This window comes from Prionailurus viverrinus, chromosome B4 (genome assembly GCF_022837055.1).
Source record: "Prionailurus viverrinus isolate Anna chromosome B4, UM_Priviv_1.0, whole genome shotgun sequence".
In the NCBI taxonomy this organism is placed as follows: Eukaryota; Metazoa; Chordata; class Mammalia; order Carnivora; family Felidae; genus Prionailurus; species Prionailurus viverrinus.
In genome coordinates, this window is record NC_062567.1 from 76,176,299 (window position 1) to 76,316,654 (window position 140,356).

Here is a 140,356-nt window from a genome sequence, read left to right on the forward strand (position 1 = left end):
CCTTGCCCTTGCAGAATGTTCCTACAACCCCAGTCCCCCCACGGACCTTGGTGTGGGCCTGGTGTCCTGGCTCTCCTAGGGGCAACTGCTTTCCGGGCAGCAACCTGGAGGATATCGTAGTCCAGCAATCTGGGCTGCTTTGATGGTCGTGGAAAAGCAAGCTTTCCCTTTGCCCTAAACTCAGACAACCACCTGCCAGGGGGGCGCAGTCTCCACCAGCTTCTCTTGGGAGCCGGGCAATGAGCAATCCGAGGCAGCGAAGGGGAGGGATTTCGGCTATGCTACGGAGGAGGCTGGGAGTGGCCAGAGGAGGTGAACTCACTGGGCTTTAGCAGTAGAACCTGGGTCTCAAGCAGCCTCCCCCATTCCTCGGGCAGACCAGGCCCCCTTCAAAGGACTGGGAGGGCACAGCTCCTCATCAACCTTTGTGAGGCTCCTGGTGGGGAAACAGTACGAGAGGGAGCTTCTGAGACCTGGTCCACGGCTGAGCTGCCCTGCTCTCACCGGGTGGCAGAAACACAGGCTTCCAGAACTGGGCCTTTGGGGACTCTTCCTGTCCCCCTTGGTCTTCTCCTTGCCCTCTTTTCCAGTGTCTCAGTGAAAAAAGTGACCACAGTCTCCCAACAGAAAAGATTCTGAGGGATTCTGTGTTTAGTGGGAGAAAAGCTATGACAATAAATGGCCCTCACACTGTGCCTTGGAATACACAAAGGCCACGTGGCATGCTGGTTAAGGACGTGGATTGGTGTCACAAGCCTGGGTTGAATCCCAGCCCCACCATCCGCTAGTTTCGTGACTTTAAAAGGGTTACCTACCTTTTCATGGCCTCTAGTCCCTCATCTGTAAAGGAAGCATAATGACAGTATTTACTTCAGAGAGTTGATACAAAAATAAATGAAATAATTGAAATAAAATAAATGCAACAATATGCGTAGCACTTGGCACGATTTCCAGAAGAAAGCAAATGTTTCTATTTTTCCATTGTCTGCAGAAGTTGCAGACAATGTCTAGAAATGTCAACATGGTGGTAATAACATAGAAACAACATCACCTCCTAGGCTGCATGCTGTCACCCGACATCGCACCCCTGCCTGAGGCTCTCAAGCCCACCTCCCTGTCCCCCTGCTCCCTGGAGCTCCTGTCCCTTGCCCAGTAGGGTCCCCGCAGCAGTCAGCTCAGCCCTGCTCAGTTATTAACCAGCCTCTCAGAGCTAGAGGTAACGGTGCTAGGATATGAAACTTCCCCCCTGAATGAGTATTTCTTTCATTCTTTTTCTTTCCAAGATTTTACTTAAATCCTAGTTAGTTAACATATAGTGTAGTACTCGGTTCAAGAGTAGAATTCACTGAGTCTTCATTTATATATGACACCCCATGCTCATCCCAACAAGTGCCCTCCTTAATACCCATCACCCACCTAGCCCATTCCCCATGCACATCCCTCCATCGACCCTCAGTTTATTGTCTATCATTGATTCTACTCTGGTTTGCCTCCCTGTCTGTTTTTATCTTATTTTCTTTTTCTTTCCCTTTTCCTATGTTCATCTGTTCTGTTTCTTAAGTTACACATGCGTGAAATCATATGGTATCTGTCTTTCTCTGACTGGCTTATTTCGCTTAGCATCACACACTTTTTAAAAGGAAGACTCTTGAATGCTCCAAGACCCACAAGAATGAAGCCATGGGGAGGAATGAGGGACAGGACTGTGCCTTGTTCCCCAAAGGAGGAATCTTTCCCAGGAACCCCCAGTTATGTGGCTACGCACTGGCCCCAACCCGCATTCAAGCACGTTCTCCAGGAAGAAGGACAGTGGTAATGATGTGCCTTTTGTGTAACACTTCAGATCACCCTCACAGAGGGCATTTCATTTTCACAGCCTCCTTCTGAAGGAGGTCGGGCAGGTATTATTATGCCCATTTCACACATGAGCACACTGAGCCTATGAGGTAGTAGGAGAATTGCCTGAGATCACCAGGTGAGTAATGTGGCACACCTCCCTCTGTGAGCCCCACTTCTAGTGCCTGCTCCCCACACTAGAGGGGGGGTGCCTAGTGCCTGCTCCCCACACATATTTGAGAGGGGGTGCTCTGCCTCGCTGAAATTCTCTCCCCTGCATTCTAATATCTGGATTGGCAACTCAGAAACATGTTAGAGACCACCCCAATTGCTATTTGTAAGAAGACACAGAGTTCCGTGGCTCGTCAAGGTCGCTTGACAGAGGAGGAAGGAGCCCAGCCCAGCAGCTCTGCCTCCTGACAGCATGGAATTTCAAGCCAGAAAAGGTAAACCAACTGCAAGGGCTTAATAAATACCACAATCAACGCTCAATTACCCACAATTATGGAACACAGGAAGTAAACAGGAGTTGTGTCCTTTCCAGGCTGTTACATCTTTCATTGCAACACTTCCCCCAGGCTGTTAAGGCAACAGACTGATTGCTCCTTCCTATCACACCTCTGTGGATGGCCAGGACAGAGGTTAATAGGTTGGGTCCATGGGCAGTATCATCCAATGCTCTCTCCATCAGACCTTCAATCACCACAGATTGGTGATTGTCCTGCCATGGGATGGACTGCATTTCTTGCCCTGGTCCTGCCAGGTACACACCTCTCCATAGTGACATGTGGCAGGTCACAAGTACCAGTGAGGTGGCATGAGACTCCTACCACACTGCCTTACCTCAAAAGCTGATGTCTTCACCATGGAAACCTTGTTTATGCATTGTCAAACCAAGAGAAAAGATTATTGAGGAGAAGGCAGCCAAAACTGGGGAGCATCCCCTGGAGCCTAGGGGAGTTTCTTCCATCCCAAGCTCACCCTAGCAGTGAGCACAGTGTGAGTGAAGACATTCAAATGTCAACCTGTAAAGAAGGTTGATTAAGAATGGTTTCAACTGCAGGAACATCTCAAGCTTTCTTCAGGGACACAGAGGTAGCACATTCTGTTTTCCACTTGCCCAGAATGTTCTTCCACCTCCACCAGTCATAGGACAAAAGGGAATCAACTGTGCTCACAACAGGTGAAACTTAAGGCTGGTCATAAAAGGGACTAGTCAACTACCCTGTTGCATACAGAGTAGGAATGAGGAGAGTAGAAATGTGTAGGTTGCTGGATCCAGAAACCTAAGCCAGAGGCCTGCCCCTCCCCACACCCCTTCTCATCTTCCAAATAACTGAAATTAAGGACTTATATGTAGCCAGAGGAGGGGAAAGATGGTTTCACCTCAGTCCTTGCCTCATGTACACCCATCATGAACCACCGATGCGCAAGGATCGAATTTCAGCATTTTCTCAACTGAACAAAAATGTTCTCCACATCACCTATCTGATCAGTTCAAACCAAGATGACACTTTTATACTTTTTAAAATAATGAGTCAAAATATCTGGAAGTTGATTCTGAGACTTGGGGAAAGAAAGGAGAGGAAGAAGAATATGGGAGATTTGGGAGGATTATGGGAGAAGGAGGTAGGAGGTCTCAAGGATGGAAGTGCGTCCATTCACAGTTGACTCTCTCCTGCAGTACCACAGCCTCAGGAAAGGCCAGTCTACTCATATGGACTTAACTTTACATTTACATGGAGATTAACTTTACATTTCATCAGACAACTGGATGGGGGTGAAAGATCTTCAGAGAGACCCCTGTCACTGCCAAGCAAGAACAGGCCTCACCCTCTTCCTTACAACAATGATGCGGTCCATCTTCAGTGGAAGTGACCATCAGGCCCACCCTTGGTCATCTTTGATCCCCTCTTAAGTCCTACTTTTGCCCCAGTTCTTGCCCTTGAGTTCACACTAGGTTTTCAGGGGGTCATTCAGACTTTTCAAATGTTCAGGATTGAGCTCAACACGCAGGGAGGGAGACCTTTTCCCACTTCCAGAGACTCTCTGTATCAAGAAGGATTTAGCTGCTTCCTTATGTCTTTACAAGTAACAGAACAGAACCAAAAAAAAAAGGCTTTTTATCATTCTCAAGAACTTTCTGATAATACTCAAATTACATGAGCTTCACCCTCACTGTCCCTGGGAACAATTGCCTTGAGGTGACCAATACAGGTCCCACCGTCATGTGTAGAGGAGCCTTTGTACCAGCAGAGGACACTCTGTACTGCTTAGAACAGAACCTATTGACAGATTGGAAACTGGGCGTGGGCATGAAGGAGGGGTGGGAATAACCCAAGGTGCACCTGGGAAGGTCATAAGTTGACTAAGACTGTTCTATTTTTCTGATAATGGATGGCAGGGAGTGCCACATTCCCTCCAGCAGATATGGGAGGGGCAACACAGTGACACAGCGCATCCCAGGGCAGCTTGGGTATCCATCCTTCCAACAAACACCAAAAATTGGTGGAGCCACCCAAATGTCTCGTGGGCATCTTTACCCTGTCTTTCACCTGACACAAGACGTCAGCACATTGTGGCTCCAGGAGGCAACTTTATAGACATTCCTCTGACCTCCCACCATCACCAGCCTATTAGCTGCATCCTCTTCACAAGAGAAGGGGCTGGTAGTGCCCGCTTCACCCCTTTCACCTGACCAAATCCTGACCATATTTCTAGGCTCTTCTCAACTTGCAGCTCCTCCAGGAATCTTCTGCTCACTCTTAACTTCTATTCCTGGCTGTTTTTTGAAATGTGCTCCAAGAGGGACTTGGTTTCCATGACATCACGCTCCCATCCGGCTCCAGTACACTCTACTGATTTCTCTTTCTTTGTGTGGTCCTTAGGAAGAATGGTCCAGTGGGTCTGTTCTTGGTTCTCCCCTTTCTCTCCTTTTTTTTAAGGGAGTACGTTTCTTTAATTGCAAATGAAACAGAAACTAATGGAAACAGTTACACAATTCAGGGGGTCCATCTCTGAGATGGAGATAGAGATTTTCCACAACTCCTCTCCTGCAACATGCGCACCCATGCATGCACGCTTACACACACACACACACACACACACACACACACAGTTCAGTTGAATATCCATGCTTCCTATTCTCCCCTGGATGCTCTAAAAATATTCCAGCCAAAAAGTATCCTAAAGCAAGAGTACTGCCCTAGAAATCCTTTGGAAATCTGTGGAGTCATTTTTTGCTTGTCACTGTGGTTTGGGGGGCTGTCACTGACATTTCCTGAGCACAATCCAGATTATGCTAGACCTCTTGAACAACTTTCGAATGCCCCACCATTTATGTGGCTCAGCCCAGAACCCAACTCCATATCACACACACATGCCAAGTGGTTTTCCTCAGTTTTCTGTTCTCAACAACTGAGTAGTTGAGGAATGCAACAGCTGTGTAAAGAGAAGACTATATTTTCTTTTCATTAGAAAGCTTCCAGGAATTTTCACCTTTTAGGAAAACTGTGTTGGTCATATGGCAAAGCTGCTCATAGTCTTTAGATTACCACTACAGCAGACCTGCATTGACCTGCATTTGTAGCTGGTTCAACACTTGGCAATTCCACCTGTCAGTGCAAACATCTGATGCGTCTTTGTGTTTTCTAATACAGTCCTGCCTGAGAAGTTACAAAGTGAAATACAGATGATATTGCTACCAGTTCTTTTTTCCTTTTTTTGTTTCCTTTGTATTGCAGTCAAGTCACTGTGTTGATTTGTTTTAATTATATGTGATTGCAAGGTTTACCATCTATGCTTTCCCTTTTCCTATGGCAAAAGGGTATTATTTTAATTTTTGTTATAAAACAAGGGCAATGAGACTGATATCTTTACAACAACTGACTTAAAGAAAGAATATTCTTTTTCAAAATAAACTTTTATCAGTGTCCATAAAGCACCTGTCAAAGTTTCCACACACATTTTTGATAGAACAGAGTAGTTATATGAGACTTCCTCATAGTCCCTCCAAAGGACCAACAGAAGGTCCCCATTCCAATGAACAATGTCTGGGGGGTTATGGTTCCCAAAATTCCATACAAAGCCATAGGCTCTAGCTCAAGATCATCTTTTGAATTTTCTCTCCCAAAGGCGTGTGCACAGCCCCTGAGGCTAGTGAAGACCCTCCCCCAGGGAAGGGAGTCGAGATGGCAGACTTGAGCTAAGCTCAATGAGGACCTGAGAGGTTGCAGACAGAATTACTGGGTTCTGCTGTTTCCCCAGGGGCACTAGATGGTTGTCTGAGGACTGGAATTGTAGGAGAAGAGGCACTTAGTGTGTGGGGATGGGAGAAGGTGGGAAGGCCATTCTTCTTCAGAGTTAGATGAATCTCAGAACTCTATTAGGGACTTGGCTATGTTCAAGCCACACAGTTATGGAAAGAAACTGGCCAGTTATGGAAGGAAGACTGGCCACTGAAATGACTTCTACAACACTGTGACCATACTAGGAAGGAAAATTGCCCAAAGGGAGCCCCAAGAGTGAAGGAAAGAATTCTGTCCCTCCAGCTGAGACACTAGGGGTGAGACATATGAATCTAGACCCAGGGAGAGTAGTTGCGTGCAGGCCACTTAACATAAGGGCAAAATGCTGAAATTGGCTCATATGCTGTGGTATATAGGCAGAAGTCACAGCCAGCCTCCAAAAGGCTTATATGCTGAAGAACAGGCAGTTCAAATCCCAATGGAGACAATCAAGTCTACTGGGTGTTTGGAGGGAGGCCGGGGTGGCAGGACCTCTGAGAAAGAAGAATGAATATATATGCATATTTTTGCTTGCATGTGCATACATACCTTTGGAAAGATGCCTAAGCAACTATGGTTGCCACAGAGAAAAGGAACTCAGTGGTGGGGGATGGGAGAATTTTTATCATATGGTTGTTTTTTATAGATTTCCATCTTTCTGAGTATTATTAATTGCATAAGCACCAAGCATCAAATTAGCACTGGGCCTACCCAAGGATGAAATGTGGGAGTCTAAGATTTTGAGAGGTCATCACTAGATCTGGGAGACCTTGCTGTCTTGGTTAGACAGCTCCTGAAGAATTATGTCTGCTCTCGTGGACTTTACATTTTCTCCTTTTGAGCAAGCTTTTCCTGTATATATATATATATATATATATATATACACACACACACACACACATACATATATATACATATATATACATACATATATATATGTATATATATACATGTATATATATGTATGTATACATACACATATATATGTGTGTATGTATATATATATATATATATTAATGTTTTTTTAATTTATTTTTAAAGTAGAGAGAGAGAGACAGAGCATGAGCGGGGGAGGGGCAAAGACAGAGGGAGACACAGAATCCGAAGCAGGCTCCAGGCTCTGAGCTGTCAGCACAGAGCCCGATGCGGGGCTTGAACTCACCAACTGTGAGATCATGACCTGAGCAGAAGTCAGACGCTTAACTGACTGAGCCACCCAGGCGCCCCTCCTGTATATTTTTTACTTTCTTTCCTACTGTGTGTTCTCAGCAATTCTCCCTCTACCCCTTCTTCCTGAGTTCTCTCATAGTTTACTCTTTCAAATTTTGATGAAGTTCAGTTTATACCTCCAGCCCCAGTAATTACATGGAGAGAGTAGAGGCTCCTCAAAAGACCTAAGTCATCATTTCTCCACACTAGCCCTCTTGCTACATTATCTGTTATTACCCAAGCCAGAACCGTGGAGCCATCCTCAACTCTTCCCTTTGCGTCACCCATCCCCAACCCGCATACCAATCCATCACCAAGTCCTGATGATTGGAATCCCAACTACCTGTGGAATTCAGATCTTCACCCTTATTTCTGGCCACCCACCCACCTCTAAGGACCTGAACTTAAGGTGTAAGACTTTTTTGTCTGCACCTTTGCCATCATTCCCTATCAAGTCTTCCTATTCCAGTATGGCCCCCTCTAATCTGGCCTGAGTTATTCCTTTAAAATACCCATCTGACCATGCCAGTCTCCTATTAAATCCCTTCACTGGCTCCTTCTCACCTATCATAGCAGTTTCAGCCCCTAAATACCTGGGGGGGAAAATGGCATTTCCATGAGCAGGCCTCTCACAAGCAGAGCAGATTTCTTACGGGATGTTCAAGTACAAGACAAACTGTGGCTCATGCTCAATTCTTATTCCACCAGCAGTAAAACAACCCCTTTGTCTCCCATTGTCCCTGTACATAGTAGGCTGCAATAAGTCAATAGGTCCAAAACTCCACCTGAGAACTTCTGACTTACAAACTAGAGTCCAGACTCCTTTGAATGCCTACAAGGATGGTCCTTTCTGAGTGAATCTGATGAACTTGTCACCCTCCTTTCTCATCACCAACTTCAAGTTCCTTCAGATGATCAAATACTTCATGTAATTTCATTCTTCCACACTTAACCCATATTATCTCTTCTCTCTGGAGTGTCCTTCTCTGCCTTAAATGTCTTTGTCTGTCTTGTCTGCCTGACAAACTCCTGTTTGTCCTCTAAAACCCTGCCATGCACTACTCCCATATGTACCATTTCTATACCTTTTATATTACAATGCACATGGGCTGTGTGCATTGTAATGGCACATTTGCATACATCCCATCACCCAAGTCTCTAAGCTCTATGACAGCAAAAACTGTTTCTCATTCATCATAGCCTCCCCAGTGTTTGGCCTTGTCCCTGACACATACTACGTGTGCAGGAACTGTTTGTTGACCGAATGGAATCCATATTTTTCCTCTGCTGTCTCTCTAGTACTAATGAACGTTGGCACTTCATACTATACAATTTATTTCCCCATTACATATTGACCTACACATGGGTTTCATTTAGTCCGGTGACCTTACAAGTTTTGATAAGTTTCACCGTAAATTGTAGGGTCTCTGTTTCATGTCTGACCTTGCCAAGAAAACTCAAGTCCAAACAAGATGAACAAGGGTGTTACCAATGTAAAATGTAACTAAAGAAAGTTGTAATGTAATAAAGGAATTAGAAAATGTGTGCCAGAGTACTAGAACACTCTCACTGGTTCATTCACTCAGTGGTCTCCCAGGTGCTGCATCTGGTAGCCCCAGAAGTCTTCTTTCCTTTGGAGGAAAGTAAACCATCTCAAAGCCACTCAACTCCTATTTCTCTAAATCAACAAGCACCAAGCCACTTATTATGATTAACTCAATTTCCCAGGTATCTTGGTAACAGGATGGGGAGGCTCTGGTATTTCAGTCTCTGAAAATGTAACAAGCAAATATATGGACATTATGGCTCATGCATCCATGACTTACATGTTTGGTTCACAAATATTAGTCCTTAGGAACAGATTCAAATTGGATACATTAACAAAATCAATTCTATGTCACTACAGAGCTGTCACTGGGCCACCGTGACCATGCCAAGGTACTTCCCTCCTTGGTGGCTTTGACTGCCTGCTATCTTCTTCTACTTCTGAGTCACTCCCTTCTAATTTCATTTAACTACCTCTGGATAACATATCCACAGTTCACAAAGCATTTCACACTATTTATTTTATCCTCTTGATGTCCCCAAGCAAATATTCTCATCCCCATTTCACCTATAAGACAACAGAAGCTCCGAATGGCCAAGTGATTTGTCCAAGGATCCACACATGCAGTAGGCTGTGGTTATTTTCCTTAGCCTGCCCCTTAAACACCACAGTGGCTTAAACCCAGTCTCTCTGAATTGAAGCTTGTTATTTTTATCCACCATAAGGCTTCTCTTTCACATCAGTCCAGACAGGAAGCACCTCTAATGAAGGAGTGATTAGGGAGGAGAGATAGAGCTCATCAAGTTGTATTTACGTAGTACTCTTGTTGACTTTTATCCTCTATTCCCCTCAGTTCTGCTTGAGACTGGAGCTAGGAAGACTTTTGCTAATTGAAAGCTAAGAAAATTGAACTTCAGGAAAGTTGACTGACTTTTTCATGGTCATAGAACCCCTGGGAATCTGATGTTCATTGGTCTTTAGAGTAAGCATCTACTGAGCTATCTAGAGACCAACAAGCAATGCTATAATAGCCAGGTCATCAACAACAGCAGCATTATTATCAAAAATGGCATCCACCAAGTTCTTACCATGTGCTAAACCATGTTCATTCATTATCTCATTCAATCCTTCCATGATTCCCACAAGGAAGGCATTGTTATCCCCTTTTTAGAGATAATAAAACTGAGGTACAGAGAGACCTGTAACTTGCACATTATCACAGAGCTAGTAAATGGTGGTGGTAAGATCTAGCTCCAAGCATATCTGAGTCCAAATGCCCATGCTTCTGATCACTATTGTATCCCATTGTACAACTTTACGAGTACAAGCTATATGTGCACGAATGAACTTAGATTAAAGAGCTCTTAGATTCAGTGGCCTGAATGAGGAAAAATGGATATCTGGCTCTCCATCACCACTCTTAGTTCTTGAGCTACCTAGCCAAAGTCTGCATTCTGGCTATAGTAGCTGCTGACCCTGTGTTACCCACACCGCCCTCATCACTGTTCCACATGAACAATTACTTTTCCACGCAATACTTTCCTCTCTTCTCCATGCCAGACTCCTCTTTCCCAAACTGCTTGCTCCCTGCCCTTTCCATGAAAGACTTCTCAAATGAACAAAAGCTTCCATTTCTCCACGACATATGTACACTCTGGGAAAGAGCGCATTGTGTTTAAATGTCAAATGTTTAAAGTTAAATGGTGCCTGACAGGCCTCTGCATCTTGCCCATCATTTGCATGTGTCCCAACTCCCCCATAGACTATGTGGCTCTAAGGTCTTCTTTTCCTCCCACAAAGCACCCATCCAGGACAGACAGTGCCATGAACAAAGGAGATTGAGACTCAGAGAATTTCAAATGCGGTTTATTGCAGCAATACAGGGAAGCGGGGAGTTTAAGGCCTCTCCACAAAAGACAATCAACTTGCTCACACCTTATATACAAAACCAAAGCAGCACAGAGCTTGCTCCAAGAAATAGGATACTAAGGAAGTGTCCAGAGCATGTGCTCCATGCACAGCAAAGAAGCCGTGGTTCTAACCAGCCCTCCTCTGGCCGACTTAAGGAGGTGCTTTGAAATGTAATGTGTGCAGTGGTGATTGCTGAACTGTTTCTCAGGCAAAGCACACAGCAGGGTCATAGCCAGGAGGACTGAGATTGCCACTGGTCTAAAAACTTCTTTGGGAAGCAGAGAAGAAAGGAAAGAGCCTGGGAACTAGGGTGAATCAGTGTAACTCATGATAGCTCTTTTCTCCAGTAAGGCTGGGGGCAACTGACCTTGGTCTTGCCAAGCGTGTTTGGTAGTGATGGAGAGGGAGCGCTAACAGGACAGAGGACACCTCTTTATCTGATCACTCTGGAATAGCTGGAGGAAACAAACTTCACGCTGGAACTGCCACCAGAGGTCTTAGTACCCCCAGAGCTGGATCCCCGGCCTCCAGACGAACTGAAACTGCCTCCAGAGCTCCCGCCGGAACCCCGGCCGCCCCCTCCAGAGCCGCCTCGGTGGCCCCCACTGCTGCTACCGGAACCGAAGCCGCCGCCACCTACAGAGCTGTAGCCGCCACCTCCAGAGCCGTAACTGCCACCTCCGGAGCCATAGCCGCCTCCAGAGCCATAGCCGCCGCCTCCGCCGCCGGAGCCGAAACCTCCGCCTCCTCGGCCACCACCTCCACTGATGGTGGTGTGGCTGGTGTTCACCGCTGCAAAGGGACACGCAGTTATCACCACCCAACTCCTTTTCCAACCGGGCAAAACCTGCACGCGTCCCTAAGAAAGCAGCTTGTACTTACACACGCTCACATTCGGGGAACACTCTCCAGACATCCTGTAGGAGAAAGAAAAGAACATCCCTCAGGACCCTCTGGCCGCACAGACCCTCTCAGCCATCTTCAAGATTCTCCCCATTTGGGGCTCCTCCTACCCACCTGATCTGAAACCTGATCCAGTCCCCTTGGCCTCCCAAACCACTGCCATTTTCCCAGCATAAACACAAACAGGGAGACATGTCCGTATAAAGTAGACAAGAGTCTTGCCGTGAACGCAGGTTAACATTAACAGTGCCATTGACTTCTGGGCCAGATGACACCTGAGCCAGCCCAGACAGAGAATAAACTGTGCCATCTCGAAGCACTTCATAGAGACACCACAACCTTCCGAAAGAAGTTGGGCACCCTGGGTCCCAAAGCAAAGCCAAGCCTTTCCTCCTGCACCCTGTAGCATTCCCCCTTCCCCATACCCAGGACCAGCCGCAGTCACATGGCTGTGTGTCCAACAGCAATCAGCCTACCAGGGAGGAAGCACCAAAAGAAGTGGCCAAGCCACCCAGGATTCTGTCCTCACCTGCTTTCCTCTCCTTCCAGAAGGGTTCTGTAGGTGGCGATCTCCATATCCAGGGCCAGCTTGACATTCAGCAGCTCCTGGTAGTCACGCAGCAGCCGGGCCATGTCCTCCTTGGCCTGTTGCAGGGCATCCTCCAGCTCGGCCAGCTTGTTCTGGGCATCTTTGAGGGCGTTCTCACCACGCTGCTCGGCATCGCTGATGGATTGCTGCAGCGCAGAGATCTGAGAAAGAGAAGCTCACACATTACACACTCTGCTGTCACCTAATCCCACCCTGGCCTTCTTATCTCACATCCAACTGTCCATCTCCATGAGGCTGGTACTCTGGGTCCAAGAGAATGACAGCAAGCTCTGGATAACCCATCACTGCTTCCGGATAGCACGTCACTGTGTTGACTTCCTTGAAAGCCCTTAAAGGGGATGCAGGAGCCTCTCTTGGCCCTGAGCTGAGGCTTCTCCACCCCTTACAGACCTGACATTCTCTACACTGAAGCCTCCTGACTGCACTCACTCACCACGTCTGTGCATCAGGGGCTAGGTCACTCATGACCATCACATCCATTTCTCTACTAGGTCGTTGTCACAAGTTTCCCTAAAGAGAACCCAGCATGGTAGCTGCATTGTGGAAACCAGAATAATCACCAGAGGAACTAGGGACAGTAATATAACCTTGGAGTGGATTGCAGGATTCAAAACGAGGAACGTGTCCTCCGGTTACCCGAGACCCTCACCCCACACCAATTCCATATAGCTGAACAGTAAGTAGAAGGAAGGAGCATGTACCTGCTTCTTGACACTATCGATCTCAGATCGCAGTCTCTGGACCATCCGATTCAGTTCAGAAATCTCCATCTTTGTACTTTTCAGGCTGTCCCCATGTTTGCCAGCAGTGATCTGGAGCTCTTCATACTGAAGATGGTGGATCAAGTCAATTAGATGTGGCAGAGCATACCGTCGTTCACGCATACACACATAAGAGAAAACACAGGACAGGAAGACAAGACATTCCAGGACAACTGGCTAGACATTCAGTTTATTCACCTTGGTCTGGTAGAGCGCCTCGGCCTCGGCCTTGCTCTTCTGGGCAATCTCCTCATACTGAGCCTTGACCTCAGAGATGATGCTGTCCAGGTCCAGGTTCCTGTTGTTGTCCATGGACAGGATGACATTGGTTTCGCTGATATGAGTCTGCATCTGGGCCAACTCCTGCAAGATATAATAGTTCAATGGCTCTTACAGTGTTAACACAAAAAACAGTTTAGACAGAGGGAGGAGTCAGGAGATGGAAGGTGTATCTTTGTTCTCCTGGTTAGTGATGGGCTCAGGCTCCAAGCTCTCCATCTGGGTAAATGTTGAAAGCAGGACTTACTGCTTCATAGAGTGCTCTGTAGAAATCAGTCTCCTGCTGCAAGTTGTCAACTTTGGCCTGAAGATCCACCTTGGCCATATAAGCAGCATCCACATCCTAAAGGAACAATGGACATCATGAAATCATGTTCTTTCCAGGGCAAGTCCCTCTCACTGGTTGTCAGGGGCTTCTCCAAGTAGGACCAGTGTTTGGAATCTCCTCCACACCTTTCTACCCAGGCAGATCACAATTCTTAGACTGTACCACCCCTCAGAATCACAATCACAAGAGAGCTTGCCTGAGTGGCTGAGAACTTGCGCCCCCCCCCCACCCTCCTACATGAAGTGTGAGAGAGCTGGAGAAGCAAAGTGTGCCTGGGTAAGCCCAGGTCCATGATAATGTGGCCGGGAGGCTATTCATCAGGCCCATCACCTGGCTGTCCACATCATGCCTTCCCTCTGCTTAGTAATTGGAGACCTTCTTCTACTATTTATTTCAGATGTGAGGTCCTACAGCTTTGCTCACCTTCTTAATGGTCACAAATTCATTTTCTGCATTTGTCCGCTTGTTGATCTCATCCTCATACCTGCAAGGAAATCAGAGGGATTCAGATGTTTGGCGCAGGTGACACCCTAAGTTCAGCTTCCTGGACTGAAATTGGCATCGCCCATCATGGCCTCTTACTAGTAGCCTAGGACGGTGTGGCCATCCCTTTCTTCTGAGCAATAAAACTGCTAAACTATTTCCAGCTTCTGAGAAAATGAATTCTGGAAATGCCAAATTGATTGGCCTTTAACCTAAGAAAAGATATTGGCACGTACTGTTCATGTATGTAGCTTGCCACTTTCTGGAAATATCTTAGAACGAAAGTCATGAATTTCCCGGCCAATGTTCCTTACTTGTTTCGGTAGTCTTCCACCAGGTCTTGCATATTCTTCAATTCTGAATCCATCCGAGACTGGTCATTCTTCAGCTGGTCCACTCTATTTCTAAGACTGCTGATGTAGGACTCAAAGTAGGGCTCTAAGCTGTGGGTCCGCGTGGAGGTATCAACCTGCTGCAGCAGCTCCCATTTTGTTTGCAGCACCTGGTTCTGTTGCTCCAGGAACCTCACCTAAGAACACACCCCATGACCCACTGGTGCAGAAAGGGAGTCCCCTGGCCCCTGGGTGCCATGGACTACCACACAGTAAGACCTGTGCCTCATTTGGAAAAAAAAAAAAAAAGAAAACTTGTTCTTTCTGTTTTCCTGGCCATGAAGGAGTGACCAAACAAATACCAAACAGCAAAGCCCGTGCAAAATTATTGCAACTACACTTTGAAATAGATACATTATACTTAAAAGATCCACCTTCCAATTTTTTTAAGGTAGATTACCATAAACATTGGTATGCAGTCCCTGAGCACACACATGTTCCAAAGGATGGTGGAGAAACCCAAACTTGAATTTGAAATCTCTTCTGGAAACTTTGAGTTGACATTATTGATGATTAAGCAGTAATTAGACATGGTTTACATGTTTTTCCAGAGCGGATACTTGGAATATAAGTATTAAAAAAAAAAAAAAACCTCTACCTTGATCTGGTACCATTGTAAATTTTTCAGAAGGCAAAGCTCCCCTTCTGACAGCAAAAGATGTTTGAGACTGGCTTATTACATCTTATCTGCTACAACATCACAGTGCAATCTGTTCACCCTCAACTCCCTTTTTAAGGTTAGGAAGACCTTTCCGGAATTCTCATTTGCACCCTGGAAAGCTGAGTTAGCCCCATTTCTATTGTCTTTGTCCACCATATGTAAGTCTCAATTTAGCTCAAGGACTGAATAAAAAACCATTTCAAGGTGATGTCACATTGACTCACATCTATGTAGACCACCGACCTCTTGGTCCAAGAGAGACTGTAGTCATTTGAACCATCCACAAAAATACTTATAACATATCTCCTAGGAGACAAGTCCACAAAATACCCAAACAGCCACTTGAAGCAGAAGGCCAATCTCAAATGGACCAAGAGCAACTCTCCCAGTGCACTGAGCAGATAAACTCACCTTGTCAATGAAGGAGGCAAATTGGTTGTTGAGTGTCTTGATTTGCTCCCTTTCTCGAGACTTTACTTTTTGAATCTCAGGGTCAATCTCCACATTGAGGGGCTGCAGAAGACTCTGGTTGATGGTGACTTCCTGGATGCCACCGGGGGGGCAGACAGGCCCAAAACTCCCTCCACCAAAACCACCTCCACCGAAACCACTGCCACCAAAACCACCTCCACCGAAACCACCTCCACCGAAACCACTGCCACCAAAACCACCTCCACCGAAACCACTGCCACCAAAACCACCTCCACCGAAACCACCTCCACTGCCAAAACCACCCCCAAAGCCACCACCACCAAAACCACCACGTCCTCCTCCAGCCACGCTTATGGAGATGCTTTTACTGCCACCAAGGTTAACAAGGCTTCGACTTCCAAAACCACCGCCACCAGCACCCCCACCGCCACCGCCACATCTTCCCCCTGAAAATCTCCCGCCACCTCCCCCACCATGGCGGACGGAGCTGCTAGTCATTCTGCGCCGGAAGCTGACCACTCCGGCAGAGCCAGAGCTGAAGCCCCCTCCACTCCGGAACCCAGACCTAGAGCTAAACTGTCGACTCATGTTGACTAGGAGAGAGTTGGAGCCAAGTCAGGAGAGGAAAGGAGCCCACACTCCTCTACCCCAAGCACAGAGACTGTCCCTTTTATACAGAGAGCACATTTGGGCTTGGTCCTCAAGTCAGCGGGATGCAGAGCCATGCAAGGGTTTGGCTTGCCTGCAGCCATACAAGATTTTTACGAGCCTCAACAATGCTATAAACAATACACACCTAGCTCCCAGGATGGCTCTCAAAATTGCTGTGAGTGCAAGATCGCCTGTGTGGCAATCATTTTATCAGACCAGATCTCTCTTCAAGTGCTTGTGACTTTGGGAAAATAGGACCCTGCATCTGCCTCCTGGTGTTTCTTGGGAGGATTTCATCACCTCCTGTCACAAAGATATGTATGTTCCCATTCTCGCCTTGCCCATGTAAGCTGCTAAGTACACTGTCCCCTCAGGCCCAGCAAGTGCAATGCCCCACTCTTGAATCGGAGGAAGAATTCTCTGGCCTGCTTCTGAGCTTGCTCTCTAGACCCCAGGGCTCAGCAAGTCATATCTCCGGGCACAGAACAAAAGTTTTAATAAGTGGAAAAGTAAAAGAACATGTTTTCATTAAATGGAAGCTTTACAAACGTGTGTGTTAATATTAAAGGAAGAGACACTGGCAGAGAACAGGATGGATGGGTAGGTGTTCTGGAAGGACCAGAGGGAAAGACAGGTTCTTCTAAGTTTACCAGCTGTTCCTTTTCCTCAAAGACAGGCCAAGACAGGAGACAGAGACACCAGCAAAAGATAACTGGTGGAAACAGAGGGCATGACTACACTCTCTCTGGACAAAGAGGTCTGTTGTCCACATAAGTGTGGGTAATGTGATATCACCTTGAAGTATTTTTTTTATTCAGCTCTTGAGCTGAATTGGGACTTACATAGGGTCAGTGAATACAATAGAAATGGGGCTAACTCAGCTTTCTAGGGTATGCAAATGCCAGCGGGAAAGGCCTACAGAGCAGGGGGGGGGAAGAGGTCCAACCTACTTTGTACATTTTGCAAAGCAAAAGGGTGAACATGAGGCTTCACAGGGGCTTCGAGCCTCACAGCAGATGGTATGGACAGATGAATATAGACTTGGCAGGGAAGACAGGATGCAAGTCTGAAAAGCCTGACCCGAGAAGATAAAATGGTTTCTGGACAATACTAGCGGTAATAGCAACAATAATAATAATAGCTAAGACGTATCGAAACCTGACATGTACCAGACGCTGTTCTACATATTTTATATGTAGTAACCTACTTCGTTTTCACAAATCTGAGATAGAGGCTATTAGGCTACCCCTTTTTAAAACAAGAAAACTGAGGCAACAAAGCTCGAGTTTACAGGGAGGGTGAGTGGCATGGCTGGGATTTGAACAGAGGATGCTGAGTTATAACGTGTGAGGTCCTAACCAGCGACCTGCATGAGAGCACAGCACTGAATGCGGGGTGTGCTGCCCACGGTGTGTAAAGCCAGACGACGTAAGCAGCCAGGTGCCACAGAGAGGTCCAAAGGCAGGAAGCTTTGAATTGTATCCCTTTGAATCCTTGGTCCCAGACATGCGCAGGTGCCCGGAAAAGGTTTCTTCAACTCACTCTGAGAAGGGGAGATGGCAGGCACGGAGTTCAGGGGGCAGATTTTGCTTCCATCGGGAATAGTGTCTAGTCTACGGCCATACCACCCTGAACGCGCCCGATCTCGTCTGATCTCGGAAGCTAAGCAGGGTCGGGCCTGGTTAGTACTTGGATGGGGGAATAGTGTCTAAATTGCATGGCGACTGGCCGGGAAGCCCCAGGGGCCCTTCTGGAGAGTACCGCTTGGTAGATATTAATGGACAGAAGTGGCGTTGAGATCCAGAAAGACCTGAACCCCACATAGGCTTTCCTGCTGAGACTTCTTAGAAGCCGGGCCTGCTCCCCACACCTGTACATAAACGCAGAACTGAACAGTCCATGGGAAACCAATGCTAACAGCTGGCTCTGAGCAGCTCGCCTATGTGTGGGGGTCTCCACTGGGGGATACAAGGCACACGAGAGAAGGGCGGCCAGTGACGATCATCCCACCCTGTCGCTCTGTGCTCCTGAAGCGTCATAGCCCTGGTCAACCCTCCTTGGTCCAGGCCTCACCGCTGAGCCCCACCCCTCCTCTTCTTCCAGGGTTTTTGTACATGCCCTCCTCCAGAAGTACCCCTCACCCCTCCACTGATCCCCCTCTCACCCCCTCGCCTTCATAACACAGTTGTCCAGGACCCTGTCCTAACACTAACATCTTTGGGCTGCTAAGCCAGCCATCTCTTGGGGGATGAGTAATTCAGATCTTGTTCCTAGCAAGGAATAATGGGACCTGGGACGGTCTTGGCATGGTAATGACTGTTGCCTAATCATCTTCTGACAGGCAATCAAAATGCTTTTAGTTCAGCATACTCCCTTGTGAGACCTGTCGCTCTGCACAATTGATTCCTTCTAGCAGTTTGGAGGGGTGTGCGTATGGGTACGCACACATGTGTGTGTACATGTGTGTTTATTATCTCACCTCTGCCAGCCAACAACAGCTCTCTCAGGGACGCAGGCTTCTATCCCCAAACTGAGAAACTGACAGAAAAAGCAAAGAGGTGGACAGTCGGACAGTTGGTGGACCATTTACAGAGCTGCAAAACTTACTATAGCTGCTACCATGAGGAGGGAGGGTCACCCGGAAAAGAAGAAACAAGGAAGCATAAAAATCACCTTCGGCTGACATGTACGCACTTGGCCTGACCGAGAGCCTACACGAACACTCCCCACGCAGGACCCCTGAGAACTAAGGAATCAAACTGTTTCAACCCGTTTTACAAAATGGAAAACTGAGGCCCAGGGAGATTAGGTGGCTTGCTTAGACTTTCCAGCTAGGAAAACACACATCTGAAACACACATATGGTTTCAGTTCAAGTATTCTTGTAAACTGGAGAGGAGGATCAAAGACAGGCAAGTGGAACTGGTTCCAGTACATGAGTGTGCAGAGAATCACAGAATATTCCCATCTGCAGGGACTCAAAGACCACACTGTCTAACCTGCCGACCGAACCAGTGAGAAGACAGACGAAGAGAAGTAAAAAAAAAAAAAAAAAAAAAAAAAATGTGTCCAAGAATCTTCCAGTTTCTGAATCAAACTCCTATTCTGTGCCCCCTGCTCACTTTTGAGGGATCCCAGTGGGGCCAGCCATCTGAACTCATACTTCCCTGTGAGGGCCCCAGGACTGTGGTGAGGATGCGGGGTGGGGGACACAGGCATGAGCCACACACCCTTCTTCCTGGCTTCCTCGCGTGTCCTGCATTTGTAAAGGCATCATGAAAGAGAGAGACGCTAACAGCCCCAGGCACCGACTACGTGCCAGGAGCCATCTCTCATCCAAACATCTCCCGAAGTCCACACGGTGGTGAGGTCTATTTCTGTTAAAAGATGTGCTCCCAGCTGGTAACTGGCAAGCCGAGCCTCTCAAACTGCAAGAATGTGCCTGCCTTCACCCCAAAGGCCTCCTCTTGTCAAGGGACTGCCCCTGTCGCCTACAGCTTTTTGCCACCCACTCATCCAGCCTGACACCTTGACCTTTCTGCTCTCATGGTTTGCCTAACTATTCAACCCCCTTCCCTTTTCCTGTATTCCTTTCCATCTTCCCAGCCCACTCATACTCTTCTCTCCCTGACAGGCCTTCTAGTTGCCTTGGTGACTCACTTCAAACTTCTACTCCTCATCAAGCTCTGGGGCACTCAAGATCTCAATCCCTGCGCATTTGGACCTGAATCTGGATTTGGTCCCTCAGGCCTCGAGCAACCTCAGTTGCTGCCAGATTCAAGTGCATATTCACATGTGTGTGTGTGTGTGTGTGTGTGTGTGTGTGTTTTCCAGTCCCTCAATTGCTCTGTAAGCCCTTTGAAAGCAAAACTAAGTCCTCTGTGTCTTTGGGTGCTCTCCTAGTACCCCCACTTTCCACAGCCTCTCACACAGTCCGCTGCACCTGAGGGGTACCCCCATCAATGCTGGATAGCAGAGCGCCAGAGCACCTCCTGTCCCAACGACACCCCCCCACACACACTGGAACTAATCACTGAGGTGAAGCGGTCACAGGCAGGCCGTGGGCACGGGCAGGCGTGGTGAGGTTTTGGGAACTTTTTGCGGGATGGGACAGAGCAAAACAGCTGGAGAGAGACGTGCAGAGACAAGCCACCCAAGCCTGTGGGACTCCACCAGGGACATAAGAGAAGGTAATTCAAGGAGAGTGGGGAAAGCTGAAGCCTGGGGGGCATAAAAGAGAATCACCCACAATGGGGAGGCGGGTGAGATGTGGAAAGCCCGCAGCCAGCAGGGGAGGGGCCAAGGCTTTTTATGCAGGAGGGAGAGGTGCCCTACTGGGACAGCCTGTCAGAAAATAGCAGGGAAGGAGGCCCCCAGCAGCTTGCTGGCAGTGCTGGAGCAGAGTAGAGGCCAGGAGGGAGGAAGCCAAAGATGAGTGTGGAGGACAGGGGAGGTGGAGGTTGTCTGAGCCATGGAGTCATCCAGAGGCCCACTCGTGACTGCAGATGTCTAGCCGTGTGACTCTGGGAAGGTCACTTACCCTCTCTGAGCCTGAGTTTCCTTGTCTAAAACAGGGACTGCATCTGCCTTAAAGGGAAACTGAAATGGAGTTGATGCTATCTAGAAGGGGCAGAAAGGATTCTGTCTCACCCTTGCCTATGGAAGGACCTAGAAGATGATATAACAATCAGGAGAAGCTTTGGAACAGGCCCCTGTTTGATTGGAAACTGAAAAGACCTGGAAAGGCAGCCTAAGTTCCTGCGATGAGGTCATCTTGTGGGCGAAAGCCTTGCGGGGGAGGTGGGTGCAGTCCATAAATCTAGAACAGGGAAGCTGGGGCTCCATCACATACAGGAGAGAGTGCTGAGTGCACCTGCAGCTGAAGGGGCTAGACTAGACTGGGGATTACTGTCATTGCAGAATACCTGCTCTGCAGGGTGGGAACAGTTCCCAAGGCTTAGCACACTGGGACAGGTGTCCCCACAAGCCCTTCAGGCCCAGCACCGGGATGTGCAGAACCAATCCTCCCATGCTCAAGCACCTCCCCACATGCCGAGTTCCCAGCTCAGCCTTCAACAGAGTGTTGATCAACCCAAACACACACAGTTTCCTGGACTGATCAGAAAGCTGATAAAACCAGGGCAGCAAGTCCAACCCAAGAATGGGAGTTACAAGCTTAAAGAGGGACTATCGGAGCACATGGCTCAGAAGTTGAAGAAGCACCCTGGGCCAAAGGTCCAGTAATTGATGGTGAAGAAACCTTCTCGACAGACTTCCTTACATCAAGGACTTTCCTAGCCCAGAAACGTACACCTTGTCCGAGATCAGACACGGTTAGGATTTTACTGAGCCAAAGGTTGCTCCTGCTGTCACCGTGTTCCTAGATGAAAATTGATGTAGATGAGAAGCTGGCGGAATTAAATTTAGATTCCCAGAGTGCCCTGCCCTGCCCCAGCCTCTCAGAGGGAGGAGCAGCTGGCAAATTCTCCCAGGGAGTTGCCTCCGGCCCTCCTCCGTGCTCCCTCCCGCCCGCCCCTCTGTTGCTTGATGGATGGGCCTGCTTGACTCTCCCTGTGAATATCAGCCCTGTGGCAATAGCACTGACCGCAAGCAGGGATGGAATGCTTCCTGGTCTCTGGAAGGACCACAGGTGTTCTCCCCACACCCTCCCCCGGGGCCAGTGAGAATCACATGTATGCATGTATACCGCATGTGACAGCATTTTGTACACGGTAGAGGGCCATAGAATTACTCTTTGTTGTCACTGGGGTGAATTAAAGTGACAGGCATTTATTTGCTCCTGATGGGATTTCATTGTCTCGAACAGGAGTATTGTTTATACCAGGAAGCCTCTTCCAGAGGCTGGAATATCATATCCAGGCCTCTCCTTGGAGTCTGAGATCCTTCTCGGCTAACTCCGCTCTGCTTGCCCTACCTTTCTCATGCCCCTGCCCTGCAAAATCTCTGTTCCAATATTCTAGGATTTATGCACAGGCTTCCCTCCTTCTGTTCCCCAGTTCTCCATGGTTGAGAAGGTCAAGGCTTCTGAAGAGAAAAAGCAGGGTGGTGTTTTCTGGGACAATCGCGATTCCTGCCCATAAGGGGAAGGATGGGTAAGATGACTTCTGATCAGCCTTGCCCTTGTGGTTTTTTTCTCCAGAGCCAACTTGGATTCCCTAAGAACATCTTATGCATATGCACGATCCCAGGGATAATCAAATCCACACCCTGGAATCGGTCTGATGGCGTCAGAAAACTCAGGTTCATTTTACAATCCTTGGCCCTCAGACCCTCGGCCTCTCCATGACTTTGACCCTTCCTTGGCATCTGACCCTAATTTTTCCAAATATAAAATAGTAAAATTCCTTTTTTCTCAAGCTCCATCCTGTGAACTCGGAAGACAGCAAAGAGATGAATCACTGCCCTACACATATTCCCACACACCCTACACTCCCTCCCTTTACCTCCTGCCAAGGGGTTCACCAACCTCTGCTCGAAATGTGCCAATGCCTCATGTGTCTCCCGTCTCAGGATCAATCAAAAGCTGCTACTTATACTGACCTGAATCTGCTGTGGCTCCCATCTGCCCATCTGGGTATCAGCTGGGCAACCTTTCTTTGCCAAGGAAACACTTCAGACCTATGCATTTAGCTGTCACATCCCCCCCCCCCAATCCAAACACTTCCAGGATGTCTCATGGTCAGATTTCTGATTGCCCCCCACCTCCATCCTGGCCACTGTCCTCTGCACGGACTCCTACTTAGTAATGTCCTCAGAGTGGTCTGCTACAGAAGAGCCAAAGCAGACTCAGTACCCTACTATCTTCCTGGTCCCCATGCCTGTCCCTAGTGGCCACCAACCGCTGTTGGCTCACGTGCTGTCACTGTCAGCTGAACACTCTAAATCATGTTTATACCCACTGCCATTTTCTGTCTTCCCATCCTTGTCCCATACTCCGGTTTTTTACTTCAAGAATGACACGGTTTCTGTGTGCACCCTCTCTCTTTGCCTTTGGGCAGCCCGTCTACCCACCTTTCCTTTCCCAGCCCCATCCCAGTCCGATCCCAGTGGCCAAGGTGAGACAGAAACTTCTCAGAGAGAAGGTAGGCGTGTGCATGGGAACAGGCTGTCTTATCAATATGGGCTGCAGTCATATGTGAATGCATCCCATATCCAATTACCATCTGTATTCCCTCAGGGAGTGAGAAAGTAGGTCACATCTTTTAGGTGACTCCTTTACACAGGCTCAGAAATATCACATAGGATAAGATTATGGCTAACCTTGTTGTATTCTTGAATTTCTGCATCTGTGTGCCCCCAGGGGCATCGCCTAAAGACACCCTGCCAGGACCCCTACAGGGTTAATGGGCTCAGTCTCTTGTCTCCCCAGCTCATTTCTTCTGTCCCCCTCACTCACACATTCACTCCATTCTCTCTTATCTTTGCATCTCCAGCAGGCTACTTGCTTGTCTGAGTTCCAGTCCACATCTACTTCCACTCTGTTCCCCAGTCCTGTTCCTCTTGCCAGCCCTCTAGGAGGGCCAAGCTTTGGGGCCACGCTTCCCTTCCCCAGCATTGGCACCTGCTGCAGGTACCACTGTGCCTACAATGGAGGGTCTGCCTGTGTCCACAGGATAGGCCTTGTTTCCACCCCCAGGCTACAAGGTCCACAGGGACACTTCTTTTGAATTCTCCTCCCTCTGGACGTTCCCCTCCCCTATAATCTATCATTTGGGTTGTGAGTGCCTTAAGGTTCAGAAATGTGTTCATTCAACATTGCATTCCCCATGCCTAGACCACTGCCCACACACAGTAGGAGCTACATAAATGCTTGCTGAACAGATGTATGACTGACTTTGGAATGATTGGCTGCTTTCAGGACTAATAAGATTATGTCTGCAAGGTTTTTTTAGGTCATGTATGACTCATGCAATAAAAAAGAATAAAAATAATAAACCTTACTTCCCAAATACGAATAATTTCAGAGGCCTACAGAAATTTAAAAGGAAATAACTTATCTCTGACCAAACAGCAGTTTGAGATCACAGAAAATTTTATTGTAGAAACACCAAAAATGTCAAGCCCTTCAAGGTACAAGCTTCAACCAGGAAATGATAAAGTCAGAGCACTCCCCAAGGGACCCACGCTGAGCCCATCAGATGCCCCAAGAGAATCATGGACTTGGAGGTTGTATTAGGACACTCAACAAACAAGTGCGGGTGACTCCAGAAGTAAAGCCACCTTCCCCCTCTCAAGGCCCACTAGGTGGCCGATAGTTTCCCCTTCCTGTCCCCTGCGGCACATTTCAAGCATCAGATTCTCACAAAGTGCTCAGTCACAGAGAACAGGAGGCAGAAGGGACTTTGAGACCTAGGAGAGGGCACTAAGCTTCCTTATAAATAACAGGCAGCTTCCAAACTGGTTCAGGACTGAACCCTCCCAAGACCCATGTCTGACCCTCAAACTCTCCAGGGCCTGGACACAGCCTCCTAGACAATTCTCAGGAGGGCCATTATGGAGCAGAGTTGAGGGAGGGCCAGGCTCCCAAAGAATGGAGCTTTCTTTCAGAAGGGCAAGACAGGACAGAACTGGGTTGTTGTCCATCGACTCCTCCATTTAGGGATCATTAGTCCTTCCCGAGGACAAGGACGAATGCCTTCTGAAATACTCCCACCTTGGGCTGTTCACCCAGAAGATAATGCTTCTTAAGACAAGAGATTCAGAATCAAGATCAGACATCACTTGCAGGCATCTGATGAGGATCGCAAACCCACACTCTTCAGGGATGGAGAAAATGAAAATATGAGGCTAACAGACCAACAGGCAGTAACGGGCCCCAGACACAGAGGTTCCCCTTGCCAAGCTACTCACCCGGAGGCCTCATTCTGTGGGTCCCCTAAGGGGTGGATTATTGCTCACAGAGCAGCCCAGGTGCAGGAAAGGGAGCCTGGGAGTGAAGTACCTGGGGTCCTTGACATTAACTCTCTATTATCCGCTTCGTAGATACACTTCGAGGCTCTTTTTCCTCCATCTCTAAACTGGGGCCCTTGGGTGTCCCCAGGGGCAGGAGCAGGGCCAGCTGAGTGGAGTCTGAGTTGAGTGTGCCTGGCTGTGACTCTGCCGCCTGCCAGCCAGCACCGTCCGAAGATAGATCTGCTATTGGGGGTGACCCACTATCCACCTGCTTCCCCAGCTAGAGTGGAACGAATGTATTGGCAAAACTGCTGCGACCCATAAGAAAAAGGTGAGAGGGGTTCAGGAAGGGCGTGGGGGGAGGGGATAGGCGAGAGCCCTGCCGCTGCGGGGCGTGTGAGCCTTCCCTCTACTCCAGGATTCGCCTGTGGGAGGTGTTGGTGGAGGTTTGGATGATCTGCACGCGGGAGGAGCCCCCGCCGCCTCTGCCTCCGTACTTGCTGCTGCCCCTGCTGCTTCCTCCATAGCTCCCGCTGCTGCCGCCCGAATAACCACCTCCACCGCCCCCTCGGGAGCCCCCGCTGTAGCCGCTGCCTCTGAGGGAGCTGCCGCCACTGTAGCCACCGCCGTAAGCTCCAGAGCCTCGGCCACCGCCGCCTCCGCCGCCGCTGACGGTAGTCTGGCTGCTCTGCACCGCTGTGGGGAGAGGGCAGCCCGAAGGCACAGGGGTCAGAAGGACTGGGGCTGGGGGTGGGGGAGGGGGTTCCCTGCGGGCACCAGCCTGCACCGCCCGCACCGCTCTGGGACATCCGTAATTGCTGGCAGCATCTGACTTGCAAAACGATACATCGGATGAAAGGCTTCCCGTTTTTTCAAGTATCCCTCCCAGGACAGAGTGACGTCCGGACCCGTTTTCATCATCGCTATACCTTAAAGGGTTCCAAGCGGCTACGGATGATTGTATCATAAAGATTGAAATGAATAAGGGCTAGAACCATAACCGCTTCTTTCAGCGAAGTTCCCCAGGCCCTGCAGCTTGTCTGCTCACTCCCGCGGCGCAGAACCCGAAACCACAAGGCTGAAACCTCACCAGTGCCTGCAGCTCAACCCTCCGGGGCCCTCCCCCCACCCGGCTCCACCCGGCCCTCCGGGGCCTGGGCTCTGCTACTCACAGATGCTGACGTGGCTCTGCAGCTCCCCTGACATCCTGCAAAACCAAAGCACAAACATCAGCCAGACCCCCGAAGCCCGAGGGAAGGCAGGTCACAGCCCGCAGACATCAGGAGCAGAGACACCCGCTCGAAGTGACAGCTGTCCCCAGGCTTTGGGGAAAGGTGGGCACGCAGGCCCAGGCGGTCAGGGAGTATGGGGCTGGGGGGGGGGGGGGGGGTTAAGCAGTTTCTTGGAGGCATTTCGCATTGGCTGCAATGGCTTAGATTGGGGTAGAGGGGCATTCTGCTTGGAGGCAGGAATGATGGCAATGACCCTGCCGACTCACACATCCTCTGCTTCTGACTTGAATGTTTCTGCTCGGCCCAGGGTTCCGGTCTTCCCAGAGAAGCTGGGGTCGTCCTCCCACTGCTCCAGGGGTGCAGCCCGAACTTGTCCCCAGAAGCATGGCCCACCTGCTCTCCTCGCCCTCCAGCAGCTTCCGGTAGGTGGCGATCTCCACATCCAGGGACAGCTTCGCCCCCAGCAGCGCCTGGTAGTCCCGTAGCAGCCGGGCCAGCTCCTCCTTGGCCTGCTGCAGGGCGGCCTCCATGTCTTGGAGCTTCTGCTGCGCATCCTGAAGGGCCTGCTCTCCTCTCTCCTCGGCATCCGAAATGGCCACGTGCATCTGGTCGATCTGCTCAGGAGACGGTCACCAGGGTGGGGGTTGAAGTTTCAGGAGCCCCTTCTGCCAGGGCCTTGTGGGAGGCAGCAGGCACGTCTACTCAGCCCGCCCTGAGCCTCCTTCTCACCTGCTTCTTGATGTTGCTGATCTCTGCTTGCAGCCGCTGGATGGTTCGGTTCAGCTCAGCAATCTCCATCTTGCTGCTCTTGAGCTCGTCTCCATGCCTGCCCGCGGAGATCTGGAGCTCCTGGTACTGAGGGGCAGGGGCAGCATCATAGCCAGGAGGCCCTCCAAGACGGTGTGAGTCTGCCTTCCCAGACCCTGCCCCAAACTACTCTCCCCAGGACAGTTCCCAGAGTACGCCCCCACCCCCGCCTGCCACCAGAGGGGTGATACCCCCATACCCCCACTCCTGTGCTATAGCTCCCTCACCTGAGCTGTGACGTCTCACACACACACACACACACACAATCTTGTTCAAGCCGCCCTCCTTCTCACCAGTCTCTGGGCCAGACTCACATCCCGCACAGATAAATCTGCTCCTGGATACACTTTTTCACCCCCTTTTCCCTCGCCTAAGCCTTACCATTGGCCCTTCCCCACACTGGGACCCCTTCACTTTTGCCAACACATCATATTCCTCCTACCCTTTTCCAGGATGATTTCCCTAGCAGCCAGGACCCCATTTCCTCAGAGGCCCTCAGCATGTTCCTTGTTTATTCCCATTCTCTTCCCTATCTCATTTCTGTGTCTCCGTGGCCCCATCAGTAGGAACCCACAGGCAGGGCTCTGGAGGAAGCAAGGGGGAGGGTAGGCCCAGGGGACTCTCTGAATTCTGATGCTGTCACTGTTGACCATCTCCCTCCCCAGTCTGGTGCTGACATGTGTGCCACTCAGAACTACTTGTCTGCAAGACAGTGGGTCACAGGCCCGCCAGGATTGGAATCAAGAAGGCAGATCTCAAGTGCCAGGAGTTTAAAATGTAGCGAGTGGCCTTTGACCCTTAACTACAATCTTCATCCTCCAAAAAGGTCTGTATTAAAGAAGTGATCAAAGATGTGCCCAAAGACGTGGCCACAAAGATGTTTATTTGATGAGGGCATATTCTTACCATGGAATACCACGCTGCTATTAAAAATAATGTAGAATATTTAATGACACAGAACGGAATTCATAAATAATAAGTGAAAGAGAAAAGTGCAAAACTATAGGTTAGAAGATGTCATTATGGGGGCACCTGAGCGGCTCAGTTGGTTAAGCGTCCAACTCTTGATTTTGGCTCATGATCGTGAGATTGAGTCCTGCACCGGGCTCTGTGCTGAGCCTGGGAGCCTGCTTAAGATTCTCTCTCCTTTACTCTCAAAAAAAAAAAAAAGAGAGAGGCACCTGGGTGGCTCAGTCGGTTAAGCGTCCAACTTCAGCTCAAGTCACAATCTTGTGGTCTGTGAGTTCAAGCCCCTCGTCAGGCTCTGTGTTGACAGCCCTGAGCCTGGAGCCTGCTTTGGATTCTGTGTCTCCCTCTCTCTCTGCCCCTCCCCCACTTGTGCTCTCTCTCTCTCTCTCTCTCTCTCAAAAATAAATAAATGTTAAAGAAAATCTTTTTGAAGATGTCATTATGAAAAAAGAATAAAAACATTACAGTGCTTTAGGGCATGGGTTTGTAGACAGGACACCTACATTTACACTCTGCCTTCGCCACTTACCACCCATCAGACCCAAGGGAAAGTAGGAGATCTCAGACTCTATTATCTTCAAACTAGGGATAGTCAAATCCTTACCTCACAGGGTTGTTGTAAGGAGTAAATGAAATTGTATATATGTGTATAAAATGTATATAGATACATATACATATGCATCTATTACCTCCGAAGTAAGAGAAAGCCGATACAAGTTCAGGGGGATATGTTTGGTTTGGGTTCCAAGTCTGGGGGGAGGGGAGCAGCATGCTCACCTTGGTCTGGTACAGCGCCTCGGCCTCGTCCTTGCTCTTCTGTGCGATCAGCTCATACTGGGCCCGCACTGCGTCAATGATGCTGTCCAGATCCAGGGAGCGGTTGTTGTCCATAGACAAGATGACATTGGTGTCACTGATGTGTGTCTGCATCTGGGACAGCTCCTGCGAGGCATGGACCACAGGCTGACTCTTTCCACTCTCCTCCCAGGGCCTCAGTTTCCCTCTACTGTCCCCTCAAGCCTCTCTGGGGAAGCCAGAAGCCTGGGCCAGATGGGAGTCTTGGGGAAAGCTCTGTGAATGGTTGTGCACCGAGAGGTGACTTAACTAAAGGTAATGGTCCCCAGACCTAGCCCTGGGGAAAAGAAAGGAGCCTAAACTCAGAGCCCCTGTAGGCACCACCTGCCCATCCTCCCTCTCCTGTGCCCTCTCTCCCACCTAACTCGGCTTGGCTGCCATCTTGGATTGGGCCCTCTGATGGGCAGACTTGCTCCCTAAAAACTACATGAGCTCTCAGAGGCAGTAGAAAGGACTCCACTTGTGTAACCCACTCACTCACTTGGGAGCCTGGGCTCTACCAGCAACCAGCTGAGTCACTGAGCTAGAGATTGAGTCTCTTGGCCCCTCAGCTCTCTCATCTGCCGAATGGAGAGACCCAAGACAGGGCAGGCGCCCACAACTTAGCCATGAGCCACCACTGGGCCAGAGGTGGCAGGAGCATATTATCCTTCACCCCTGCAGGTGTCGTCTTTGTTCCTTTTAGGATCCACACTGTCCTCTCCTACAGAATTCCCAGTAGCCCTGTTGGCTTCCCAGCACTGATGCTTTCTGGCCGACTTTGCCCCTGTATGTCCCAGGTATTAACCTCATTTCCGGGTAGAATCAAGGGCTGCTCCATTTCCTCTCTCAGGACTCTCCCTGCCTCCCACCTCCAGCACCCCCACCCAGGAATCTAAGCACTGGGGCTTGGGAGGCTAACTCCCATCGCACAGAGTTGAGGTGACTGGGGAGAGGAATCCCTAAGTGGGTCATGTTGGATGTCAGGCCTCCCCCTCTAACAGCCCACACCCCTTGTGAGATGTGAGGAAAGAAAAGGGTTTCTCGTGAGGACTGAACTCACCATCTCAAATAAATATTTCAGGAAATTGACCTCCCCAAACAGAGCATCCGCCTTGGACTGTAGGTCCACCTTGCCCATGTAAGCAGCATCCACGTCCTGAACAGCAAGCAAAGATAGTCTGACTTCATTGCCCAGGTGTTGCCTGCCACCAGCTCACTGGGTGACCCGGACAAGTGGCAAAGCGTCTCTGGGTTTATTTCCTTGCCTGCAAATTTCCACACCTCGCTCCACTGAGGGATCTGCAAAAACCCTGGCTTTCCTGGCCAGAAGGAAATGTGCCACCAAGGCCCTCATCCTAGTCAGTCACACACAGCACCCCAGGCCCTCCTCAGGTCCCAAGGCTGCACGTAACTGGCACTCAAAAGGGGTCAGTTATTTGAACCTCACTTTCAGGACTGTGGACAGATAAACACTAAAAGAGGCCTCAAGATTCCTACCAACATCACTTTGCAGACTTAAGCCTTTAGTGCAAAGGCTTGGCATTCATGCCACACCCTCAACGAGCTGTCTGCAGTGGTCACCCTGTCCACCCCTTGGTCACACAGCATCCCACAAGATTTCTTCACTCTGCTCAGCCCCCGGGGCCCACAACCCCTCCCCCCTTGGACCACTCCCATCCCTCACCTTCTTCAAGACGACAAAGTCATTCTCAGTGCTGGTCCTCCGGTTGATTTCTTCCTCATATCTGTGGGGGGAGGTAAGAACCATAGACAGGCTACAGAGGCTGACCTTGACTCCTTGAGATTTCTCCTCACCGCAGGAGGCTTGGAATTTCCCAAACTTTTACTGTCCTGGACTTGGGCTACCCCCGCCGGGGCCTGCCACTCTCACTGGCAAGCAGCCAGAGCCAGCTCCTGGCCTTCCAGGTCAACGAAAGGGACAACAACCCAACGTGGAAAGTGCAGAGCCACACAGAACACTCCCAGAAGTTCCGTTTTTCTTTTGTAAATTTGTCACACTCACTCATTTTTTTTTGCAGTTGAGAACATAAATATGTTTACTAAATTATTTTAAAGAGAAAAACTGTCACCTACATTTTTGCCCCCCCCACACACACACACCTTGAGGCTGAGTTTTATCTTTCCCTTTTTGAGTCACACACTCTTGACTCTCTGATCGGCATGCCAGGATGATGTCAAGAGTAGCACCCCGCACCCCGAGCATGGGGAGGGCGAGGACACTGTGCTGTCTGCATGACATAGAAGCTGCTGATCTGGAATCAGACACGTCCCCACCGTTACGATGAACAATAGCTAGTGCTTATATGTGCAGACGCAGTCTAGGAATTTGTTAAGCATAATGTCATCTACACAAGTGGTTCTCAAAGTGTGGTCCCCAGTCCACCAGCACCAGCATCACGTGGGAGCACACTAGAAACGCAAACACCCCGCCGCATTCCAGCCTCCTCAACCAGCCTGCCACACACCAGAGTCGGAGATCCCAGACGCACCTGTCACGGCAACCCAACAGGAAGAGGGCTTACCATCCTTACTTTAAGAAGGCGAAAACTAAAGGCTTAGAAAGACAGGCTGTAAGCAGCTCAGAAAGGCCAAACCCACTGGAACTTGGCTCCTCGGGGTCCAGCACCACGAGGAGAGTCTGCCCCTCCTCACCCAACACAATTGAGAGCTGCCTGGCAGAACCATCCTACCAGACCTGCCATAAGCAAGATGGTGCCCTCTGTACCTGAGGACCCCGGTCCACCCCTCGCACATGAACACCAATGTTAAGAACGTCTTGCCCCTGAACCAGTTCCCTGCCATGCTTCTCCCTGACCCCCTCGGCCTGCCTGGGGTCTCACTTGCTCTTGTAGTCCTCCACGATGTCCTGCATACTCCTGATTTCTGCGTTCTGGCGCATCTGCTCCGCATTGAGAAAATCCACCTGCCTCTGTAGCTCGCCGATGTAGCTCTCCAAGACAGGCTCCAGGTTATTGGTCCGAGTAGAGGTGTTCACCTGTTGCAGCAGCTCCCATTTGGTTTGTAGCACCTGGTTCTGCTGCTCCAGGAATCGCACCTAAGAGCAAGAGACGTCCAAGTTCACACCAGGCAGAAGCACCCCCACGGGTAGGAAGATGGGCAACCGCACAGCGTATCCAGGGCTCGGAGAATCAAGACGGCCCCTCTAGAGAAAGGCAAGGAGCTCACACAAGTTGTCTCAGCTGGAAACACCCCCGTGGGAAATGCCAGCTGCCTGGCCTAGTTTGCTTCACAGCGGCTCTGCCGGGAGGCGGAGAAATCAGTCGGACACGGGGTCTCAGCCCTGTGCTCAGTATTGTGGGGACTGAAAGGAAACAGTCTCATGGGCCCATGAGGAATCTCCCCATCAAACAGAGCTGTAGCATCCTCTCCCCCCACGCACACGGTACCTCGGGAGCACACCAGCAAAAGAAACCGTGCCACCCAACCTGCACGGGCTGCAGGGAGTACCAGGCAGTTTTAATGGGATTTAATCATTTGAAAAATCACTGAGAGCTGTTGTGATTTTTTCCCAGTCCCCCCCCCCCCACCCCGCCTGCCACACAAACCCTCCTGGGCTGTGTCCCATCAGCACAGATGAAACTTAGCATCATGCTAAGCTGAACTTGCTGGAAAAAGCATACCCCCTTGGCCTGTCATGGCCCTCTCCCTCCTACTCGTGACACTCCAGCCACAGGGACCTCTCACTGCCTCCGGCAGCCCAGCTCTCCCCAACTCTTTGCCTGGCTAACTCCCATGTACCTTTCTGAACTCAATGAAGGTAGCATCTCCCTGGGGTCTCGCCTTCATAGCCCACCCTTCCTTCCCCTTAGCATCCATCGTGATTTGTCATCACCTGGTGCTATTTGAGCACATCCCTCCCCTGCTGGGGGGAGCCTCAGGAAGGCAGGCCCATGTCTGCCTTATTATCCTGTGGACACAAGGCAATCAGACCCATGAATACACAGTACCCAACACAGGGAAGACAGCTCATAAGTGTCATGGACTAACGAAATGCTAAGGAATTTGGAATTACCTCTGAGTGTGGACAGCTGTCTCTCTGAATAGAATGGAAACTCCTGGAAGGCAGGGACTTTGTTTTGTTTATAATTGAATCTCCAACACCCAGAAGAGTCCCTGGCACATGATAAGTACTCAAAAAAATACAGGTTGAAATACAAGTCAGCCATTCAGGTGTCAGGCTTGGGCCCTCCCAGAGTGGAAATGGAGACAAAGTCTGTTGTGGAATCAATGACAAGGAAAGGGGACCTTGGGAAGGAAAGGAGTGAGGTCCATCTCTTCCCATGGGAATACCATCCTGGCTTTGTTCATCTGAGCTTGAATCCTCTATGCCAGGGTGGAGAGTCTATACTCAGAGTCATGTGAACTATATAGCGTGTCAAATGGCCTGAGGCGCAATGGAGAAAAGTAACACAGGGATGTTGGATAAGGATGCTAGTATGAAGGGGCTACTTCAAAAAGGGAGATCAGGGGCCCCAGGTGGCTAGGTTGGTTGGGTGTCCGACTCTTGATTTCAGCTCAGGTCATGATCTCATAGTCATGAGATCAAGCCCCGCACTGAATGCAGTTCTGCTTGAGATTCTCTCTCTCCCTCTCTCTCTCTCTCTGCCCCTCCCCCACTCACACTGGTGTTCTCTCTCTCCCTCTCTCTCAAAATAAATAAATAAACATTAAAAAGGGGGGTGGGGGGGATCAGGGAAACCTCGCTAAGATAGTGGCATCTGAGAAAACACCTGACAGAGATGAGGGAGGAGGCCAGACCACTCTTGGGAAGCAGGAGTTCAAAGCAGAAGGAATGGTGAGAGCAAAGGCCCTGAGACAGGCTTGCGGTGCTGGAGGATGCAAAAATGAAATCGTGTGCTGGAAAGCAAGAGAGAAACAGGAAAGGAGGCAGGGAGAGAGCGTAGGGTCACTGCAGACAATGAGTGTGTACCCTGGGGAGCAAAGCTCCAGCCCTCATTCTGTTCACTAACACTTGCAGCTTGACTCCTGTTCCACCCAGTGGTGGCAATGTTGCCTAATTCTCACAAATGCAAGCCAGGGGTTAGCAGCAGCTGTGGGTTGGAGGGCCAGGCCACATAGGGCCTTGTAGGAGCTTGGCTTTTATTCCAAATGAGACAAACATCTAGTGGAGGATTCAAACAGAGAAGTGATGTGATGGGTTTTTTTTAATGTTTATTGTTTTTTGAGAAAGAGAGAGAAAGAGTGCGAGCAGGGGAGGGGCAGAGAGAGAGGGAGACAGAGGATCTGAAGTGGGCTCCATGCTGTCAACAGAGAGCCCGATGCGGGGCTCATACCCATGAACTGTGAGACCATGACCTGAGCTGAAGTCAGATGCTTAACCCACTGAGCCACCCAGGTGACCCATGATGTGATGTTTTTAAAAGATGGCTCTCCTGTGGTTCTGAGAATGGGCCAAATAGGATTAAGGGTGAGAGCAAAAAAGACCAGATCAGAAACTAGAGTCAGAATCCACTGCAGTAGAATCCTTCTCCCTTTCAGCCAAGCCAGAGCCCTCCTGGATGAGGGCTCTTTCCTCATGGTCATGACAAGCCATCCCCGTAAGGAAGGACAGGTTGCCACAGTCTCCTGCAACTTGACCTCTGCCCACAGCCCCATGCCATAAAATGAAACAAATGTCATCTAAGTGGCAGGAACCACAATCAAATGAGTCCTAGGGTATCAGTTGCCAATAGCCCATGGCCATTTCATTGACCTCCAGCCCTCTCTCTCCCTGCTCCTCCTTTGTCCTAGTCTTGATCTCCAGTGGTGTCTCCTTCACCTGTTGCTTCCTTGCTCCAGCCAAGCCCTCCCAGTCCCTGCCCATGCCTGAGGTGTGGTGATATGCACTCAAATTTCCCGTCCAAGGTGATCAGAAGTAGCCAGAAGCACTTTGCTCTGTTGAACTCCTGTGTGGCCATCTTTGGGCCTCACCTCTCTTACCCTTCTTCCCTCAGCTCACACACTCCATCCTGTCCCCAGCATTTGCCCAGATATCAGAGGCTGGGCATACAGCACAATGGTAGACTTTGGCCATGATTACTCTACATTCAGACCACAGGTCAGGCTCTGGCCTCAACACTGAATTCCTCTGGGACTAAGGGAAAGTCACCGAGCATCCAGGGGCCTTTGTGCCCTAGGGTTCTTCCCACTACATCCCCAAGAGCAAAGAACGTTCTGAGGGAGCCTCCAGTGGCTGCTGTGCCTCCACCTGTGGACACAAGGAAATGCTGGAGGAAGATCTTCACCATAGACCTTCTACCAGCTTCTGCTTGCTGCTTTGGGTCTGGACTAGCTCTACTCTGAGGTTTAATTAGGGAACTAGGGAGAGGAACTTCAATGGCTCCATCTGGCTCATCCTTGGCCTTAGATGAGCTAAAACAAGGAACTCTGACAGAATCCTACTTAGTATGCTATCACTTTAATCCCCAGTGATACCCCCTCCCCAGGGCATTCACCTAGGCTGTGAATGGCTCCTTGAGGACAGGACCCATGTCCTAGTCGCCCTGTAGCACCTGGCACTGTATCTGACATATAGTAGAGGTTTAGTAAATGTTTGTGGGATGAATGGATGAATCGGTGAGTGGGTGGATGGATGGATGGATGCATGGACAGATGAGCAGGTGGATGGAAAGTGAATAATGATGAACAACATTGAAGTTACTTTACCATGTATTTTGTCTGTGGGTATTTTCACACTTCTTACCTGCTTTCCCATCAAAAGGAAAAAATAAAAATAAATTGCTTCAATAAGTCAAACTGAGGCCTAGTGAGGTAAATGCTCTCCTTTCTTAAGGTCTCAGCACATGTACTTCTGGAAGTGATTGTCACCACCGAACTGAGACAGCACAAGGTGGTAAGAGGCAACAGGGCACAAAGCCCTCTCAGTTACTTGATCAGGGAGCAGAGACCTGCCTGCCCCTGAGGTACTCACCTTGTCGATGAAGGAGGCAAACTTGTTGTTGAGGGCCATGATCTGCTCCCGCTCCCGGGTCTTGACTTTCTGAATTTCAGGGTCCACCTCCAAGTGAAGTGGCTGCAGGAGGCTCTGGTTAATAGTCACCTCTTGGATGCCCCCTGGGGGACAGGAAGGACCAAAGCTCCCAAGCCCAAAACTGCTACCCCCAAAAGCACCTCCCCCATAGCCACCACCTCCAAAGCCACCACCCCCAAAGCCACCACTTCCGAAGCCACCGCCCCCAAAGCTTCTGCCCCCTCCAAGTCCCCCTCCCACTCCCCCACCCTGGCAGAAACCACTGGCACTTCTCCCCACTAGGCTAATGGAGATGCTTTTGCTGCCTCCCAGATTGTAGAGGCTCCTAGAACCAAACCCCCTGGCGTGGCCCCCATACCCACCACCACCACACCTGCCTCGGGCCTGACACACAGACCCTACAGCCCGACTCCCACCACCAGAGCCCACGGAAGAGCTAATGTTGTAAAACCGCCTGCTCCTGGAGCTAAATGCTGACCGAGAGCTAAATTGGCGGCTCATGGTTACTAGAGCATCAAGAGAAGCAGCCAGAAGAGAAGGCCCAGCTGGAAGGAGGCAGAGACCCGGGAGGGAAGGAGCTATGACCTCCTTTGACAAGCCATCTGGCTCAGTCCCTATATATATGTGCATTGGCTGGGCTGGGCACCTTGCGAGTCCTGGGAGGGGAATATTTATGTTTAGTTTGCCTGCCAACAACATCTGTTTAAAACCTCACACCTATGAGTTGCAGAAATTGCACTGTAGATAAACTTCCCTGAATTGATCATTTATCATTCATCTCTTGCCATTTTGAGATCAGAGTGCAAAATAATCTCTCAGGATCGAGTTGCTGGAAACTCCTATACACTTTCCCCCCAAATCAGTAGCTGCTATCTTCCTAAGAAACTCCCACCATTGAGCTGTTTGTCTTAGGGTGTGACCAGGAGATCTGGGACAAAGCAAGGGGTTGTCTAGCTGCCTTGCAACCACAGCGGGGACAAGGGTGGAGACATCTGCTCCCATAGCATTACCCTGGTTGGGATGAAAGAGTTGTTCTGACCTCCCTTCACCCTGCTTCTGCTCCCCACTGTTATCACCACCGTGCACACCCCAAATTTTAATCACATGAAAACATGGTTCTGTGGTCATTGAGTGTAAGTGAAAGCCGGGGCACTCTGCCCAAGGCTGTTCACATCTTGCTGGGTGTGTCGTGTGCTGCTCTATGGGTCTCAGTCTCCTCCGCCACAAAGCAGATGAGGTCCTATAGTGCTCAAGGTATATGTGGTTGCAGATGCTGTCAGCACCTACCAGAACCTAACCTGCTCTTCTAGACCAAAAGGCAAACCATCCTGAAATCTCTCTTTTTTTTATTTCCAACATATTGCAGACCAATGCTTTGGTAAAATGAAATAAAAATAAATTTCCCCTCAAGAGAGATTTTTTTTGGAGCGCCTGGATGGCTCAGTCGGTTAAGCATCTGACTCTTGATTTCAGCTCAGGTCATTTCACGGTTCATGAGATCCAGCCCCATGTCAGGCTCTGTGCTGACAGTGAGGAACCTGCTTGGGATTCTGCCTCTCCCTCTCTCTTTCCCTGCCCCTCCCCCACTCAAAATACACAAACATTTTTTTAAAAGGAGATTTTTTTAAAGATATACAAAATAGGGGCGCCTGGGTGGCGCAGTCGGTTAAGCGTCCGACTTCAGCCAGGTCACGATCTCGTGGTCCGTGAGTTCGAGCCCTGCGTCAGGCTCTGGGCTGATGGCTCAAAGCCTGGAGGCTGTTTCCGATTCTGTGTCTCCCTCTCTCTCTGCCCCTCCCCCGTTCATGCTCTGTCTCTCTCTGTCCCAAAAATAAATAAAAAACGTTGAAAAAAAATTAAAAAAAAAAAAAGATATACAAAATACAAGCCCAATTTTTCTTTTTTGAGAGAGAGAAAGAGTGTGTGTGTGTGTGTGTGTGTGTGTGTGTGTGTGTGCAAGCAGGGGGAAGGGGCAGAAGGAGAGGGAGAGAGAGAATCCCAAGCAGGCTCCTCACCCCGCCCAGAGCCCATCAAGGGGCTTGGTCCCACAACCCCACAACCACAAGACCATGATGACCTGAGCTGAAATCAAGAGTCGGATGCTCAACCGACTGAACCACCCAGGCACACCACAAGCCCCAATTTTTATTTTTGGAATCAATAGACATAAAATTGTTCTATTGTTAAAAGGGGGGGGAATGTACGTTCCTAAGTGGTTATTCTCAAATTCTGTATTTATCTCTTCTCAAAGCAGTAACAAAGTGCCCGTGGCCCAGCACTGGTGTATGGCCCCACATTCTGTAAAGCACTACCAGCCGACACGGAGTACAGCTCATACACCAAGCATTAGCATCAGCCACCAAAAATGTGTACTTGCCCTCTGGACACAGATGGTGGCTTTAGTAATAATAATAATAATAATAATAATAAATGTGGGGAAAATAACCCAGAAAAACAGCTAACTGGTAACTTATCATCATGGACACGGTGTTGCAGATTGTTGGGAAAGCTTATGATATGATGTTAAGTGAAGAAAGCTAATACACAAGCCTGTCTGCTATGAACTCACAGAAATTAAAAATGCACAGAAGGCAGACTTAAAAAGCAGAAAAAAAAGGGAATCAATTTATTAAGGATTGTGGGAGGATTTTTTTCCCTCCTATTTCAAATGTCCTTTTCTTCCGTATTTAAGCAAAAAGTAAACTTTTTTGCAAAAGATGGGGCTGAGGGGCGCCTGGCTGGCTCAGTCTGTTAAGCGTCCGACTTCGGCTCAGGTCATGATCTCGAGGTTCATGAGTTTAAGCCCCACGTCGGGCTCTGTGCTGACAGCTCGGAGCCTGGAGCCTACTTCGGATTCTGTGTCTCCCTCTCTCTCTGCCTCTCCCCCACTTGCACTCTGTCTCTTTTTCTCAAAAATAAATAATTTTTTTTAAATTTTTAAGCAGGAGCTGAGATGACAGCTGCCAACAGCTACAGAGGTGGGAAAGGCGGGTGGTGGGAAAGAACAAGAGAGGTGTCTGGGAGCAGCGGTGAGAAGGCATCCTAGGCTGGGAGGGGCTATATGAGCAGCTTCAGGCCTCCACACCTTCTCTGCTTAATAACTGTTTAGTGGACCGTCTCCAGGAGATACTGTGGGATAGACGAGAGAGTGAACCTGAAATTTACAGTCACAAAAACTGGTTTCAGCTCCCAGCCCTACTTCTACTAGTCTGTGATCTTAGGCAAGTCCCTTACTCCAGAGCCTCAGATGCTTAAAGGAATCAGTAGCTATTTCTCAAGGAAACTTCTCCAATGCTCTAAGGCATTGAAAAAAGCATCGGGGTGCCTGGGGGGCTCAGTCGGTTGAGCTCTGACTTTGGCTCAGGTCATGATCTAGCAGTTCGTGAGTTCGAGCCCTGTGTCGGGCTCTGTGCTGACAGCTCAGGGCCTGGAGCCTGCTTCAGATTCTGTGTCTCCCTCTCTCTCTGCTCCTCCCCTGTTCACACTCTGTCTCTCTCTCAAAATAAATAGATTAAAAAATATTTTTTTTAAAGAAAAAATCATGCACTAAAGAAGCATAGATATAGTTACTCTCAGATCCTGGTAAGATGACCAACTGCCCCGCTTTGCCTGGGCTTTCAGTGCATAAACCAGGATAGTCCCAGGTAAGTCAGGACAGTTGCCACCCTAGTTCTGGCATCTCAGAACTAGGTCTGCACAGCCTTAGTCCTGGCCCTAACCCCCCCACCTCGAGGAGCTGTTGGTAGGGAAGGGAATCCAAGGCTCAGCCCCAGGCACGGGAGATGTGGGGAGAAAACCAGCAGAGCCAGGGGAAGGACAGGAAGTGGAGCTAGGGGTTGGGATGGGTCAGTGTAGGAGAGGTACCTGAAGGCAAAGATTCTGCGTCAGGTAGAGGCAGAGAGAAGAGGCAGAGAAAACAGAGGGCATATGAAAACAGAGGTAGATCCCAGACAGGAAGCGGCCGTGGTGTGGGAAAAGATCCTTGGGTTCAGCTTTGAATCCTGGCTCCGCCCTTCCTGGCCCCAGGGCTTGGACAAGCACTTGAGCCTCTCTTTCCTGGCCCATAAAACAAAGATAATAATACCAGATTCACAAGGTGATTATAATGAGTAGCTGAGATCAAACATGGAAAAGCATACTGGAAATTCCAAAGAGTCATACAAGGCGGGGGGCGGGGGGGGGGGGGGGGAGGTCCCTCACACAGCCTCCCCTGAAGACCCCAGAGCATGTGAGCTCACCTCTCTCTCACCTGCTACAGTGCTCTCTGGCGACACTCATTTTCGAGCCCCGTCATGAAGAATGCCATGTAGTTAACTCTTCCACGTGTGTACCAGCTAAATAAACAGGAAGCTCACCCAGGTTTATATTCACCCTCAGGCTGGATAGGGAGAATGATTAAGTTATGGTAAAATAAAAGAGGAAGTCCCAGACAGAATTTAAAAAAAAATTTTTTTTCAACGTTTTTATTTATTTTTGGGACAGAGAGAGACAGAGCATGAACGGGGGAGGGGCAGAGAGAGAGGGAGACACAGAATCGGAAACAGGCTCCAGGCTTTGAGCCATCAGCCCAGAGCCTGACGCGGGGCTCGAACTCACAGACCACGAGATCGTGACCTGGCTGAAGTCGGACGCTTAACCGACTGCACCACCCAGGCGCCCCTCCCAGACAGAATTTAGAAAGCTTCTTTGTCTCTGGCTGTGACCAGCTAGCCAGCATCCAATGCCAACACCCCAGTCTGTCTCCGGTCAGCTGGATGGCCCCTGGTGGGCTGCTGTCACCCCCTGTGAAGGCCTTGGGGAAAGAGCTGAACCTTTGGTATAGGGTGACAGCTATTCTCTGCTCCCTCTCAAGATAAGAGAAATTCGGCATAAGGTGAAGCATGAGAGAGTTTTACTTGACCTCAAAGAGATACTTGTCCTCAGGTCAGTATTGGATGCTGGGTGAGGTTTCTGTAACAAGCTGCTATCCCTATAGGAAACCCCTCGACCAGTTGGTTGGTCAACAAAAGCAGTGGTTTCTAAGTTTGCTGTATGTTGGGATCCTCTGGAAAGCTTCAACAACTACTGGTGCCTGGGCCTCCCCGCACTCCCCCCCCCCCCCCCCAGACTCCGATTTCACTGATCTGGTGTGTTGTGATCTGGGCTCTGGAACTTTTTAAAGGTCCCAGAAGGCTTTAATGGGCAGAAAAGTTCTGAACCCACTGGCATGGAGGAAGCAGCAGAACCAATGAAATCTTGAATCTTGAGATTCTATTCAGCTCAAGGACAAAAGAATACACAATCGTGGTAACCTCTTACCAAGTGCTTTCTGTGGGCTGTGCGTGGTGCTAGGTCTAAAACATGGAGAATCTCAATCTAGAAGCGACGTTATAAGGAAGCCATTCTTTTAAACTATCTTTTTAAATTTATTTTGAGAGGTGGAAAGAGAGAGAGGGGGGGAGGGGCAGGGAGCGAGGGAGAGAAAGAGTCCCAAGAAGGCTCCTTGCTGTCAGCACAGAGCCCGATGCAGGGCTCAATCCCATGACCCATGAGATCATGACGTGAGCTGAGGTCAAGAGCCAGATACCTAACCACTGAGCCTCCCAGGCGCCCGTATAAGGAAGCCATTCTTATAATTACTCTCATTTTCGTAGAGAGCTCAGTAACTTGCTCAAGAATACACAGATGACAACGGTGGTGTGGAGATCTGAACCCAAGCACTCCCACTCCAGAGCCCACATGTACCGCAGAAGATGTGGGGTCTCTGGAGATAGACGTGCCCTCTTCCTCCCCTCCCCGCTCTGCCCACCTGCCAGCAGCACTCTCCTTAAAGGGAAGGAGCAAGTCCGTTGAGGGCTCCAGCTTGCCCTGCTTGTCTCCCAGGTGCTGAAACCCAGGGCTGCCAAGAGGGTGAGGCCCAGGGCACTTATCAGCCACCAGATCACAGTCTCAGGCAGCAGTGGGAGGCAGGGTTCGAGAGGAGTTGCCAGAGTGACAGGCAGGGGTAGCCCCCACAAATCTGCTCCCCATCTCAGCCTGCACCTCCCAGGTCTGGAGGTGGATATTGCTGGGCAGCGCAGAAGTGTGGCAGGGGTGTGGGGACAGAGAAAGGGAGGGAGGGAGAATGTCAGTCACCTCTGCTCAGGAAGGAGGGGACAGCTATGGCCCTGGTGTAGGTATGGAGGCCTTTAATCTCCTTCAGACAGGAGTTTCTGGACCCCTGGGCAGCAGGGGAAGGCAATGATGTGACAGAGATCAGGGAGAGCAGGGTCCTGGGACTGAATCGAAGCTCCTGGCCTGGGCTTCCCATTCCCTCAGACCACTATTCTCCACCAGCCCAGAGCCTTCATATTTTACAAGAAAGAAATAGCTACAAAGAAAGGAAGGCCTTGGTCAAGGTCACTGGGGAAACTGGTGATGCAAGAGCTTGGGTACCCTCCCTCCCAACCCAGAAAGAACCAGAGCCTATGAAGAATTCCCACAGCCTCTCTGTTCCTGCAGCCTGGGCGAAATGGATATGGGAGAGCCCCACCTCCAATCTCTAACAGGCCCTGCCTGCAGAGGTGAGAAAGCGGTGCCCCACACAAGAGGCACACCCCTGGGAAATCTCTCTCCTAATTTCTGGGTTGTGGTGGGTGTTTGCAGCAAGAGTGAAGCCTTCAGGCCCCAAACCAGCCAGGACCCCCACCTCTGATATCCTTTTGACTAGAATCCCAGGGCCTACCCGGAAACTAAGGATCAGGCAGTGTCTCTCTTTCTCGTAAAACCCAACAGGTGCTCTGGGGCCACAAGCCCTCACAAGGTCTCAGAGCAGCCCTGCACATTCTCATGGCCAAGGTCCAGAGATAATATTGTTCCAGACGTATCAAACCCTTCCATCCAACATGCTGGAAGCCATGACTATTTATACAGCCACTTATAAAGCTGGCACCTCTCCCTGGTCTCTAAGGCAAAGGGAGCAGCGGGACAGGTGTGGGCCCGAAGGAAAATAAGGCTATGTGTTAGACGGGGATTGAATTCCAAGAGAGACCTCGAGGCCCTGGCAGGGGACTGGGGTTGTCTGGCAGAGGGTACTTCCCTACGCCGGGCCAAAGAGGAAAATGGGATCGACTCAAGGTTACAGGGCTAGTAAGTGGTGCGCTGGGGACCAGAATCACAAATCCACAGGGGGTGGAGGCAGGGAATGGGAGACCTGTGGGAACCTCCCAGATCATGTCTCCCCTTGCCCATAGTGGGAGAGACACAAACGTAAAGAATTAACAATGTTTTACCATTCCTTCTTTTAAAGAATGGGTGGGTTCCTGAAAGGTCGTCCATTGACAGTAATGATCATTTACTGGGCTCTCACAATGTGCCAGGGCTTAAACAGACGATATCATTCAACCTGAGCAACCTCGTTTTATTGATGAGATTTAGCATGGAGCAGGCAGGGTGGGGGAGAGGAGGGGGGGCCCCAAGCAGCTTGCCCATGGTTTGGCCGCTTGCAAGTGGCCCCCACCACACCAGGGAAGCCTGCTGCCAAAGCCTGTGCTGGATCACGTTCTGCTTTATGAGGCAGGTTCGGAACAGCTGCTGGAGTTTGAATCCTGGCTCCACCACTTAATCTCTCTGTGCCTCAGTTGCCTCATCTGTAAAGTAGAGGCCATAACACTGCCCACCTCTGTGAAGATGAAATGACCTCGTTCATAAAAAGCCACTAGCAGAGGGGCGCCTAGGTGGCTCAGTCGGTTAAGCGTCAGACTTCAGCTCAGGTCATGATCTTGCAGTCTGTGAGTTCGAGCCCTGCATCGGGCTCTGTGCTGACAGCTCAGAGCCTGGAGCTGCTGCGGATTCTGTGTCTCCCTCTCTTTCTGCCCTTCCCCTGCTCGCTGTCTTTCTCTCTCTCAAAAATAAATACAGATTAAAAAAAAAAAAAAGCTGCTAGCAGAGTGCCAGGCGAATCACAAGACAGCATCGGTTTTAACAAAGATCGTATGGCTGCACAATGTGTGCAGATTTCTATTAACCAAACTGTTTTTTCCGTCCCGCTTCCCTTAACAAATCAGAATGTCATTGTGAGCCAGAAAACATGGCCCTGTGATATTTTGTAAACCATATGAAAGACTCAGAAAGTTTTTTCTTTAATCATCCTACTTTAAGGAATACGGCAACTTCCTGGTAAGTTTGAAACAAGCCAGTAAGCTAAAGGCAATTCTCTCCACCGCCAGGCATTCACCACCAGGGATGGGATGGAGCGGAGGGGGGTGGATGGAGGGGCACCAGGTATGGCCAACAGTGGGTTTGCTTTTGAGAGGTGAGGCTGCAGCCCCTGTGGGGACCGGCTGCAACGGGACAGTCCCCAGACTTCCCTCTCTCCAGACTATTCTGGCTATTCCGGGTAAACTTTTCACTCTAGAGCGAGAACGTTCTCTGTCAAAGCTGCAGTTGTGTGTTGTGTTTTTCTAGCCCGGTGAGCACTTGGCTCTCTGGCAGGTGGGTGTTTACTTAGCTAAGAGTTTCTGTGATCACTCTAAGGTGTGTCTTCTCTTTCTGTTTATCTGACATCCTTTGGCAGTCCTTTATGCTAATGAGAACCATGATTTACAAAGAAGGTATTCATGCATGGACTCATACCTTTGTTCATCTTTTGTTTTTGCTTCTCCCACCTCTATGTCCCCGGTTGGTGAGGGTCCTCCCTGGCCCTGCACTGAACCTGTGTTCCACCCAACTACCCCTGGATCTGCCTTGATCGAGTGCGATGTCTGAGGTGGGGAAGGGCAGTGACCTCTCATGAGGCCATTCTAAGTTCTTGTCGGTTCTCATAACTCTTCAGATCCGAAGGCTTCACCCCACATCATCTCAAACACATTCGTTTTTGCTATGAAACATTTGAAATTTTATAATTGCCTTTTGAAAATATTTGTCTACCGACAACTCATTCAATTACAACTAGCTGTAATTTGTGGACAATTTCAGACATACTTGGAATTACTGAAAAGCAAGCAAATCTAACCTATAACTTTTTTCAAATGTAATGAAATTTTTATGAGCTGAAAATCTTATCAGTTAAGGACGTGGATCCGTGTGTCATCCATAGTGTCTGATGGCTGAAAAGGCCTCTGCTGCCTGGAAACTAGAGCTTCCTGTCTCCCTCCAGGCTCAGGAGGAAGTCTCCTTGTGAAAGGGTCTGCCATGACCCATGGGTGGGTGTGCAGACTAGAATCAGGGACCATGGGGGGGCGCGTGGGTGGCTCGGTTGGTTAGACCCCCCACTTCGACTCAGGTCATGATCTCATGGTTCATGGGTTCTAGCCCAAGTCCACCTCTGTGCTGACAGCTCAGAGCCTGGAGCCTGCTAAGGATTCAGTGTCTCCCTCTCTCCCTGCCCCTCTTCTGCTTGCACTCTGTGTGTGTCTCTCTCTCAAAAATAAACATTAAACAAAAAAAAAAAGAACCAGGGACCATGGAAGCCAGAATGAAAATTCCACCACCAGGTGCAAACCACAATGCAGTTTATTGAAGCTACAGGACACAGAGGTCTTTTCTTGGAGCCAAAAATGGACAAGTACCACTCATGGGAAATCAAGGCACGGAGAGGTGTGTGTGTCCGCTGCCTGGGGCTTTCCCTCAAGCCAGTGGGATGTGGGGCTGGAAGGGGGGCACCTGAGAGGCAGAGATGATAAAAAACCCGGCTCCTGGGCCATGCCCCTCAGCCTGGCTTTGGGGCAATAGATGGTTTTTCAACCCAATCATCCTTGGCAGCAAATTTTGGGCTAAGATGCCAGTCGTCTGGGAAGGTGGGACTCCAGGTCGCAGGTCAGAGATGCAGTGGTAAAGGGTCCCACGGGGTTGTGGAACAGCACGCAGAACTGGGGTGTGCGGGCAGACGAAGGGGGCTGGGGTCTTGAGACACCTGGGGCGCCCCCTTCAGAACTTGTGGTGGGACCGCCAGCTCTGGGAGGAACTTTGCAAGACCTGGCGGGAGCTGTTGCTGCCACCCCCACTGATGGCACATGAGCCCCCTGAACTAGAGAAGCCCCCGCGTACCACCGAGCCCCCTCCGGAGCCCAGGCCCCTGTGGGCCCCAGCTCTGCCTTCCAGGGAGGCCCCTCCCTGGGCACAACCGCTGTCGCCTCCGCTGCTGGTGTTGTGTACCATCTCTGCAAAGAGCATTTGAGGTCAGGGAGCCTATGGGGCATTCTACAGCCCCGGGGCCACCCCCTCTGCCCTCCAGCCTTCCCTGGTGTCCCACCCACTGAAACTCCACACAGGGTGGTGAGGGCAGGTGGCTGGCAGGGGAAGGAGGGACTCAGAGCCCCTGGGTTACCCTGGCCACCACCCAAGAGCTTTTCCCAGCCTGCAGGTGAGATGATCTCACACCAACGCTGGCCCACGATTTGAGAAACCTTAATCTCAGCCATCGAGCCCCTTCCCAGAGAAAGCACTGGGTAACTCACTGATGCTAACAGAACTCTGGCACTTGCCAGACATCCTGTGGGAAAAGCAGAGGTCAGTGTTAGTGACCTGTGTGGCAACTCCCTCTGCTAGATGCACCTGCTTAGGTCCACAGCAATTGACGTTGGCAATAAGAAATAGGATGGACTCTGGATGGGTAAGGTTGGACTTTAATTATTGCCCTTCCTACTAGCATCCCAGAGTAACAGTAGAGGAACATCCCCTGGCCTACCCATCCTCTCTTTATTCAGTAAATATTATTTGAATCCATATGGGCCAAGGTCCTGTACCCAAGGGTCAGGCTACAGGAACTGACTCTTCAGACCTACAATTAAGCCAATGATAAAGAAATGGCCTAGAAATAATATTTATGCCTATGACTCCTCTTTGCAGACACGTGTTTTACAGCTAAGACATGAGACAAGAAGGGTGGGAGGTCTACCCAAGGTAAGGTTCTGGTGGTGTCACTATTGTACAGAAAACACAGCTCTCTGGAGGTCTGGCAGCATCTTGCAGCCCTGAAGAGGAGCAGGCTGGGCCCGCCAAGGGCGCATCACCACCTCCAGCAGTGCGCACATGCACACACTGATGGTACCCGATACCTGGCAGCTGGCTCAGGCAGGAAAGCCACCGGGCGTCACTGCCTCTTTGGGAACCAGAGGGATTCCCACTAACCTGCACTCCTCACCCTCCAGGAGGGTCCGGTAGGTGGCAATCTCAATGTCCAGGGCCAGCTTGACATTCATCAGCTCCTGGTACTCCCAGAGCAGCCTGGCCAGGTCCTCCTTGGCCTGCTGCAGGGCAGCCTTGAGGTCTTGGAGCTTGGCATTGGTGTCCCTGAGGGCCAGCTCCCCGCCCTGCTCTGCATCAGCGATGGCCGTCTGCAGGTTGGCATTCTCGGGGGGTGGAGGCAGGAGTTCGATTTAGATTCAAGTGACATACACTGAGAGCCTGCACTGTATGCTTGGTGTCTGCATGTGGGTCACCTCACACTGGGCAAATGAGGAAACTACCACCCACAGAGGTTAAAACCTGGGCCTTCGTCTAGGTCCTAGCACATCAAGGAGTGGAGTTAGTGACACCTGGCCTCAAGGACCTAGCCCGGCTCACAAGAAGTCAGACTCTGCCTTTCTCGCCTTTCATGGTAAGAGACTGAGCATCTTCCAAAGACCTCCCGCCTCCAAGAAGTCTTTCTGGATTATCAGAGAAACTTTCCTGAGCTACTCTCCCAATTCATTCTTCACCCAGTCAGCTTCTTTCCCCGACCTCCCTAACCTTGCCTGTATTCAGTATTTCTGACCCACATCAGCAACCAGATTCCAGGGGTACAGGACCTGGACCCACATGACAAGTTTTGCTCAGCACCCAGCCCAGAGCTGCACCTGGTTAATCTTGGCATGCATGAGTCCAGGACATGATTTCACTGTGGTAAGTGCTGAGCCCTGAGATTTATGGGGCAAGCGTAAGCCCACAGTCTCAGACACAAGCTCTTCCTCCTCTTCCCACCTGCTTCTTGGCACTCGCGATCTCGGCCCGCAGCTTCTGGATCATTCTGTTGAGCTCAGAGATCTCGCTCTTGGTGTTCCTCAGGTCATCTCCATGCCTGCCGGTCATGGTCTGCAGCTCCCCCAACTGTGTCCAGGAAAGAGTTACCCTTTCAGAAAGCCAGCAGGTGCCTTACAGATCCCCTAACCCAACCCTTCACATCACACACAAGAAAACCAAAACACAGACATGTGACTACCTCAGAGTCACCCAGTTGGCGGAACTGAGTGCTCTCGCCCCTGCATCAAGGGACCTGTCTTCTAGTACAACGGCTGCTGTTTGTGGAGCAGACAGTTTGCACCAGGCCCTGTGCTTGATGTCATACTTCACAACAACCAGATGAGAAAGGCAAGGTTACCTCCATGTTATGAACGGGAAAACTGAGCACAGACTGCTTAAGTCCCATGACTAAACTCATCCAGCTATCAAGTGACAGTGCCGGAATTTGAATGCCAACATTGCAGATGCTAGAACCATCTTCTTAACCAGCAGACTGTCCCTCCTTGGGCAGAAAAGACAGAAGAGTCAGCCGTACATGGGCCAGCTGATGCCCCATTCAGATTTGGGAACAGAAGGAGGGGGACAGAACTCCTTGTGCCTGTAGCCCCTTTGCTCCACCCCCCTCTGTGTCTCCCCACTTCTTCCAGATGCTGGCTTCAACCCCTCAGTGTGATTGAATCAGAGCACACAATGACAAGGTCCTGATTGGTGGAGGAGTGATGGAAGTGTCTCCAGCAATAAAGGGAATGCAGCCAGAGGAATTAAGGATTTTCTGACCTGGGAATACTGACATTTTGGGCAGCATAATTTCTTGTTGGAAGGCGGGGTCATGCATTATAGGATGTGTAGCAGGATCCCTGACCTCTTCCCACTAGACTCCAGTAGCACCCCCACCGCCACCCCAGGTGTGACAACCAAAAGTCTCTACAGACACTGTCAAACATCTCCTGGGAGAAAAATCATGCCTTCCCCTCCTGTTGAGAAGCACCAAGTTAGAGCAAAGTCAGAGCTTTCCGGTTAGGAAGGGAGATGCATGTGGGTGAGATCAGACCAGTGAGACAGTGAGGGGACTGCTATGCTGGCGATAGAGAAAAGAATGACTCAGAGGCAAGGTCTGCCCTCCTGGATGGCCTGCTCATGTAGCTTGATGGGAGAGCAAGATCCTCCAGAGTTACATGCTGGTGTCACCCACCTTGGTCTGGTAGAGCACCTCGGCCTCTGCCTTACTCCTCTGGGCAATCGCCTCATACTGTGCACGGACCTCAGCAATGATGCTGTCCAGGTCCAGGCAGCGGTTGTTGTCCATGGACAGGACCACAGACGTGTCGCTGGTGTCTGCGGAGCTCCTGCAGAGCCAGGCAGACATGCCCATTCCTGAGCAGATCCACACCAGGGCCCCGCAGAAGATGGGGAGCCACCAGCTCTGGAAGGGTCAAGACTGACTGAGGGCCAGGTGGGAAGGTATCACTTTTGTCAGAAGCACAGACAGGACTCAAGCCCCTAATGGTGAGCTCTGAGTGCCTTCCTCTCCAGGAGGGGGAAGGCAGGTGGGGCAGAGGCTTGCACGTGAAAAGCACACTCATGGCATCATAGAGGGCCTTCAGGAAGTTGATCTCATCTGTCACAGTCTCCACTTTGGCCTCCAGTTCCACTTTGGTCATGTAGGTAACATCGACATCCTGGGGGACAGTTCAAACACTGTTCCCTCCAGCCTGTGGGTTGGCCCAGTCCTGGGCCATGAGGAAGGGGCCACAGGAACCTCTCCCCTCCCCCCTCCCCAGGAGCTCCCTCTCAGGGGAAATGAGGTAGGTGTGTCCTCACAGGACTAAACCACTGTCTGACAGACTGGGCTGGTGCATAACCAACACAGAGGAGCAAAGGAGCTAAGGGGCTGGGGGCGGGGGGGGAGGAGAGCAGGGCTGGGGCCACCACAATGGGCCCAGGGCAGAGGAGGGTTTGTGACTGTGCAACCCTCAAAGTTTCTCTTTAGATGGATTATGGGGATGTGCTCCTGAAAACACAAAACCCTGTTGCCTCCCTTTGTCCATTTTCTCATCAAAACTCAAGACCTAATGAGATTCATAAGCCCCACGTGCCCATCAGGGGGAGGTATCACCAAAGTCTGGCAGGCCCTTTATAACCTGCCCCTGCCTGCCCACCCTGCTCAGCAGGCTCCCTCCCGGGCCCCAGCCCTCACCCACATAGCCTAAAGGAGACCCTCAGCTTAGCAGGACTAAACTCATGCTTCCCCTCAATCTTCCAGCCACTCTGCTTAGTGGGAGGTGGGGGCAGGGAGGGACCCTTCACCTTCTTCAAGACCACGAAGCCATTCTCTGCAGCCATGCGCTTGTTGGTCTCCTTTTCATACCTGTGAGAAAAGAGGCCCTGTCTGATCTGCCTTCTCTGGGACGTCCCCATGGCCCCAGAGCCCTTCTCATAAGTAACATGGACTCAGGGCTTCTGCCAGTTTCACTCAAGATAGGTGTCATTGCAATGCACAGCCTTTCTGAACTCAAGGGAGAGTTCGTTCAACAGACTCTCTGCTATGTGCCAGGTACCACTTAATAATGGCAGTGGTCATTACTGGACACTGGAGTAGAAGCTTGTTCCTATTTGGGGGTCCTATTTTGATTCATCTCCTAAGGCTTCCTGGAAAATTTTGGATTTTTGAAAACCATTTCTAAGACCAAAGGGAGATGGCTGAGCTGCCAGGTGCTTTTGGGAGGGAGGTGGGTGGTACCAACTAGCGTATAGTGAGTATAGTAGCCCCATGGGCTCCCAGTAGACACATAACAAATCAGTGAAACCCAAGAATGGGTCGCTAAGAATGTGCCAGTGAATTCTGCTTGTATTAACTCATTGAATCCTCGTTACAACCAATAGGGTAAATGCTCCCACTCTTTCCATTTTACAGTGAGGAGACTGATCACAGAGCTCCTAAGTGGCAGAATGAGGCTTGGCCAAGGCACAGCAAGTTGCTATTTGCTGAGAAGCTTATTGACAGGGGAAATAAAATTCCGATTCGGAGGAGAACCTGAAGACGGTCTAGCCCAGGGAGGACAGAGGACGTTAGCCGAGTCTGTTAGCTTCGGGGTGTCTTGGAACTCCCCAGAATTCTGTGTGTATACCCTTTCACTAAATTCTCAGAAGGACTTCTGCCTCAAGCAAGCCATAAGCCACTCCTTTAAAGACTGGGCTACTGAGAGTCAGAGAGGATGGGGTAAATTCTACAAGCTTACAGCTAGCTGGAACAGAGCGAAGCCAGAGCCCAGGCCTCCTGCCACGCACCCCTGCCACCTGCCAGCTCACCCGCCTCACCCAGGGACGGGGCAGTGCACACCTCTTCTTGAAGTCTTCCACCGTCTCCTCCCTGCTCCTCAGCTCGCCCTCCAGCTTGTCCTTCTCTGTGTGCAGCCCATCCAGGAAGGCCTTGAGGCTACTGATCTAGTTCTCAAAAAAAGGCTCAAGGTTGTTGTCGTTGCTATTAGAACTGGAGCCCTGCTCCTGAAGGAGGGTCCACTTGGTCTCGAGGACCTTGTTCTGCTGCTCCAGGAACCACACCTGTAGCCCAATGGGAAGAGCCCCAGGGAGCTGTCTAGGGCCAGTTCCAATCATGGCGGCCCATGGCTTCCCCAAAGTCCCAGGGGTCTCCTCCTCTCTCCTGCAGGGCTGCATTCTGTAACTCTGCAACAGTTTAGTCCTAAACCCGTGTGGACAGCAGCATTGGGGTAATGCAGGGGAGGCAGAGCCCTACTGCACAGGTAAGAAAGCCGAAGCCCAGAGATGACCAAGGACACACAGCAAGTCAGTAACAAAACACAAGTGACGTTTCCTGATACTTAGGCTTGATGATCTTCCCGCTATATCATTCATTCATTCCTCAGTCATTCGTTCCTCAGTCATTTAGTAGTCAACAAATAGCAGGAGATCCCAACATCCAAGAGTAGATAGAGTCCCCAGGAAGAGGTTTGCAGGACCGCCAGGTACACTGCACTAATGTGGGAAATGGCAAAAGCCATAGGGAACTGGCTTTCAGGCAGCCCGTGTCCCAGGAACAGGGTCCAGACACACCTAGAGTCAGCCTCGTCTGACAAACCTGGTTAAATGTAGGGCTCAGCTGCATTTAAATTGAACCACTGGTTAAAAGTTCTAGGCCAACTGTACACACATGTAGAATAAATATCAATTGGCCATTCAACAAACATTTGCAGAGCACCAAGCTTGTTGCCAGGGCTTATGCTGGACAGTCAAGACCCTCAAGACCATGAGAGGCTCAAGACCCTCAAGGCTCATGAGAGGGAAGGGAGCAGGCACGGAGAGGGGCCCGTTGGGAAGGGAAAGCTGGAGGAGGGCCAATCCAGCCAGGAGGTGGGTGTAGACCACCTCGTCCAGACCCAAGAGACCACCAGACTTTCCTCTTCCAGGCTCACGTTAGGATTCCCAAGGCCTCCTCCCCCTGGCTCACGTGAGAGACACCACCTTCCCCATCTGGGAAGGTTGGGTTTCCTCCCCAGGAAAATTTAAGAAGAATGAGAACTATAAAAATCACCACCGTTCTGCAGCTGGGCAGTGGCTACTTAACTTGAGCTAGATCATATGCCAGTGAAGGCTCTTTTCCACCATGAGTTTTCTGAAGTATCTTTTTAAAAAAATTTTTTAATGTTTATTTTTGAGAGAGAGAGAGAAAGAGAGAGAGAGCAGGGGAGGGGCAGAGAGAGAAGGAGACGCAGAATCCGAAGCAGGTTCCAGGCTCTGAGCTGTCAGCACAGAGCCCCACATGGGGCTTGACTCCCAGACCCACGAGATCATGACCTGAGCTGAAGTCGGACACCTAACGGACTGAGCCACCCAGGCGCCCCTGAAGTATCTTTTTATTTATCATCATGATGTATATGCTACAGGGCTAGTTACATCCAACACATCATCCTGGAGGAGTAGATTTTTGTCCTCAAATTCTTTACATTGTTCTTGCTTCCATATTAGAAACAAAGTTTCAGATACCTTCAGACGCAGTGTTCCAAGTTGTTGGGACACTGTCATCTGTATTTCCCACCAGCCAGTGACATCCTTGTCTCTCATCTTGAATTCCTTTTCCAGGACGCACTGCCTAAAACCCATAAATTTTGCAGAAGCCCCATTGAACCTACCAATTTCCTTTTTGTTATTTCCATTAAAGTTGAAAGAAAGAAAGAAAGAAAGACGAAGGATGCCTCTTCCTCAGGTTGTTGAGAGGATCATGTATGAGAAAAGTTCTCTGTCACTTGGGTGCGGTGTGAATGTAGGTCGTCTTTGTAACACTTGTCTCCTACTTCCCTTCAGCAGCAGAGACCAGTCTTGGTGCCTCTGCTGCTGGCAGCGAAACCGTAGGTCCTCTGGGGGGAAAGAGCCTGCATAGAGCGTGCATTCCCACTAACATATACATGCAGATAGACTCGCAAAACCACACACACGCACACACCTGCTCTCTGATCACAGTGCCCTGCCCCTGGCTCTCTTCCCCGTGAAGCCCTTTATGTCGCAGACGGGGACTGCCCTCCTTGCCCCCTCGCCCCCCTACGTACCTGCCCCATGCCCTCAAGGCCCTGATTCTGGCCCAGAGCTTCTCGCTAATCTGAAAAAGCCAGACACCGCAATTGAGTCTGAATCGGGGCACAGACTGAGAGTTCACAGCCCAGGTGCTGTCTGGACACGGCCACCTCCTGAGTCTCCTCGTACTCAGCTTCCTTTTCTGCACATACAGGGCTTCAGACTTGAGTGGGCGGGGGGAGGGGAGCGGGGCTCACCTTGGACCTACTGAAGTCAGGGGTTCAAAGGAGGTATGGAAATGAGAGAAAGGGCGCCAGTGTCCTAGCCCCGCATTCCATCCACCGCCTCGGCCTGCTGACATCTGTGATGCTGAGGACAGAGTCAGTCTGGGGAAAGTGGAAGGAGGGTGGGTTTGCGGCTGGGAGTTGTGGGGAGAAGACATTATAACAATATTTATATAAAGTCACCCTGTTTTCGCAGACATGTGAGGCTGGTCTCGACTCCCAAATCCGAACGGTGCCTTTCCAGCATGACCCCTGCCTTCCTCGAAAGAGACCTGGGAGCAAATGAGGAAATGTGCCACACTGTCTTCCCACCCCCTGCCTACCATTTTCTCCAACCCTTGCTATCAAGGGAAACACTTTGGAACAATTCAGTGGCTTCCACCCCTTGATGGTTGCCAGCAACCTGGCCCGGTTTGAATATGCTGAGAAATCAGGTTGCATTTTAAACATAAAGAGCAAATTCCAAAGAAATTGGGGTGGAAGTTTGAGGCTCTCATGAGGGCCCATCCCAAATCCCTTCTTTCTGGCAAAGCCCACTGCTAATCCCCCATACCTGCAGACTATAAACCCAGCTGTTCTCCTCGGCTGCCTCTTAGAAAGAGGAGCAGAGCGTGTTATTACCAGCACAGCTGGGCCTTCCCAGAGGGGAGGGCATAGGGGCTCCTTGAGAGACTCGGGGCCCTGTAGCCTCTCCTCTCCATGGCCATGGCTAGGCCTCTCACGAGAGTACCATGACCAAGGCCCCCTCTGCTCTGAGGAAGCCGGGCTGTCACTGGGGGGAGTTAGGAAGGCAGAGGAGAAATCGCTCCTGGCTGCAGGGAGCCCTGGATTCTCTGGGAAACAGGGAGCTCAGATTCAGGCGCTCAGGGTTAAGGACCAGCTTGGCAACACATAGCACAGCAGATGGCAGATAATGTGGGTTGGGGACAGCGGTGGTGAGTGGAGCTTGGAAGGAGTTGAGGAGAAAGAAGCGTGTGGGGCTGCGTCAGGATGGGGGCACTGAGTCAGGAGGCCTTGGATCGGGTGTGGGGGAGGTGAGGGACTGTGTTTTGGTGCCCAGGACAAACTGTCATCCTGTTGTCGGCAACTGGAGAGAACCCTGCTCCATAGGGAACTGTTCAACACCAGGTGAGCTCTGAGCCAAGTCATACTGGGGAGGGACCGGCCTCGCTGCATCTAGAACCCAGGAAAGGTCTTAGGCCAGCAGCTGCTGTCCTAAAGGACAGGGTCCTTGACAGATGGGTGGCCTCCTCAAAGTGCCCAGACGCTGCCACCCCAGGAGGCCATCAGAGCAGTGCCATGGAAAGCACCCTGGACAGAAACAGGAAGCCCTGCTTCCAGGCTCCGGATCCCTCTGGGCTACCATTTAGCCAATCAGAATAGAGCTGATAAACTCCTGCTCCGCCTATGAAGCGGCTGGGAGTTGGGACGAGAGGTAAGTGCTATACTGTGTTGTATAAACCAAAGAGCAGACACGCTGTGTCTGTTTCTGTGTCTGTGTCTGTGTCTGTGCGGGACTATAATAGCGGCAGGTAGGCAAGCCGCGGCGTGCTGGCCAGGGGGCGGGCTCAGTGATTGACACTCACAGACCTCTTCCCTTCTACCCTCCCTCCCAGCAACCCTGTAGGGAAGGGCACGTAGTAGTTCCATTTCACAGATGAGGAAAACTGGGGCTCAGAAGTTAAATTGCCTGTCTGAGGGCCCACAGACAGTAAGTGCCAATAGCCTCCGATCCCGTTCTGTCCCAATCTGGAGCCCGTGTTTGTGGGGCAGCCAGGCAAGACTTGGGCTTCCGGCAAAGGCCTCCTGTGGGGACCCCACACAGTGCTCTCTGTCTGTTCCTACCCAGAGCTCAGCTCATGGAACAGGCCCTGACTCTGAGCAACTGACTCGGATTTGATCAAGTTTGGGAAATGGCAAATGAAAACAGAGTGCAGAACCAGCAGCCAAGGTACAAGCAGGACCCTACTCTTGTCAAAGCCCCCAGCAAGGGCACTTGGCAGTAGTTCCCCAGCAGTGGGAGTAGTTGATGGGTGCTATATCATCTTACCTTTTTCCAGTGAGTATCAGAGTCCCAGTTTTGCAAGCCAATGGGCCGCAGGCCAGGGCCATGAACCACCCTGACACTAAGCGGTTCACAGTTAGTAGCCCCGCCTCTAAATGAGACCCTAGTGTGAGGCTCCTCTGCCCTCCCCCTCATCTGCTCCCCAGCCACCCCTTCCTGAACACCTTTCTGTGCTGGGTACTACCTTGACCTCTTCTGACTGGCTCCTCCTCTGTACCAGGGATCATGAAAAATCCTCTGGCTTCAAGCCCCCCTCCCCTTTTCTTTACACCCAAACTGACCCATAATTTAGAAACCAGCAAGCACCCCAGCCCCAATGGTGTCCTGTCTTACAGCTCCTGGGACACCATTGCCCCTAAGGAAGTCAGACGAGAATGTCTTTCCTCCCCTCAACCAGCGGGAAAGCCCGTGGAGGGCAGGACCATACTTGGGGCGGTCTCTATACCCTCAGCACCCAGCCAGCCAGCCTTGTACAACTTGAGCCATTCTTGTTTCCAAAAAGTGCCAAGCCACAGCCTCGTAAGCATACGCGCCAACACTTAATAGCATCTGACATTTGTGGAGTGTCTTCAACTTTTTAAAATCCTTTCACTTATCAGGACTGACAGACAAATGGGCAAGCATGCCACACAGAGACACACACCCTCCCGTGACTCACAGACAAAATGCTCTCAAACGACCTGCAACCCCAAATGAAAACGACCAAAGCATTAAGCACGAATGAGGTTTGAAGACTGATAACAGTCAGAAGGTAAATGCTGTCCCAACCTACCCTCTGACTCTGCTTTCTCCCAAGAGGCATGGAAACCAGAGCCGGGAGTGAGGGTCAGGCACAATGCTCAGAGAGCCCAGGCAGGGGTAGCCAACCCTTGTTTTCCCCAGGACTCCATTCCCAGCAAGGGGTACAAGGACCACCATCCATACCATTATCTTTCCAAACATCCATTCATTCTCTCAGCAGTCGTTCGTCAAGCACCTACTTACACCAGGCACCAGGCTACCCAATAGGAACACGATTCTGCACAAGACGAGGTCCAAGGTCTGGAGAAACTCACAGTTGTATTGAAGGAGGAGCCAGTCATGTAAACAACTCCTTATATCACATTGGGATCAGTGTTTTGGACAGTGGTACTATAGGCATAAGAGGAAGAAAGGCTATGGAAGGCATCATAGAGGAGGCAATTTTGAGTGGGGTATTGAGGGATGAGTAGGAATGGGCCTGGTTGATGGACAAAAAGAGAAAAGCATCCCCAATAGACAGGAAAACATTTCAGATACAGGTGAGTGGGGAGGGTTAGTGAGAGACCCCACATTCTTGCAGAATAGAGGACATGGAAGGGGGGACAGGTGATATGGAAGGTTGAAACTGATTATGATGGTGTCTTTGTGCTATGCTCCAGAATCAAGGCTTCACTCTGTGGGCAGTGGCCTTGGGGCTGACTGCACATCAGGATCACTGGGCAGCTTTTAAGAATCCAGATCCTCAGGCCTCACTCTTGATCTCCTGAATCAGAATCTTAGGTAATGTGGCCCAGGCACCTGTATTTTTTTTAAGTTCCAGTTTGCTTGAACTCTGATGTACTAATCCCTAAAACATAAGCAACCTTATTATAGGAGGAAAATTTCCACATCTTTGTGAAGGGCTGGGGGAGCCATAAGAGAGAGTCACCCGTCCTGTCATCAGACCAGGTATAGACTTTTATCTAGACCAAGAGGCTGGGCCAAGCAGCCAGTCTTTAGAGGCAGGTGCAAATGCTGATGACTGAGAAGCACCACCAGAGCGCTGGAGAGCCAGCAGGGAGCTTCGAAACACATCACTGAGAAAGGGCAAGAAAAGGTGAACCACAGCCTAGGGTAAACATGTATCTGATGGGTCTCCAAAACGTCATGATGAGGGAAAGAAGCTAGACACAGAGAGAATATATTCTGTATGATTTAATTTACAAGAAATTCTAGAAAAGGCAAAGTAACCTGTAGTGACAGAAAGCAAGCCCCAGCCTGGGCCTGAGGGCTGGAGGATGATTGACAGCAAAGTGGCGTGGGAGAAAATTTTGGAAGATGTCCTATATTTTGATTGTGGTTGTATTTACACGGGGATACACCTCTCTGTGAGTCAAAACTCACTGAAATGTACTCTGAAAATGACTGCATTGTTATCATATGCAAATTATACCTCAGTGAAATTGATTTTAAAAAGGGGACAAGAAGGGCGTCTTGGGTGGCTCAGTCAGTTGAGCATCTGACTTGATTTCAGCCCTGGTCATGATCCCAGGGTCTTGAGATCAAGCCCAGTGTTGGATTCTGTGCTGAGCATGGAGGCTGCTTAAGATTCTCTCTCTCTCTCTCTCTCTCTCTCTCTCTTTCTCTTGGCATCTGGGTGGCTCAGTCAATTGAGCGTCTGACTTCAGCTCAGGTCATGATCTCGCAGTTTGTGAGTTCAAGCCCCACATCAAACGCTCTGCTCTCAGCAAAGAGCCCATTCTGGATCCTCTGTCCCTTTCCCCCTGTCCCTCCCCTGCTTGGGTGCTCCCTCAAAAATAAAACCATTTTAAAAAATTTTTTAAAAGAGCCAAATTATGGGAAGAGCCTAAATGTCCATCAACTGATGAATAGATAAAGAAATTGTGGTTTATATACACAATGGAATATTATGCGGCAATGAGAATGAAATATGGCCTTTTGTAGCAACGTGGATGGAACTGGAGAGTGTGATGCTAAGTGAAAGAAGTCATACAGAGAAAGACAGATACCATATGTCTTCATTCTTACGTGGATCTTGAGAAACTTAACAGAAGACCATGGGGGAGGGGAAGGGGAAAAAAAAGTTAGAGAGGGAGGGAGCCAAACCACAAGAGACTCTTAAAAACTGAGAATAAACTGAGGGTTGATGGGGAGAGGGAGGGAGGGGAAAGTGGGGGATGGGCACTAAGGAAGGCACTTGCTGGGATGAGCACTGGGTGTGGTATGGAAACAAATTTGACAATACATTTCATATTATAAATAAATAAATAAATAAACCATATTCAAATTGTAAAAAAATAAATAAAACAAAATACACACTTGTCAATAATTACAGTTTTTATGAAGGGAAATAGAAACCATGTCTACTCTGGTCACTAAACCACTTAGGATAAGAGTGACTTGAAAATGGGACCCAGAATTAAAGACAGTTCTTGTGCATGATGCCAATCCCTCACTGTGGCAAAAAGGTGGCATTATGCTCCAAAGGGCTGATGTGGTTTGTCTACCGTCAAGTCCTTATAATCTGGGACTAGCTCAATCTCCGGGGGGGTGGAGGGGATACAAAAGAGGGCAGGATTTATGCAGGATTTATGATGGTGGACGCAAAGGGTTCATGCATGGCCCTTTCCACGGCGGGGGAGGGTCGCTCTCTCCCATCGCCCTCACCCCCTCACCTCGACTGTCTGACACAGATCGAATGACAAGGGAAGTAGAGTGTGTCATTCCAGCTCTGAGAAAGTCCTGGGAGGTCCAACGGGCACAACAGGAACTGGGCTTGCCCCCTGAGGAGCGCCATCCCACGTGGCTTCGGCCCCAGCTCCCTGCTTTCCTCTTCCTTGCCCAGCCCCACCTTCATGTGCCTTCCTGAGAAGCACAAAGCCACTCTGCTGCTGTGCACTTGTCCATCTGGCCACCATACCTGCAAAAGGAGAGAAGTCTGGGCTGGGCACAGCTGTGTCAGAGGCATGCTAGGAAGGTTCCCCGGCTGGTCCAGCTCACCCCATGTTCCAGCTTCCAGGTTCCAGCCCTGGGATTCCATGGGTGAGCCAAACAGAAAGCCAGCCTGGTCATAGGAACCCACTGAGTCCTGTGTCCTCCCAGCTCATCCCGGCTCTGGCATAAATGTTCCGGATGTTGGTAATGGACCATAGAATGGGGTAAGGGCAGTACTTCTCCAAGCCCAGACCTAGATGGCACACGGCCTCCTTTCCCATTCTGCAGCCCTGCTACGCAGGTCCAATCCTCTTTTCTGCCATATTCCTCCGCTCTCCCACCCTGAGGCTTAGGGACACCCCCCCCCCCCCCCCATGGCTCGGGAGTATCTCTCTGTTCCTCAGTCAGCACTGCAGTTAATATCCCTGCAGTCTACCACGGGGCTAGGAACTCACAGAGAGCGACCCCGGGCTTCTGTCTCTGCAGCCCCTCTCTTAATCTAATCCCTGTGCCCAGTCACGCTGAGGCCCAGCTCTGCTGCTCTGGTCCCCAGACAGAGGGCTCTGGGAATAAGGACCATGAATCAACTCCTTGGTCACAGGAGCCCCAATGCCTAGCACAGGGCCAGGCACAGATTAGGCACTCTATTTGCTTTATTATTTACCTTTTAATTACTATAATTGTAATAATAATAAAATAATAATTATTAATAATCTGGTTTCTAGACCCTTAATTAATATGAATTAATAATAACAATGTGGGGCACCTGGCTCAGTCGTTTTAAATGTCAGACTCTTGATTTCGGCTTAGGTTGTCATCGCACGGTTTCATGAATTCCATCCCCGCACGGGGCTCTGCTCTGACTTCGTGGAGCCAGCTTGGGATTCTCTCTCTCTCTCTCTCTCCCTCTCTCTATCTGCCCCTCCCCCACTCCCGCTCTTTCTCTCAAAATAAATAAACTTTAAAAAGATAATAATAACATTGTATCACTATTTGCCAGACACTTTTGAAATGTTCAGTATATGTTCAATGAATTCACTCTCAGGACAAACCTCTGAGTAGATACAATTATCATCCCTATTTTACCAATTAGGAAACTGAGGCACAGAATAGTTAGGTAAATGACCTATGACTGAGCAGTTAGAAAGCCACATAGTCAAGGTTAAACCCAGGCAGTGTGGATCTAGAGTCTGTGCTCATAAACACAGTCTACACTGCAGGTCTACCAGTAAGACGCATTAAGCTTCTTCCCTATTCCTCACTTTGAAACCTGTCCAGGTGGGCCTGCAGGCAGCTGGTGTAGGACTCAAAGAAGGGCTGCAGGTCATGGGCACTGGCCCTGGAGGTGGCCAGCTGCTCCTGCAGGAGGCACCACTTGGTCTCCAGGAGCCATACCTGCGGTCAACCAGGGACGAGAGGTCATGGCCTGCCTGGCCTCCAGCTCACGAGCAGACCCACTGCCCCAACCCAGGCCTTATGTTCCCAGGCCCCCTCCCCACCACAGGCCCTCACCTTGTCGATGAAGGAAGCAAACTTGTCATTGAACATCTTGATTTGCTGCTTCTCTTGGTCTTCACCCTCCTGATCTAGAGGGTCGATTCCCATGTTCAGGGACTGAAGGAGGCTCTGGTTGCTGGTCACCTCCTGGATGCTGAGGGGAAAGCCCCCTGAACCCTCATGGCCCCCAGATCCACCAGGAATGCCTCCAAAACCACCATATCTCCATTGCCCCTTCCTCCAGCCTCACACAGGCTCTCTCCAAAGGCACCCAAACATCCCCAGCATCCCCACACTGAGCCCCCAGCCTGGGTGGCACACTAAGCAAGATTTTCTTGCTTCCCCCAAGGCTGTATAGGCTCTGGCTGCCAAAGGCATCCTGTATCATGACACAGGCTATGAAAGCAGGTTAGATAAAGGTGCCCTCTCCAAAAATGATGTAGTCCTAGGAGTGCAGAGTTTCGTCATAGACAGTGGGCTGAATCTCTGTCCCCCACTCCACTCCGCTGCTTGGGCCTCAGCTAGAAGTCCTTTGTGGTAAAGCCTCATAAAGATCTGCTACAGCTCTGGTGGAAATGTGGTAAGAATGCTCGAGAAGTGGCACAATTTGTTTGTTGTAGAGAATTTAGCATAACCAATTATCTGCTGTCTTCTAAGTCTGCACCAGCCACCAGGATGTGGCATTGACTTTGCAGTGCAGACTACTACTCAGTAATGGCATTGCGTTTCCTAAGGACAAGGTTATGTTGTGTCGTGATCCAATAAGGGAGTCCGTCTCAGATCCTCTCCAATCACCAGGATTGGATAGTGGGGGGTGGTGGGGGAAGAAGACACAGAAGGCTCCTCCACTGAGAACTCCCCGGCTGACAAAGGGAATGGAGGTGCACACAGCACATGGAGAGACAGAGAGACCCTAAAGCCACAGCAGGGCCATGAGCCTCAGGACCTGATCTCAGGATAAATTTGGAGCAATTCACACACACACCACACACACACACACACACACACACACACGCACACGCACACACACACATGCCCTCCATGAGACCTGAAGGGCCAACAGGGCTTTACTAAAGACACATTATGACAGACTAGCTTTATCTCATTTTCAACAGGGGCCACCTGCCCAGTAAGCCAAAGGATACTACAGGTGTAGGGAAGCAGGGTCCCAGAAAGATGCCAACTGGGTTGCTCATGAGGCAGATGGAGAAAGACCTGGAGGAAGTATAGCACCAGTAGCACATCCTTGGCCAGCTGACTCCCATTCTCTGACCTGGACAGTGCCCCTTGACAGGATGCTCGATCCTCTGCCCTCATTCACTATGCACTCATCCAGTATCTGCTCTGGGCCCAGAACTGCCAGGTGCCGCAAACAATGGCTGTTGCCTGCTCTGCCTGCTCAGTCTGCCAGTTCACGGGCCAGCAAGGAAGGCAGACACGTCAATACAAAGGTACTGAGAAAGACAGGTGTGTTCAGGGCCTGCTGGTGACACGATGAGGGGGTGAGTAACTCTATTGGTAGCTGAGGGGCAGACATGGAAATCTCTCCTCAAGAGCAGATGTCAGAGCTGAAGGAAGATGGGGTCTCAGAGAGTATGCCCGCCAAAAGGGAAGCATTTGCAAAGGACCCAAGACTTGGAAGAGTTCAGAGTGTTTAAGAAAATGGAAGCATTTTTGCTCACTGGTAAAGGTAATACAGAAAAGGGTGTGGTGTTCTGGGACCACGTTGGAGAAACAGGCTGAGCCCCTTCAAGAAGGCCTGATAGGTCATATGAAGATGTCAGATTGCATCCTCAGGCAATAGGGAGCACTGTAGGACTTACTGGGGGAATAACATGGTAAGATTTGTGCTTCAAATGCAATGCAGACACCCTCAAAGTCCTCCAACCTCCCAGATCTTGCTTCCCTTCAATAACCAACCAAATGTCCAACCCCCATTTCAATTCTGCAGGGAGTTCAGTACCTCCCTCTCCCCCACACTTCTGTGGAGCCCTGAGCCAGACCTTCCCTGGTCAGTCTACAATACATCTTCCTACCTGTTGCTCCCAGTCCCCAAGATCACCGTCCGCCCGTAGCCCACCCTGGCCGATAGCTGACCCCAACCCTCTTCCTTTGCCAATGATGTACTGTAATGAGAGTACAGTACGATCCCGGAATGACCCCAGTTCCTTATCTGGCATCCCTGTGATAGAAATGTCATGGGCATCCCCTGGGAAATGCTTCCTTGACCGTGGCCTCCATGTGTGATCTCCTGACATGTTGTAGGAGCCACTCTCCTCCTCCCTCTCTCTCTGCCCCTCCCCAACTCACATGCTCTCTCTTTTGCTCTCAAAAATAATTTTTTAAAAAAAACTTAAAAGAAAAAAAGAAGTAAGGATATAAACAACCCATAGTACTTCAATTCTATGGAATACTCTTGGCAATAAAAAGAAGCAAACTATTGATACACACAACAAATTGGAGGCATCTCAAAGGCATTATGCTGAGGGAAATAAGTCAGTCTCAAAAGGTTACCTACTGTGTGACTTGTTTATATGAGATTCTCTGAGAGACTAAACTATAGTGACAGAACAAGTCAGTGGTTGCCCATGGTTAAAGGTGGAGGGAGTGTGTCACTATAAAAAATAACATTCAGGAGTTTTGGGGGGTGACGAAACTATTCTAGACCCTAACTGTGGCGGTGGCTTCACGAATCTATACTACATAACTGTTAAAATTTATAGAATAGTTCACCCCAAAAAAGTCCATTTTAACATATGATAATTAAAAATACAGACAAAGGAAAAAGGAACATGTTGAACAATATCACGGCACAGGGGTGGAGGTGGGGGAACACTAAATTAGCAGGACACTAAATCTACAAGACAAATGACCAGGTTTCTTCAAGAAATAAATTACAAGGAATAAAAAAGAGGGATATGACCCAATTACAATGCATGAACATTTTTTAGATCCTGATTAAACAAGTGCTTTTAATGCAAACATTCACAAGACATTATGGGAAATGTGAACTCAGACTGGATTTTTTTTGTTTGAATATAGTTGATAAACTGGACTGAATTTTTTTATCAAAGAATTAATGTTTATCCTGTTAAGAGTGATAATTTTAATATGGTTATATTATTTTAAAAGTCCTTATCTTTTAGAGAAACTTAAGGACTATGTATGAATAAAATAGTATGATGTCTGGGATTTGTTTCAACATAATCTGGAGGGGTAAAAGGAGTGGGGAGAATAGAAATGAAACAGAATAATGAGTTGATTGTTGAGTTGATCGGTGATGGGTACAGAAAGAAGCATTCATTTACTCTTCTGTCTATTTTTATATTTATTTGAAATTTTCTATAATAAAAAAAGTTTTTAAAAAGCTACTTCCCTTAAGATTAACTATAACACGTTTCTCCTCTATTCCAGCTCAGGATGAGTCAGTGGCAGGAGCTGCCAAACTGCCAACTGCAAAGTTGGAGGATACATAGTGAGAAGCTCCATGCCCACTCTTTTCCTTGGGCTAGTCAGGCCACTCTTGGGAGTTTGGGTTGGGTTCCAGACATCCAGAGGATGTGATGTCTATGACAGAGCACCCAGAATGGTAAGGGCACCCAAAGCAGAGTTGGAAATGGAATGATTCCACAAGGAGAAGGAATCCAATAAAGGGGAAAAACATCCTCGAATATTTGTAGACTGTTGTGCACAAGATGACTTAGGATTTTCCCTATAGCCACAGAGGGGAAAAAACTTGGACCAATGAGTAGAATTTACAAGGTAAAACTCAGTTTAGTGTCCTTTATGAAAGAGAGGAGTTACTTTCCACAGGAAGCTGCTGACTATAGAATGGTGTTTTAGAGAAGACTTCAGTATCCAAATGGGGATTCCTTTTCAGGGCCTCTGAAGTCATTTCTAGCCTTGAAAGTCTGACTCCTCAGAAATTAATTAACAGTGGTAACCCTCAAAATAATAGTGGTAATATCTCCCATATATTGAGTACCTATCTTGTTCTAGGAGCTGACCTCTGTCATGCATTGTACAATTTAATCAATACATCAGTCAACAAGTACAAATTTTCTGTCTGATATCACATAAGATACAAACAATATACGGCATAGTCCCTCTCTTTAAAGAGCTTATAATCTAGGGGTGCCTGGGTGGCTCAGGTGGTTAAGCGTCCAACTTCGGCTCAGGTCATGATCTCACAGTTTGTGGGTTCAAGCCCCACGTTGGGCTCTGTGCTGACAGCTCAGAGCCTGAAGCCTGCTTCAGAATCTATGTCTCCCTCTCTCACTGCCCCTCCCCTGCTCATGCTCTGTCTCTCTCTGTCTCAAAAATAAATAAAACATTTTTTAAAACTTTAAAAAAGTAAAGAGCTTATAATCTAGTTGCTAATCAAAATTTGTATACAAGTAGTATAATATCTGTATGAATATTTTCACTTTATAAAATACTTTCATGTATATTATTTTATGTATTTTTTGAAACATCCCTGAGAGGTAGATATTGTTTTTATTATCACATTAGCGAATACTAACAGCTAATATTTTAAATTACTCTCTTCCTCTGTGAGTGTCCAGTTTCCAATTTGCTCATCATGAGCCTAGCTCTGATCAAGAGAAGAAGACTATCCTCTCAATTTTCTTTATTTTCATTTCCCTCTCATCCCAATAAGGGAGTTAAATTAAACATAATAATCCAAAAAATAATAACAGTAATAATAGTAATAATCCATGTTTTTAAAAAGGAAGCAAGTATGCTAATCATCCAATGACAAATACTGCCCAGCAGCTGAGACAAAAAAGCAAACATGCTAAATTAGGTAAGTTTTATTATCTATAAGGACTCTGACACTTGTTTGTTGTTCCTGGTTTTAAAAGAAACAAAACAAAACAGACAAAGCCTGGGTCTATTTTAAAGTTGAACTTTGAAACAAATATTAATATTAACATTACTTGATCTTAAGTGGAAAATCTGTGAGCACATGTAAATAGTCAGAACTAAAGGTGGGACTGAGAAGTCAGGTTTGGAGGGATTGAATCCCCCAGGTATCTGGACCAGATCTCAGAACCAAGGACAGAGCCGGGCTGTGACTAGTCAGCTTCTGCCTTCAAAGACCAAAGACATTCCACCCCACAAATCTATCATGAAACAAACAAAACCACACATGTGACATTGGTACACCATGCAAGTTACAAGCATGGACTCTAGGGTCCAACTACTCGTGTTCAAACCCTGGCTGTACCACCTGCTAACTGCATCCTTTGGCATAGTGTGACCTTTATGTCTCTGTGCTCCTTTTTCTCATCTATAAAGTGAGGATAATCATACTTACCTCATAAGATCATTGTGAAGATTAAATTATTTATGTGTGAAATTCTCCGAACAATGTCTGAGGAGGTGAAAATTACTTAATAAAAACTTTTTTTCATTTATTGATTTTCCAGAGCCTTGAGATCTCAAGATGTGGGAGGAAAAGGGAGACAGAGAGCTACAGAGTCTTACTGGGAAGAGGGGCAACTGTCATTGAATCATAAGGAATGAGGACACAAGGGCAACGTTTGACCACATTCTCCTACCACTGTAGCCTAAAGCCCCCAAGGGAGGAGATAAATAAAGGCTGTCCCTGGAGGTGACCCAGGCTGGGCACTGCAGTTAGTCAGTTGGCTGTCACTGAGCCATTTGGAATTCTTGGCAAAGATTACTGATGCCAGTATGAGAAGTGTGCCAGCCCCAAGGCGTGTCCTGCCCTGGGATAGATCCAAAAAGAGTGAAGCACAGCATGGCAGTTGAGCAAAGTCTGACCCAGTTGGCTTAACCCCAAAGACTCCCTCAGCACCCTCCTCCTCTCCTCTTCTCTCACTCCATACATAGCTGCTAATGTAACGTCCTGCAGGCCACATTTTGAGTATGTTGCTCTCTGGTTCGGCAAACATCACGGGTCCCTATTATTCTGAAAAACTCAGAGTCAAATACACCATCACATATTATAATTTAATGAAGAAAAGGAAACAGAGACCTGAAAGGAGGCAAGAAAAAGTTTCTATATAGGAGAACAATGGGCAGGTGATGAGCTCAAGGACAAACTCCTAACCTGACAGTGTCTACCTGGGTCCCCTCTTGGCTTTAGGCCTCCAAGCGGATGACAGTATTTTAGGAGAGAGGAGCGATTATAGAGAGGTGTGGCTAAAGGCAGGGGAAATCCTACAGTTGCACATCAAGCCCCAGTCTCAGCATTTGATGCAGGAGCTCTGGTCACTGCTGGTGGCAGTCTGCACGATCCTAGCCGAGTAAGAGGATGAACTGCTCAGTCTAGGACTCTGATCCATGGAGATGCTCGTGCTTCTGGACTGGATGCCTTTCCCACATTGGTGGACTCACTGTCCCTTTGGATGCCCTGGCCACCTCTGTTGCCCAAATGCCATTGCTGCTGCTGCTGCTGCTGCTAGTGCTCCCAGCACTAATGTTCTTGCTGCTGGATGTTTGGCTGACCACAACTGCAAAAAAAAAAAAAAAAAAAAAAAAAAGGAGGGGGCTGCTCAGTGTCATCTGTCTGTCTAAATGCTCACTGTATGCATTCCTATCTTTGGAATGAGCGTCAGAGAAAATTCAAAAAAAGGTGACTACCCTCCCATGGTAGGGAGTTCTTTGTCTGAGGGGGAATCCAGGACACACACTGGATAGGACATTAGATAAGTCCTACCCAAATACGACTCTCCCTTTGCCCCTCCCTTTCTTTTACTCTTGGAATCAAACCGTGGAAAAGACAATTTGCAGGTAGGCAAGCTGAAGCAAAGCCACAAGAAATCATCTCAAATAATAGAAATGGAGTGTGTAAGATACTCACAGATGCACACTGGGCTCTGACACTCCCCAGACATCTTTTTTAGGAAAACAAAATAAATATGATGGGAACCTCATGGTGGTTCCTCTCAGCATCTCTGTTCAGAATTATCCCCTGGGATGCCAAAGTACAATAATCTGAGTTGCAGCATCAGGGATTGAAATTAGACATGAGAAGGGCTTCCCTGGGATTCTAGGATGGGGATGCAGAGAACAGAGATATAATGTGTCTCTGGATACTTGGCTCTGTCATCACCTTGGCCTTGATTCCCTCACTGACAAACCTGGGATAATATACTTCTTCATCAGTTTGTTGAAGAGAGTAAATTAAGCCATGAAGAATGTCTAGTACAGTGCTTGGCCTATACCAAAAGTGACACAGCTTTTATCTGTGCCAGAGATATAGAGTCAAAGAAGAGAGACTGATGCAGAGAGGAGTGGAAAATAGTTTGTAGAACTGGAGGAGCAGGCTACCAGGACCACCTAGTACCCCTCTTGTATTGTCCACCATCCCAGGATTGACTGACACTGACCTTTGGGAAGAACCATATGCCTGTTGGAAAGCACTAAGTATTCAGCTGTAACAAATATATAAAGTTGGTGTTGTCCCCGAGCCCAAAGGGGGAGTGCTAGGCAGTATAATTCAGTTAAGCAAGCATTTGTTAAGACCCTCCTTTGTTCCCTACCACTGTGTCTAGCCAAGGACCATACAATCCTTTGAAACTTGATTCTCAAGTTGCCCTCCTTGCCTTGGCCAGAGTCCCCACACACCTGCACTCCTCGCCACCCAGCATCTTCTGGTAGGTGGCAATCTCCACATCCTATGCCAATTTGACGTTCATCAGCTCCTGGTAGTCACACAAGAGATAAGGCTGGTATTCTGAAATGGGAGGAGAAAAAAAGAGAAGGGCTGAATCTTTAAACCCACCTGGGCACATAGCAGGTGACCACAGGTCTCCCTCCAACTGTCTTAATGAAAACTTCTAAGCTGTGTGCTGTGTTGTTAACCATGCTAACTTCTTCTGCCCATATCATTCATATCCATGTAGCTACACTATGCTAGGAAATTCCAGTGGTTATTTGAATCCTTACTCAGAGATATTGGTCACCTGCTTCCCAATCTCTTAAATCTCATACCCCACGGCATGAGACCCGAGAAACTCAATGCCACATATTTTGTGGAGTCTGGGGCCACACCCAATGAAATGAGGTAAGACCATTCTATCTTGAAGATGATGGCTGGGAGTAAAGGTAACATACATGAAGCCATAGCTCTGTATGGTGTATCCTGGGAAGCCCCCTGTAGGTTCCAATGAGGACCTGAAAGGCTTTCCAGCCTGCTAGGTTCAGATAACTCACCAGCATCAGAGTTACAATCCTAGGCTTTGGGGAGCCACAGCTGCCTGCTTCTTGGTGCCCTCAATCTTTGCCCACAGCCTCTGGACCATCCTTTTGAGCTCTGCAATCTCATTCTTGGTGCTCCTCAAGTCAACGCCATACCAGCTGGCTATAGTCTGCAGCCTCCCAAGCTAGAAGGTGTGGAGCAGATAGGGAGAGATTATCTCTAACCCTCAAATACATGTGTGTTAAAAGGAGAATAGGGGGAGCCTAGGTGGCTCTGTCAGTTGAGTGTCTGACTTAATTTCAATTCAGGTCATGATTCCTGGGTCGTGGGATTGAGCTCTCTATTGGGCTCCATGCTAAGAATGGAGTCTGCTTAAGATTCTCTCTCTCTCTCCCTCTCTCTCTCTCTCCCTCTGCCCCTCTGCCCCCACCTAAAATGAAAAAATAAAATAAAATGAGAATAGAAGTGCAGTTATCCAGAAAGTCCTAACATTACATGGAGGTCCAGCAGGCATTTAGAATGAAAAGTATTGCTTAACTAAAAATCACAGTTGCCCCTAAAGATATCAGGTAGTAGAATGAAATGTACTGCAAATTATGGATATTTGCAAAAGTTATTTCGGTGGGTTTCCCATTGAACAAAATGTGCATTATCTGGGATGGGGCCAGGAGGGACTGGAGGTGAAGGAGCAGGAGCCCTGGGTGAGTCTAGACTGATGCAGTCACCCTTATTTACCCTGACCCGGTACAGCCTCTTAGCCTCTGCCTTGCTCCCCTGGGTGATCTCCTCATACTGGGCCTTGACCTCGCTGATGATGCTGTCCAGGTCCAGATGCCAGTTGTTGTCCATGGACAGGATAACAGACATATCACTGGATTCTGACAGCACCTGGTTGTAGTCCTACATGCCCACAGGAGCACACCATTGCACAGTGTTGCCTTCTCTCTGGGATGCCCTAAACCTTCCATGCACTGGCTCCGGAACGTTGTGAGATCTAGAAAACTAAATCTTACTGGGGGGAAAGGAAGGGGACAAGACAGAGACCCAGAAACCAGGCAGCACGAAACTTCCCAGCAGGCAGTGAGGGATTTCCCTTAACTCTCCCGAGGATTTCCATTGGGAGGCTATGTACATGGAGATTCTAAAGATATGGGCTGCAGATTCTGAAAGCTTGGAGCCAGGGGAAGGAGAACATAAGCAATATTACCAAGGAGGTATAAAATTGAAAAAATGAAAAAGAAATAGGGATAAAGTTGGGAAAGACTTTGCAAATGTTTGCTGCCAAACAGATTTCACAAAGGAAGCTGAATGCCCAGAATCAAGCAAGATCTGACACCACATGTTGTGGCTTCCACTCTACAGGATAGTATAGAGGTGCTTACCGCTTCAAAGAGGGCTCTCAAGAAGTTGACGTCACTGGTCAGACTCTCCATTTTTATTTCCAAGTCCACTTTGGTCGTGCAGGAAGTATCCACAGCCCAAAAGTAAAAAAACAGAGAACCAGCCTTCTTAGCTTTAGTATTGCTCTCATTCATTACGATTGCATTTAAGAATATTGATACTGGGGCACCTGGGTGGCTCAGTCGGTTAAGCACCTGACTTCGACTCAGGTCATGATCTCACGGTTCGTGGGTTCCAGCCCTGCTTCAGGCTTTGTGTTGACAGCTCAGAGCCTGGAGCCTTCTTTGGATTCTGTGTCTCCCTCTCTCTCTGCCCCTCCCCCACTTGTGCTCGCTTGCTCTCTCTCTCTCTCTCTCTCTCTGTCTCTCTCTCTCAAAAATAAATAAGCATTTTTAAAAAAGATACCATGCTTATGTAGTTGTGGGAGCAAAAATCACTTAAACCAGACATTACACTTGCAGTAGAGAGTTTTGACAATTAAGCTCAGTGTTAGAAAAGATCTTTATTGTCGATTTTTGTAACTTCTAATAGTTGGCAATAAACTGTAATATGTAAGGGCTGGCTTAAAACCATTTTGCAACTGATAAACCAAACACACTTGAGAGATATCTTAGCTACAGAAAGAAAACCCTCAGGGTGTAGGTTCAGACTCAAGGCTGGCACTGTCCTGGATTCTGATCATTAACACTTGGAATCCTGCTCGGGACAAAGTATTCTCCAGTCTCACATCCCTGGGAAGGCACCACCATTCCCCCTTCCCTCATGCCATCTCCTCCCTGTGCTGTCTTGTTCTTCCCCACTGGCCTGCTCATCTTCTTCAGAACCGTGAACTCATTCTCAGCCTCTGAGCACTTGTTAAACTCATCCACGTACCTATGAGAAAGGAAGGAGGTCATGCTTAAGGGTGGCTGAGCCAAGGGTATGTGCACATGTGCCCAGGGAAAGGTGTTTTTTCCAGGAGCTAGTGTATAACCTGGGCAGGGCTGCAGGTGGCTATTCTCTGGATAAAACCAGGCTAAATCCAGTTGAGTGGCATGCTTTATTATGATGGTAGGGCCTTTAAGAGCACATTGGCACCCCGTTTCTGACACTACAGGGTATTGGAAATAAGGGGGGTGGGGAAGAGGGGAAAGCGGGTAATGGGCATTGAGGAGGGCACCTTTTAGGATGAGCACTGGGTGCTGTATGGAAACCAATTTGACAATAAATTATATTTAACACACACACAAAAAGGAGATAAAACATGTGGTGGAACTGGTACATAACCCCTGGTGTCTTTGGACACCACATTCATAGAGGTCTCTGAATTCTCCACTGCAGGAAGTCAGTCTCATCCTCATGAACAAAGACCCATGGTCACTCCCAAGGCCACCTTCCATCTGTCCCGGAAGCTCCCAGCTGTTCCATTCTCCATCTGTGTCCTACCTTCCCTTGAATCTCCCTCATCACCCAGGACAAACACATTCTCTAACTGGTCCTCACTCTTGGCAGTACATTGAAATCACCTGGGGCTCTATAAAAGCTACCAATGCCTGGCTCCAATGCCCAGAAAACCAATGAGTCATGAGTGCAACCTGGACATTCAGAAGTTATAAAGCTCCCAAAGTGATTCTGGTAAACAACAAAGGATGAGATCCACTGTTGTTAATGCTAGAGTGCCTGACATCTTCCTGTGTCTAAAGGAGCTCCCTAGATGCCCATGCTGTGACATACACCTCATTCTCCTTGCCACCAACACAAATATCAAAAAAGAGCAGATCCTCCTGTCATCAGACCCCCAACCTGATACCCCATCCTTTGGCCTACAGACTCAGGTCCTTGAGGACATGCACCAACAATTTCCTGGCTGGAAAGCCTCCACACCTCCTGACCTGCACCACAATCACGTAGACTTCACTCATTTCCTCTCATATTCCTCCACAAGGGTCTGCATTGTGCTCTGCATTGTGCTCCATCCCGCTGATGCCGTTCACTCAGCAGCCTGTCCAGGTGGGCTCGCAGGCAGCTGGTGTAAGACTCAAAGAAGGGCTTCAGGTCACTGGTGCTGGCCTTGGAGATGGGCGACTGCTCCTGCAGGAGGCACCACTTAGTCTCCAGTACCCTGTTCTGCTGCTCCAGGAACCACACCTGTGGTCAACAAGGGAGGAGACCACATGGTCTGCCCAGCCTCCAGCTCATGAGCAGACCCACTGCCCCAACCCAGACTTCGTGTTCTCAGACCTCTTCCCCACCATGAGCCCTCACCTTGTCGGCGAATGAAGCAAACTTGTCATTGAACATCTTGATTTGCTCCTTCTCTTGGTCTTCACCCTCCTGATCTAGAAGGTCAATTCCCATGTTCAGGGGCTGAAGGAGGCTCTGGTTGATGATCACCTCCTGGATGCTGAAGGGAAAGCCCCCTGAATCCCCAAGGCCCCCTGATCCACCAGGAATACCTCCAAAACCACATCTGTCTCCATTGCCCCTTCCTCCAGCCCCACACAGGCTTCCTCTAAAGACACCTGAGTAACCCCATCAGAGCCCCCAGCCTGGACAACACATCTGGCCACACTGAGAGAGACCTTCCTTCTCCTCCCAAGGCTGTTACATGCTCTGGCTGCCAAAGGCACCCCCTATCATGGCACAGGCTGTGGAGGCACTGCCTCCCCCAGAGTGCGAGGCTGAGTGGGACCTGGTGGGGCTGATACAGCCCTGGCTGGATGCCACGACAGCAGAGCGACCCCTTGAGCCCTTGGTGGCCTGGGACAGCCTGCTGGACTGCTGGCTCATTACTTTCTCTGGGCACAGGAAGATGTCCTGGTTCAGATGTCTCTGAGGAAAGTGCACCTTCTGACACAGGGAGGTAGGTGGCCCCTTTTATAGGTCCCAGTGAATTGGTTCATTAATTGGATGATTTCCAAGGTTTCATTCTCTGGCTACAACTAATCCCCACACCAATTTCTTTCGCTGTAATCCCAGAGTCTCTATTTCAAGTCTTTCCTGTAATTAGCCTTTTACAGACTTTGCGCACTACTGAACCAGGGCCCTCCCTTGATGAATGAGCTTGGCTCCTGCCAGGCATGGCTCAGTCCCAGGGCCCCAGGCACCAGCTTCTCAGGAGGCAGCAGGTTCAACTGGGTGACTCTGTGGCTTTTTCATTCCCCCAAAACTCTGGGCGTCCACTGGTGTCACTGTGCTGTCTGCCTCCCAGAACGAACTCTACACAGGAGTCTGGGAAGAGTTTGGGAAGACAGAGTGGAAAGTGGGCTCCCTCCTAACTGTAGCACCTACAAATCTCACAGTGTGTCCCCATGGAATTCACCAGAGAGCCTCTGCTGGTGCATCCCTGGCTCTACAACAGCACCTCTGCTACCCCAGTCACAAGGGTGAGAATGTCCCAGACTGACCCAGAGGCCTGAGTAAGTGGACTCAATACCAAAGACATTCATCTAAGCATTAACAGTGTTCACTATTGGGGTGACCAAGAGATCTCTACTGTCTCCTCTGTCTCCCTGTGGCTCCCTGCATGGTTTTATTGCTCCTGTTCAACTCACTGCCCTGGGAGCCTCCACATCCCCCTTTTCACTCCCATGCCAGGTTTCTTCCCTTTTCAAACGTGCCTCCTCGGTTCCCTTTCCAGAAAGCCTCCCCCTTTCAGGCTCCTGTGGGTTCTGCTACCTGCATTCCCTTTCTTCCTCTTTCCTGCATGAAGGCTGCAGCCCTGTCCCCTCAACAATAGACACCATGGACAAGGGTGGGGGGGGTCTTATCTGTCTGGTGCAACAGTGACCCCATCACCCAGCACTGCACCTGGGCCCAAGTTTTGTAGAATAAATGGCTACCCAGCTTTTCCTGCTTCTGGTACTGCCCCTCTACATGGGTCCCTGTGTGTGTCCCACCTGCATTGTCACACTGGATAAGAAAGCCTTTTCCCTTAGGACATTCCTCCCACACAGATTGTCTCTTACTCCAAGCTCAGGACTGAGCCTGGCACATGTGAGTTCAGGATACGGTTTTAAGACAAAAACTGGTAAATTAGCTGCCATTTGTGTGGATGGCTTCTCTCTCTGCTAAATATGCCAGCTGTGTATCAAACCCATTTTAAGCGCACAAGAAATGCAACCAGATAGCCCATGGGTGGGAGAAGGGACCCGACTCATCAGAAGGACTTGAACCTCCCTTGAACTCTCACATTCTCTTATCTTCATAAGCCCCCTTAATCTCACCTTGGATGCTTGTTGTGGCAACCTGACCACCTTCGGAGCCTGGGAGAGAGGCTGCATTGTCCTCAAAATAAAAAAAAAAAAGTGATTTCATTAAGAACTCCACACTTGGGGTAATAGCAAAAGCCACCCTAGCTACAAGGAGAGATCAGAATCTGGTGGTTTCTGGTGAACCTGGGCCAAGGAAAAGGACCCACTACAGTGGGAGGGATGCCAGAAGACCTTCCCAACAGAGAGGTTGGGAGAGCTGGAGCACTCGGGGCTGCTGTGGTATCTCCCCTGGAAGGAAAGGAAGTCATGATTGGGTGTCAGACATGGATCCATTGCCATCTGACCCTGTGCGAGAGACCTGAGTACCTTCTAGTCACACGAGGTGGAAAGAAGGAAGGGAAAAAGTCAGGCAAGGTCAGGGGCACTAGAGTTGACAGAGTTCTTTCTGCTTCCAGTAAGAGCTTACACTGGGCTTGGAATACACATTTCCTCACACCTCAGCATCTGCATGGACCTAACACCATGCCTTGCCTCTATAGACAGCACCATGGGAATAGCTCACCAGATGGCAAGTCAGCTCTCAAAGATTTGTGGGAAACGTACTCATTGCAAGGCACACAAGACAGCACAAGAGCTAAAGTTTAGGCAAAAACAGGTCTATTCAAACATTTATTGAGCATCTTTTGGTCATAGAGCAAGGAATTCAGAGGAAAAAGGAGATGTGTTCTATATATGTAGGAAGCAAACAGTCTGACACTCTCACCCAGAACACGAGACAAGTACAGATGGCGCCAGTAATAGCCATGTGTCTATTGCAGTTATAGGAGGGGATGGAAATGGGATCTGTGGAGGGAAGTTAGCCATGGAAGGTTTCCCAGAGGAGACATCATGAGCCAATTTGACAAAGAAGATGCACAGCATCCCATGTTGGGATGAAAAGACTTGCAGGAACCAGCCTGTGCAGCAAACATTACAGTTTTATTTGAAGCAGGATCATCAGAAGCTACTTAAGGCAACAGAGGGTAGTATGTTATATACACAGATGCGGGGGCGTGTACCAGCATGACCCATTGCGTGGGACGAAATTATGCCGGTCATGGCAACCTGGAAAACTATGGTGGGTCATGGAATTGGACATGGTTCGCTTCTCCCCCAAAGACCCACCCAGAACCTCTAGTCTCTCCTTGCTCCCATCCACCCCTACATCGCTGCCAACATGATCTTATACAAATACCACTTTCAACCTGTCACTCTTCCACCCAGAAAATGACTAGGCCTCCTGTTCTAGAAGAATGAGCTTCTCCCTTGACCTCTAATGCCCTTCCTCCTCTGCCTCTTATTCTTTCCTCCTTCCCCAGTGCCTCCCTTTAATATTAAGCCCTTACCACTCCATCCAAGTCAGTTTTCTTGCTATCGTTTGGTGGGAAGTTGGATCAAACCACTTCCGAAGTTTCTTCCACCCCCTGGGTTCTGGGATGCTATGATGCTTCCCCACTTTCCCTCGCCTTCACCCTTGAAGACTTTTGCCTCTGAGAGTATGACCCACCCTGCATCCTGACCCAGGAATTCCTTGATCTCCTCAATTACACTCATCTTCTTCCTCCTCCACCTCAGCCACCCACTCAGGGCCATGCCCTGGGTCATCACAAAGAAATGTTCCCTCTTGGAAGCTTAAATCCCAAATCCTACTCTCTGGCCATAATCTTTCATCCTTCAGTTTACTCCCACCTACCTCCCACCACACCTGCTCTCCAGTGTTATAAATACTACCATTGTCTTCATCCCTTCATTTTCTCCTAGCCTATTCGCCCTCTCACGGCCTCTTTTCCTGTTACTCCCAACCTAAGCATTACTCATTCATTCAACAAATACCTTTTTAGTATCTATTATGTGCCATGCACTTACCAGGTGGTAGGGAGTGGTGAACAAAATTAATACTGTCTCATCCCTCATGGAACAGTCTACTGACCATCTGAACAACCTTCTCACCAGCATCCTCCATTTCCTTATTCTGCTATCTTCCACCAGTCACCTAACGAAGTCCCATGTCTAGGAGGAGGCTACAACATTCCTTTCCCCTCCTATCCCAAGAGCTGAGCACTGCCGGGAGAATCACACAAGCATATAATCTGGGGCACAGCAGAATCCTGATCTCCACTTCAGCTGGGGGTTCAATCCTCTCTTGTCCTGTCATCTTCTCATTCATGCCCTTGACCTTTGCCCCAAACTTCCACCACTCTCTTCCAGCCGCTTCTTAGTCCCCACTTGCTGTTCAAAGAAGATGACCTGGCTTTCTACTTCCCTGGGAAAATTCAGGTTATCATAAGTGATCTCCTTTTGGCATCTCTTCCATGCCTTCACTCTTAGCTGCCTCCACACCCACCTTATTTTTCTTCCTCTTGTACAGGGTTACAAGACAGCCTCCCTACCCACCTCCTCTAGTTTTTTACTCAGTTACCCTCTTTCCCACCATGTCCTCAATCTCTCTTCTATGCCCAAGTCTTTCCCATCTTTAAAGTCCCTATCTTGACCCCATGACACCTTCTTGCTATTATCCTGTCTGTCTCTTCCCCTTCTCAACTAAAGGTCTCAAACGGGTAATCAAAATTCACATTATCCATTTCCCTATCACTGGTCAACTCCTAAACCTATGAAGTCTTCTTCTGCATATAATCACCATATTATGGGCACCACAGTCCTGAGATTACATTCTTTGTGGCTTCCTAAAAGCCAAATGCAGTATAAACCCTTAGGCCCTCATCTCCTCATAGATCTCTCTGCTACAGTTGAAACATGGTAGTAGCATGTTTTCATGAAAACCATGGTTTTCAGTATCACTTCACTAACTTGCACATATTTTTTTGAATCTCGTCATTCCTTAAAGGGCTATAATACACATAAATAGGTTCCAGTCTTCATTCTCATGTAACTTGGCAATTTTCTTTCGGATGTGGTGGATAAACCATGGATAGATCCAATTTATCAAGAATTCGGACAGAGCATTCCTTGCCAAAGAAAGCACATACCCATTCTTTGCAGGCTGAAGTCAATCTAAAGCCCTAAGATTCTGTGGGACCCTGGGCCACTGGTGAGCAAGTAAAAGAAGTGGTGGTGTTATTACTGTCTTGTTCTAGAAAGACAGTGCCAACCTTGGATGAAAAGGTGTAGAAGCAGGCCAACTACAGAAACTAGAGACCAATGAATCAACAAGGAATTAGAGATATTTCCCCTCCTCCCAGATCTCAGAGTTCAAACACAAAACCACCTGGGTGGCCATGTACATTTATGTGGGTTGTGTCCTTCACAAGAGTGATAAAGAGCCAAAATTTAACTTATGCTCTGGTAACCAACCTGCGTGTGGTGGCATGGGCTGTGTCCATCTGGAGCACAGGCATCTTTTACTTTACACAAAGTGTTGTCCTCTGCCAAGCCTGTAGAGCTGTAGCTGCACAGAGTGGACACCTGTTTCTAATTCACAGAAAGACCAGCCAGGCCAAGAAGACCTTGGAACACCAGAGTTGGACATAATAAGCCTTGGGACAAAAAGAATCCACTACTAGAAAACATTTGCTTCTCTTGTATCCCACTGGTATTTGGGTCAGTCAAGTCATGTTGTAGTAAAACTACCTGAGTTCAAATTCTGACTCTCCAGCTCCTAATTACATGATTTTTCATAAGTTGATTAATTAGCATACTGTGCCTTGGCTTCCCTCAATAAGCTAAAGATAACAACATGATCTACTTCACAATGTGGTTGTAAGAATTATTTTAGAACAGGCCCAGGTGTATAACAGCGCTCAGTACACATTAACTCTTAGCTAATAGTGTCATCCTATGTATAATGACGGAAGATCATCTCTTGCATATCAACCAAACAACATAACTGCCTATTACCAGGGTCCTTATCAGGGGTGTGTGTGTGTGTGCATGTGTGTTTGGCGGCGGGGGCGGGGGCGGGTGGGGGGGTTCCCTGTTGCTGTTTAGTGTGTTAAAAAGAAAGCCACAGTCCCTTGGGGCGCCTGGGTGGCTCAGTCAGTTGAGGGTCCGACTTCAGCCCAGGTCATGATCTCGCAGTCTGTGAGTTCGAGCCCCGAGTCAGGCTCTGTGCTAATAGCTCAGAGCCTGGAGCCTGCTTCAGATTCTGTCTCTCCCTCTTTGCCCCTCCCCCACTCATGCTCGCTCGTGCTCTCCCTCTCTCTCTCTCTCTCCCTCTCTCTGTCAAAAATAAAAACAAAAACAAAATTTTTTTTTAAAGAAAGAAAGCCACAGTCCCAAAACAGAATCATTTAGGACAAGTCAGCAAACCAAGAGTTACTACCTAAACTAACTGCACTTTTTAACCGCCCCCCCCCACCCCAGAAACGTAACCTTTAACTAGCCAATGCAGAATTTTCTCATCAATACTAGGAAATTTACTGATAAACATCTTCCACTCCTCTTAAAAGGGTTACCTTGTCTGAACAATGATTCCTTGCTAATAAATTCCTTTCTCCTTTTTTTATGCCCCCTCTCTGCCTTAAAAATCCTTTTGTTCAGTTCAGTGGAGCCTCTCTATACTTGTTAGTCAGGATGCAGCCCAATTCTTGAATCATTTAATAGAGCCAATTAGAGGGGCACCTGGGTGGCTCAGTTGGTTGAGCTTCCAACTCTTGATATCAGCTCAGGTTGTGATCTCACAGCTGTGAGACTGAGCCTCACGTTAGCTCCATGCTGAACGTGGAGCTTACTCGAGATTCTGTCTCTCCCTCTCCCCCACTCCCCGGCTCACACGCGCATGCTGTCTCTCTCTCTCTCTCTCTCTCTCTCTCTCTCTCTCTCTAAACATTTTTCTAAAAAGCCAATTAGATCTTCACATTTACTCAATTGAATTTTGTTTTTTAACAAGTGTTTCTCTGTTTCAAAAAGGCAGGCATGTGGGGGTGGGTATGTGTATGTCTGTGTGTATATGTAGGTGTGTGATGGGTGAGGCAGGAGTTACAGTCAAAAGACTCAGATACATCAGTCATGTGCAGATGCAGAGATTGGGTAGACCCATTCAACTCTATACTAAAATTTGTATTTAATTCTAACTGAACAGCAATAATTATGCAAAGCTTAAAATAACTGTTAGAAATGCCTCAGGTCCCAGACTTTCTTTGTACTTCCATCACAAAAGATTATTGTCGGACAGCTAAGACGCTGCATCTTAATTACCAGTTTCTCAGGGCAAAAGGTGCATGAAATAAATTTATGGGCATTCAAATGAGGACTGTGTAGGCTTCGACTGCAAGTAACCGCATCTTTAATAAGGCAGAACCTGGCTTGAAACAACCAAAAGACTAGTCTAAGCAGTAGCATGAGAAGGAGCTCTAATGCACACTTTTGTCAATTGCTCTCCCCAGATGCCAATAAAGGGTAGAGTGGGGGAGGTGATCGATCCCCAGCAGCTTGGAGGCAGGGAAAATGCTTAGGAGTTTATCTCTATCAGCCAGGGATCAGCTAATAAGGGTCTTGACTTCTGACCTTTGCCAGAGTGGAGTCCTCAGAAACTCAACCAGGGGGATAAAAAAAAAATCCAGAATGGTCAGACAAGGCAGAAGGTGGGCTGGGGAGACACATCAATCCCTGCCCCAGCCACAGCCCAGCTTTTCTGAATATTCCAGGCAAGGTTTACAAGTAATCAGATGGCAGCAAGCCAGGGAAGCCAGGGAAGCCCACTTCCCTCCGATTCCCTGAAGAACTTTGTAATGACTTCTCTGGTATAAGGCGGGCTGCCCACTGCCCCTGGTTCTTCACCTCCAGGGTCTTCAAAGATCTCAGGGTATTCTCCACTCTCCCCAGGAGAACTAGCTCTTACCTGAAGAGAGGCACCCTTCAAACCCCAGTCAAGCAGCCATCTAGCTGCTCCCTCAGCCTTTGCCTCAGGTCAGATTCCCCACCAGACAGACTCTGAGATGGAGATTGCAATCAATTCTGTAAAGGAGTTATTAAAGCAGGATTGGGAGTAGAGGGCCATTCACAACAGACCCCTCATCCCTACATGACTGACCCTGCTTGTTTCTCTCTTAGCCTCCCCACCCCACTCCATAATCCAATCTGCCACAGCAGACTTGATTTTGGAAGTGACTCCTCCCCATTTGGAACTTGGCCTCACGTTCCCACAATCCTGTTAGCCCCCTCTGGCCTCCCTCTGCCTGGGCCAAGTCCTGTCTTCCTCACCCCACTTCCCCCACAGGACACTCATTCTGGCCCAATTATGACTGTTGCCCAGACTTTGGCCTCCTGAATGGCTCGAGTGCTGTTGGAATCCTTGCCTCTGACAAGTAGATTAATAAGAAAACCAAAATGACTATCCAAAGAGAAAATGGACTGCACAGAGACAATTCACAGAAAATGAAAATTAAATAGCTAATAAATGTATTCATAATGTTCAATCTCATTAGCAATCAAAGAAATGAAAATCAAACCAAGAAAATTGTCGAACACTTTAAAAAGAATACTGCAGTATTCATGCAGCTGGAGAAACAGAAAGTCTTACGCATTACCTGTAAAAGTACCAGCTGGCATACTCTTTCTGAACAGTAGTTTGACAATATAAATCATAATTTTAAAGTGGCCTAGCAACTCCACATCTAGGAAGTTATCTTAAAGAATGAATAGGACAAGTGTTCAGAGACACGTGTGTTCATTGCAGCGATGTTTATTATTGTGGAAAAAGTGGACATAACATAGGCAACAAAATGTGCTATATCCACATAATGGAAATTGTGCACTCATTAGGAATGATAACCTCGGCCACTGTGACAGGAGGCAGGGCGTGGCTCCTGGAAGTCATGGGGCCATGGGGCCCCGGTGTAGGGCAGCTGGGCAGGGCATGGAGGCCTCTGGGCCCGAGCACAGGTGCAGACTCACCGGCCTCAGATTCCAGGGAGGCCAAGCAGCCACTAGCCAGGGTGGAATGGAGGCTGCAGAAGTCTTGGAAGAAGAGAGCTTTGCACTGTCCACCTCTTCCGCCTCTGAAGCTGAATTTGCTGCTGTGGTTGGATCTATCGAGGACATTGTCATGGATGCAGAGTTCCAAGTACTGCAAAGAAATTTCATGGACAGATACTACCAGGAGTTTGGAGACATGGAAGAGAATAAACTCACCTACACACCCATCTTTAATGAATACCTCTCTTTGGTAGAAAAGTATATTGAAGAACTGCAGCTGACAGGGATTCTGGGATTCAACATGGCTGCTTTCACAGCAACATTAAAGCACCATAAAGATGAGATGGCTGATGACCTATTCGACATGCTGCTCACATTTACAGACTTTCTGACATTTAAATAGATATTTCTAGACTACAGAGCAGAAAAAGAAGGCTGAGGACTGGTCTTAAGCAGTGGCTTAATAGTGACTTCGTTGTGCAAATCCTCTTCGGTGGCAGCCTCCCAGAACAACCCCTAGCACTAGCTCCCACCTGTGGGTAATGGCGGCCTTCTGGACAACATGGGCCCAATAGGCCAGGGGAGGGTTGCTCCTGATGACTGGAGACCACACCCTGGAAAGACTGACTCTTTTCTGCAACTGTTTATTAATGTTAGGTATTGATGGGTTGAAAAGATAATTACCTGATGCTCCCAGGACTTCTCTTTTTCCTGAAATACTTTCTTCTATTCAATAACCCCTAGTACTCCTGCCAAAGTAGACACCTCTCTCAGGTGTTTCGGAGAGTCAGACTGCTCTGGGACAAACACTATGTCAAGCATTTCATCTAGAAGGCCCCTTCCCCCGGAATACGTGTTCCTGTGACAACCAAGAGGAACAACACCATCGTAAACTCTCCCTGTCTGCAATACCACAGGCAGGTTTTGCATAAATCTCCCCCTGCTCACAGCTCTTTCACTTGATTGAGAGTTTCAGTCCTTCAAACCCAGTGACCCACCTGTGTGGAGTTTTTTACTATTTAGGAATGCTTATCTATGGTGTTAAAACAGCTGGCCCTGTCTTCAGATTTCTGAAACTCCTATTTTCAGCCCACCATCATGGGAAAATTAGAACTAGTCTTGGCTATGGGAATAAACTAAAACATGATGTCTTTTGCCCAAAAGCTACATGTGAAAATCAACTCTTAGTCTTGGGTTTACAGTTCTTTTATCACTATCTTCTTCTAGTCTTGATGGAGTCCTACTGCGGCAAAAGAAGCCTTTTTTTAAAAAATAAGAATCATTTTTGAAAAAAACATTTTTATAGATGAATAATCACACTAATCTGGCAGATTTAATCTTAGAATTTCTTTAATTATCCAGTTAAAGATCTAAGTATTAAATGGTTGTACTTTTTTTTTAAGTTTATTTATTGATTTTGAGAGAGAAGAAGGGAGACTCGGGAGGGGCAGGGAGAGAGGGAGAGAGAGAGAATCCCAAGCAGGCTCCGCACTGCCAGCACAGAACCTGATGTGGGGTTCAAACTCATGAACCATGAGATCATGACCTGAGCCAAAACCAAGAGTTGGACGTTCAACCAACTGAGCCACCTAGGCTCCCCTAAATATTTGTACTTTTTAGTTGTTAGCACTATGAAGGCAAAAATACTTTCTTCATTGGAGTTACTATTTTACTGAATATCAGTGAATATATACTATAGTCTGGAAATAGACTAAAGTTATCCTTTTCTTATTGCATATTAAGTATGTATGCAGATGTGCTTAAAATCCTTCCTGTATAAATTACTTTGCTAGGTTTTGGGTTGGGGTTAGAATGAGTTTGGTAAAAATGTGATTCTCCAAGCTCTGCCCTTCCAGCTCTCTTCTTCTCCCTGCCAAAGTGGTATTCATTGGTCTAACTCGGTCTGAATAGGAAGGGATAGCAAAGAGCTTTAATGGCCTCTGTCTGGCTTAGGTTAGTAAAATGTTTGGTAGAATATTAATGACCAGAAAACATGTATGTCACACCTTTAGAAAGAAGGAAAAAATAGTAATTTAATTCCCAATGTGTACCTTTGTTTTTTTTTTTTAACTAAAAATAAGAAACTGCACTGAAAAAGAAAATCTCCATCTACATTGGTTGTTATGGTAAGATATTATTTGGTAAGTTTCTTCCCAGCTAGACTGTAAACTCGATGAGAGCAGAGACTGTATGTGTTCTCCACTCTATTCCTGAGCCTGGCACAGTGTCTGGAGAATGATAGGATCTCACTCTAGTGTCGACTCGCTTAATGGATAAATTCCACAATAGATTAAGTGAAAAATCAGGTTACAAAGCAACATGTATTTTAAGGCCCTATTGTGTAAAAGATGATGTATTTACATGTACCTATCCATATGTATGTGTGTGCGTGCATGTGCATGCATACACATAGGAAAATGTCACAGGATTGTGGAATTATATATGATCTCTCTTTTCCTTTTTTTTTTTTTAACTTTGCTAAATTTTATGCATTTTTTGCTACAGGTATGTGCTGTTTTTGTAATCTAGAGGAAGACCTTTAGAAGAAGAGGGAAAGAGTGGGGGATAAAGAATAAAAGATAAAAGATGGAGAATGAAGAAACAGTTGCCTCCAGGAGACAGATTGTTTAATCCTAAAGACGTAACTGGTAGGATTTCAAGCTTCAATTTGGAAAGGCTCCTGTCACCTCTCTGACCATTACATAAAGGTGAATACTACCTACTCTATATACCCTGGCTACCTTCAGAAGCAAAGAGCTGCCCCAGCTCTGTCTTCACATGGGAGATGGATTTGAGGGATTCTTCATGGCTCAGAAAGCTCAGAATTGCCAGATTTCCATATTAGAGATATTCCATCCTCTCCAACCCTTAGCCTGGCCTCAGACATGGTTCCCTCACCTTGGAAGCTTCCCTGCTTCACTGGCACATGGTTTAGTCCCAGCCTGTGTCAAGAACATGAAACGTGATGCTAGCCCTAGAATTCTCCTGGGCTTTGGTCTGGACATCTGCCCTGTAACCTTGCCCCACCTCCATGTTGCCCAGACTCTCCTTCCCAGGACTGCTCCAGGCTTCTGCTCCAACATACATTGATTGACCCCCCACTCCCCTGATTCCAAGTATCCTGTAGTCTTTTGCCAACTCCCTCCATAGCCCCCTTGCAAGAGCTCATAAGAAGGTACCAGGCTCTCACTGTCAACTTTCAGCTTCATCCTGCCTTGGAGTGTGACCTATTCTGGGGTGGAGGGAAGTCCTACTCTCATTACTCTCTTCATTCTTTCAGTTGACCCCCAAACTTTCACTGTGTGCCCCACATACTTTGCAAGGCCCAAGACAGCACTCAGGAACAAGCTCTCCATACGTGGAATGGATGGATAAGAGACTGAGTGGCCATCCCCAAACCCTGCTGCTTCAGTCTTATGAGAGCTGGGTTAGTCCAGTGCAGTCAGCCTCTACCTGGAAAGTTAGGCAGCACAAGGAGCAGAGCATCTGGGGTGTCTTCCTAGGGATTGGTGATGCTTCTTGTAATGTCTCTAAAAGGCCAGTAAGAGCAGCAATACAGAATAGACTGTTCTACTTCCACAGTACCTAGAGCTATGCCAAGGGTATATGGGGAAGGAGCTACCTCCTGCCAGCAGGCCTTGAAAGGATAGGCAAGGATTTATTACACTCTCAAGTGTAGGAACTTTAAAATTAGATTCCTCCAAGGCTTGAGACCAGGTCTGCTATATTTTGGAGATCAGATGGGGTAGAGCGTAGAAGATCAGATCAGACACAAGAACATGGAGGCCAGGTCCTGGTACTTTTCTTGGACCATCAGATAAATGTACAGATGACCTCTCATTAGTCCAGCTCTGATCTGACTTTGGGAGGTGTGGGGAGATAATGTATGATCTACAATGACTTACACATTTTACCATGCTCAAAGGCATGCAGATGGGATTGGATTTGGGAGTCGGGGAAGGAACAGAGACTCCACTGAAGTTCTCAGTTTCCTGGTTTCCTTCAGTGGCTGTCTCATTGCCCCTCTCCTCCCCGGGTTTAGGTTTCAGCTTCCTGAGAACAGCTGGGAAATGCCAGTATAGAGCGAGTATGCATCTTCCTCAATCCTAATTTTTCATCCATGTGGAGAGAATTCCACTAGTGGCTCTACTACTCTCTCTCTCTTGCCTGATGTGAGTTTGGAAGGAAGGAAGGGCATGCATAGCTTTGTCCCTTCATCTCTCAAGATCGGACTACCCAAAGCAAGCTTATGTTTTGCTCTCCTATGTCCCATGAGGCGTCTGAACCCATAGGAAGGCTACAATGACCCTATATTGTGTCTGCCCAGGTAGGAAATCTGGTCTAATCCTGAGGTCCTATAAATGAACCCCATCCCACCAGAGATATAAACAGTATTCTCCAGTATCTGCTTTGCTGATAATAAAGGCAATATTGGCTCTCCATTTGCTCATTCCTTTGTCTTATTTTTTAATTGGCTCAGAACCTGGTCTGGGAAAAGAGGCTGTCATGCATTGACCTCTTCAGACTCTAGGAGCTGTGTTTGCAGAAAGAGAATTTGCTGTGTCTGGCCAGCATGGGATTTGGAGCAAAAGAGCCATGGTCCCAGGAGAATCTCTTCCCTTGATGAACTGCAAAACCCTCTTTTTCCAAGACTGGATCCCAGAGGTCTGCTCAGAGGCAGGAGGATGGATGGGAAGACTTCCATGGGAGTGGAGGGGTCTTCGCTTAAGCAACATAAATACTCTTGGGCAGACCTATCACAAGAACCCAGCCAAATGGATAAAGGAGAAGCTAAGACTATTGAGCATCCCTTATACCTACCATAACTTCTGGAAGACCACCAACCACACCTAATTTCTCTCCTCTCTTGGACCTCAGTTTATTCTATGACTCCCTGAATGAAAGCCAAACACCAGAATGTGAAATACAGTGCAATTTATTGAGAAAAGAAAGTGCAACATAATCATCACCAGAGGATCCACAGCTGGGGGAATTAAGGGGACAGAGGCAAGGTCAGGACATGATGCCAATGTGAAGAAGGCACCCTGAGAACCAACAGTCTAGAGAACTTGACCATTCACCCTCTAGCACCCCCGCCTCCTCAGCGGGGCTGAAACATGCCTACTTCAGACCATCGATCGACTCCCAGTGAGAAAGGGAGATGGGCCAGGGTAGGAACAGGCCAGGCTGGAAAAGCCCACAGTGGTATGGGCTCAGGTATTGCTACCGTCATCAGGAGCCATCACAGGCTCATCTGGGGGCATCATCCTCTGGGACTAGCAGCTGGACCTTCCTAGCCTAGGAGAGGTCTTGGGGATGGAGGAGCCAGGAAGAAGTTCAGCCCCTTCTCCGGGGAACTTGAGGAAAAGCGAGGCTGAGGTTGGCATTTGTTGATGCCAAGCAAAGTAGGAGGTGCTGTGGCAGGCCGAGAGGGATGCAGGTGGGCGTGGACACGTGACCCCAGAGGATCACTTGGAGCAGTGCTGGCTCGAGCTGGTGGTCTGGGAGAAGCGGATGCTGGTGCTGCCTCCACTGCCAGACTTATAGCTGTTGCCTCCCGAGGTCTGGATGCCACCAGAGGCGGATCCAATTCCACTCCGGCTCACAGAGCTGCTGCCTCCGCTGCTGAGCCTGCCCCCGTTGCTGCCACTCTGGTAGCCGCCGCTGCTGCCACCACTGAGCCCTCCATAGCCACCACTGCTGCCTCTGCTGCTGCTGCCGCCTCTGTAGCCACCGCTGCTGCTGGCACTGACCCCTCCGTGGCTTCCAGCAGAGCCGCTGCTGGTGCTGGTGACATTGCTGATCACCGCTGCAGAGAACAGGCACTCAATTCAGGCAAAAGCCTGGGTCTGCATCACAACTCTACCCTGCTTGGCTTGTGAATTGGAGGAAGGTGCTTAACTTCTCTGAGGCCTCAACTTGTAAATAAATGACAAGAGTGAGCCTGGCTCTCTGGCGTCCTTCCCCAAGAACAAGAGCCAGCAGCATCCATGGAAATTTCTGGTTCTCCAACCTAAGGAATTCCCCAAGACCATGGGCATTTTAGCTTTGGCCTTAGAGTTTCCCAGCCTATGTGAGGCGGGGAGTGTGTGGCCATGGCCCTAGCACTGTTTGGTGGCCTGGTCTCCTTGTATGGGCCAGCCTCTCCTGCTGTAGATCAGTCAGTGAAGGTGTCTCTGTGGCCACCCTTTTTGCAACCCAGGGAGAGAATTTTTGAAGGGCTACTTACAAATGCACACGGCACTCTGACACTCTCCAGACATCCTACAAAGGAAGAGAAAGAGATGTGGACTATTTCTGCAATGAGTCATTAGCCACAGAGCTGAGGGTTCATTACCTTGGGAGCCACGTTCCCCTATTTGCCCTACTAGAGGTCAAGCTCTCGGGGGAAGAAGGCTATTCCAAGTGTCTCTATGACCACATCTCCCCAGGAAAAGGAGCTTGTGGGGCCAGGGGATGGGGTTGAGGTGCTCAGAAGCTTCACCAGCCATCCTCCATTTCTCCATCTGTCTGCCCTCTTTCCCTTAGTTTCCAGAGCATCTGTTCCAGGCAAAGTGCTCAACTACCCAGCCCCCAGTTGGTTAGTCCTGCCTCACCACTCTTCCCCTACTGAGACCGTCTTTCTTCCTCCCTCACCCAGCCCTGGTTTTCTTCTGATTTTCCTCTCCCAGGAAGCCTTCTCCAGTGAGCCTTCCCGGGGTGGGGGTAGGGGTGGTGGTTCAAGGTAAGGTAAAATGTGAGAGGGGCTGACACTCAACACATGAGGAGCTTGAAAATGTCCTGCCCACACAGCCCATCTTTCTGTGCCTCATTCATGTTCATGGAGCAGGCACGTCCACACATCTGAGCAGACATGGAGTGTGTCTGCACCCCTTGCCAGTGTGGGCCCCCCTGTGGTCGACCACTCTGTCCTTATCCCACAATCCCCAGTACACATAGCACCATCTTCACTCTCACACCTGTCATTGATTTATTAAAAAAAAAAAAAAAATCCATAAGCTTCCTTCTCACCCCTGAGTTCTGCTTCCTCCATCAGATTGGGAGCTGCCTGAGGACAGAGGTTCAACACAGGATGCATGGAGCAACTAGTCAGCAGAAAGATCTCTCAATTCTTGACAATCCTTTGGCATTTGATATCCACTCCCTAAGCCCTTAACTGCTGCTTGATGCTGTGCTATTTTTCCAGAGTATGTGTGCATCGGCCACCTGCCCTGTGGACTCAGCCTCAGGGGTGGAAAGTTACAAGACTCTCTCTACTGTGCTGTCCAATATGGTAACTACTAGTGACATGAAGCTAGTCACATTTATTAAAATTAAATTAAGTATAAAACTCAGTTCCTCAGTTGCACTAACCATTAGTACTCAAGTGACTAATGGCTACGGTACTGGTGAACACATAAAACATTTCTGTCATCTCAGGAAGTTCCAGGGGTACCTGGATGGCTCAGGTGATTAAGCGTGCAACTTTGGCTTAGGTCATGATCCCACAGTTAGTGAGTTTGGGCGTCGCATTGGGGTCTCTGCTGTCAGTATAAAGCCTTCTTTGGATCCTCTGTCCCCCTCTCTCTTTGCCCCTCCCCACCTCAAAAATAAATAAACATTTTTTAAAAAGTTCCAGTGGACATCACTATAACTTTTGTCATAACCCCAAAGCACTTTTCCATACTCATTGCTCATAAGAATGATCAACAGAGCTGTGTAATACATATATCCATGGTAAATAGGAGAATTGGACGATCTTGATTGACAAAAAAAAAATGGGGGGCACTTGAATCCTAAATTCTGTTGTTCAGGAGGTTCCTTACCCCTTGTCTGAGTTGTCCTCTCCAATCATCTTGCTCTCTTTCTTCATTATCAAAGGTCACTCTAAAATCCTATCTGGAGAATGCTGGCCCCACAGCCCCTCACCTGCATTCCTCGCCCTCCAGCAGCTTGCGGTAGGTGGCGATCTCCATGTCTAGGGCCAGCTTCACGTTCATCAACTCCTGGTAGTCCCGCAGCAGCCGGGCCAGGTCATCTTTGGCCTTCTGTAAGGCAGCCTGCAGCTCTTGGAGCTTTGCATTGGCGTCCTTCAGGGCCAGCTCCCCACGCTGCTCAGCTTCAGCAATGGCCACCTGCAGGTTGGCGTTCTGGGCCAGGAGGAGGTAGGAGACTAATTAGCACAGTGATCAAGAGACAGCTGATTTTTCCTGAAAGTTCTTTTCTCCATTCAGCATCCCTCCATCCCTTACCACAATGGCACATGCCCAGAAAACAGAAGTCCATTTTGCAATTGGTCTATTTATCTATGGCCCACTGAAACTAACTCCTGTCTCATCAAGAAAAGGAACACTGGGGCACCTGGGTGGCTCAGTCGGTTAAGTGTCCGACTTCAGCTCAGGTCATGATCTCACAGTTTGTGAGTTCAAGCCCCACGTCAGGGTCTGTGCTGACAGCTCGGAACCTGGAGCCTGCTTCAGATTCTGTGTCTCCTTCTCTCTCTCTGTCCCTCCCCCCACTTGTGTTCTGTCTCTGTCTCTCAAAAAAAAATAAATGTAAAAAAAAATTTTTTTAAAAACAAAAGGAACACTGATTCGCTGGTAAAGGCAGTAGTGGTAACTGGTAACTGGTTTTTTGCAAGACTGTTAAATACTACCCTGCCTAATCAGTTTATTCCAGTGACACAAATCAGCCATTGAGGTAATGTGAAGTTCATGAAAAATAGTTCACAGAAGGTAGATCCTACTGAGAATGGAGTGTTTAAGGCCCTCCCTACAATTGCAAGATTTGCTGGGAAAGCCAGCAGGAGCAACCATCTCTCCTTAGGGAACTTGGAAGATTTCTGAGGGAATCTCAGGAAGAATGGAGTCTCCCAGAGTCTGCTGTCCCACATGTGACACCATGGAAGGACAGAGAAAGCGTGTGGCAGAGGCACAATTGTTGCTACTCTTTCTCCCCATGGCCCAGAAGACCTCCAGGATCTCTCCAATAGGACCAGACCCACCTGCTTCTTAACATTCTCGATCTCGGCCCGCAGCCTCTGGATCATCCTGTTGAGCTCCATGATCTCACTCTTAGTGTTCTTGAGGTCATCTCCATGCCTGCCGGCCGTGGTCTGCAGCTCCCCAAGCTGACAGAGGGGAAACCAGTCAACATAGCTTCACAAAGTGTTAGAATATTCTTGATAAAGGTCAGCGGGACCTAAACCTAGAGTATGCAGGCAAGGAGAGGGCTCCCACCTTGGTCTGGTACAGAGCCTCAGCCTCTGCCTTGCTCCTCTGGGCAATTTCCTCATACTGGGCCTTGACCTCGGCGATGATGCTGTCCAGGTCCAGGCAGCGGTTGTTGTCCATGGACAGGACCACGGACGTGTCACTGACATGACTCTGCATCTGAGACAGCTCCTATAGGGAACACGGATGGTCATTCTCACCATCCCTTGGCCCCAGGAGATGCTGGGAATGAATAAGTCCAAGAATCTTCTACCAGCAGAGATATCCCAAAAATGGGGCCAGGAATGGAACAGTCAGAAAAATAAGCTTGCATTTCAGGCCTGGCTACAGCCTAAAAGATGCCAGGCAACAAAGTTAAAGAAAAAAAGTAAACGTGCAAATAGAATAAGGTTGTCAGCCTGAGAGTATCAGTCAGTGAGTTCAACTGTGTGGGTTTCCAGGGGACTGGAGTAGGGAGGAGTGCTCTGAAGGAACTAGCTGTGATACTGGCATAGGAGCCAGAGGGAAGGTGTAGAACAAAAAGGGCTGAGGACAGAAGGAAAACAAAGAAGTCAGAGAGGGACCCTGGCCTTGTGGCCCAGGTCTATGCAGGCTGGGTAAGCTAAGTTAGCATTTCCCAGGTGGGGTGTAGCTGAGTTCCGAGCTCTGTTGCTGGTTTTGTGAGTGTTTTGCCCCTTAACTATCCCCTAAGGTCTTGCTTGGGAAGCATGCCAGAGAAGATGCAGACAGGAAGGCTCTGGAGCTCAGCAAACCAAGAAATCAAGGAATCACCATCTCATAGAGGGTCCTCAGGAAGTTCAGTTCATCTGTCAGGCTGTCCACCTTGGCCTGTAGCTCCACCTTGTTCATGTACGCAGCATCCACATCCTGCGAGGTGTGCAGACGGGCAGTCAGACACCCAAAAGAATGACCCGCAGCCCCCTTACCACCCACAGCTCTTTCCTAAGCCTTTGTCCCTCCTCTTGTCCCTCCCCTGTCCTCCCCCTAATTTCCACTTCTCACCTTCCCTCTTAATAGAAAATCAAAGTGGTTTTCTTCCCTTTGGTTGCTTTGACCAACCAAACCCTGATGCTTTAACAAAATATAAACCATATTAGCCAGGCATGGAGTATGGGTAGATAAATCACATTTATCTAACATGTGACTTCGGAGGTTTGGTACCAGGTAACCAGCCTTCTGAATAGAAAGGAGGATATTCTATTCTTCTCACTACTTCATCTTTACAATCAAGTCAGCTGCAAATATTGGCTGATTGTTCTTATTAATACCATCCAGGGTACCCTGTAGGCTGCAAACCTTGATTAATGCTACACATAAATTCTTCATTATTTGTTCGCATTACTGATCAGTTCATTAGTCACAGTGACATTGTAAGGCGTCTTTCCTCACCAATAACCTATTTAGAGCTGTTTCCTTCGTTTCCAAAACTGTCAGGAAAAATATAAACCCCACACCCAGCATAGGGTCACTGTGCCCCAGAGCTGCTGGCTCTGCTGACTCCATGGGGGTGGTGCCCAGAAATAGAGCCTTGATCTGTTCCTCCCCACTTGCTCACCTTCTTGAGCCCCACAAACTCATTCTCAGCCGCATTGCGCTTGTTGATCTCATCTTCATATCTGGGACAGAAAGAAGCACACATTTGGACAGTGACATTCCAGAAATAAAAAAAAAAATTGATTCTCATCAAATTGATTCTGGAAGATTCTCATCCAGAATCTTCTCACCAGGGGACAGGACCAGCTTCATGGGCGTGTGACCTGTGCAGTTTACACAGGTCCCTGGGTTCAGGAAGTCCTAACAGTTTAATGTTCTGCTGGCACCAACCCGATTTTTTAACAAGGGCCCTGCATTTTCATTGGGCACTGAGCCCCTAGAATTACATACATAACCCATCCTGCTTGGAGACCTTTCAAAGCTCAGGCGGCTGCCTCGTTCTCCTTCCTCCAAGCCCAGGTAACAGGCTGAAGTGTGGGGAGATGGGAGGGGGAGGAGGGGAGGAGGGGAGGAGGGGAGGAGGGGAGGAGGGGAGGAGGCGCCAGGGGCGTGACTTCTTGTCTGGCTGTGACAAAGGTCACAAAGCGCCATGTGTGTACGTGAGACCCAGAGAGGTATTTGCTCAGACTGGGTGCTTCTGCCTCTGCCCTCTCTGTTTCTCTTTCCATTAAGAGTTGCTTCTTACAGGAATTTGGGTTAAGAATGAACTCGTGTCTCCTGAATGCACCAGGGTTATGAGATTCCTGCTCGTTAATGACTAAAATCTCACCCAAAGGGTCTGGATCTCATGAAGACTGAAAATGGAATGATTCCAGGAGAAAAGGTTTCTGGGCAACGTCAATCTGAGTTGCCACTGGATTCCCAGAGCTCAGCACTGAGCCTCGCACAGAGCGGTGCCTGCCAGATTTGTGCAGTTGACCCAAGATGGGGCTTCCTGGAAACGGGTGAACCCACCCCTGTGGGTCCTGACCCCATAGATATCTGGAGCTCCCTCCTCACCTCACAGACCTCAGAGGGTATCAACTACAACCCCAGACATGCAGGACAAGGTCGATTGAAGCTACAGAAACAGAGTACTAGACTGGACACATTGAAAGAGTGTTTTACAGGGGCGCCTGGGTGGCTCAGTCGGTTGAGCGTCCGACTTCGGCTCAGGTCACGATCTCGCGGTTCGTGAGTTCGAGCCCCGCGTCAGGCTCTGGGCTGATGGCTCAGAGCCTGGAGCCAGCTTCCGATTCTGTGTCTCCCTCTCTCTCTGCCCCTCCCCCATTCATGCTGTTTCTCTCTGTCTCAAAAATAAATAAACATTAAAAAAAATTAAAAAAAAAAAAAAAGAAAGAAAGAGTGTTTTACAAAGTGTGGCCCTAGACCATCTGCCAGGTGGTCTCCCCCCTGGGAACCATGGGGCACTAGACTCCTGGGACCTGCCCCACACCTACTGATTCACAATATCTAGGTCTGGAGCACAGGAATATGTGTTTCTGACAAGCTTCCAAGGTGATTCCCATGTACAGTAAGTGTGGAGGGCTCTTCATCCCAAAACGTTTTTAATTCTGGGAAGATTCTCTCATCCACCTAAGTTAGTGTAGGAGGGGCCTGCCCAGAGCCTGAGAAACGTATCAGAATCAGCCACCTAGAAGTCTCAGTTCCCACCCTCTGACCCCTTCCGTTTGGTCATGCCTCACTCAATAAGTCCATCCAAGAATATTGACTGAAGGTGCAGTCAGGGACAGTTAAAATCTCAAACCGGGGCTACACCTCCCTGCTAATCCCCTGGAAGGCGGAACTCCCCAGTTGGGGCCCTCACTTCTTTTTGAAGTCCTCCACGAGGTCCTGCATGTTCTTCAGCTCTCCTTCCAGGTTCCCCCTCTCCCCCAGAACCAAATCCAACTGCCTGCGTAGGAAACTGATGTAGGATTCAAAGAGAGGCTCCAGGTTGTTGGGGCCTGAGCCAGTGCCTGTGGTCTGCTGCTGGAGCAGGTTCCACTTGGTCTCCAGGACCTTGTTCTGCTGCTCCAGGAACCGCACCTGCATCAGGTGAGAAAGACAAGGAGTCAGTCTCCTGAGATGGGCAAGTGGGGCCACGCAGCCCGAAGAGTAGAAAATGAACCCCGTTTTCCAATCAGCGATAGCCTCTGTTGTGTTGTGTTTTGTTTTTAACTTGGAAGAGTGAGAATTTAGACGAGGGAGAGCTAGAATGTTTATACCTAGTATCTTCACTTATTCTATTTCAGTTAATCCTCACAGCCACCTGTAAAGGAGGTGTTACTATATCCCCTCTGTAGACAAGGAAACAGAGTCTCAAACAGTTTAACTTGCCCAAAATGATGTGGCTACTACATGACAAAACTAAGGGTCACACCCAGCACTACCTTATTCTACTAGGATCCTTTGGAACACCTCTACAGGAGGCCAGCGTAAAGTTATTTATAATTGTTTTTCAAGTGAACGTTTTACCTCCCTACAGGCAGTGAAAATAGTCAACAAGGTCTAACTTTTCCTAAATTGGGCCATATTGTCCCTAATTGTTTCCCCTTCCAGTTACTCAGCTTACAGCTGACTTGGGTTTAACTTCACACTCCCGGTTCATTCCCCCAGACCCAGCACACCTTTCCCTGCCCCAGCATAGACAGCTCGAATCAAGAAGGTGAGCCTGGGTGGCTCAGCTGGTTGGGCATCTGACTTCAGCTCTGGTCATGATCTTGCAGCTCATGAGTTCAAGCCCCACGTCGGGCTCTGTGCTGACAGCTCAGAGCCTGGGGCCTGCTTTGGATTCTGTGTCTCCCTCTTTCTCTGCCATGCTCCTGCTCATGCTCTGACTCTCTTTCACTCTCAAAAATAAACAAACATTTAGGGGCGCCTGGGTGGCGCAGTCGGTTAAGCGTCCAACTTCAGCCAGGTCTCGATCTCGCAGTCCGTGAGTTCGAGCCCCGCGTCGGGCTCTGGGCTGATGGCTCAGAGCCTGGAGCCTGTTTCTGATTCTGTGTCTCCCTCTCTCTCTGCCCCTCCCCCGTTCACTCTCTGTCCCAAAAATAAATAAACGTTGAAAAAAAAATTTTTTTAACAAAAATAAACAAACATTTAAGAAAAAAAAATTTATTTAAAGGTGAGTCAGTTGCTGAGACCCACCACTAAGAGATAGTTCCACAGTTCTTAGTAATGCAAGTTTGAGTTCCAGCTCAATTCCAGTTCAATTATCCAGAAGTTGCTTTGCAAGAGAAATTGAATGTTAGCTATAATAAGCTCATGGCTAATACCCCAGTCTTAAAAGGGAGAATGAGCATGTTTGGACCCTCACTTCATTTTCCCTAGTCCTATCCCTAGAAGGAAATTGGGAACTGGATTCCCTTTCCTTCCCCTGTTTCACAGCTAGGAAAACGGGGTCTGAAGAGCAAAAGAGTCATGTTCGCTGTCCTAAAGGGCCCAAGGCAGAACCAGGACAAGAAGCCAATACCTCAGGGGTGCCCAGGTGGCTCAGTTGGTTAAGAGTCCGACTTCAGCTCAGGTCATGATCTCACAGTTCATGAGTTTGAGCCCCACATCGGGCTCTGTGCTGACAGCTCAGAGCCTGGAGCCTGCTTCAGATTCTGTGTCTCCCTCCCTCTGCCCCTCCCCTGCTCATTCTCTCTCTCTCTCTCTCTCTCTCTCTCTCAAAAATAAATAAAACATTAAAAAAATTAGAAAAAAAAAAAAAAGAAGAAGCCAATACCTCGCCTATGAGCCTGGCAGATCCTACTGGCATCTTTGTATACCAATCCCCTGGCAGCCAAAACCATCCACGCCACCTTTGAGCTTTGCCCTCACCTTGTCGATGAAGGAAGCGAACTTGTTGTTGAGGGTCTTGATCTGCTCCTTCTCCTGGGTCTTTACTTGCCCAATCTGGGGGTCGATTTCCACATTGAGGGGCTGCAGGAGGCTCTGGTTCACAGTCACTTCCTGGATTCCCCCAGGGAAGCCACTAGGACCAAAGCCACCGGGCCCACCAAAGCCACCGGGCCCACCAAAGCCACCAGGCCCACCAAAGCCACCAGCCCCTCCAAAGCCACCAGCTCCACCAAAGCCACCAGCCCCTCCAAAGCCACCAGCCCCTCCAAAGCCACCTCGCATTCCTCTGCCACCACCAAAGCCACCTCCATAGCCACCCCCAAAGCCACTGCCACAGCTGCTACGCCCTCCCCCAAAGCCACCAGCCCGGGAGCCACCGGCCACGCTGATGGAGATGCTCTTGTTGCCACCCAGGCTGTAGAGGCTGCGACTGCCAAAGCCACCCGCCCCACCCCGGAACCCGCAGGCCCCTCCGCTGGCTCCCCCCGAGCGGGCCACACAGCTCATCCTGCTGCTTCCTGAGACCACGGCAGAGCGACCCGAGAAGCCCTGGCTGCCGCCACTGAAGGACTTCTTGCAGACTTGTCTGTTCATGGTAAGAGAGCTTGGAGGTCAGCTAGCAATCCCTTAGCAAGAGCCTAGAGGGATGAAGGCAGAGGATGGGGACAGAGAAGAGGCTGGCCTTTATATACTGAGGAGTTAGGCTTGGCACAAGGAAAGGCAAGCAATTAGCTGAGAGTCATCTTGGGTTTGGTTTGCCTCCCAGGCAATAAGTTGCTTCTAGATTTGCAACACACCTCAAAACTAATCCTCTGGACCAAAATGACTTTGCTTTTTTAGCTTAATCACCCAAACTTGCCACAGCTGACAAAAGACAGGAGCTCTGCTCCCTCCCTTCCTGTGATCTCTTCAGGGGGCCTAGGGAACTCAGACAGCACCTGACCCAGCAGGATGAATTGGATTTTGACACCAGGGAATTAGGAGCCACTGAGCTCCATGACACAGGGGTAAGGACCAGACAACCTCTTCCATATGGGCTGAGTCCCTCCCTGTAATGCCAGAGTGTCGAAGCCCCAGTGACATGTCATCTGTGCCCACCTCTTCAGAGAAATATCCAGAGGAGGGCTTGGAGTGGGGGAAGTGGGGAGAAGAGGTGCACTGATCCCACAGAGTCCACTCTGGCACCACTTCAGTCAAACGCATCCATTTAAGCCAGCCTGTCATTTGAGATGAGCAGTGCTGCTCATGGCAAACAAAACAAAGATAAAATGACCCATGGGAAAAGTGAGGGTCATATTTGAAGCAAACAAGTATAAGGCTTGGGAAGAGGACAAAGACAGGCGCAGGGAGGAGCCTCAGACCAAGCCCCTCCACCACCACCCTTGACCCACAGCAGGTGATTTCCGGATCCAGAAGCAAGAGAGGACAGAATGTGGGGACCCTCCAGCTGGTGGGTGGAGTAGTTTGAAAGATCCCATTCATCTCAGGATGAGAGTGTGTGCTGCGTCAGTCCTGGTGGCCTTAGGATCTCCTACTCCTCCACCACGTGGTCTGGGTTAGATACCCCTCCCTGTTTTCCCACCATACCCTGTACTTTTCCCATCATGTCTTAAAGTAAACTTATATGTTTACTTGTCAGTACCCCTGTAGGCCCTGAGCTCATCAATGGAAGGGATTGAGTCCGACTCATTCTGAATCACCAGCTTCTTGCATAGGGAAAACACACCACTGATGTGTGTTGTTAACTGACCAATGACCTGTGTCTAAGAATAGAACCATCTAGACCCAGATCTCACCTCAGTTTTATGGAATGAAAATCTTCAGAGCAGAGGCTTGAGTGTCTATATTTTTAATAAGCCCTACAGGTAATCCTTATGATCAGGGGAGTTTGGGAAGCCCTGGTCTAGACTATGGGTATTCCATCTGGGCCAGGGAGTTAGGGGGAGGAAGGGTGGAGGATACTTGGTAGCAGACTGGGTACACTGGTACACTACTGTTCTAACTTCCAACGGCTCAACTATCCCCCATCCCCATGCCAACCCATCTCCACACCCAACCACACCACCCATGGCAAGAACATGTTTTCAAGTTGTTATCCACATTGAAGACTCTACAAGGTATGACGGAGCAGGAGGGAGTGATTCTGGACTCCCCAAGAAGTAGGTGGTTGGTATTATCTCCAGAATTGCAATCAAATCAGCAGCACTGTGTCTTTCTGGAGGGGTTTCCAGACAAGGCAATCTGGGGCAGAGGATTAGCCTGAAGATCCTCAAATCCATCAATTTTAAGTACTCTACAGCTAATTCTTAATTTTCTGTTCTGCAGTTTGGCAAGAGCCAGTCTGCCTGGTTAGAATCCCAGCTCCACCACTCACTACTAGCTCTTTGACCTTGGCCATTGCTTAACTTCTATGTGCCTTGGTTTTCTCAATGATAAAATGGGTATGATAATGGCGGGTACTTCATGGGGGTTTTGTGAGCATTAAGTTAAATAAATATAAAATGTGTAGCATGGTGTTTGACACCTAGTAAGACACTGTATACTGAGCTATTGCTAGTACTCTATTTAGAGATATGGAGAAAGGAGATAACTTAAGTTTGGACTTGGTTGTTCTCAGAACAACTTTGCACCCCTGAGCAGCTCACCAAAGGATGGTAGCAAAAGGAAGCCAAGTGAGGATGGAGAGTAAGAAACCCAAGTTGGAATAGTAGAGAGCATGACCTCTGCTGGGAGGGATTTGGGCTGGTGACCTTGGGCTGTGATTTAGCACACTAAGTCTGTGTTCTCATCAGTCAAATCCCTTCCTACCTCAGTGGTTTGTAGGGAGCCTCGTAGGATATAACATAAGTGAAAGTCCCTTGAAAATCATTAAATGCCTCACAAGAGTAAGGTAGCTGTGGTCTAACAGAGAGCCTGTCATCATGAACTTCAGACCTGGTTCAAACCCCTTGTTTACCTCGCACTATGGAGTGACCTTGGACAAGGTACTTGACTTCTTTGAGCCTCTCTTTTCTTATTTGTAAAACGAGGATCCTACCCCACCTGCAGGATTGTTTTGAGATTTAAGTATGGTCCACCAACAAATGTTTGGATATTGCAGTCAATATTATCCATCCATAGACAATCCATGAAGGGGGTCTGTGTTGGGCTCTTCACTGAGACATTTACTCCACCCATCAACTGATGAATGCCAGCCCCTCTTGGTGAGCTCTTTAGTCTCATTCTTTGGAATTCCCTTAAAAGCAGAAGAACAAATACCTCGCTGGGAAGAGAGTTGAGCCAGGCTCACCTGAAGCTCCAAGTGAGAGCCCAAAGCAAACAAAACCAGACATCAGTGTCTCTGATTGTCTTCCCCTCCCTTGGCTCCAGTGCTGAGGCAGCGGATGGCAGTCTCCTAAGTGTGGCTTATGTCAGTCACCCTAGCCTATAATGGGGAAGAGGAATAGAGAGACGCAATGGGCAGATCACAAAAGCACAGGTTTGGGTTGGGCTCCCCTAATCCACATTTCCTGAGCCTGCCAAAGCATCGCTTTCTTTAGCTGGTTGGGTTTGTTCTCTCAGCTGTTGACTGAAGCTGCTAGAAGGAGACAGAGTTAGCATCTTCGGCAATATTTCTCTTATTCACTGCAGGATCTTTTAGAGCAGTGGCGTCTCAACGGGCTGCCTGCTGCCAGTAGTCTGAGCTCTTCTAATCCCTGGCCTTCCAGAACCTTCTTTATAAAAGTTGCCGGATGGCTGAGTCCTCTGGATCCTTATTGCCTTACCTACAAATTAGGGGTGATGGTCACCAAGCAGAGTTATTCCCTCTAGCCAATCTGTTCTCTGATGTTCAACTGCGGTGAGGACGCATAACAGTTGCCCATAATATAATTGTGAGCGGAAGAATGAATCATAAGACAGCAGTCACTACCTCTAGGTCAAAGCAAGAAGACATCCCTCTCCACCTGGGAGCTGATAGCTACATGCCCTTCATACATGTGGATTCACAGATCCAATTTTCAAGATAACCATTAATTTGTTCTCCAAAAAAAAAGAAAAATGTACAGTCATTCTGGATCTGCTGTCTCTGGACTAGGAACTGTCATTTTCTATTTTCTTACCAGGTTAAAATAAAAACTTATATCGGACATTACACGGTGTACAAATGCATCGTTCAAGTAACATCTTCTCTCATAAAGATATAGGTTTTTTAATCTTTATTTATTTTTGAGAGAGAGACAGCGTGTGAGCAAGGGAGGAGCAGAGAGAGAGGGAGACACAGAATCTGAAGCAGACTCCAGGCTCTGAGCCTTCAGCACAGAGCCTGACACAGGACTCGAACTCACGAGCTGTGAGATCACGACCTGAGTCGAAGTTGGACACTCAACCGACTGAGCCACCCAGGCGCCCCAAGATATAAGTTTTTTTAAATAGGTGATGGGAATAAGGAGGGCACTTGTGATGAGCACCAGGTGATATAGGGAAGTGTTGAATCACTATATTATGCATCTGAAACTAATATTACACTCTGTTAACCAACTGGAATTAAAATTAAAACTTTAAAAAAATAATGTAAAATACAAACTTATCACTACAGAAATAACTTTATTTAACAAATGAACAGTAAAAATATATTACTAGCTAACTCTCTTTATTGGTCCCTGAAGACCAATCTCCTGTAAACCCAGATCTCTCTCTCTTTTTTTTTTTAATTTAAATTTTTTTTTTCAACGTTTATTTATTTTTGGGACAGAGAGAGACAGAGCATGAACGGGGGAGGGGCAGAGAGAGAGGGAGACACAGAATCGGAAACTGGCTCCAGGCTCTGAGCCATCAGCCCAGAGCCTGACGCGGGGCTCGAACTCCCGGACCGCGAGATCGTGACCTGGCTGAAGTCGGACGCTTAACCGACTGCGCCACCCAGGCGCCCCCCAGATCTCTCTTGCTGAGTCTTTCTGAAAGTCATTGATCCTCCCTCGGGAAGCACCAAGTGAAAGAGGTCTCATCCCTTTTGATTGGCATACTGAATTTTCTGGAAGTCAAACGACAGCACCTCCTTTCCATCCTTCCTTGTCTTGGAGGAGTGGAAAACATAGAAGCCTTGGAGTTAGGCATGTGTTCAAACCCCAGCCTCACTACTTTCCAGTTACAAGGCCTCCAGCGAGTCATTTTACTCTCTGCCCTCAGTCTTCTGTTCTGTAAATGGGGGTTAGCATAACCACCTCACTGGGTTTCCATGAGGACTATGGGAAGTAGTGTTAGAAGCCCCTACACAGAGCAGGTGGTCAGCATATGGCAGTCCCTTTGGTGACGATGTTGATGTACAGAGCCCTCCTAGAAGTTATCAGTTTAGAGGCTGAAAGGTGGGAAGAGTTCTAAGGGGTAGCCCAGTTTAAGGTCAATGAGGCATTGAAGTCTGATGATTTCTGCATAAAGTGACAAGGAATCACAGCATCGGTATTGCAAGTTACATAAAATCCATTCTTCCATGCCTGGCCAAGCCAGTTTCCTGCTCCGGGGGCTCATCAATTAATGCAGTCCATAGGTCAACAATATTTACTGAGCTACTGCATACTTCCCAGGATTGTGGGGACTATGATTTAGTGAAAATAATTTCCTCTTTCAAATCTTTGCGCCTTTCACCCATCTGTAAAAAGAATATAAAAATGGCTAACAGTGGCTGAGTGCCCGCCATAACACCAGGACTGAATTAAGCTGTTTACAAGTATCATTTCTTTTTTTCTTTTTTACCAAAAGTTTTAGATTTATTTTTTAATATAATTTATTGTCAAGTTAGCTAACATACAGTGTACACAGTGTGCTCTTGGCTTCAGGGGTAGATTCCCATGATTCATCGCTTACATACAACACTCAGGGCTCATCCCAACAAGTGCCCTCCTCAATGCCCATCACCCATTTTCCCCTCTCCCCTACCCCCACCATCAACCCTCAGTATCATTTCTAATTGTCATAAAAACACCACTAGGTCAGAATTTTCACTCACATTTTTTTTTACTCACATTTTTATAGATAAGGACACAAGCTTAGTGAGGTTAATTAACTTACTGACGGACCTAGGATTTTAATTAGCTTATCCAAAGCCTGTCATGAATTCACGTGAGCTTCAGCAAGTCAAATTACAGCACCCAGAGAGAAAAGTCCACTTCGTCATTGAAAGAACTCACCCACATGGGGAGACTAGGTGGCCCAGTCAGTTGAGTGTCCAACTTTGGCTCAGGTCATGATCTCATAGTCTGTGGGTTCCAGCCCCACATTGGGCTCTGTGTTGACAGCTCAAAGCCTGGAGCTGCTTCGGATTCTGTGTCTCCCCCTCTCTCTGTCCCTCCCCTGTTCATGCTCTGTCTCTCTCTCTCTGAAAAATAAACATTAAAAAGAAAAAAACATTTAAAGAACCCACCCCCAGAATGTGATGTGCCTGGAAGCATCAACTAGTGTTAATGAAAATAGTTTTAAACCTTACAAATTCCTCTTTGGCATCAAAGAGATTAAATAAAATTTAAAAATTAAAGAGAGAAAGAGAGATCACTTTCTCTCACTATCAAGATATTTCCCCCGATTGGCCTCTGGCTTCTCTACTGGAGAGCCTAACTCTCTAGACCTGAAGGTGGACCTGCTCCCTCACAGGGCCTCAGAACCATGGAGAAACCTCTCCTACTGACATAGGAGCTTCGGGTTTGGTTTGGAACCAAACCAGGTTTGGAACTTCTGGCAACTCAAGACTCTGCAGAGTTGTTAGCACCACATGCCGGAGCTAGCACAAGAGAGGGCATCCCGGAGGCCGGCAGAGCACGGTGGTTACAAGTGTAGGCTTTGGATCTGAGGATGCCAGGCATGTTACTCTGCCTTTCTAAGCCCCAGTTTCCTCATCTAGAAAATGGGGATAATTGCCACCCGCCTCCTCTGGTGAGGATTAAATGAAATGACACGTGCAAATTGCCCAGTGTGCAACTTGTACCAGGAGGTGCCGAACAAAAGCGAGCTGTTTAATCATGTTGTTTTTGTTAAATGTGTCAGGACAGCAGTCGAAGAGCCCACCCTGTCCTTTTCCAGCACATCATCAGCTTAGTAAAATTCAGTGTCTCCTGTGTGACACTGTGAGCAGCGAGAAGCGTATAGATGAGGAAGGCGTGTCCCTCCCTTCGAGTTACTTCCATTCTAGTGTGGAGAACAGACATGAAACTAGTCATTTTCATCTAAAAGGGCAAGTGAGGAAAGGTCCAAAGGGAACACAGACCCCAGACTCAGCAGTGCCCGAGTGATCTTCCACGATAACTAAGAGCTGGTCTAGTCACTGAAGCTGGAGTGAGTATTCCTGGCAAGGGGAACAGACTGTCAAAAGCACAGAGGCATGAAACAGCCAAGTTTATTCCAGAACTGCGAGACCCCCCGGGCCATTGGCACAGGTCTTGCAAGTGCCCACATAAGGTCACATTGCTTGCCTGGCTCGTTTCCTGTGCCTTTGCCTAGAATAGAAGGGCATTTCCATTTTTTTTTTTTCAGTTTATTTATTTTGAGAGAGAGAGAGAGAGAGAGAGAGAATCCCACACAGGCTCCACACTGCCAGCACAGAACCGAATGCAGGGCTCGAACTCACAAACCATGAGATCATGACCTGAGCGGAAATCAAGAGTCAGACGCTTAACCGCTTAACTGACTGAGCCACTCAGGGGCCCCTGGGCATTTCCATTTTAAATGAACAAACTTCTAAAAATATCTCCCTCCCTCAAATTCAGAATGGTCTCTATTCAGCTCAGCTATAACCACAACCAAGCTAGACAGGTATCCTTCCCTAAGGAGAGGAGTGAACGAGAGGACCCCTCGCGTGGGTCCAGAATTTCTCAACAGCAGCCCTATTAACACTTCAGTTTGGATAATCCTTTGTTTGGGCTCTGTCCCTGAAATGTAGGATGTTAAGTAGCAACCAGTCCTCTCCCCTCTGGATGCCAATAGCACTGTCCCAGTTGCAAAAGCCAAAAATGTCACCCAACGTTGCCATATGTTCTCTGGTGGAGGAGGGGAGATTGCCCCCAATGAAAATCACGCCTTACTGCCATCTAGAACCATCACTTCCTGCCCCTGTCTTCTCCAGAAGTTGATGTCACCATGGATTCCAAGGCTATCAGATTGTTCCCACGTTACCTCCATCAGTTTCCTAGGAGAACCAACTAGACTTCAGTCTTCAACCTTCAGCCTGTGCCAATGGCACTGGAGGTATTATTGGTGGTGGTTAACTTGATTTTAGGCACAAGAGAGATGTGTACTGTGCAGTCTGAATCCCAGAAGGGCTAGTGAGGGACATAGATAAAATAGTGAAGAAGTGTTTTCAGAACTCAAGTGGGTTTTTCTCAGGCTTCCCAAGATTGTTGTGGAGTGTCTACATTTCTGGCCTTGGAGGTGGAGGGAGAATCCACATGGGTGAAACTGTTGAGAAGAAGGGAAGGGGCCACCCAAATCCCAATAGACGAGATCTCTGATGGTTGGCTAACCAGCCCCCACCCAGCTCTGGGCAAAACAGAGAAGTCACATAGAGATTTTCCTACAAATTACCCAGAACTTTCTATGCAAATCCGGATCATCAGCAGTCTGGATTATCCAGAGGCAGATTCTTGTGGGGGAAACAATCCCCTGGTTTCTTTAACTGAGACTTTTGTGGCTGTGTTACCATCACTGTTGATACCTGCTCGGGCCCATAGCCTACATCCCAGAAGGAACAAGAATGAAATAACCTGAAATCTAAAAACCCATCTTGGTTTCCTTAACGTCAAGGAATGTGTGAACCAGTGGGTCAAGAAGCTCTTAGAACAGGAAGGTGCTGTTTTGAGCATTCTTTCCAGGTGGGGGTTGGGGAGGGAGGAGGCAGAGAAGGGTGGATGGGGATGGGAGTGGGGTGAGGGATAGTAGTTGGGTCCCCGTGTCACCTCAGGAGGATGTATCATTCTGCAGCCAAGGAGGAAACGTGCAACAAAGCAGAGAGAGCAAAAGAAATGCTTCACCACTGACCAATGGCCCCAAATCCCAGTTTAGGGCATACAAGTCAGCATTGTTCAACAATCTCTGAGAGCTTCCCCGTGAGCAAACAAGCATGCCTCAGAGGACAGGAGAAGAATGGACAGCACAGCACAAATTGGCTCCTTACTCAGAGAATAAAAAAGTCTAGTCAAGGGCAAGAAACCCAACCCAAGCCCAGAGACTTAAGAGCACCTGAAAAATCACCATAGAATTTCACAAAGAAATTCTGTGAAAGCTGAAGCCAAGAAGGAAAAGAAGGAGCACTTGGGAGCAGGCAAAGTTCCCTGGAAGTGTTTTCAGGCTAGATTAGAAATGATCTGGGGCGCCTGGGTGGTGCAGTCGGTTAAGCGTCCGACTTCAGCCAGGTCACGATCTCACAGTCCATGAGTTCGAGCCCCACGTCGGGCTCTGGGCTGATGGCTCAGAGCCTGGAGCCTGTTTCCGATTCTGTGTCTCCCTCTCTCTCTGCCCCTCCCCCGTTCATGCTCTGTCTCTCTCTGTCCCAAAAATAAATAAAAAACATTGAAAAAAAATTTTTTTTTAAAAAGAAATGATCAGGGCTGGGCGGAGACTATCCAGCCAAGCATGGAGTTAACTCCTTCAGTCTCAGGGCTTGGCACCAAGTTCACCTGCCTAGTCATCCCTCTGGGACAATGACATCTCCAAGAAATAGCCCTCTCTGTGGTGCCATTCTTCCTGAGCCAGACTAACCCCTGGCTACTCTCTCTTTAAGAAGCTGTATGGATCCTCCCTGCCACCTGAAGGCTACTTAGGTAGGGGAGGTCTCCTATAAATGCCCACAGGATGCACAGGGGCCGGTGGGCATAGACCAGAATCCCGGGAGGAGCAGCAAAGGAAAGAGGCCACTGGCTGAATGTGAACTCTGAGACCAGTGGACAGTGTCCCAACGAAGTCTGGCCCTGTTGTGGCTTTCCTTTGGAGCCCATTTAGAAACCCCTTGACTTCTCAGGGACAGGCTTCCAAGTTTCTGGAAAACTTAGACCAGGCTGTGCTACCTAGCTGACTGTTCCCTTCTCCCTAACTCTAGATGCTGGAGCTCAGCCTGGTCCCTCTTCTCTTTCCTCTCCCTGGGAGAGCTCATCGGTTCCCATGGCTCTAGAAACTCCCCTAACTGTCCTTATGCAGACAACATCCAAATGTGAGTCTCCGGTCTTAACAGGTGTCCCTTCTGAATCTACATTCACTGCTCCAACTGTAGGCCAGATGTCTACCTCATGAGCAGCTCAAACTTGTCTAAAGTGGAGCTCCTGAAGGGCCTCGTCTGACCCATCCCACCCCTCCACCCCTCCCTTCCACTGCCCTCCCCTCCCCACCCATCTGCTCCCACCCAGCCACCCAGCTGCTCCCACTGGGTGGGAGGAAATCAGGAAGCACAGCCACACCTTCCCTCTCCTTTACCCCCACATCCAGCCTGCTCACAAGCCCTGCCTTTCTCCAGCTCGGCCCCTGGGTTCTCGTCTTCATGCACTTATTACAGCTTGAAGTTATTTTATTTGTTTGCTTACTGTGTTGATGTGCTCCCTTACCACAATGAGAGCAGGGCTCACGGCTGTATCTCCAACATTTAGTCCAGTGCCCGAGTGTTAATGAATATTGGCTGAAGGAAGGAATTCATTAATAATGACTTCATCCAAGGGGAAGCAGCTGTCCTGTCACTGGCCTGGCACCTTCCCACCGGGCCAACCCTCTGAGCTGGGGCAGGCATTGGGTCTCCCCACCTAGCTTGGTCCACAGAGGGATGCCAGCCAGAAAAGACACCTTCCTGCCCAAAGGTGAAGCAATAGCTACCAAACCCCACCTCCTCCAAACAGCCTTCCTGGGAGATCAGATAGAACTGGCATTGGATTGCTCTGCTAAGTGTGAACATGCGATTTCCATATGAATCCTCAAGCCCCAGTTTCTGGTTTTCTTTGTTTAATTGTCATTTCCCTTCTCTGAAAGAAATTCAGCTTTGGCCTGAGTTGGATATATTGCTTCCCTGGCCTGGCTTGGCTAAATGTTTCTACTCCATTGCCTGTGTGTTCTCTGGGTACCCAGGCAGCTGGCCATGCCAGGAGGACAGCCACTGTAGTCTCAGAGACAGTGTGGGCCAGTGGAAGGAGCTCGAGACTCAGGATACCCGGCTGTACTCCCGGCTCAGACCCTCAAACGCTCTATGACCTTAAGCAAGCCTCTCCACCTCTCTGAGCCTCAGTCTCCTCCTTTGCAAATGAAGCTCCTGGACTCCTTGTGCCTGAATTTCTTCCAGCCATGACCTTCCAGACAGCACTGCCATGGCCAGCTAACACTTTATCAGGGCTTCCTGGTGCTGGAAGTTTCCATGGCTGGCGCACCACCTGAGGACCCAGAGTGCATGCAGACAGGTGCAGGACATTTTCTGAGGGGTCGGTAGTCGTCTACCCAGAAGGGAGGCCCTCTGTGGGAAATGCCTGGTTAAAGACAGCTAACAGGTATTCTTTGCTACAAAACTTCTCAGAAACTCTAATACGTATTCCCAGGAGGAAAGATGTAATGGACACAGAACGCTTTTTTTTTTTTTTTTTTTTTTTTGCAGAGCTCTGCCGGCAGACTGGCGTTGTTTGGGCCCAACTTCGAGATAGGTGACTCTCAAGAAATCCCTGCAGCCCTGGAGTTCTAGCAGCTCACACTTTCCCAAGTGCACCTTGATAAGGAGAAAGCTTTCAGGATGTCAGCTGGAGTAGGGACCAGGGCCAAGGAAAGAAACCCTCTGTCCCCAAACCCCTCCGCCATTCAAGGTCCTCTTAGGTTCCCCCAAATGAGAGAAGGCCAGGAGGGAATCGATGTGTGCATGGTCAGACCTTCCCCTCTAAGAACTGCCACAACGCCTCCTGGAATGTCCTCCCACCAGGCCCCCAGCGCTCAAAGAACAAATGAACCACCAGCTCTTGCCCGTTTTGATACAGTGGACAGGACAGTCGGGAGTAACTGCCTTAGTCGCGGAGGAAGAGCACTCCAGCTGTTCTGTGAACAGCACAGCCCACTGGCACGGAGCGAGAGGAGTCAGTCCAATGGGGAGAAAGGCGGCCAGAGAGGCCCCGAGGCCTGATGTGAAACACAATGCACTTTATTGGCGACAGAACGGTTGGCAGAGGGGTCCCTGTGTTATATACATCAGCAGTGGTGACCATTCCACCAGGGGCGGGGGGGACCCCAAGGGCAGGAGAAGGCGGTGGCTGAGGCCACACGTGGACAATCACAGGCACAGACCGGAGCCGGAGAGGGCGCCTGAAATTCTCACGGCAGCGCTCGGCCAGGAGTCTGGATGGAGGGGTCTTCCAGCCCCCAGAGAGCGGGCCCCGGGAGGGTGGGCTGGGGTCGGGAGTGGGGGGTGGCACTGAGGATGTCGCTGACATGGGCGGGGAGCAGGGGCTGGGGGCGCGAGGCGCTGCGGCGCGCGGTGTTTATCTGGAGAAGCGCTGCGAAGACTGGGAGAACTTGACGCTGCCGCCCCGGCTGCTGCCCGAGCTGAAGCCTCCGCCACTGACCCCGCAGCGAGCTCCGGAGCCGAAGCCGCCGCTGCCGCCTCCGAAGCCGAAGCCGCTGCCGCCGATGCCGCTGCCGCCGAAGCCGAAACCGCTGCCGCCGATGCCGCTGCCGCCGCCAATGCCGATGCCGCTGCCGCTGCCGCCGCCGAAACTGAAGCCGCTGCCGCTGCCGCTGCCGCTGCCGCTACCGCCGCCGCCGCCTGCCCGGCCGAAGCCGCCGCCGTAGCCGCCGCCGTAACCACCTGCAGCGCCGCCGCCGCTGACCACCGCTGCCGGGGAGAGGACAGAACCACGATCAGCGCCCCTCGCCCTCCTAGCTGTATCATAATTAATGACCCACGGGGCCCGGGATGACGGGGAGGCGACCAAGGCAGCTTTGCACCGGTTGATCATTGTGACACGTTCTAATGGCATAGGGTGCTCATCCCATAGTGCTAAGTGGTTATGAATTCTCCAATAGTTCCTTCTACTCGTGGTCAACTCTTGATGCCCCGCCCCCCACGCTGGAGACAATCCAGAATTTCTCCTCCCATAAATAGGCTCCCTACTGCATACTCCCCATCCCATAGACATCTATTAATAGTGCCCTGAACCCAAAATAATTACAGAAGCAGGTCTGCTGCCCCTTCTGCCCACGGAAAACCTCTCCAACTTCCATAGAAATTTTTTTTTTTTTAAATAAGGTGCTACTGCCCTGTGTGATTGCAGGTATTTCAGATTTGGTTCTCATGGTCATTGATATTCTGGCTACTTACAGATGCTCACAGCGCTCTGGCACTCTCCAGACATCCTACAGGACAAAGCCAGAGAAATAGCTCTGTCACAAAGCAAATAACCAGCAATTTTTCATGGATGAAGGTGATGAATTGCAACCAGAACTGAATTCAGAAGCCAAGCAGAGCAGTACCCTAGCCTTGTCCACAGAGGGATGCCAGCCAGAAAAGGCACCTGCCTCCCTGCCCAAAGATTCTGTTTCATTCAGAACCCCTGTGCGCCCTTGGTCGTGAGTGCACTTTGGCCATCTATGGAAAGAGTGGGTGGGTGAAGGCCTCTTCAGGGCCTACTGACAATGATGGGTCCTCTCTCTATACAAAAGGCCTCCATTCCCATTCACTTAGTCACTCATCTGACCCTCAGCATGTGCGCCAGGTCAGGAAAGGTAGGGAGAGTGAATTGGAAGCCCCACCTGCACTCCTCGCCCTCCAGCAGCTTGCGGTAGGTGGCGATCTCCACGTCCAGGGCCAGCTTCACGTTCATCAGCTCCTGGTAGTCCTTCAGCAGCCGGGCCAGGTCATCTTTGGCCTGCTGCAGGGCGGCCTGTAGCTCTTGGAGCTTGGCATTGGCATCCTTGAGGGCCAGCTCCCCACGCTGCTCAGCTTCGGTGATGGCCACCTGCAGGTTGGCGTTCTGGGGGATGGGGGCAGGGGGGGAAGCAGGGGAAGAGATGAGCCTAGCAGGAGGGTCCCAGGCTCTCTGAGTCTTACCATAGCTTACCCCATAGCAAGCATCTGAAAGCCAGGCAACATCCCCCTCTCCCCAATACCTCTATCTTTTCCTCATCTATGGAGATATTTTCCCCATGGATTACCAGCCATCTGGACTGGCTCAGTCTTTGAACTTGCCGGAGGTCAATGCTGCCTGAGATGACCCCAGCAGTCCATTCCAGACTAGGAGTCCTGAGATCCCAGCCCCACTCCCCACTGGTCCATCCAGGCGCCTATATGCATTGCCCTCCCACCTGCTTCTTAACATTCTCAATCTCGGCCCGCAGCCTCTGGATCATTCTGTTGAGCTCAGAGATCTCACTCTTGGTGTTCTTCAGGTCATCTCCATGCCTGCCGGCCGTGGTCTGCAGCTCCCCAAGCTGGAGAACAGAAGGGAAGATCGGGTGTTAACGCGGCTTTGCCTGACTTGTTTCTCTATCCCTAACATCACCCACCCAACCTTGAGGTGCTTAGTAAGCATTTGTTAAAATGACATTGAATCCTATTTCAGCAGGGACACTTCTGTGGCAGCAGGGAAGAGAATATCTGGGTCACCGTGGTAGGAATTCCCCTACCCTGCAGTCTCTGAACAAGCTAGAACCAGTCCCATGTGGCCTGGCAAGGGACAGTGGAATCACCTTCCTCCAGGGATAGCCAAGCAGCCATTAGAAGGATGTCTCCAGAGGGTAGAAGCGAGAGGGGTCCACCCAGTGACCACCAGGGACCCACCACCCAGCAGTCCCCACAGGCCACAGCTTCCCTGAGACCCTCAAGGGATCCTCTGAGAGGTGCCTAGCTCCCACCTTCGTCTGGTACAGGGCTTCGGCCTCCGCCTTGCTCCTCTGGGCGATGTCCTCATACTGGGCCTTGACCTCAGCGATGATGCTGTCCAGGTCCAGGCTGCGGTTGTTGTCCATGGACAGGACCACGGAGGTGTCGCTGACGTGGCTCTGCATCTGGGACAGCTCCTACCAACACAGAGGGGCCTGTTACTTCTCAAGCAGAGGCCTGCAGAGAGACTCCTGAACAATAGACCCATTCTCCAGCTCAGTTCTGAATGTCCATCTGCCCCACCCTGCCCCCCCAGCCCCTCAGAGAACCCGTGTCTATTGTCCATCCTGTGGAACCCCAACAAGGGGCCAGCCCTATCTCTAGGCTCAGTCTTCCTGGGCCCTAGATACCAAAGCAGCCCAGTCTCTGAGAATATCTCACCCTCCCTGGCTCCCCTCTTAGTAGGAAACGTCACCATGTCATAGAGGGTCGTCAGGAAGTTGATTTCATCCATTAAGGCATCTACTTTGGCCTGAAGCTCCACCTTGTTCATGTAGGCAGTGTCCACATCCTGAGAAAGACAGAAGCATTAAGGCCTCGTTCCCCACAAGGAACAAACAACAAACTACACGTGTCACAGGAAAGGGTCAGGACAGGCTGGTGATTGACCGGCCCTTGTCCAAGACTGGTCTCCACGTGAAGGAGTGACTCGTGTCTCACTGGGATGGTTACTCAAAAATGAAAAACCAATGAACTGACTCTTGGGGATCTTTCCATACTATGATGCACCTGGCTTATGTTTTTTTGCTCCAACTGCCTGAACTCGGCAGCTCTGTGGCAGTGGAGTAGGAAGGTTCCCCCAGCTCAGCTGGAAACCCGTGCGTGTCCACAAGCCCCGGGAACCCCACACACAGCCTTACCTTCTTCAGGGTCACAAATTCATTCTCAGCAGCTGTACGTTTATTGATTTCATCCTCATATCTGTAAGGGTTAAAAAGAAATAGCTGAGTTTGGGTTTCGAGGTAGTCATAAACACTTTTGTCTGAAACTCTGAAAGTTCATCTCTCCATCCCTCTGCTGCCCCTCTTAGCTGAACACACCCTCTTTACTCGCCCCTTATTAGCTAGGAGGACCAGCCACTCCAGTCTGTCCAAGCACACTGGCCTGGTTTTAGCCCTGGAAGTCCCACCTCCTGGGAAACCCGTCAGTCCCAGGGAAACCGGACCATCGGTCAGCATGCCCTGAGTTGTCCCGGCAATCTTCAGATCCTAGAACCCGAATCTTCCCCAGCCGGGATCATGAGAAAGTGCTTCCTCAGCCCTAAACTCATCCCACTTGCCATGACTTTACTCGTCCTTGGGGAAGGAGGGCGAGTGGGGAGCCCAGCGAATCGAGCTGCCCTCTGCGAAGGTAAGGAGAGGAAGATGAGCTCATTGGCACCACTGCCAACGGGTGGGAGGAAAGCAGTAAGGGCCGGGGCTCCGACACAGGGCTGCCCCGCTCGTGTCTCTGTCACTCACTTCTTCTTGAAGTCCTCCACCAGGTCCTGCATATTCCTCAGCTCCGAGTCCAGGCGGCCCCTCTCCCCCAGGATGCTGTCCAGGTAGCTCCGCTGGTTGTTGATGTAGGTCTCAAAAAGGGGCTCCAGGTTGCTGGTGCCCGTGATGGAATTTGTGCCCTGCTGCTGGAGCAGGTTCCACTTGGTCTCCAGGACCTTGTTCTGCTGCTCCAGGAACCGCACCTGCCGCGCGTCGGGGGGGAAGCCGCATCAGGCAACACTTGTGGCAGAGGAGCAGGGGGGCCCCGGCTCAGGTGGGACTGAGCCTCTGAATCCCCCCATCCCCCGGCACAGAGGCCCAGAAGGGATGCGAAGCTAGGCTTCTGCTGTAGCTGGAGAGGCTACGGGCGGATGGCCGCTCGGGTCGGGCCGCTAAAGATCCAGCACCACTTTGGAAAGTTACAGAAGGAGGAGAAATGGGTGGGGAATCTGGAAGTAGCCCCTGTCCAGAAGCGGAATGGCAAAGATGACCCCTCGGTGTTCCCCGGGGACTTCGTGACTCTGTCTCAAGGTCCAAAATGACAGTACACTCTGCAGAAATGTGCTTGAGCCTCAGCGGCATTCTTCCTATCTAAAGCCTTGCTGACGCTCAGCCCTTCAAAGGATGTGAATCACTGGGAGCTGATACTGATTGAAATGCTGCAATCAGCACCACAGAAGAGAGCCCACAGCTGTGAGCTACCCTGGTCTGGGGGACACCAAGCACCCTTTTCCTTCTGACCTGGTCAGTTAGGGGTGCAGACTGGTTGCTAGCTCCTCTGCAGCCCTGTTGAGACTAAAGTTTCCAGGTAAGCCCCTCTAATCCCTTCTCCAGGGCATGTGTCTCCTTTGCCCAGCACAGCAGCGTGGAGGGAACAGGCCTCCTGGGAAGCCTCATGTCTGATAAACGCCCACTCCTGGGTCAGACACTTTCCTGCCAGTAGCCATGGCTCTTTCCATGTGTTCCCAATGCTGCCAGCCTGGGCATAGATAAGGCAACAGGCAGGAGACTTGAGCAGGGAGCCAGACAGGTAGGACTTAGGATGTCCAGATCCAAAGAGGAGCCCATTGTCTTTCCTACTCAGGTGACCACGTCGGCAAATTCATCAGCCCCGAACATCTTCCCAGATCCTAGACTCTTCCTAACCATCTCCCTCCAGCCTGGCTCATCCAAGATTGATCCTAAATGTTAAACTCAAAGTCCCAGCCTGGAAACGGGGGCCCGGTCAGAGTTTCATCACCTTGTCGATGAAGGAGGCGAACTTGTTGTTGAGGGTCTTGATCTGCTCGCGCTCCTGGGTCTTTACTTGCCCAATCTGGGGGTCGATCTCCACATTGAGGGGCTGCAGGAGGCTCTGGTTCACAGTCACTTCCTGGATTCCCCCAGGGAAGCCACCAGGACCAAAGCCACCGGGCCCACCAAAGCCACCAGGCCCTCCAAAGCCACTGGACCCTCCAAAGCCACCAGCCCCTCCAAAGCCACCAGCTCCACCAAAGCCACCAGCCCCTCCAAAGCCACCAGCTCCACCAAAGCCACCAGCCCCTCCAAAGCCACCAGCCCCTCCAAAGCCACCTCCCATTCCTCTGCCACCACCAAAGCCACCACCAAAGCCACCTCCATAGCCACCCCCAAAGCCACTGCCACAGCTGCTACGCCCTCCCCCAAAGCCACCAGCCCGGGAGCCACCGGCCACGCTGATGGAGATGCTCTTGTTGCCACCCAGGCTGTAGAGGCTGCGACTGCCAAAGCCACCCGCCCCACCCCGGAACCCGCAGGCCCCTCCGCTGGCTCCCCCTGAGCGGGCCACACAGCTCATCCTGCTGCTTCCTGAGACCACGGCAGAGCGACCCGAGAAGCCCTGGCCACTGCCGCCAGATGTCTTGCTGACTTGTCTGCTCATGGTGAGGGAGCTTGGTGAAGGAAAAGTACCAGAGTTAAGCAGGACACTGAGAGTCAGAGGAAGAGGGAAGGGAACTGAAGGCCTGTGCAAAATAAATCCCTTTATATACATCAAGGAGGTTGCTGGGCTCAAACGAAGGAGAGATAATTAATCCCAAATAGTCATGGGTTGGGTTTGCCTCCAAGGCAATAAGTTTGTTCCAGGCTACTAAACACACCTTGAAAATAATCTGAAATGGTAAAAATGCTAAGGTGGCAGGCTTACCTGGCAGGGGGTGGCTCCCGGCACTGCCCCATGCTTGGGCATGGCCACCTCCTTAGCTTTGTCTGACAGGACCCAAGAGGCACACTCCTCTTTGCCAGGTGCCCAACGGCCATTTGTCTGCCCTCAGCTGTGACAAGAATGGAGTGAAAGGTGGGTGGGGGACGTTCTGGTTGTCTGGGTAGTGGAAACAATGAAGCCCACCCAAGCACTCAAGGGAAGTATCTCAACAGAAGGGGTGACTCAGTTCACTCCACAGACAACACATGGTCGTGGAGTGTCCCCAGCGGGCCCCACTCTGTGCTGGATTTGGGGTGAAAGGATGACCTCCCTGCCTCCCTTTCTGGAAAGCTCAGATCCCTGAAAACTCTGCCTCCTGCCTCCCCGCCCCCTGCCGCCCATCCCAGGCTATAGTTTAGGAGACAGAGGTATTGGGATTCATGACTGTTTTCTGAGAAAAGGGGCAGTAAACACCTATGCGCTTTGATGAGTCGGTAGCAACATTCAGTATGAGAAATGTTTATTGGTTTGCTCGTTTGTTTGTTTTGAAAACTTCCCAGAGGAACCATACACTATTCCACATTTTGGTGTAGCTCTAAAGCTTCCTTTCTTGCTCCCCACATGTTGGGCACTTCTCTGGTTTCAGCCCAAGACCCAGAGGACTAGAGATTCAAACACCAGTTCTACCACCAATTCAACAAATAGGTACAGATGGCCTACCTCGTGCCCGGCACTGTGCAAGGTACAGAGACTCATTGGTGAACAAAATACATGGATCCCCTGTGAGACTGCTCCTCGGGCTGAGGGGCTGTGCTCCTAGAAGTCTGTGGCCTCAGCATCCATACCCCACCCCCGGCCTCGGGAAAACAGACCTGGCAGGGCCCCAGCACTGCCATACGTGTCTGACTCCAAAAGCCTGAGAACTGCCAGCCTGGTGTTTTTCAGAGGCTTAGGTACTGGGCTCGGCTTGTCCAAGAGGAAAGCCTTCCTGCCAAATTAGCCGCTTATCTCTCCAGGACAGGCCTTTGTTCGTTCAGTCTGCTGCACGTTAGGCCCTGCTAAGGGTGTAACCTATGCAGCCTTGGCAGCAGCTGTCTCAGATTAGGATAAAGGAGGAAAGGACAGGGGATGTCTCAATGCTGGGTGGGGCTGGGAATGGCCCGAGTGCAGAGGAAATGAAATTTTCTTCAGTGACCTGGTTCTCCTATTTTGTCCTTCTCTCGCCCATTTGTTGCCCACAGGCTATGCATCCTCTTGGCCCCTTCCCCAGAATAAAGCCGTAAGCTTTCCGGGAGTTTATAGTCTTGGTAATGTACTGGATCCCTTCGTTCTTAGCACAGTGCTTTGCCAATAACAGGTGCTGATAAAAAATTGTTTGGTTGAATGAGTCAATCAATTAACTGACGAATTAATGAATAAATTAAGCCTTTCCTGGATTACAACCAAATAAAACTGGTCAAAAATGGGTTCATGGGGTGCCTGCGTGGCTCAGTCAGTTAAGCACCTGACTCTTGATTTTGGCTCAGGTCCTGATCTCACAGCTCGTGAAATCAAGCCCCGCATTGGGCTCTGTGCTGACAGCACAGAACCTGCTTGGGATTCTCTCTCCCTCTCTTTCTGTCCCTCTCCTGCTCACATACTCGCGTGCTCTCTCTCTCTCAAAATAAATAAACTTTCTAAAAAAGAATTCAAATCCCATTACATGAGGTACCCCAAGTTAATTGAGATCATCTCAACATGAGGAATCTGGACACCTCAAATTTGGTGTACAGCTTAAGAAAATATACATGCAAAATGAGTGTCGCCTCTTTTCCAATGGAAAAAATGTTGTAGAATCACAGTATCAAGAATCACTGATCAATCAATCAGGAACCACTCAATCAATTAAGGCACGCACTTGTCGCTATGAGCACTGGGGGAGGTATGGAATAGTTGGATCACTATATTGTACATCTGTTAACTGTATGTTAACTCTACTAGAATTAAAATAAAAACTTTTTTAAAAAGTGGTCATCCTAGGGGCACCTGGGTGGCTCAGTCAGTTAAGCGTCCGACTTCGGCTGAGGTCATGATCTCGCGATTTGTGGGTTCGAGCCCCACGTTGGGCTCTATGCTGACAGCTCAAAGCCTGGAGCCTGCTTTAGATTCTGTGTCTCCTTCTCTCCCTGCCCCTCCCCCACTTGTGCTCTGTCTCTCTCTCTGTCTATCAAAAATAAATAAATGTAAAGAAAAAAATGTTTTTAAAAGTGGTCATCCTAAAAAAGGAAAAAAAGAACAATCACTCAATCAGAGGGGTTGGGGGATGAACAAAACAGGTGAAGGGGATTAAAAGATATGAACTTCCAGTTATCAAATAAACGAGCCTGGGGCCTGTGAAGTCAATAGTCTTGTAAGCCTTTTTATGGTGACAGGTGGTAATTACACTTATCGTGCTGAGCGTTTTGTAATGTATGTAATTTTGGAATCACTATGTTGTACACTATGTTGCACATGAATATAATACTGTATGTCAATTATACTTTAAATTTTTTAAATCTTTTAAAAATTTAAAATTTTAAAAAGAATCAATCAATCACAGAATCAACTTGAAGTTGACTGGGCATTTGAGGTCCTACAATCTGCCCCCTGCCCAGTACTGGGATTTCCTCTCTAGCAGGTCTGAACTAGATCCCTGACCTTCCAGAGCTGTTGCCCAAGGCTTAATGACATGTGAAGTGAGCCCATGGCCCAGAGCGTGGCCGCACACAGACACGCTCCTCCACTTGGCTCCCTCCGAAGAACTAGACTTTAAAGAATGAACCAAACCCAGAGTTGGGCCAGCCCCACCCCATGACTAACCATGACCAAAGCTGCATATCACAAAAAATTAGGCCATATTTCTTTTTCTTAATATTAAAGAGTGTGCACTTTGAGGCCAAATAGACCCAGTTGTTTGATGTTTGTTTTTTAATGAGGTATAACTGACGTACAATGTCATATTAGTTCAGGTGTACACAGGCCCAGTGTTTAAATCTCAGCTTTGTCATGACACATCCATGAGCAGTTTCTCTGTGCCTCAGTTTCCTTATCGAAAAAATTAAGTTTTTAATGATACCTCTCTCATAAGGTCATTGTCATGCCTGGAAAGTACCTAGCACACTACCTGAGTTCAAGCGGTGTTCATTATTATTGTTAACTGTGTTTGCAACCCACGCAGAGAATTTCAGCTTCCGCACCCGTCAAAGAACTGGCCCCATAAAATGATGAGTCCATTTGCACTTATCCATGGTGGTCCTACAGGGGATGTGAGCAGTTTGTGGCCCGATAGATAGCTAGATAGATATCAACTCCATGACCTGGGGTGAGGGGAAACAGACTTCAGCTGCCAGCCTACCAAAGAGAAACCAGTGAACAAATATGAAAAGTGTTTACTGAGCCTTGACTCCTCAGTCGCCATGTGATAGAATGGTTTTCAAAGAGCTCACAGTCTAGGCAAGCCAAACAAAGCAAGACTGTAAAACTACGTGCTGTGTAATGAGTGCTCTGAGGGCATGAAGAGTCAGAAAACAGAGTCGCATGGGAAGGCTTCCTGAAGAGACATGGGCCAGAGCTTTCAAGGAAGGCAGGACTAGACAGAAGGAAAGCATTTCATTCCAGGAGGTCATGAGCCAAGGCTCAGTGTTGAAAACAAGCACAGTTGGATTCAGAAAATGGAGACCGTGGTGGACTTTTGTCATTTGTGACCACGCAACATCTGTGAACACCTTTCCTACGTTTCAGTCATTTCCCACATTGGGATCCCCACCTTCCTAGGACAAAATCCCGAAAACACATTCCCAAATTGCTTTGCACCTGGAAGCCAGGACTGTGACCTACAGTGTTCCAATGAGGTAGACCCTCGTGAGATTTCGGATTCTGATATAGACAATGTAAGGAGACAGCCATGGACAGACAGAACAGTTTAGCTTCTTGGAGGGTGCAATGATGGAGACATCTGGGCCTCCATGGGCAGAGGTGGGATGTTGTCATTTTGCCTCAGGCATCATCGGTGCAGCAACAGTGGTCACACTGTTGTCACCAGAGATGCCTCCAGGTGCGACTGTGCATGGTTCCAAGCTACCCAGCTCCCAGAGAGCAAACGAGCAATAATGTCCTTTCATATATTATATTCAGTTTACATAAGACAGAATGGATGCTCATATTTGCAAGCATGAGCCTTGATCAATTCAATGATGAGATAGACCTGGAAGGCAGAACGGATGGAGGGCCTGCCTTTTGTGCCAGACAGAACAAGGCTGCTGCATGGCCAGGTGCCAGCCCTGAAGTCTAGGGAATGGATCCTTGGGATTCTGAAACTCCCAGTGAATTAAGATACCCAACTGCCCCCCCACTGGGGGAAGCCATGACCAGAGCCCACTGATCCTGAGCCATACTTGCCATTCCTCCAGAGCAAATTAGCTTGGAGAAGAATCCTTGAGAAGCAGAGCCACAGCCACCACAGTCATCACCTAGTACTAGAGCTGGGACCTCCCCAGCCAGGGGCAGAAAGAGTGAGAGGAAGGGCTTAATCTATTCTTACTCTACAGCCAGGGTTTCAGAGCAGACATCACTCACGAGGGAACCGGAAGTAAACCAGGGATTGGGAGTGCCTTAGTAGGACTAGAACGTCAACTCTGATTGGAGAGTCATGAGTGATACAGGTGATGCCAGGGGAGGAAGCAATCCCAAGTTGAAATTTATGATGGTCCAGCCCAGCCCTCTGGACTTGGGGACCCAAAAAATATTTGGAGAAAACACTTGTTGGTTTACACTCACCCTGAACACCTGGATTATTTGAAGATTAACTAAATACCCTAGGTTCTTTCTCCCTAGATAAATGAGTGACTCACTGTGTTACAGTGTATAAAATCAGAGCCTCATAGGGTGCTGCACCCAGGAAGCCAGCCAGAGCACTCCTCTGCCTCCAGGTGGTCCCCTCACTTCCCTGCAGCCTCTCTTTGCTCTTCGGGATCCCCACGGAAGGCTGTTCATCAAATCTTCTGGCCTGCCCAGGCCAGCAAGCCACCACCCTGAGCTGAGGAAGTTCTTCTTGGCTCTAGCTTCAATGCCCTCTACTCCAGTAGGAGCCTACCTCTTCTTCATGAAATCAGTGAAGTTGGGGTTGGCAGGGGTCTCACCCACCTGACCACCATACCACCATGGCACCCACCCATCTCCAGATCTGAAGGCCCCTTTTGACATTAAAAATTATATTGACAGGGGCACCTGGGCGGCTCAGTTGTTAAGCGTCCAACTTCAGCTCAGGTCATGATCTCGCAGTTCATGAGTTCAAGCCCCACGTTAGGCTCTCTGCTGACAACTCAGAGCCTGGAGCCTGCTTCGGGTTCTGTGTCTCCCTCTCTCTGATCCCTCCCCACTCACGCTCTGTCTCTCTCTCTCAAGAATAAATAAACATTTTTTAAAAATTATATTGACCTTCACGTAGGTTAGACTCTATCCTTTCAGGGTCATTTGAGAACATCTATTTTTACTGTGAATTCAACTCTGCCTCTCTCCCTCAAAATAAATAAACATTAAAATTGCCTTTTATACTCGCCTACATTTCAAAAGGGTAACACACGTGTGTGAAAGACATTTGATTTATTCAGTCTATGGACACGTGTGTGCATTTGGAGGGTCAGAACCCTGGAAGTAACCCAACAACCACCTGAGATCTTTAAGCCCCAGGTCTCAAACTCCTACCGATCAGCCTCTTCCACTGTCCGTTACACAGGGCTCACTGTCCCCTGCTGGAGCTCCCCGCGGGACCACTCCCCTCTGCGTGCCGTCACTGCCAGCCCTCCCTGCCTTTGTGTCCATCAGCATCTGGTCCCATCAGGCCTTCAACGGGTGTGAACTGAACTGACATGACTTCACTCTTGTCTGACCCTCCAGAGTAATACACACAAAGCTCCCTGACTTCTACACAACAACTATTCCAATATGAGAAAATGCTGTTGAATTTCCAGAAGCTGTTCTCTAGGTTCAATACACCCAGACCCTCCTCCCAGTCTTCTTTCTGTGCACGTGCCTTCCAGGACTCTTCATTCTGTCCACGAAACTCTTAAAATCACAGTGCCTAATGAAGATATAATGCTCAGGGGTGACGTAGTGTGTGGCAAAACCCCTAGGAGGACCCTCACTGTCTGTGATGTGGACACTTCTTCTTTCACTGCAGGTTAAGGTTCTGTCCCTTTCTTTAACTGTTGGCTCATGTGGGTCCCACCTGGAGATAAGATAGGGGCTTTACCCAGATAAATCACGCAGTCCTGGGCTTGAATCCTGGCTCTGCTTCTCACTTGTGTTCTTGGGCAAGTTACTAAGCTTCTCCAAGCCTTAGTTTCCTCCTCTGTAAGATGATAATAATAGCAAATTAATCTTCCACAGTTGTCGCAAGCATTGAATTAAATAATGCATGGCAAACTCTAAGGATGTTACCTACACATACTGAGTACTCAGGAAACAGTCACTATTATTTTCCATTTGTCATTGTGTGTCACTTTGAGATGTGCTTCTGTCCTAATGTGAGAATAGGTAGGGCCCCTTCTGTTGCTCTGGAACATTCACAGGTTAATTCAATGAATTAATTGCTCTAGCAAGGACCCAAGCACCCTGTGTTCTCCATCATATTCTTGACTTAATATCCTTCTTCTTCCACGGATGCAAACATCAGCTCTAATCAGCCTTCCTGGGCTCTGTCTACTTATAAAATGAATACTTATTGAGCACTTAACTATTTACCAAGCACCATTCTAGGCACCAGGAAAGCAATAGTGGACACAATAGATGAGTCCCCACTCTTCTAGAGTCCACAATGCCAGTGGGAAACAGACAATAAAGAAATAAATACATGCTTGTCAGGCAGTGGAAGGCACTACCAAATAAATACAGCAGGAAAGGGGGGTAGACATGACAAGGGGCGCTATCTCATAGAGAGTGGTCTAAGGGGACCTGAGCAGATAATCCGAACACAGTGAAGGAACAAGACATGCAAACATGTGAGTAAAGGGTGTCCTGGGCAGAGAGAACCACAAGTGCAAAGGCCCTGAGGCTGAGGTAGGAGAATGGGGAGCATTTGAGGAACGGCATGGGGCCAGCAGAGCTGAAGCAGAATGAGGGAAGAGGTGAGAGGAGATGTTACTGAAGGGTTTCAGGAAAGAGAGACAGAGCGTGAGCAGGGGAGGGTCAGAGAGAGGGTGACACAGAATCTGAAGCAGGCTCCAGGCTCTGAGCTGTCCACACAGCCCAACTCAGGCCTCTAACCCACTGACTGCAGGATCATGACCTGAGCCGAAGTTGGACGTTTAACTGACTGAGCCACCCAGGTGCCCCGATGTGAGGTGACTTGTAAAAGGATGAGTCTGGCAGCTGTGTAGAGAGTAGGTTATGAGGTCAAGGCAGACTGTGTCGAGACCCATTTCACCTTCTTTACCTTCCAAGACAGAAACTTGCATCCTGATTTTAAGAAACTCACTTCCACGTCCCGCTGTAAGAATAAACTGAAAGAACAATGGCCGCAAAGCAGACTTACAGAGAAGATAAAAAAGACAATAAAACCGAGAGGGAGGCTCGCCCTCAATAATGCTTTATCTAAGCAAGATTGTCCTGAGTGATAGGAGCTCTCCACCATGTTTGTGCTGAATCGTGTTTGTCCAGTACGCTTCTCAAACTGGAGATTGTCAGTAGCAGAAATCCCATCTTGTCCTCCGTGGGAGATTCCAAAAACAACTTAGGAAGTTATGAAATAAATTGCCTGAAACAAAAACTAAAAGAGGCGGGGGGTGGGGGGGGTGGGGGGTGGGGGGGGGGGAGGTCAAGTGATCATTTAACCTGGGAAAGAGAAAGTTAACAGGAAATTTAAATGTATTTTTCCGGGCAATGATTTGAAAAGCAGGACTCTCCTCTCTGCTGCAGCTTTGAGGGAATCCAGTTGGACACCAGGCAGAGGGTGCTATCACGGTGGGAAATAAGGGGACCACAGGATACTATGTAATTAGTGCAAGGAGACAGCACCCAGCATAAGGAAAGCACGCAGCAAATATCGAAGGAATGGATGTCGCTAGGGTAAAGACGATTCTACCAGGAAATAAGGGAGTGACGACAAACCTGTTGGGCCCCAGAACGTTTGCTCACAGTAAACAAGAGTGGGAAAGGAGGCAGAGCAGGGCCAAGGTTTAGCATTACAGCTGCCTGAAGGGGAGAGAGGTGCACATGTGGCACTTCCCAGATGTGAATCCAAAGCATACCCTGGGCCTGAAGGCCACACCCCAAAAGCAGGTGGCCCAGAGTTCCCTCTTCATCTCTTCCAGGTTATATATGTGCATGTTTTTATCTAGACATTATTACCCTGATTGAAAACTCCTTGAAAGAATCGTCTAATTCTTATTAGAACATTGCCTAGGACATCCGTTCATTAAACCAACTCACATTGGTTCATTAAACCAACATTTGTGAAATATCTACTATGTGACAAGCACACTGGCCTTGAAATATCAAAATGAATAAACACAGTCCTTGCCCTAGAAAATTGAAAAGCTAATAAATGGGTGGATGGATGGGTGGATGGTTGGATGGACAGATGGATAGACAGTAGATGGATGGATGGTGGATGACGGACAGGTGAATGGCAAATGGCAACCCAAACTCTTTCTCCCCAAAACCTCTTCCTAGCTCATCTAGCTTCTCCTTTGAAGTTTTGAGGACCAAATCCACAGCACTTCAAGTAAAAACCCCACAGAAGCAAGAAACCATGGGCAGCAACAAGCCTGAGTCCTGGGGCTCCCACCAAGACCCTTCATGGCCACGGTCCTACACTCCCAGCCTTCTTTCCATGGGATAGAAAGATGACTGTTAACTCTCTACCTTCAAACAGCAAAAGGGTGGAACAGGTGCTAAAATGGCTTCTTCCTTCAGCTTGCTCCTTCTCTTTGCCCTGGCCGGACCCACTATTCCCTTGCCTCAAGGGCTAACAAAGGAGGACACAGCTCCCTTAGTTATTTCCCTAGATCGCTGTCTCATTAAACCTTGACCATCACTCAAGACATGGCAGTGGACCTGCCTTATTCTGAGGTCCTCTGGTCCTAGAATCCAAAACCTGAGTCCCCATAGCAGGCAAAACCAAAATCCCACAAGGGAGCAACACTAAATAAATCCCTCTCTGTTATATCCTTCAGTTTTACTAGCAACAAGGCAGGAAGACTTCAGAAGTGTTGGCAAGAATTTTCTGAAACTGGGAGGGCTGGACTCAGAGCAGAGGGTCTTGGCAAAGGGGGAGGGACCTATGCAAATAAGGTCATTGCTTGTGAGCCTGGAGCCTGACCCAAACCACCAGTGAGGTTGCAGCCAAGGCTGGAGGTCAAGAGCCTGAAGAGTGGGGGTCAAGGCAGATGAACCAAATATAATGAGTTAAACATCTGCCAACCCACATTTGGGCCATTACAATGTGAGAAGTGGTTTTAGTACTCCTCACGTTAAAGCATTTGGGGGTGGGGGGAGGGTGTGGAGACTGCAGGGCCTTCCAAAGGGTAAGTAATACAGTCTGTGTCTCCATAGCTCCCTGAACACAAAGAGCTGGCCAGATCCAGTTCAAAGATCTAAGAGAAGAGCGGTGCCTATCATCTCAGAATTGGACTTTCCCCACAAATAATAATCCCCTTTCAATAGCCAGCCAGCTCCAGACCTATGGCTCATGGCCAGGATCCACTCCCCTGGATTGTTCTGGTAACAGAGACCAACAGGAATGCTTTTCTTCTTGTAGGTGAACCAGGAGTCTTCTTTATAGAAATGAAACACAAACATACTCACATAACCACTTTCCTGCAGAAACACATTTATTCAAAGACACACACGCACTTGACCTGAGTTTCTTGTGTAAACCATTATATCCAACTAAAGAGGCCCTGGAGGCCTAGCGGTGCCACTCAGGCTGGCTAGTCCCACACTTGACTTGCTCAGCGGGTATGAGAAATTCGGTAACCTGCCCCCAGCTCCTCAGGGTGGCCCATCACAACCTGAACCTTCCTGGTGGGTGAACTTGAGAAGTCCCTCCCTTACTGCTAACCTTTGACTCCTCCTCCCAGCTCCAGAAACTTACAAAAGAGCCAATTCAGCATGTTCCCAGGGGAGGGGCTCAGTGGTGGGAAGAAGTCAAAGACTTCCTGGTCTGACACATGGGGGTGAGCCCCAAGACAAAGGGGAGATTAGGGCGGGGCTGAAGAAGGACCAGCCTTTCCAGCCCAGGGAGCACAAGCCCCTGAGATTAACGCTTTGTTGCCTGCCCGTGCTGCCCTGAGCCCACCTCCAGGTCTGTGTGAAGGCCACTTGGGCAGGGACAGGCCCTGGGCAACCCGTGTGCCCTTCTGTCTGCATGCAGAAGGGCCCCATGGGCACTGTGCTGGGGGGACTGGAGTCTGAATGAATTGCCTGGCAGTCCAGGGTGGGAAGCTCCAACTGAGTGGCCAAGGGAACGAGTGCCTCCTGCATCTGCAGTCGGAGGGATTTAGGTCAGACCACACGGGGAACGGTGCAGGAAAATTATGCTCCTCGGCATAGCTTGAAATTGGTCCAATATAGAAACAGGGTGTCCACAAATGCTATAACCAGACCCCCACCTCTCACTGCCCTCACCTCATCTTCATTTCCTCATCTTCATTTCTCCAGGGCTGGCCCAATCAGGCAGCCTCACCTTCTACCGCTCTAGCAGACCTGCCTCCCGTCCCCCACATCCTCACCACTCAGGGACAGCAGTATGGACATAACCCTAGACATAATCACCTGAGATGGGAAAGTGGGCAGGGCATGAAAGCTCTGCGAGAACAACATGCTTCCATCCCTCCATCCAGCAATCGGGATCTTGTTGATTCTTGGAAGAAGTTCCAGAAACCCTTGCTGGTCCAGTTAGATTGAGTCCCATGCGTGGATTTTCATGAAAGTAGGGAGGCCTTGCTAGACACTGAGTATAAACTCTCCATAAGCTCCCTAACCTCTCATTCCATATTCATTGGAGACCCCCTGACTGCCTCTCCTCTACCCCTTCCCTTCAGGCTCACTGCAGGCTCCACACTGAGATGGACCTGCTCTGATTGTCTTCCATCTTTGTGTACTTGTTGGTTGTTGGGAGTCTGTGCCCCTGTTCTGGAGCAGCCTTCAGACTCCACACACAGCACGTCTTCCACAGATTAGATGATGACCTTGATCTGTGCAGACATATCCCTCAGGCTCCAGCCTCCTTTGCTCCCACCTGAATTCTGGAGACTTCTCCCCAGGGAACAAGGACAATGACTCAGAGTGAATGACAAAAGCGTTTTATTAGAGATTCACCCAAAATGGATAGAGGGGAGGAGAAGAGGTGGATGGGACCCTGAGTGGTTCCTGTCCTGACCTTGCAGGCCAGGTTGCTGCCAACTAACAGAGGAGTTTGGTCCTGATGTAGAGAGATATCCAGGGCCACAGGCTGGGAGGGGACATACGTGACCCTGATTAACCAGGAGATGAAACTCCTGGTTGTGTTCTCCTCTGCCTGTGGGAGGTGAAGAATCAGCTGACACCCCTTTCATTCCGGGTGGTAACCAGGACCAAATCGAGAGGAAGATACCAAACTCCAGGAGGGCAGAGTCCACACTGAGGTGACACTGGGAAGATGAGCCCCAGAGAGGGAGGGTGGAGGCAGGGGTGAAAGAAGCACAGAGATACCAGGGCTGGGCCCAGCTGGGCTCAAGGGCTGCAGGGACCTTGTCTCCTCTATCGGTGGGACCTCTTGATCATGGTGCTGGTAGAGATGATCTTGCTGCCAGAACTGCCACAGACACCGCCACCAAACCCAAAGCCACTTCCGGAGCCAGAGCCAAAGCCACTGCCCAGGCCAAACCCAGAGCAGCTTCCTAATCCTCCGCCGGTGGTCCCAGCACTAGCGCCACCACCAACCACAGCTGCAGGAGAGACACAAAGGGTATGGTTATTCCAACAATACTGGCACCCAGGGGTCTCGCCCGAACCGGGGTGAACAAAAGGCCATGGAAGGGGTGGAAGGTACTTACAGATGCTCAGGGCACTCTGGCATTCTCCAGACATTCTGTGGGGGAGAGAAAGAGCAGTGAGTCACAGCAGAGCCCGGAGCCAGGCTCCGTTCAATGAGCGGGTCTCAAAAACATATCCCATCCTTATGTGGCCAAGTTAAAGGTCTGAATGTGAACCTGTTGTCCACACTGCCCTGCTTCATAACGCACCCATGCAGCACTGAAGCAGGTGGCCCAGCAGAGGTGCAAACTCAAGGCTCCAGAATATCTCCCTCCCTCACCTTCCCTCTCTGCCTTGCCCATCCCACCTGCACTCCTCGCCCTCCAGCAGCTTGCGGTAGGTGGCGATCTCCACGTCCAGGGCCAGCTTCACGCTCATGAGCTCCTGGTAGTCCCGCAGCATCCGGGCCAGCTCCTCCTTGGCCTTCTGCAGGGCGGCCTCCAGCTCTGTGCGCTTGCTGTAGGCATCTTTGAGGGCCAGCTCCCCACGCTGCTCTGCATCAGCCACGGATGCCTGCAGAGTCTGGCACTGTAGACAACGGCATTGAACAGGCAATCATCAGTGCCCTAATGTCAAGCCTTCTCCATCTGCCCCTCTGCTGTGCCAGCTTCACTTGGGCTAAGATGTCAGGATTCTGTCCTTCTCCCCAACTGTCCTATTCATACATTTCCTTTACTACCACCAGGGCCCGCCAACATCCCTACCAGACTGATTAGATAAAGATGAGCAAACACCAATGAAAAAGAGCCAAGAAACCTTATTTACCAGGGTGTCATGTCAGGTTAAGTAGAACATTGCTAAGAAGACCTGAGTGTGGTTTACATAAGGAGTCACAAATCCCCTGCACACAAGCTTAGGATCTCCTGGCCTGCTACCAGATCTGTTTGTCTGCTATGGAGACACCTGCCCTGGCCCTGTTCCATGGCTAGAAGGTGGTGACACTTACCTGCTTCTTGACATTCTCAATCTCAGCCCGCAGCCTCTGGATCATCCTGTTGAGCTCTGAGATCTCACTCTTGGTGTTCTTCAGGCTGTCACCATGTTGGTCAACTGAGATCTGGAGCTGTTGGACCTAATATCCAGGAAAACACAGGGAATGAAAGGTCAGGGCTGTTTGGGTAGGGTCTACTCTCAAGTGAAGTCAGCAAGAATAGGTGGCAAGGATAATACAAAATATCATGTAATCTCAAATTAGACCAGGACCAGTGATGCCCGAGACATGAGTTCATCTCTGACATCTCTCAGGCTTGAGTGGTGATCACCTGCTCACAAACATTAAAAGCAGAGTCCCAGAAACCACCCCCAGCTCCTGAGAGGTTCCCCAATACCCACCTTGGTCTGGTACAGCGCCTCAGCCTCCGCCTTGCTCTTCTGGGCGATCTCCTCATACTGGGCGCGGACCTCAGCGATGATGCTGTCCAGGTCCAGGTTCCGGTTGTTGTCCATGGACAGGACCACGGACGTGTCTGAAACATGAGTCTGCATCTGGCACAGCTCCTGCAGGGGAAATGTCTCATGTCAGTTTCCCCAGAGAGTCTTCCCTAATCTCTGACACCAGAAATCCACTGTGGTGATGGAAATGGCCATGCCACAGACTCAGATGGAAGTAGGGTTGGCATCCCAATGTGTAGGGAGAGCGCAGTTTTTATGTAGAAATCAAGTGATTGGTGGTGACATTTCAAGACAAAAAAAAGTAATGCTTCTGGTCTTTGCTGCTCTCTGGGAACCATAAGCAGGTGATCAATGAATGGATTCATTTCACCAGGGAAATGCTGGACAGCAAGAAATTCCATCCCATGCAATCTTGGATCTAATCACTCCTCCTAAGACCACATCTGGTTTCAAAAACCTCCGAGTTGAGTCTCTCACTTCAATTCTTTCTACCCATGACCTTGCTGAGAGTGCCCTCAGCAAGTAAGGGAGCTGGAGTCCTTTCAAAGAACTGTGAATGCCTGCAGCAGCCTCACACATGAGGGACTGCCTTCTTTGAATGGACGGGGATGGAGTCCTCACCGCAGCAAAGAGGACCCTCAAGAAGTTGATCTCATCGTTCAGAGCATCCACCTTGGCCTCCAACTCCACCTTGGTCATGTACGCGATGTCCACATCCTGCAGAGGTGGGGGATAAGAGACAAAGGTACAGAAATCACAAGCAGGGCAAGGGAACGAATGTCAAGTGACACACAAAGATGTTCTCAGCAGCATGTAGGGAAGGCTTCTCAGTACAGGTGAGGTGACAAAGGACTCATCGTCTGACATACTCTGCCCCTAAAGCCAGCTGCAGAAATGGAAACTACTTATCCAAATGGGCTTTTATTCCCAACTTCAGTTCCTTAGGGTCTGGTGCAGTTACCCACTCCTTTGACCACATAGATCTGGAGAGTACCAAGGGGGGTAAAGATGAGGCCGAGATGAACCAAACCCATGATTCCAGCCAAAGACCACTCTCGAGGGAAGGGATACCCTCATAGCCCCTCCCACCCTTCATCTCTTACCTTCTTGAGGACCACAAAGTCATTCTCGGCAGTCGTCCGCTTACTGATCTCATCCTCATACCTGGGGGGAGGGGTGGGAAGGAAAAGACAAAAGCCGCACAGTGAGCTAGTGTTTCCCCGATCTCTGCTGCTGGCTTTCAAACATCTAACTCTTTGGAAATATCCAAGTAATTGGCTGCATTTTGCTGTTTTCATGCAAATGCTCATTCAACTTACATTTGTTAATTGCCATGTATGAGAGACCAGTCTAGACCCTGGTTTATTCAGAGAAGTGAAAAATCAAACTTTATAAAGACTGTCTTCAAGAAATAAGGCGTGAAGAGGAGAACCTCGCATGGTCTGGTTGGTTTTATCTTTATAGAAGGGCTGACCCTTTGCTGGATTAAATTCTCAGGAATGCTGCCAGTGCTCCAGCTCTCTTTGTTTGGTGCGAGAGCGAATGGAGAGAGCGGATCAGTATTTTCTCAGGTCTACACCATAGTAAGTATAATAAGAGGTACTGCATTAAATGTTCATGTTATGTCCATTGCTATGCTACCTCTTTTCTCGAACTTATTTAATTTCATTTAATTCTCAAAAGCTAAAAGTTAGGATTATTAGCCTATTTTAAAGATGAAGAAAACTAAGGCTCAGAGAGGTTAAGCAAGTTACCCAAGATCACACAGCTAGTAAGTGGAGGAATCAGTATCCAAACAAGGTCTGTCTCCACAACCTGTATTCTTCTGACCATGCCCTACTACTTTTCATCTGTGCAGTTTCTGATCTTGTTTGTATGCAGCAAGCCCAATTCCCCAAATGCATCACTCATTTTCTATTTGGGGCAACAAGGCCTCACACCATTTTTTAATGGGACCATGTGGATGAAGGGGAACAAACTAGAAAACCTTCCTGACGCTTTTGGGATCTCTTCAGAGGCTGAGATTCTAAATGACTGGACTGGAACCCAGGGACCCTGGGGCGTGGCTGGGCAGATATTGGCAGGCGGTGCCCCTCCGTGCTCCACACATACTTGGTCTTGAAGTCCTCCACGCTGTCCTGCGTGGACTTCAGCTCAGACTGCAGCCGTCCTTTGTCATTGGCCAAGGTATCCAGCTGCTTCCTCAGGACACTGATGTAGGCCTCAAAGAGGGGCTCAAGGTTTTTGCTGGATGTAGTTGTCGTCTGCTGCTGGAGGAGGTTCCACTTGGTCTCCAGGACCTTATTCTGTTGCTCTAAGAACCGCACCTGTGTTAAAAAGGCACCAGCCAGCCCATGAGGGCCTGAATGAAGCTTTGGCAGGAGGATTGGCCACAGCCACCCAGGTGACCCAAAAGCCATACAAGTAGGGCCACCATGTCACAACTCCAGGCATCATCCATTGGGGTCAACATGGCGGCCCTGCTCCATGGCAACGATGGAACGCATGTGTTGCAGGCACCACTTCCTGACCACAGGGACCCAGAGGCCCTGAGGCAACTTGCTGAGAAGAACATTGAACTTCTATGCAATAATAAAATAAACAAAACTAGGAGATAAAACCACAGTCTGGGAACTCTTGCATTCAAAGTGATGCTGACCCAAGGCAAAGGCATGATAAATTCACTGAAGATTTTTGGAATAAATGGGCCTGAGGTGTCTCTTTAAACCTGTGCACAACTGAGTATCAATAGTTAGCACCAAGGTCCTAGACACATTCCCAGTCTCGGCCAGGCTCGCTCTCCAAGGGGACTTCCCTGAACCTTCCCTCTCTCTACAAAGAGATCCAACAAGATAAGCCAAGGTAGCAGTTTGGCACAATATTCCCACTGTATGTGCTTCAGAGTTGAAAGAAAAGCAGGTAAGGGTGACTGATCACAGTCTGAACCCACAAGATGCGATGAGGGGAGATGAGACAAGGAAGCACCGAACTCTGGGCCTTGCTTTTATATCTGTGTGTCCTAGAGTCACCATAAAGCCTCTTTAAGCTACTGACGGCTTATCCAACTAGTAAGAAGAGAAAACGTTCCCACTCAGTCTACTCCAAGATTGTTCATTCTTGCCCCATACGTTCTAAGAGGACTGAGATTTCGATGCACAGACAATCAAGGCACCCTTGACTAAATGTACTACACTCATCCACTCAATCATTAATCTTCAGATGACTTAGAAATCTGGGCTTATCTGCTTGCTATCATCCATCATACTTGGCTGTAACTGAGCTTCAAGGACGTGAAGCTCTAGGGGCGCCTGGGTGGCTCAGTCGGTTGAGCATCCAACTTCGGCTCAGGTGGTGATCTCGCGGTTCATGAGATCGAGCCCCGCATCGGGCTCTGTACTGACAGCTCGGCATTCTGTGTCTCTGTCTCTCCCTACCTCTCCCCCACTCACATTCCGTCTCTCTCTCTCTCTCTCTCTGTCTCTCTCTCTGTCTCTCAAAAATAAATAAATCTAAAAAGAAAAAAAAAAGGACTTGAATCTCTAGACCCTGCATGGAAAAGGAAGTTAGAGTACAAAGAGAAAAGGAGAGACCCAACCCCTCCTCTCTAACAGACCCAGAAATGAGCAAGTCTGCCCAGAGTCAGGAGGATGAAGAAGATGACTCTCCAGGGTCCCATTGGTCCCTTTTGCCTTTGGGAAACCAGCGTGGTTTTCTTCTGCTCCAACAACAAAAGTGCCAATAGTTAAATTCTTATATTAACTATAATTAATTTTGGCTAATCATTAGATTATTAGCCACGTTACTTCCAAAACCAAACCTGAGAAAACAGCAGGGAAACAATACACCCAGGGAAACCGTATAGCAGCGATACTTGGACTCAGCAAAGTTGCAATTTGCCCAGTGTCACAGAGCACATCTAAGACAACTCCCAACACTGCATTGCTCTGAGTAGCCTGTCTTCCCACCCCCATGGACAAAAGAGGAAGACTTGGAGGAATGAGCCCCCTTTAACGGCTAGAAAACAGAGGCCCAGAGAAGTTCAGTGGTTCCCAACGCTGTGGCAGGCTCAGGTCTGAAAGCCCAGGACACAGGACCCCTGGTTTCTACCACCGTGTCTGGCCAAAGGGGCGGCTCACCTTGTCGATGAAAGAGGCGAACTTGTTGTTGAGGGTCTTGATCTGCTCCCGCTCCTCAGTCCGGACCTTCTGGATCTCGGGGTCGATCTCCACGTGGAGTGGAGTCAGCAGGCTCTGGTTGATGGTGACCTCCTGAATCCCCCCAGCAGGGCAGACGGGGAAGCCAGGACCACCCCGTCCACCAAAAGAACCCCCAAATCCACTACCAAAGTTGCCAACGCCAAAACCTCCAGCAGCCCCGAAGCCAGCGCCTTGCCGGGACCCGGCCATGCTGATGGCGATGCTCTTTCTCCCCCCGAGATTGTAGAGGCTCCTGCTGCCGAAGCCCCCAGAGGAGCAGCGGCCCGTGCCCCCAGACGTGGAGACTGAGCTGAAGGCAGGCCTCTTGCCCCCGCCGACGACAGCCGAGACACAGCTAAAGCCCTGGGAGCCGCCTCGGACGCACTGCTGTCTGGAGATCATGGTTGCGGAGAGGAGAGCGAGCTTGGCTTTCTCAGAGAAACTCGAGGGACCAGGCCCGTGAATGCTGCAGCCCCAGCCTGGGTCTCTTATATGTGCTGAAGCAGCAGGGCTTGGTTGCAGGGGCATAAAGGGAAAAATCTGAAACATCTCTGGGCTTGGCCTTTGGCACAGGCCCATCCTTCCCGTACCTGCTGAGTATGTCACTAAACACACCTACAGATGTCATTCGGAGGGCACAGGTTACAGGATCCCAACACACTCCCCTCCAGGAGAACCTGAACCGGTGCCCCAGGGCCTCCTGAATCACAGGCCCCTGCCTGGACCCAGCCCTTAGGGGCCCCCACCCACTGCCCCTTCCATCTCAACAGCCTCTCAGGGGCTCCCCCCTGGCTCCACACAAGATGGCCCATTGCCCATTCTCTCATTCCACAGATTTTGGAAACCGAGGGCCTGGGTTCAAGTGCAGGGCCCGCCCTCCCCTGCTCCGCAAACCTGGAGCGAGTCACTGCCCTGGGCTCAGATGCTTCCCCCGGAAGTTGGAAATAATACAAACATTTACCTGCAGCTCCTCTCAAGATGCAACGAGATGATAATCGTAAACCATCAGAAGCTGCCCCCATGTTTATTCTCCTCGTTATTATTCCTCCACGCACAGTTGGGGCCCATATGCACACACAAAAGGAGAAACCCGTATTCCAGCCTTATAGCCTTCCAAACCTAGATCAAGACTCACCTCAACTTGACACGGTTGTCGAGACCCTACTATGTGCCAGGCATGGAGCTGGGGACTGAGGAGACAGAACTCTGTCTCTGGCCCTCAAGACTCAGGTTCCTTCTCTGGCCTCTGTTCGGGTCTGTGTTTGTGGGGTTCTAGATCAGCGCTCTCCAGCCTGGGTCCCATCCCTACGGCATGTGCCCCACTGTTCCGTTTGCTGTCCAGCTGTTCCCTCCACTCCACTGGGACAGGGCATGTTCTGTTTTCCTGTAATGACCCCCGCATTCGGGGCAGGAGTTTGTAACTCTTTTGGTGCTGAGGACCCCTTAAGCAGAACAGTGAAGCCCGTGAGCCCCTTCTCAGAGCAATGTTTTTAACACAAAATCCCAGGGGCATCTGGGTGCCTGAGTTAAGCATCCGACATCGGCTCAGGTCATGATCTTACGGTTCAAGGGTTCGAGCTCCATGTCGGGGGCTCTATGCTGACAGCTCAGAGCCTGGAGCCTACTTCAGATTCTGTGTCTCCCTCTCTTTCTCTGTCCCTCCCCTGCATGCACTCTGTCTGTATGTCTGTCTGTCTCTCTCTCTCTCTCAAAAATAAATAAACAGAAATAAATGAGTGAAAATAAGTGCAAAATCCTAGTTTTTAAGCCCTAACTTAAACTCTTCCCCACTGAGTGACATGGATCTGTGTTCAAATCCCACCTGGTGCCACTAACTAGCTGAATGCATTCGTTGTTTTTTTTTTTTAATATGAAATTTATTGGCAAATTGGTTTCCATACCACACCCAGTGCTCATCCCAAAAGGTGCCCTCCTCAATGCCCATCACCCACTTTCCCCTCCCTCCCACCCTCCCCCATCAACCCTCCGTTTACTCTCAGTTTTTAAGAGTCTCTTATGGTTTGGCTCCCTCCCTCTCTTTTTTTTTTCCTTCCCCTCCCCCATGGCCTTCTGTTAAGTTTCTCAGGATCCACATAAGAGTGAAAACATATGGTATCTGTCTTTCTCTGTATGACTTATCTCACTTTAGCTGAATGCATTCAAACCATCTTCTCATCTAGAAACTCGACACCTGCCTCTTACGTACCTACGGGGCCTGGCACATCGTAGGTCAGTGGACACTCATTCCTACCCGGCCCAGACCTTGCCATTGCCACTTAAGATGAGAAATTAGACAAATCTGTGGCCCTCCTCCTCTTCTAAAGCCCTGATGAGACTGCCGTTGCAAATCTGAGGCACAGCAGTGATTGGGGCCTGGGTAATTCCCACAGGCCGGAGCTGACCATGACCTACGGAAAGCTGGCCACGGCAGAAATGAACAGCTCCCTCCCTGCAGAGAGAAAGGGCAGGGCCCGTGGGGTGCAAAGAGGGAGGCGGTGGGTCCAGTTCCCAGGGACGGGGCTGCACGGAAGAATGGACTGGCGGGGGGCTCTCTCCTCTCCCCCTCCCCTCCCCCATCCCCTCTCTCCCTCTGATCTGTAACACTCCCCCCCCTCAGTCCCACCTACCTCAGCCTCTGCGGAGCTCCACCTGTCAGGGTTCAGGTGGAAGGGGAATGGAGGAGCCGTGGCCGTGAAGACAGGAGGCCCCCCAGGCTCCATGGAAGGTCCACGGAAGAAAACCCACTGGGTAGTCCGTCCCCCTGGAGTAAGTGAGCACCCTAGAGCGAGGACCACCTCCTACAAGGGATGCCACTGACACTTCACTCCCTCTTTCCATGAGTATTTATCGAATGCCAGCTTCATGCCCTCCCTGTGCTGAGTGCTTTGCACACAGGGCACCATTCTGTCTTCCTAAAGGGTCTCTGCAGGGTCACACAGTAGCACGTGGTGGAGCCAGGACTGGAACCCACATCAGTCTCATCCCAGAGGCTCGGTGCCCCTGGCCTCTCACCATATCACCCTGCCCAGCGTGAAGCCGCTTGTCTAATTTCTACAGCAGCCAGTCCAGAATTGGTCACCTGAACAAACCTGGCTGACCCGACCATTCAGGTCAAGGGGGCTCTGAGGGCACTGGTATCCCAGGGTCTACTGCCCTCCACTCTGACCGCAGGTATGGGCATGGCTGGGTAGGAAGGCAGAGCCACTCCAGGTGTCTGGGGCTGCAGCTATAGGAGCAGAGGAGATCTGGCGCCACCCCCTTTGTGGAGCTGAGGTCTGATGCTCGGCTGTCCTGCCCTGAGAGGAGACAGGAAGGCCACCAGGATTGCAGCCTGAGCTCAGACCCCGGCTGCCTCACCTGGGTCTCCACACCTCCCACTCACCGCTCCATCCTCTTGCCCCTGAACGGTTGACGAGAACCTTCCTGGCTAGGAGGAAGGTTTATATCTGCAGAGGTGAAGCCCCAAGGAGGCTCCTGAGATGTCCATTGTGCCTTGTCGTCTGTGACTGTGACACTCCCATGCTAGGAGAAAATGATGTGGTGTTGCACCTGGAGTTGTGTCCACTCGTGCCCAGAGCCTAGAACAGAACGCAAGTGGGGATGGAAGGGATTTGGGGCGAGATGATATATAACATTCAACTTATTTTGTGCCCGTGGGTGCTTCTCAATTGAGGTACTGCTTATGAAGCTAATGCTAACGCACACACCACCCTGAGACAAAAAATAAAACAAAGGAAAGGGCTTAGTGCTTTCCAGGTAGAAGGGACTGTCATTTACAGTTGCCATTATGTGCGGGACACTGGGTGCTTTTCTGATAACAGTTCCATTCCTTACCACAACCCTGTAAAAGAGGTGTTGCTATGCTCAGTTTAGGGCTGCAGGCATTTGAGGCTCAGAGAGGTTATGCAACTTGCCTGAGGTCACACAGCTAGGAAGTGATGGCAGTGGGAAACCAGTCCTATCCGTCTAACTGCAAAGTCTAATGACCTTTACCTCTATACCACTTGACATCAGTGACTCTGCCCCACACAATACCTGCAGGAAAAAGAGAAAAAAAAAAACATACAGCAACTTCTACAGAACCATAGTTTATAATCCAACAGGGCATCAACAGGGTCCTTAACGAGCATGCTCTGTAGAGCTGTCTCTGCTCCTTCTGCCCTTTCTCCCGTTACATGATTGGTTGTTCTGTTTACATTACCTCGTCCTTGCAAGTATCCAATTAGGTAGGACATTGTCCCAAGGGACCGATTCTGTGCCGTTCAATTAACCAGATCCAAATTAATGTAAATACATTTGGGCTTTTTCCATAATTTGGCTACTGTAGACAAACATCAGGGTATAAACATCAGGGTGCGTGCCCCCTTCGAATCCGCATTTTCGTAACCTTTGGGTGAATAGCGCAATTGCTGGGTAGTAGGGTGGTTCTATTTTAACTTTTTGAGAAAACTCCACACTGTTTTCCAGAGTGGCTGCACCAGTTTGCGTTCCCACCAACAGTGTAAGAGGGTTCCCCTTTCTTCACATCTGCTGTTTCCTGTGTTGTTCATGTTAGCCATTCTGATGGATAAAGAAGATGTGGTGTGTGTGTGTGTGTGTGTGTGTGTGTGTGTAATGGAATATTACTCCGCAATCAAAAAGAATGAAATCTCGCCGTTTGCAACAACCTAGATGGAACTGGAAGGCACTATGCTAAGCAAAGTAAGTCAGTCAGAGAAAGACAAATACTATATGATTTCACTCAAATGTGGAATTTAAGAAACAAAACAGATGAACATAGAGAAAAGAAACAAAAGAGAGAGAGACAAACCATAAAACACTCTTACATACAGAGAATAAACTGAAGGTTGGTGGGGGTGGGCGAGGTAGGTGACGGCATTAAGGAGGGCACTTGTTGTGACTGGGTGCTGTATGTAAGTGACGAATCACTAAATTCTATTCCTGAAACCAATATGACCCTATATGTTAACTAACTAGAATTTAAATAAAAACCTGAAACATTAAAAAAAATAAGGTATGCACCTACCAAAATTGTTTAATTTTTTTCCATTAAAAGCAAATTAACTTAATTACACATCCTACAATAAACCCAAGCCAAACAGGAAGAAAGTTCTAGACTACAGCCATAGTCTGTGCCTTTATTAAGTCAGAATTGCCAGAAGTTCACAAACCCCTCAAACTGTAACATGGGAAACCGAAGGTAGACATGCCTCCCGTCTGCAGGGGCAGATTTTTCCTGGAGTGACAGAAGCACACATGAGGGTCTTTCCCTAGAAAAGGGAGAGACGTCTGCTGCCCACATAGGCTGGACTCAGGAGGTGGAGCAAGGTGACTCTACCAGACAGCGAAGTCTAAAAGCTGGTTGCCATCCCACCCCCCAGCTTCCGCTATTGTCCTCGGTGACCCTTTGTCCTCCAGCCACTGTTCCTACTCTTATCAAAGAGGTTGTTGGGCCAGGAGATCAGGACCCGAGCTGAAGTCAGACGCTTAACCATGGTGAAGCCACCGACTTCAGTTCGGGTCATGATCCCAGGGTCAGTGGGTTCGAGCCCCGTGTCGGGCTTTGTGCTGACAGCTCAGAGCCTGGAGCCTGCTTCAGATTCTGTGTCTCCCTCTCTCCCTGCCCCTCCCTCCCCTACTTGCTCTCTCTCTCTCTCTCTCTCTCAAAAATAAGCAATAAACTTTAAATTTTTTTTTTTTAAAAAGAGAACACTTACAAAGACGATGGCTCGCTGACAGGGGTGTGGAGCAGGGGCAGGAGGGTGTGTTTGTTTAGGGCTTTCTGAGTGAGGCAGGAGTGCACTCGCATTCAGCCTGGGATTACAGAGATCCCAAGGTCGTTCACGCAGCCCCAAAGCTGGCTGGCACTGTGAGAAAGTACCCCCGCCCTCCCTGGCCGATCCGTGCCCTTGTGCCTGCAGTCACTGTCACTGGACCTCGGCCGCACACTGGGCCTGAGTCACCCTTCAGGCAGCCAGAGTCAACTTGGGGATCAGAGACTTGGTAGGAAAGGAGCAGTCGGCATTCAAGGAAGGGGCCAGGAAGAACAGTGAGAGGTGAGGACTCCTAGAATGGGGGAGGGGAGGTTTTCCCACCCTGGGCACGTGCAAGCCGGGACGACCTGACACATATGGATGGCAAAACCATTCTTGCCATCCAAGACTTGCATAGCCCCACTTGTAAAACAGACAAAAGGAGACATACTCTGTCCGACTGCTGTTATGAGCAGGGAAGTGTGGGTTTCTCACGGGCTAGCCTCCACCCCACCCCACTCCCACCCCAAGCGGTCCCTGGGGTCTTCAGGCTCCAGGAACTCTGTGTGGGAACCCCTGTGTGCTGGTCATTCCCAGCCTTCAACAAGTATTTCTAAGGAACACGTTGTTGTTAGTGGACCTTCCAGACAAGTGATAGAATCCTTGTGTTTTATTGCATGATAACCCAAATATCTCGAGTTTTTAAGCTGTAAATATAATTTCAGTAAAACTGTTTGCTTGTTCTATTCAACCATTAGCAAGTCCTCCCAGCTCTCAACCCTAGTTTTCTTACATATAAAATCAAAAGTTTGGACTGGATCGCATCCAAAGTCCCCTTCCAGCTTCGGCATCCCGTCCTCTGTATCTTTCTCCGTAAAAGCAGCATAACCCAGCTGTTAAGAACTTGGGGTTTGGAATCAGATTGTTTAGGTTCCATGCCCAGCTCTGCTACTTACTGGCTGAGTGCCCTTAGACAAGTTACTTAGCCATTCGGTGCCTCAGCTTCCTCATCTGCAAGATCAGGATGATAACAGTACTTCTATCAGAGGCTGTTGGGAGGAGTGAATCGGCTAGAGCGTTGACAGTGGCTCCAGCCCACAGTAAGCACTCAGGGGACAGTAGCTGTTATTCCTAGAAGGCGCTGGACATCAGGGGTGGCCTACGATCCACCCCCTGCAATGAGAAACATCACTCTGAAAGTGTGACTGTCTTCCCAAGCTGGAGACCACCCAGTTTGGTAAGGTGGAACTGGTTTTGCAGAGCACTAAGTCTTTGTGTTCCTAAGCTGTGGTTTAGGGTTTGGCTCACAGCCCGTCTGCGGACCTTCCCGTAACCCTAGAGGAAGCTTTCATGGAGCATGTCTGGGCTCTTCCAAGGAGGAAGGGGTGACCAGGCTCAGAGTACAGGGGACATCCACCAAGAGGGGTTCAGATGAATCATCAGGAGGTCTAAGGTTGTCCGGGATGGGGTGGATACAATGATAGCCTCAACACAGGAGGCCACTCTTCTGATTTGGTAGTAAGGTTTGGGGGGGTGGAGGGCATAGACCAGTTGGGTATAGATTGAGGAGTGAGGTCCAAGCTCAGAGTAGGGAGCTGTGGAGATGAAGATGGAAAGAGGTGACTCTGAGAGCCACGATAGGGGAAGGACGAGAAGATTTGGAGAGAGAGGGAAGCAGGGGTGGGACAGAGATAGCCTCACAGGAAAGGGACATACGGCTTGACATCAGCAGCCCTAGAAGCCACTAACCAGCCATATGGCTGCTGGTGTGAGAGTTAGCTTCCGTGAGCCTTAATAGCCTCCCCTGCTTGGGATTCTCGTCTCCCTCTCTCTCTGCCCTTCCCATGCACGCTCTCTCTCTCTCTCTTTCTCTCTCTCTCAAAAATAAATAAACATTTACTTAAAAAAAATAATGCTGCAATGAACATGGAGTGCAGAGATCTCTTCCACATAGTGATTTTGTTTCCTTCAAATATATTCCCAGGAGTGGAATTACGAGATCATCTGGAGAGTTCTATTTTTCATTTTTTGAGGACACTACACACTGTTTTCCATAGTGGCTGCACCAATCTACATTCTTATCAACAGTGCACGAGGTTTCCCTTATCCTCCACATTCTCGCCCACATTTGTATCTCTTGCCTTTGTGATGGGGGCCATTCAAACAGGTGGGAGGTGATATCTCATTGTTGTTTTGCTT

General features: G+C 49.3%; 6 protein-coding genes, 1 long non-coding RNA gene and 1 pseudogene across 10 annotated transcripts; 2 read left to right on the top strand and 6 right to left on the bottom strand.

The window, feature by feature from the left end:
• Positions 1 to 11,221: 11,221 nt before the first annotated feature.
• On the bottom strand, positions 11,222 to 16,225 carry LOC125170020 (keratin, type II cytoskeletal 1). The gene is made up of 9 exons (XM_047866078.1): positions 15,617 to 16,225; positions 14,467 to 14,681; positions 14,093 to 14,153; positions 13,589 to 13,684; positions 13,261 to 13,425; positions 13,003 to 13,128; positions 12,221 to 12,441; positions 11,671 to 11,705; positions 11,222 to 11,580 (listed from the first exon to the last, which is right to left on the bottom strand). The coding sequence occupies exons 1-9, from the start codon at positions 16,223 to 16,225 to the stop codon at positions 11,222 to 11,224; spliced, it is 1,887 nt and encodes a 628-aa protein (XP_047722034.1).
• Positions 16,226 to 25,581: 9,356 nt separating this feature from the next.
• LOC125170823 (keratin, type II cytoskeletal 1b-like) lies at positions 25,582 to 36,579 on the bottom strand. The gene is made up of 9 exons (XM_047867664.1): positions 36,019 to 36,579; positions 31,907 to 32,121; positions 30,730 to 30,790; positions 30,106 to 30,201; positions 28,986 to 29,150; positions 27,162 to 27,287; positions 26,826 to 27,046; positions 26,373 to 26,407; positions 25,582 to 25,896 (listed from the first exon to the last, which is right to left on the bottom strand). The coding sequence occupies exons 1-9, from the start codon at positions 36,577 to 36,579 to the stop codon at positions 25,610 to 25,612; spliced, it is 1,767 nt and encodes a 588-aa protein (XP_047723620.1). The 3' UTR covers positions 25,582 to 25,609.
• LOC125170824 (uncharacterized) lies at positions 25,979 to 28,364 on the top strand. Its single transcript, XR_007154104.1, has 4 exons — positions 25,979 to 26,534; positions 26,740 to 26,854; positions 27,195 to 27,334; positions 27,905 to 28,364. It is a non-coding gene; the product is annotated as an uncharacterized LOC125170824 (long non-coding RNA).
• Positions 36,580 to 45,963: 9,384 nt separating the features above from the next.
• Positions 45,964 to 74,541, bottom strand: LOC125170611 (keratin, type II cytoskeletal 4-like). Its single transcript, XM_047867293.1, is given in 13 exon segments — positions 45,964 to 46,196; positions 46,494 to 46,528; positions 47,167 to 47,387; positions 47,998 to 48,123; positions 49,229 to 49,371; positions 49,601 to 49,715; positions 50,344 to 50,404; positions 51,377 to 51,597; positions 61,099 to 61,317; positions 61,355 to 61,457; positions 73,074 to 73,148; positions 73,245 to 73,468; positions 74,536 to 74,541. Coding segments are annotated over 13 exon segments (1,782 nt in total).
• Positions 74,542 to 81,670: 7,129 nt separating this feature from the next.
• Positions 81,671 to 82,282, top strand: LOC125170612 (ADP-ribosylation factor-like protein 2-binding protein; annotated as a pseudogene).
• A 4,948-nt stretch (positions 82,283 to 87,230) lies between these two features.
• On the bottom strand, positions 87,231 to 96,887 carry LOC125170013 (keratin, type II cytoskeletal 2 oral-like). The gene is made up of 9 exons (XM_047866060.1): positions 96,273 to 96,887; positions 94,276 to 94,496; positions 92,530 to 92,590; positions 91,746 to 91,841; positions 90,981 to 91,145; positions 90,746 to 90,871; positions 89,671 to 89,891; positions 87,992 to 88,026; positions 87,231 to 87,571 (listed from the first exon to the last, which is right to left on the bottom strand). Exons 1-9 carry the CDS (start codon positions 96,885 to 96,887, stop codon positions 87,231 to 87,233), a joined length of 1,881 nt encoding a protein of 626 aa, XP_047722016.1.
• An 11,576-nt stretch (positions 96,888 to 108,463) lies between these two features.
• KRT3 (keratin 3) lies at positions 108,464 to 114,522 on the bottom strand. 3 transcript variants are annotated; one of them, XM_047866045.1, is made up of 10 exons: positions 114,150 to 114,522; positions 113,863 to 114,056; positions 112,605 to 112,825; positions 112,005 to 112,065; positions 111,560 to 111,655; positions 111,117 to 111,281; positions 110,568 to 110,693; positions 110,016 to 110,236; positions 109,585 to 109,619; positions 108,464 to 109,098 (listed from the first exon to the last, which is right to left on the bottom strand). In XM_047866045.1, exons 1-10 carry the CDS (start codon positions 114,520 to 114,522, stop codon positions 108,746 to 108,748), a joined length of 1,845 nt encoding a protein of 614 aa, XP_047722001.1. In that variant the 3' UTR covers positions 108,464 to 108,745. The 3 variants fall into 3 exon arrangements, with proteins under 3 accessions (XP_047722001.1, XP_047722002.1, XP_047722000.1); XM_047866046.1 differs by having other exon boundaries at positions 108,464 to 108,867; positions 108,982 to 109,098; positions 113,863 to 114,522; XM_047866044.1 differs by having other exon boundaries at positions 113,863 to 114,522.
• An 11,603-nt stretch (positions 114,523 to 126,125) lies between these two features.
• On the bottom strand, positions 126,126 to 132,812 carry KRT4 (keratin 4). Of its 2 annotated transcripts, none has more exons than XM_047866323.1 (9): positions 132,345 to 132,812; positions 130,321 to 130,535; positions 129,312 to 129,372; positions 128,830 to 128,925; positions 128,149 to 128,313; positions 127,763 to 127,888; positions 127,124 to 127,344; positions 126,837 to 126,871; positions 126,126 to 126,728 (listed from the first exon to the last, which is right to left on the bottom strand). In XM_047866323.1, the coding sequence occupies exons 1-9, from the start codon at positions 132,804 to 132,806 to the stop codon at positions 126,541 to 126,543; spliced, it is 1,569 nt and encodes a 522-aa protein (XP_047722279.1). In that variant the 5' UTR covers positions 132,807 to 132,812; the 3' UTR covers positions 126,126 to 126,540. The 2 variants fall into 2 exon arrangements, with proteins under 2 accessions (XP_047722279.1, XP_047722277.1); XM_047866321.1 differs by lacking the exon at positions 132,345 to 132,812 and adding an exon at positions 130,631 to 130,673.
• Positions 132,813 to 140,356: the final 7,544 nt, after the last annotated feature.

What these genes read in the sequence shown, in the direction of transcription:
- LOC125170020 (XM_047866078.1), bottom strand. Translation starts at nt 16,225, where the DNA reads ATGAGTCGACAGTTTAGCTCTAGGTCTGGGTTCCGGAGTGGAGGGGGC. An exon ending in AATTTGTGACCATTAAGAAG is followed by an intron (nt 13,685 to 14,092) that starts GTGAGCAAAGCT and finishes TTGTTCCTTTAG; the next exon opens with GATGTGGATGCTGCTTATAT. An exon ending in AGGCGCTCTACCAGACCAAG is followed by an intron (nt 13,129 to 13,260) that starts GTGAATAAACTG and finishes CACCATCTTCAG; the next exon opens with TATGAAGAGCTCCAGATCAC.
- LOC125170823 (XM_047867664.1), bottom strand. Translation starts at nt 36,579, where the DNA reads ATGAGCCGCCAATTTAGCTCTCGGTCAGCATTTAGCTCCAGGAGCAGG. An exon ending in TGAAATATTTATTTGAGATG is followed by an intron (nt 29,151 to 30,105) that starts GTGAGTTCAGTC and finishes CATGCCTCGCAG; the next exon opens with GAGCTGTCCCAGATGCAGAC. An exon ending in CTGGAGGGCGAGGAGAGCAG is followed by an intron (nt 26,408 to 26,825) that starts GTGGGCCATGCT and finishes TTGGTTTTGCAG; the next exon opens with GATGTCAGGGGAGCTGCAGA.
- LOC125170013 (XM_047866060.1), bottom strand. Translation starts at nt 96,887, where the DNA reads ATGAACAGACAAGTCTGCAAGAAGTCCTTCAGTGGCGGCAGCCAGGGC. An exon ending in GTGGAGGACTTCAAAAAGAA is followed by an intron (nt 92,591 to 94,275) that starts GTGAGGGCCCCA and finishes TTTCTGTCCCAG; the next exon opens with ATATGAAGATGAGATCAACA. An exon ending in TGAGGACCCTCTATGAGATG is followed by an intron (nt 91,146 to 91,745) that starts GTGATTCCTTGA and finishes TGTTCCCTATAG; the next exon opens with GAGCTGTCTCAGATGCAGAG.
- KRT3 (XM_047866044.1), bottom strand. Translation starts at nt 114,522, where the DNA reads ATGAGCAGACAAGTCAGCAAGACATCTGGCGGCAGTGGCCAGGGCTTC. An exon ending in AATTTGTGACCCTGAAGAAG is followed by an intron (nt 111,656 to 112,004) that starts GTAAGGCTGTGT and finishes TGTCTTTCTCAG; the next exon opens with GATGTGGACACTGCCTACAT. An exon ending in AAGCCCTGTACCAGACGAAG is followed by an intron (nt 110,694 to 111,116) that starts GTGGGAGCTAGG and finishes TCTGTTCTCCAG; the next exon opens with CTTGGGGAGCTGCAGACCAC.
- KRT4 (XM_047866323.1), bottom strand. Translation starts at nt 132,806, where the DNA reads ATGATCTCCAGACAGCAGTGCGTCCGAGGCGGCTCCCAGGGCTTTAGC. An exon ending in TGAGGGTCCTCTTTGCTGCG is followed by an intron (nt 128,314 to 128,829) that starts GTGAGGACTCCA and finishes TTTCCCCTGCAG; the next exon opens with GAGCTGTGCCAGATGCAGAC. An exon ending in AGGCGCTGTACCAGACCAAG is followed by an intron (nt 127,889 to 128,148) that starts GTGGGTATTGGG and finishes CCTGGATATTAG; the next exon opens with GTCCAACAGCTCCAGATCTC.